This window comes from Erythrolamprus reginae, chromosome Z, assembly GCF_031021105.1.
Source record: "Erythrolamprus reginae isolate rEryReg1 chromosome Z, rEryReg1.hap1, whole genome shotgun sequence".
Taxonomy (NCBI): domain Eukaryota; kingdom Metazoa; phylum Chordata; class Lepidosauria; order Squamata; family Dipsadidae; genus Erythrolamprus; species Erythrolamprus reginae.
The window spans coordinates 140,462,405-140,564,811 of record NC_091963.1 but is presented as its reverse complement, the minus strand read 5'-3'; the positions used below and the strand labels follow the sequence as shown (position 1 = coordinate 140,564,811).

Genomic DNA, 102,407 nt, shown 5'->3' with positions numbered 1-102,407 from the left:
CAGGCTGCAGCAGATAGCTGGGAGCGTCACATTATCGAGAACAGGAAGAATGTTGACGTCGAAGTTATGCGATGGGGACACCCAAGTCGAATTAAAACTCTTCCATCGCCCTCCCCCCGCTAGTGCTTACGTACGTTTACGTCTGAGTCTCCCCTCCCCTTTCCCCCCAGTATAAATGCTATTTTCCCTAAAACGATTCAATAAGGGTGGGTGGGGACAGAAAAATATAGTAGGGGAACTCCTGTTGTTTAAACTCTTCCCCCACCAGGCACACCTACGCACCCTTTCTCGGTTTTGATTGGCTCCCTTTCTCTTCACCTGCCTTCTCATTGGTTCCCGATTTCCGCCCCTTTAAAAAAAAACTTTCAGCAAACTTCCTCAACTTTATTTTTTCCTTGTCGCAGCGGCTTTTCAATAAAAGAATCATTCAAGAAAGCAGTCAATAAATTTTCATCCGCTGGGCATCCAGGTGAGTTTTCCAGGGGGTCATCGTATTACGGACTTTACTGCTATGCATCGTACTTGGATAGCATACATTCTCACGATCTGTCGGCTAAACAGCCAGGGGAAGGATGCGGAGATTGCGATTCGGCGCTTGTCAAGAAGGCCTTATTCATTCTGCCATCGGATTTGAAAATGAAATGGCATGGGCCGGTTTTAAATACGTTATCGGCGGACCAGACCAAACAGTTAGGCTGTTTTCTGTTTTCCCTCTTTTAAAAGCAGTTTGACCCGGAATGAAAATACAACCAGGGGACCAGAGAGATTGTTTAAATAAACGACTCTTGAAAAGACAGGATTACAAGGCCCAGTTTTGAAATTGGCACATTCAAAAAGAGAAGGGAAAGTGAGGAAGGAGAAAACGAATCAATTAGATTTAATTCTTTATGGATTGGGGGGGGGGATTGAATCCAGCTTTTCCAGGCTTTTAAAAATCAAATACTGTAATATAACAGAATAACAGAATTGGAAGTGACCTTGGAGGTCTTCTAGTCCAAGCCCCTGCCCTATACCATTTCATATCCAATCTCTTTTTAAAAACTACCAGTATCGGAGCACATAACTTCTGAGGCAAGCCATTCGATTGATTAATTGTTCTAATTATAACAAAATTTCTCCTTAGTTTTAGGTTGCTTTTCTCCTTGGTTAGTTTCCATCCATTGCTTTTTGCCCTGCCTTCAGGTGCGTTGGTGCGTTGGAGAATAAGGTTGACTCCCTCTTCTTTATGGCAGCTACTTAGATACTGGAACACTGCTATCATGTCACCACCTAATCTGCAGAAAAAACAATTACTGCCAACCTGCCTTCCATTGAAGACCTCATTTTCTCTTGTAATAATCCTTCAGTTGTTGTCTCCTATGCATCACTCTACGCATGTGTGGATGTGTCATTAATTCTTGTTCAGAATCCAGTGATGATACAGATGATTGATCTCCTCTTGGGCTGTCTGCCAAACTCCCCTCTTCCATGTCACTCACGCTTCCTTGGTCAGAGGAGGCTTCGTCGGCAGATTCCATCGGGAGCAAAACAGGCCTGCGGCATGTGGATGTTTCCCCCACATCTACCTGCACATTCCTTGGGCCAGAGCTAACCACAACACCCATCCCCCTGGAGGCTCTCTGGAAGCCAAAAACACCCTCCCAGAGCCTTTGTGTGAGCCAAAAATCACCTGATCAGCACACACATGCACATTGGAGCTGAGCTAGGGCAATGGCTCACATGCCAGCAAATATGGCTCCATGTGCCACCTGTGGCACCCATGCCATAGGTTCGCCATCACTGCCTTAAACCATTTCAGACAGATTGGTTGTCCAATCTTTTCTTTAAAACTATCAGTGTTGGGGCACCCACAACTTCTGGAGGCAAGTTGTTCCACTGGTTAATTGTACTAACTGTCAGGAAATTTCTCCTTAGTTCTAGGTTGTTTCTCTCCTTAATTAATTTATTTAGGGCCATGGTACAGTGGTTGAAGTGCAATACTGAAGGTTAATTTTGCTTACTCTCCCGAACACCAGCAGTTTGGCAGCTTGAGTCTAACTAGGCTCAGAATTGACTCAGCCTTCCATCCTTCCGAGGCTAGTAAAAGGAGGATTCAGATTATTGGGGATAATATGCTGATGGTAAACCACTTAGAAAGGGCTGTAAAGCACTAACCGCCTTCTGCCGCACGAATCCCAGCGACCGCCTTCTGCCGCACGAATCCCAGCGACCAGTTAGGTCCCACAGAGTTGTCCTTCTCCGGGTCCTATCAACTAAACAATGTCGTTTGGCGGGACCCAGGGGAAGAGCCTTCTCTGTGGCGGCCACGACCCTTTGGAACCAACTCCCCCCAGATATCAGAGTTGCCCCCACCCTCCTTGCCTTTCGTAAGCTCCTTAAAACCCACCTCTGTCGTCAGGCATGGAAGAATTGAGACTTTCCCTCCCCCTAGGCTTATAAAATTTATGCATGGTATGTTAGTATGTATGATTGGTTTCTAAATTGGGGTTTTAAATTAACTTAAATATTAGATTTGTTTACATTGTATTATTGCTGCTGTTAGCTGCCCCGAGTCTGTGGAGAGGGGCGGCATACAAATCTGATTAATAAGTAAATAATAAAAATTACTGTGAAGTGTTATATAAGTCTTAAGAGCTATTGCTGTTCTCTTCTATTGATCCCTGAACTACTGTTTCCCCCTGGCAGGTGTCTCTCTTCTATCAGTATCACCACCCAAGGCAATGAAGCCGCGGAGACTGTATATAGCTGTAAAAGATTTCATGGGGGAATCCAAAGCAGGCGGAGAAGTCAAGGTATCCAGGGGTAGCTTATTAAGCCAGGAAGATGCCCGTGGAATCTCCCCTGGTGGAACATTTTGGGCCAAGGTTTTGGATGCAGAAAAGATGGTCCGGGTACCACCCTTGATGGTCAAGGAACTGAGTGGAGCCCAGTCTGGGTTGCTAGAAGCAGTGACCAACGGAGATGAACGCTTGGCACTCTTCAAGCAGGAACGGTGGATGCAGAAACTCAGCGCCCTAGGGAAGAATGACCGAGTGAGGGTCCAGATCACCTCTGCTTCTGGGCAGAAAGTTCCAGGCATCATCCGATATCGAGGACCCATAGACAAGAAGAAGCAAGATACCAACATCATCTTTGGGGTCGAGCTGGTGGTGAGTAACACCGTTGGCTATGAGGGTGGTGCAAAAACATCCAAATTGCAATCCCAAGGCATTTTGAATATTTTTATCACATGAGCCAGGTACTGCAGTCTACTTCTGCTGACTGCCGGCTGCCTGCAGTTTGGCAGTTCAAGTCTCGCCAGGCTCAAGGTTGACTAAGCTATCCATCCTTCCGAGGTGGGTCAAATCAGGACCTAGATTGTTGGAGTCAATATGTAGACTCTGTAAACCACTTAGAGAAGGCAGAAAAGCACTGGGAAGCAGTATATAAGTCTAAGTGCTATTGCTATTTCAAGCTTGGAATCAAAACACATCATATTGCTAAGTTTTGTTTTACATACAGGTAGTTCTCAACATATAACAGTTTTTTTGGTTTGTTTGTTGGATTTATATGCTGCAGAGGACTCAGGGCGGCTTATAACATATAAAAGAACAATGCAAAGTATCCGAAATCCAATTCTTAACTAAAACTAACAATCTAAACCCCCAATTTATTTAAAAAACCAGTCACTCTCATTCTAACAAACCAGACATACGTTCCATTCATTGGCAGGGGCCGATGTCTAATGTCCCCAGACCTGTCAGCACGAGTGGGTCTTCAGACCCTTGCAGAAGGCAAGGAAGGTAGGGACTGTACCAATCTCTGGGGGGAACTGATTCCAGAGGGCCGGAGCCTCCACAGAAAAGGCTCTTCCCCTTAATCCCACCAAGTGACATTGTCTAGTTGACGGGACCTGGAGAAGGCTGACTCTATGGGACCTAACCGGTCACTGGGGCTCATGCGGCAGAAGGCGATCCCGTAAGTAATCTGGTCCGATGCCATGTAGGGCTTTTTAGGTCATAACCAAGCTGATCGGCAACCAATGCAGTCCACAGGGTGCTGGAGAAATATGGGCATATCTGGGAAGGTCCATGACCACTCACACAGCTGCATTCTTCCGGATCTGTAGTTTCCAAATGCTCTTCAAAGGTAGCCCGATGTAGAGAGCATTGCAGTAGTCAAACCTTGAGGTGATAAGGGCATGAGTGACTTTGAGTAGATACTCCCTGCCCAGATAGGACCACAACTGGCACACCAGGTGAACCTGGGCAAATGCTCCCCTTGCCACAGCTGAAAGATGATGGTCTAAAGTCAGCTGTGGATCAAGGAGGACACTCAAGTTGTGGATCCTCTCTGAGGGGGGGGTGGGGGTGTCAAAAGTCCTCCCCTGAGGATGGATGGACAGATGGAATTGTCCTTGGGAGGCAAAACCCACAACTACTCCATCTTGTCGGGGTTGAGTCTGAACTTGTTAACGCTCATCCAAACAGTTCCTTTAGCAACTGTTCGATGTTATGACGGTACTGAAAAAAAGTTACTTATGACCAGTTTTCACACTGCAGCCCCCCCCCCCCCATCCCCAGTTACGTGATTCAAATTCAAACTACTTGGCAACTGACTCCTATTTATGACAGTCAAAAGGTCCTGAGGTCATGTGAACCCCTTTTGTGACGTTCTAGCTAGCAAAGTCAATAGGGAAGCCAGATTCCCTTAACAACTGCAGTGATTCACTTAACAACTGGGATGAGAAAGGTTGTAAAATGAGACAAACTCACCTAACTAATGTCTCATTTAGCAACATAAATTTGGGGCTCAATTGTGATCACAAGTTGAGGTCTACCTGCAATGTAATTTTAGAGTGGGAAGTCACAACAACTTTCTTTTTTGTATTTTGGCTGCAAAAATAGCTGATATAATAGTTCATGCTTAAAGAAAAATTGGCCAAAAGGATTATTTTAATATCCTTACAAGTGAACAATGAAATAAGCCACCGTTTGCATTAGGCTGCCTTGTTTTTGGGGGGACTATGTAAAAGCCTGCTTAGAAGTTAGTTTTATTATACCGTCAGTATGTTTATGGAGTCGGGGAGGAGTATTAGCAATAGCTCTTAGACTTATTTATCACTTCACAGTGCTTTTTGCAGCCCTCTCTAAGCAGGTTTCAGAGTCAGCATATTGCCTCCAACAATCTGGGTCCTCATTTTACCCACCTCGGAAGGATGGAAGGCTGAATCAACCTTGAATTGTGAGATTTGAACTCACTGTTCAAATGAACTGCCAAACTGCAGCTAGCAGTCAGCTGAAGCAACCTGTAGTACTACACTCTAACCACTGTGCCACCTCGGCTCTTACTGGCCGTAAAAGCAAGGTGGATTTAACTGTTCATCAAAAAATCTTATATTGATTAAATAATACTGCACAAATTTTGGCAATGTTTCTGTACCAAACATTTTGGATTGGATTTTTATTTGACAACCAGTCAGAAACAAGAATGTGGGAAATGAATGCCCTATATTTGAAAATGATTTGAATATTAAAATCATGGAATATAGTAAGATTTCCCTGTTGAGCCTGTCACGTTGCTATCTTCTCTTAATAACCAAAGGAGGATTGAATTGACAATTCTGAAGAGTTTTTCTTCAACAAAAATAAGATATAATGTCCTTGAGCAGTGTTGTTCAACTTCAGCAAGTTTAAGAATAAAAGAACAGAATAACAGAATTAGAAGGGACCTTGGAGATCTTCTAGTCTTACCCCCCCCCCTGCTCAAGCAGGAAATCTGATACCATTTTAGGCAAATGGTCATACAATCTCTTTTTAAAAACCTCCAGTGTTGGAGCACCCACAACATTGGGAGACAAGTAATTCCCCTGATTGATTGTTCTGACTGCCAGAAAACGTCCCCTTAGTTCTAAGTTGCTTCTCCCCTTGATTAGTTTCCGTCCATTGCTTCTTGTCCTGCCATCAGGTGCTTTGGAGAATAAGTTGACCTTCTCTTCTTTGTAGCAGATGGGTGGACATGAACTCCCAAATTTTCCCAGACAGTAGGAAATTGTCCACATATTGTAAGCTGGCTGTGATCAACAAACATTGGTTAAGAGTTCAGGTTCACATTGATCAAAAGTGTTTTCATCATTTGACCACCAGAATTCAGTGGTTAACCTTGGGAGATGTGCAGTTTCTCAGCTAAATCTACCCCCTTGAGGATTGTTTGGAGGGATGGAGAAGGGGGTGTTCTAACTTACCTTGCTGCCGGTTCGCTTCCTCCTGTGCTGCGTGGCTGCATTTCATGGGCGCGCGTAGGCGCAGTGTTGAAAAGTCAACCCCTCCATCCCCCCCAAAAAAAGCCAAAACCAAGATAGCAATGAATGCATATTACCAGAAATTTGGCTTCTGTGCATGCTCAAAAGAACAAAAAACCAGAAAAAAAGTTCCCCAATTTTTATTTTTATTTTTAAAAAAAGATGGCAGCACCCACAGACTGGCACCGGCTGAACTGGTTCTGTGACATCATTGTGATGTCACAAGCAGTTTAGGCGAACCACTCAAAGCTTGCAGGCCAAATCCAGCCTAAAGGATGCTTACATCCGAAACAGTGAAGGACCGGCCCGCGGTGCCTCTGATAGGGAAAATGGAGGTCAGGAGGCTGCTTGCAGCCCTCCTGAGCTCCATTTTCACTGGCAGGAGGTTCGAAGAGAATCTCCTGAACCGGGAGGAACCCACTACTGGATGGAGAGTGATGAGGACTAGATTATCTTTCTGGAAGAGCCATTATCCTCTTTTATAGGGCTCGGCAGCCGGGAAGGGCTTTACAGATGGCTCCTTCAAAGGACAGAAGTTCTTTTCCTGTCGTGAGAACTGTGGCGTCTTTGTACCCGTCAACCGGATTGAACCTGACAAAGCGGTTGATGGTAGTCCAGCAGCACCTCGAAGAGGAGAGATCCGGGAGTGTACAAGAGTCCATCTTACAACAGGAGATCCCTTGTCATCCCCAGGGCTAACGATTGGAGACCGGGTCTTTTTCAAGATGGAAAACAGCACCCCTACTGGCAGTGTGGTATACTGCAACCATCTTCCAGGGAAATTTGAAGCCGGAGTGTTTGTGGGAATATTTCTAGTAAGTACTTGTCCTATGGAGAGAATCTCCTGAACATTAATTTGACACCCTTTTTCAATACTCAGTATGTTTCCCACTGTTTCAAAATTTCTAATAATGTTAAAACAGTGGGAAGGGATGCAAGTTAGATGTTGGTTTCCTCCATGAGTGGAAATTGCGGTGAAAATGGAAAATGTTTGTCATGCTGAATTATCAATAGCTTGTCAGATATGCTAGGATTTTGTAGACTTTGTTAAATGTCATGAGGATTGTTTTTTTCAAACATTTTGCGTTGTGTTTGTGTCTGTATAACTTATTGAAATATATTGAATACTGTATTTATTGATTAGATTTGTCAGCGGCTCAACACTTTGTTAATTCTTGGCTCCTTACAGAATAGAACTATTTTAAGACAGCAGTTTATATAGCATAGAAAGAAACCCATATGTATGTATGTATGTACGTATGTGCGTGTATATATATATATATAATTTTTGTTGTAAATCTATCAGTAGCTGGAATGTAATAAGCATTGGAGCCTTTTCTTCTTGTTTAAGACAAACCAGTAGAAAAAAATGGTCAGAATTGAAAATAAAAAGATTATCATTTTTGGGTTTAGATCTCCCTTTACATCTGGGTGTCAAACTCAAAGCTTGCAGGCCAAATCTGGCCTAAAGTATTTTTTACATCTGAAACAGTGAAGGACCGGCTCATGGTGCCTTTGACAGGGAAAATGGAGGTCAAGAGCTGCTTGTGGCCCTCCTGAGCTCCATTTTCACTGGCAGAAGGTTGTAAGAAGCAGTTGCAGCCGGGAAAAAATTGTGAGCCTGTTTTTGCTGACAAAGCACTTGGGACGCTACAGGTGCCCCTGAGTGCCATCGAGATAGCCATGCCTACCCCGATGCGATCCTCAATTAAATCGAGGTTGACATCCATGCTCTACATCAAACCAAGAATTGTTTTCAGAAAAAAATAGTTGAGGGAAATGGAAAGAGGGAAATGAAATTATGGATATGAAGTCCAAAAGATGGTTTAATGTAAGCACAAAAGACATAGCTGTCAGCATCTAAGCTGTGTCTTTTCCTGGACTTTCCTGGTGAGGCTTCCTTAACTTAAATGTCATGATTACGAAGCTATTATATGAATCCAATAAAAGATGCAGAGGTGGTGCCAACAAGTTTGGTCTGCTGTAAAATGCCTGGACTTCATATATAAAATATTTGGATGGCTAGGGGAATTCTGGGAGTTGAAGTCCATATTTTTCAAGTTGTCAAGGTTGAGAAACCATGAATAAAGTATGGTTATTCCATCCATCATCTTGATTACTTTTAAATCTCACTATAGGATCAGCCCGTGGGATCCTGGGATGGTTATTTCAAAGGCAAACTTCTCTATCATTTCCCGTCACCCAAATATGGGATCTTGCTTCCTCTTTTCAAGGTGCATAAAGGTAAGATTTATCCAGTGGTGGCATTCAGCCAATGAACAGTTAAATTACTGGTTGGCCCCTCCTCTCCCCACCTGTTCCAGGAGTCCCCACACAGCCCATTTTGCTTCCCAAATAAATGCAGGGAAGCCTACTAGGCCCAAAACAGAGCGCAGGGGCTGTGGTGCCACCCCATAGCCAACTTTCACTTCCAAGAGGCTGCAGAGAGGCCTACTGGGCCCAAAATAGGCCATGGAGAGCAGTGCATTCCCCCACAACCCATTTTTGCTCCCAGAATGGTACAGGAGTCAGAGTGCTGCCTGTCACACCCCTTGGCCACACCCACCCAGCCAGCTATTAGGCAGAGAACCAGTTATTAAACATTTGAATCCCACCACTGATTGTACCAATCAAGGTTTGGGTATATTCTGGCATTTTTCACATTTTGCCAAAAATTGATCCTTTGTTGTTGTTTTTTAAATGAACTTTGATCGTAGTAACAATTCATTATTGTCCCTGTTAAACACCGACAACGTGGTTAGTGATGCATTATTTTTCAAATCCATTGCATATTTACAATATATAGAACATTTTCTGCAAATTATTTGGGTTTTCAGCCAACAATATAGCCTTGCCTGTTCTCATATGATTTGTGTCCCAACCGGCACATCTTTGATCACGGCACAAGCATTCCTTACATATCAGCTCATAAATAGATTAAATAACCAAGGGGGCTATCGTACATCCTTTCATTTTATTAGGTACCACAAAATTTTAAAAGCTAGAAACTTTCTCTGGAATTGTTGAGTTTTTCATTTTAATTCGGATTGTTAGAATGATAAATGGTGTGTCCAAGATCCAAATTGCACACTGGGAAGAACTGAACATCGAATCAATTCTAAAAGCACTGGTTGTTCCCTTCTTACAACAGTTCATTTAGTGACCATTCAAAGTTGAGACAGCACTGGGGAAAAAGTGACTTATGGCCATTTTTCACACAACAGTGGCAGCATCTCCATGATCACATGATCAAAATTCAGGTGTTTGGCAGCTGGTTCATATTTATGACGGTTGCAGTGTCCTGAAATTACCCTTTGAGACCTTCCAACAAGCAAAGTCAATGGGAATTCAGCCACTTAACAACCATGTTACTAATTTAGCCAATGAAGTGGTTCGCTTAAGAACTTTGGCAAGGAAACTTGTAAAATGGAGCAAAATCACTTAACAAATGTTTTACATCAGCAACATAAATTTTGGGCTCAATTGTGGTCGTATGTTGTCGTGAGATTATGTTTAAAATATCTAATGTTCTCTCTCTCTCCCCCCCCCCTCATTCAAGAACAAGTTAATAAAAGTCAAGAAGTCCTGAACAGCAACTCCTCCACCCCTACCTCTGATGAATATGAAGACTGCCCATCCCCTTCCTCTATCAGATATCCTCCACCAATGGAGTGTTTGTCCCAGAATTCTCCTCCCTTAGCTCCTTTGTCAAATTTGGAGGACCTCAAGGAAGAAATGGCACAAGTATTTGAGAGGAAGAAGAAAAAAAGCGAGGCAGAAGGATCCGAGGAGGACCAGGACAACAGAGAATATGATCACCATCACTTGGAGATCAATTCCATGGTGGAGGTTTATAATCCACCCATCTATGGTGTGATACGTTGGATTGGAGACCTACCAGATATAGATGAGACAGTTGCTGGCTTGGAGCTGGTGAGAGTTAAAAATGGGAGGAGAAGAGAAAACGGTGCTTTTTCAAAATGCAACTGGACTTTCTTGTGTTTTTTCCCCCTTGAAAACATTTCACTTCTTCTTTAAGAGGCTTCTTTAGTTCTTTAGTTTAGAACTGAATAAGTTTCTTGGATGAGAAGTAAAATGTTTCAAGGCAAAAAAAAACCTAAGGAAGCCCAGTTTGCCTTTTGGAAAAAACACTGGGGGACTTCTAGTATTTATTTATTTTTATTTATTTATTGTTAGAGCTGAAGGAACCATGCAGGTCATCAAGTCCAACCCCCTGCCCGAGCAGGAAATCCTACAGCACCCCAGCCAAATGGCAGTCCAATCTCCTCTTGAAAGTGTCCAGGGTTGGGGAGTTCACAACCTCCGCAGGCAGGCTGTTCCACTGGTTGATCGCTCTGACCGTCAGGAAGTTCTTCCTTATTTCCAGGTTGAATCTCTCCTTGGTCAGCTTCCAGATATTGTTCCTCGTCCGGCCCTTTGGTGCCTTGGAGAATAGAGTGACCCCTTCCTCTCTGTGGCAACCCCTCATATATCTATATACTTCTATCATGTCCCCTCTGGTCCTCCTTTTCTTTAGGCTATCAATGCCCAGTTCCCGCAATCTCTCTTCGTAAGTCTTGGTTTCGAGTCCCCTAATCATTTTGGTTGCTCTTTTCTGCACCTCCTCCAGAGTTCCAATGTCTCTTTTGAAGGGTGGTGACCAGAACTGGATGCATTACTCCAGATGTGGTCTGACCAGGGCGTAGTAAAGTGGTATTAATACTTCCCTGGTCTTGGAGTGTATTCCCCTTTTGATGCAGTTTAGGATTGTGTTCTCTTTTTTTGCCGCTGCTGCACATTGCTGGCTCATGTTTAGTTGATTATCCAACTCTCCGAGATTTCTTTTACAGTCACTACTGGTAAGTGGGGTTTTTTCCTAGGCTGTGTGCATGTCTAAGGTTTTTTTTACCTAGGAGAAGGACTTTTCTCTTGTCAACGTTGAACAACATTGAACGTTGAAGAGGCACATTAGTATGGGCCCACAGTGTTAATCTGTCTAGATCTTTCTGTATTTTGAGCCTGTCCTCTAGGGTGTTGGCTACCCCCACCAGCTTGGTGTCATCTGCAAATTTGATTAGTTCCCCTTCTATTCCCTAGTATGATTGAGAAGCTCCTTAGAGATTCCATAGACTCTCCAAGAAGAGGCACATTTGCATATTTTATTCTTACTAGTCTATCATTCTGTAGATAGGCAATGATTCCACATCACCTTTAGAAGGTAGTTTCCCAAATGAGTTAGATGCTAATTCCTGATGCTAATCAAAATGCATCACTAAATCAAAATCAGCCCTATTATGACCATTTCTCTAGCAAATAATAATGTAGCATTTCTCAGCCTTGGAAATTTGAAAACATGTTGACCTCTTGCTAGTTGGAGAGGTTGAAGTCCATACATCTTCAAACTGACAAGTTTGAGAAATGCTGGTATATTTTAACATATTATGAAAATAGTATCATCTGAATGCTCCTTTCCACTTTATCCCAACAAGATGTTCTTTTGCAGTAGTCTTCTGCTTATGGTCATAATTGGGACCAGAAATCCTATTGCTATACTTCAGAATTTCTAGACTGTTGAGACTGTTGGTTTGAGCTCTGAGATTGGTAATTTGATTGAAAACATTTCATCACCATTCAAGGAGACATCATCAATGTATTTTGAGTTGCGCTTATCTGCCAGAACATAGCTCTTTAAATACCTTTTTATGAGATGTGTTCTGACACAGACGAGGACAATTCAAAATGCACTGACGATGTCTCCTTCACTGGTGATGAAATGTTTAAAACCAAGTTGTCAAGCTTGGAGCTCAAACTAACACCTTAACTACCAACCTGATCTACTAATGTTAAAACACATTTCAGAATTTCTGTTTACTAACAGTAAGGTATGTTAATAAACAGAATTGAAAGGTGTTGTAAATCATATGACGGAAGGAAAAGGTTGAGGACATTTGGGGATGTACAAACTGACCTCTTTTACTTTTTCTAGGAGGAGCCACAACCAATCGGCTGTACAGATGGACAATATAGAGGGATCCGCTATTTCTACTGCCAACCAAACAAAGCCCTCTTTGTCAAGCTGTGCCACTGTCATCCTGACTCACGTTTTGACACCTTGCAGACTCCCGAAAATCCTGTTTTGCGATGCAACTCCCTGGGTATGGCTTAGAGCAGTGTTGCTCAAGTTGACAGCAATAACATAAGTGTTGTTCAGCTCCTGCAATTTCCTAGTCACTATGCAGGGGAATGGAATTCTGGGAATTGGTTCCAAATTTCCTGGCTACCCTTATGGTTTAAAACAGCATTTCTCAGTAAGATTTCAACATTCTGAATTCCCCAGCCCACGTGCTAGGATATGGAATTCTGAAAGTTGAAATCCATATATCTTAAAGTTGTCACTTTCAGTCACAACTTTAAGATATAACTCTTAAAGTTGAGAGCTATTGGCTTGGAGAGACTGGAAGCAAAGCAGGCTGAAGATTGGAAATTGACTAGTTTCTTCTTATCTTCAGTAAGCAACAAGAGGTCTTGCAGAAGTCATTTGACTAGAGCAATGGCCTCCAAACTTGACAACTTTAATTCCCAGATTTCTGCAGCCAGCGTGGCGTGAACCATATCTTAAAGTTAACAAGTTTGAGGACTCCTGGACTCAAGCATCCACCATCCATAGCCATTGGATAAATTGGCTAGGACTGCAGGATATAGAATTGTAGCAACTTCCAAAGTGTTATCAATTCTCCTCTGGAAGTACTGATTAAACTTTGGTTTAATCAATAACTCTCAAACTAGGTCATATAGGGGAGTGAACATAGGCTGGAGAATTAAGTTATTACATTGACTCTTCCTCAAAGATTGTGGTACAGAACCGCACCTCATTGAATCCTCATCTCCCTGTTTCTTTTTTCCTCCATTGAAGTGAATGATCTGGTAAATGGAAGTGTATAGAAAAAACTAAATAACTGAAATAATTATTTGCTTATAATTTTAATACAGATCTTTTGGTTGATTGATTGATTTTGCTTTTGATCTATTTTTTAAGTAGAAAATTCCATCTGATTGTTTCCAGTACTGAATTGTGCTTTAGAGCAAAAGTGGGATTCAGCTAGTTCTGACCAGTTCTGGTGAACTAGTGGGAGCATAGATAGTACAGAACCGCACCTCATTGAATCCTCATCTCCCTGTTTCTTTTTTCCTCCATTGAAGTGAATGATCTGGTAAATGGAAGTGTATAGAAAAAACTAAATAACTGAAATAATTATTTGCTTATAATTTTAATACAGATCTTTTGGTTGATTGATTGATTTTGCTTTTGATCTATTTTTTAAGTAGAAAATTCCATCTGATTGTTTCCAGTACTGAATTGTGCTTTAGAGCAAAAGTGGGATTCAGCTAGTTCTGACCAGTTCTGGTGAACTAGTGGGAGCATAGATAGTAGATAAGTAATAGTAGTAGTAGTGCATCCACCCACGTACCCCGGCACTATGCCATTCTATTTAGCCATGTTTTCTAAGCCACATGCATGTGTGCAAGCTGTATGCATGAACAAAGTGCATGCTCAGAAGCTGTGCACACATTTTCAATGTTGGGTGAACCGGTAGGTAAATTATGTGGAGCCTACCTCTGGGTGTTGGAGGAACACCCAGACTATATTATGCATCTTTGTGTTGGAGAGATAAGTTCTCTGACACTCTTGGTTATTTCACCCACTATTCCCAGTGTAGGACTGTTGATTTTATCATAATGGAGAGACGGGAGAGGACTTACAGGATTCCTGTTTTAGCCTATGATAGTCCTGATGAGGAATCCTGGGAGCTTGTTTTTAGAAAGGATGAAGGAGCAACCATGCAAGAAAAATGTTGACATGGTTGTTAGTTTTCCATCCTTTTCTTTTTTCTCCTAGACTTTCGGATCTATGCCAGTGCCAAGGTGGAAGAAGATACTCCACCACCACCATTGGGCAATCAAGGTTTGGAACTTCTCTCAGGATGGAAGAAGGGAATCCAAGGTCATTGCAACTCTTGCTATCTCGATGCTACTTTGTTCTGGTAAGGCTGGTATTGTTCGGAACTGTCAAAACCCTGCTTTGATTTCCTCTTTGAGCCTGAAACGTCTGGGACCTACAATTAGTTGGATCTGGGAAGGCCTACCAATATTTGGAGAATTGGAGAAAACACTGGTAGATCACATTCCTTTTAATGCAAGAATGGGACTAAGGATAAATGATCATAAATGAAATTCATTACTTTGTGCTAGTTTTAAACTTTTCTTTTAAAGTTTTAATCAGATCTATGTATAAAAAGTGGCTTAAAAATTTGAAAGGGGAAGTATAGGATAGAGAAATAAATAACCCCCCCCCCAAAAAAAAATAATAATATTGTTGTGCCCTTCCATGCATTTATACACAAAATGAATGAAAGGAAAAATGTTTTTAAAATGTAAAAGTGGAAGTGTAGCAGAGAGCAACTGTCCCCATGTCTCCCCTCATTTTTTTCTTCTTCACTCACCAAAGTTTTCTTGTTTCTTCAACTTGTATGAAGTAGAAGAGTCTTTGAGGTCTCTCTTTCTTTGCAGCAGAAACAAAGTGAAACCTAATCTATCTCTCCCTCTCAGTAAGTAACACAGACTTTCCCTAGCTGGTATCTCTCACAATGGGGCTGGAGAGCAAGGTGCTGCCTTTATAGAGGTAGGTCAGGTGTCCTTGGGGACCAATGCAAGCCATAACTACTGCTGGCCAATGAGTGGTCAGCAGGGCACACGGCCAATCCCAGCCTTTCATTTACCTTGATGTCCGGAGACTGCATGGCTTCAGATAAGAAGAAGGCTGTCCATTGGTCTGCCGCTTCGCCACACTGCCCGAACCGAACCCGAACTTTGGCACAGATTTTTTTAAAAAAATTGGGTTCAGGTCCAGGGTCCCGAACATCGTAAAATTTGGTATGGACCTGAATTGTGCTGGTTCGGTTCACCCATCACTAATGGTGAGTGGTGTGGAAACCATGTCCTATGAGGAACGGTTAAAGGATCTAGGGATGTTTAGTCTGCAAAGGAGAAGACTGAGAAGAGACCTGATAACTGTCTACAAATATCTGAAGGGCTGTCACAGAGCAGAGGGATCAGCATTGTTCTCATTAGCACATGGAACGACTAGAAACAATAGAATGAAACTGCAAGGGAGTAGATTTAGATTAGATATCAGAAAAAACTTTCTAACAGTAAGGGTGATAATCCAGTGGAACAATTTGCCACAGGAGGTAGTGGGCTCGCCTTCACTGGAGGTCTTCAAACAAAGACTGGACAGTCATCTTTCAGGGATGGTTTAATGAATCCTGCATTGAGCAGGGGGTTGGACCCGATAACTCTGAGTCTTGTTCAGGCTCAGGTAAATGTTATTCATTTAAGAACTGCAGTGATTTACTTAATTATATGGGGCAAGAAAATGGGACAAAACACACTTAACAAATTTCCCACTTGACAACAAAAATCTTGTGCTCAATTGTGGTCGTAAGTTGAAGCCTACCTGTATTATCCAATTTTTCATGTTTCTTCTTTGCATTTGGTAGACTGGGACAAAATGCTGGCAAATTTGGATAGACCTCCCCAAATTGCTGGCAGGTCGGCCCCTTACATTTTCCAGGACAGTTCTGTGGGCCAGATCCAGCTCACAGGCCTGTTTGACACTCCTGCACTAGACCTTCCGCTTCTGTTCAAAAACTGTGAGGAAACCTCTGAAGATCCCATTTTTCTGTTCTGCTTACAGTATGTTCTCTTTTACTTCTGTGTTGGATTCCATGCTTCTACGCCCAGCAGACAAGAACGATGGGGAATCTTGCACTGAGACACGAGATCTCTTAAGAACGGAGATTGTCAACCCTTTGCGCAAGTGAGTTTGGGTTTATCATCTGAAAAAAAGCCTGTGTCTTTGATTTATATGTATATTTATATATTTATTTATTTGTGTGTGTGTGTGTGTGTGTGTGTGTTGGCATATTTGGGTTTCTTCCTGGGTAAATTTCAGAGATTCCTGACGACATTTTGACGAGGTCCCACTCATCATCTTCAGGCTGGTGCTTTTAGCTTTGTGCTAGGCTGAACAGAACCTCTGGGTTGCCGGTTAGGTCTCAAAGAGTCGGCCTTCTATGGATCCCATCAACAAGACAATGTTGCTTGGTGGGGCCTAGGGGAAGAGCCTTCTGTATGGGGGGCCCGGCCCTGTGGAATCAACTCCCCCCCACAGATTTGTACTGCCCCCACTCTCCTTGCCTTTCATAAGAGACTAAAGATTCACCTATGCCGCCAAACTTGAGGTTATTAGATTCTTCCCCCGGCTGATGAATGTATAGTGTGTTTGTTGATTGAATGGTTATATATGTATTTTAATTGGTTCTTTAGTTTTTTAGTTGTAACTGAATTTTAATTATTTGGATTTTGATATATATTGTCTTTTTTATGTGTTGTAAGCCGCCCCGAGTCCTCGGAGAGGGGCAGCATATAAATCTAATAAACTTAAACATATTCAGCAAGCCAGAGAACAGCTGGGGACTTTTAAGATTGCAAAAAAAAAAATTGTGTGATGTGAGAATGCAGTGGTGGGTTAGTTGAAGACGGGGTAATTTCCAAGTGGGTGAGTCATCCTGAATCTGCCTCTCACTCAGCCTGAAATAGACATGTAAATTCTGAAAGTCCAGCACATAGCAATATTTAGTAACTATTGTTATTAGTAATCGTGGCCTCGTGGAAAGTTTTGGAAACATTTGAGCTCTCCTTGGGCTTCATCAATGAAGAAAAGGTTTCACAATTTTTAATAATTGGGCAAGCCAGAACACAGTTGTGTATTTAATAAAAAGCAGGACTATGGGTGATAAGATAGTAGTTTTCCAGTATCTAAGGGCCTGCCATAAAGAAGAAGAGGGGGTTCAAACTGTTCTCCAAAGCAACTGAAGGCAGGATGAGAAGCAACAGGTGGAAACTAATCAAGGAGAGAAGCGACCTAGAACCAAGGGAAAAAAATCCTTATACATTAGAACAATTAACTGGGGGAACGACTTGCCTCTAAAAGTTGTGCGAGAGCCAATACTGGAGCTTTTTAAGAAGCAATTAAAAAACCATTTGTCTGAAATGGTATAGAGTTTTGTGCCTGAACAGCCAAAGGACTTCCAAGTCTGTGAAACAAACAATTTTTTTGGTTTAATGGCATTTTAATCCCATTAGGTTAATAGAACAAACATCACCACACCCTGATCCCTTTTAACTTATTTCATGTTTCTTCAAAGGGGGGGGGGTGTAATTCAGTTAATAGTGGGGTGGATGCCTTTAAGAATTCTCACGCTTGGTCTGGGACCATGATGGTGAACCTATGACACGAGTTCCACAAGTGGCACATGGAGCCATATTGGTAGACACTCAAGCTCAGGTCCTTCACGCATGCATGCACTGGTTTACCTATTTGCCGATGACTCTAAAGTGTGCAATAGGGTTGAGATTCCTGGAAGTGTCTGTAATATGGCAAATGATTTAGCTTTACTAGATAAGTGGTCAAAGTAATGGAAACTTTCGGCTTTCGATACCATCGACCATGGTATCCTTCTGCGCCGGCTGGAGAGGTTGGGAGTGGGAGGCACTGTTCTACAGTGGTTCTCCTCCTACCTCTCCGGTCGGTCACAGTCGATGTTAGTGGGGGGTCAGAGGTCGACCTCTAGGTCTCTCCCTTGTGGGGTAACTCAGGGGTTGGTCCTCTCACCCCTGCTATTTAATATCTACATGAAACTGCTGGGTGAGATCATCCAAAGGCATAGGGTGAGGTATCATCAATATGCCGATGATACCCAGTTATACATCTCCACCCCATGTCCAGTCAACGAAGCAGTGGAAGTGATGTGCCAGTGCCTGGAGGCTGTTGGGGCCTGGATGGGTGTCAACAAGCTCAAACTCAACCCAGACAAGACGGAGTAGCTATGGGTTTTGCCTCCCAAGGACAATTCCATCTGTCCGTCCATCACCCGGGGGGGGGATTACTGACCCCCTCAGAGAGGGTTCGCAACTTGGGCATCCTCCTCGATCCACAGCTGACATTGGAACATCATCTTTCGGCTGTGGCGAGGAGGGCGTTTGCCCAGGTTCGCCTGGTGCACCAGTTGCGGTCCTATTTGGACAGGGAATCATTGCTACGGTTGCTCATGCCTTCATCACCTCGAGGTTCGATTACTGCAACACTCTCTACATGGGGCTACCTTTGAAAAGTGTTCGGAAACTTCAGATCATGCAGAATGCGGCAGTGAGAGCCATTGTAGGGCTTCCTAGATTCGCCCACGTTTCTACAACACTCCGTGGCCTGCACTGGCTGCCGATCAGTTTCCGGTCACAATTCAAAGTGTTGGTTATGACCTTTAAAGCCCTACATGGCAATTGTTGGGGGAAAGATCAGGAGCAATGTGAGAAAATATTATTTTATTGAAAAAGCAGTAGATGCTTGGAACAGACCTCCAGCAGACGTGGTTGGTAAATCCACAGGAACTGAATTTAAGCATGCCTGGGATAAACATATATCCATCCTAAGATAAAATACAGGAAATAGTATAAGGGCAGACTAGATGGACCATGAGGTCTTTTTCTGCCATCAATCTTCTATGTTTCTATGTTTCTAAGGACCAGAGGAGACATCAGTGGTGGGCTTCTGCCTACAAGGTCTCTTCTACCTCTGTTAATCTGTAATCTGATTTTGTGTGTTTATGTGTTTGTTTGTTTTTTCATCTGATAGGAATGGCTACGTGTGTGCTACCAAAATTATGGCCTTGCGGAAAGTTTTGGAAATAGCTGGGCACTCCTCTGGCTTCACCACCGAAGAAAAAGGTTTGGGCCTGTGCATGTCTTATTGTGTGTGAGGGGGAGGGAGGGGTTGAATAGTAAGGAGAAGAGCCATTTTGGCAATTGTGAAAGATGGAGAAGGGAAGGGGAAGAGAGAGAAGAGAAGGGGTTGAGAGCAGAAGGATCTGTATATGGTTAATGTAAAACTAGTCCAGTCCTGTAGCATATTATTTATGCTGGACTATACAGAACAACGTTGACACATCCTTTCATTTTTTGGAATTACTTTCTGCCATAAACTAATATTGAATGTATCTCTCGGATCCTCTCTTGAACATCAGGAGTGTCCACCTCTTTACGTCTATTTATCATTATTAAATGATCTTCTGAAAGTTGGGACAATGCAGCAGTAGGAAGAGGCTTCCTTGCTAGCCAAGATAGTTCCCGCTGCTGTTGAGCTTCAGAGGAAAGATTGGGAATATAATTGGAAGGGAGGGTGTTATTTTTATTCCTATTCTACTCCTCCTTTCTGTGCTCAATGGAAAGCAGATTTGTCTGAACTAGGCATACAAGGTGGGGGGAGGAAAGATTGCCTCTCCATTTTTGTTTCTTTCCAGGGATGGACTAAAATTTTAGCAAGGGGATTGTCTACCCGATTGCTGGGTGACTGTGGCCATAGTGGGTGTGGCCTAGTCAGCTTCCTGTACCTCGGTGAAGGGGAGCAGCATTTTTGCTCTCCCCGGGCTCTGGAGGATTTTCCCAAGCCTCCAGGAGGATGACAATGACCTCCCCAGGCCCTGGAAGCCCTTTGGAGGTTGGAAACAGTCCCATTTCTGGCTTTACTGAACTTCCAATAGCCTGTTTTTTGCCCTCCCCAAGCCTCCATGCGCATCCTACCCGCCCCCCTCCCAAGCCTTTGCATGCACCATGCACTTACCTGCATCCAAAACGAATGGCGTGGGGACTTCTGGGAGGGAAGGGGTGAGTGGATCCAGCCAGGAATGGAATTTGGGGATTCTCCAAACTGCGCAGAATCTTAGCTAGTTCCTGAACCCCTGTGAATCCTCAGCAGCCTATGTTATGTCCAGAAGATTCTGTTACTGGGGAAAGAGTTAAACTATGGAGTTGTTAAGCAGAATAAGCTGTATGTATTGAAAGTTGTTTACCTGATCCTCATTGGCTGCCGCGGCTTGGCGCCAAAATTGTAGCGCTGTCAAGCGTCTTCTGTTGCCGGGCGAGAAAGTATAAAAGGAGAGTGCCACCGGTGTTACGCGCTATTCTCTAGCTCGCGTACTGGTGTAATTGTATCAGCCTATAGTTAAGCTCCTGTTGGAATAAAGATTTTAAAAGTTAGCCACCGTGTTCCAGGTTATTTCACTGGCGACGAGGGTCCGGAGACGATATTTTTTTAAAATTTATATTATGGCGACCCCATCGATCATCCAGCCGCCGGAATTTTTCGATCCTGAGCGGACAACCTGGACAGCCTACATGGCTAAATTCGAAATTTTTTCGGAAGCCGCCGGCATGAAAGATGCCGACAGCGGCCGGAAAAGAGCTTTATTTTTGAATTATTGCGGCACGCATAACCTATCCCTGCTTCTTTCTCTTAACAGATCCAGAAGAGTTCCTTACCCTGCTCTTCCAAGTACTGAAGATGGAGCCTCTCTTTCAGATCCGGTGAGAAGGATGAGCTGCTTTTTATTTTGTAGTCCCATGCTGTATATTTGCGGTGTGCAGAGCACTTCTAATTCAGACCAGGGATGAAATGCTCCTGGTTCACTCATGCCTGTCAGTTGTTTGAGAAGGCAGACACTGGCATTTGGGTTCTTTTGCCTTCTGAGTATGCACAGAACTTTGTGTATGCACAGAGGGTAAAAGAATCCAAATGGTGATGTCTGGGCAGGTGGTCGGAGCCTTACACTGCCTTCGCGAACGGCTGTCCAACAACTGACAGGCACGAGCGAATCGGGAGCATTTCACCCTTATTCAGACCGTCACAGATTCAAGATGCTCCATTTGGGGCCCAAAACGTTTAGTTCAGAGGCAAAGAGGTCTGTTTTGTATTCAAAGTGAGAGGTGGTTTCAATTATTATTATTATTATTATTATTATTATCATTATTATTATTATCATTATTATTATTATCATCATCATTATTATTATTATTATTATTATCATTATTATTATTATTATTATCATTGTTATTATTTATTGGATTTGTATGCCGCCCCTCTCCGCAGACTCGGGGCGGCTAACAACAGTAACAAAACATTATAATCCAATACTAAAAAAACAGTTGAAACCCATTATATAAAAAACCAATCATACATACAGACATACCATGCATAAAATTTTAAAGGCCTAGGGGGAAAGTGTATCTCAATTCCCCCATGCCTGGCGGTAGAGGTGGGTTTTAAGCAGCTTACGAAAGGCAAGGAGGGAGGGGGCAATTCTAATCTCTGGGGGGAGTTGGTTCCAGAGGGCTGGGGCCACCACAGAGAAGGCTCTTCCCCTGGGTCTCGCCAAACGACATTGTTTAGTTGACGGGACCCGGAGAAGACCCACTCTGTGGGACTTAACTGGTCGCTGGGATTCGTGCAGCAGAAGGCGGTCCCTGAGGTAATCTAGTCCGGTGCCATGAAGGGCTTTATAGGTCATAACAATTACCCAGAAGTAGCCCATTTCATATGTTTAACCACTGTTTCAAAATGGGGCATTTTAGGAATGAAATGTACTATATGTGCCTCTGCTGAGCATTCATGCCATTCATTTATCACAGGTGTACTGTGTGTGTGTGTGTGTGTGTGTGTGTGTGTATAAAGGTTCCCCTCACATATATGTCCTAGTTGTTCCCGAGTCTAGGAGGCAGTGCTTATCTCCATTTCAAAGCCAAAGAGCCAGCAACATCAAAAGACATCTCCATGGTCATGTGGCCAGCATGACTAAATGTCAAAGGCTCACAGAATGCTGTTACCTTCCCACCAAAAGTGTTCCCTATTTTTCTACTTGCATTTTTTACATGTTTTCAAATTGCTAGGTTGGCAGAAGCTGGGACAAGTAACAGGAGCTCATCCTGTTACACGGCATTAAGAATTCGAACCGCTGAGTTGCCGACCTTTCAGTCGACAAGCTCAGTGTCTTAGCCACTGAGGTACAGGATAATAATATATAATATTTTTTAGTTACAGAGCAATGAAGTTACTGTGACCACCCCTAAAGTACCCCTACATTTCTTCTCTGTGGCGGCCCCGGCCCTCTGGACCCAACTCCCCCCAGAGATCAGAACTGCCCCACCCTCCCTGTCTTTCGTAAACTATTCAAGACTCATTTATACCGCCAGGCATGGGGGAGTTGAGATAGCTCTTCCCCCTAGGCCATTACAAGTTATGCATGGTATGTTTGTCTGTATGTTTGGTTTTATAATAGGGGTTTTAGTTGTTTTTTATTATTGGATTGTACATGTTGTTTTTATTATTGTTGTTAGCCGCCCCGAGTCTACGGAGAGGGGCGGCATACAAATCCAATAAATTATTATTATTATTATTATTATTATTATTATTATTTGATCTTATTTTGATTGGTCTGTTTTGGCAGGCAGTATCTCTGTACTCCTTAGAATAGTTTTGTAACCCTGAGTGAGGGACATTTTAATAAAGAAAGTAATCCATGATAGACAACGTTGTTTATATTTTATCTTTGTTTACAATTTGTCTCACAGTTTATTCCAGACTAAATAGTATCCCTTAATCTAATTCTCTTTTATTTCCCCTTTTAACACAGCTCGGCTGGCCAGGAACCTCATGGCTGCATATTCTACCAGATATTTACTGAGGACCATCCAATTCATATGGTCCCAACGGTTCAAGAGCTTCTGGAGAGATCACTGATGATTGGAGATCTCAAATTCACAGAGGTGAGATGCAAGACCAGGAGTATAGGCAGATGTGACTTTCCTATCACCTCAGAAATTGTTTTCAGCCAGACAACATGTATCACATTTGAAGGGCCACTGAGTAAAGAAGGTTGATCTAGGGCAGGGATGTCAAATTCAACTTCATTAAGGGATGCATTAGGGTTGTGTTTGACCTCCAAAGGGGGGCAGAGTGGATGTTGGAATACTGTGGAATACTGTGTTCAGTTCTGGAGACCTCACCTACAAAAAGATATTGACAAAATTGAACGGGTCCAAAAACGGGCTGCAAGAATGGTGGAAGGTCTTAAGCATAAAACGTATCAGGAAAGACTTAATGAACTCAATCTGTATAGTCTGGAGGACCGAAGAAAAAGGGGGAACATGATCGAAACATTTAAATATGTTAAAGGGTTAAATAAGGTTCAGGAGGGAAGTGTTTTTAATAGCAAAATGAACACAAGAACAAGGAGACACAATCTGAAGTTAGTTGGGGGAAAGATCAAAAGCAACGTGAGGAAATATTATTTCAGTGAAAGAGTAGTAGATCCTTGGAACAAACTTCCAGCAGACGTGGTTGGTAAATCCACAGTAACTGAATTTAAACATGCCTGGGATAAACATATATCCATCCTAAGATAAAATACAGGAAATAGTATAAGGGCAGACTAGATGGACCATGAGGTCTTTTTCTGCCGTCAGTCTTCTATGTTTCTATGTTTCTATGTGTCCAGAGTGGGCATGGCCAGCTCAACATCACTCATATCGGGGCGCCTGGGAGGGCCCAAGCACTCTGCCAGAGAAAACAGGCTCCCAAGCCCCATTTTCAGTTGCGATGGCTGCCTGCAATCTTCTGCCAGCAAAGACAGAACTCAGGAGGGAGGCATCATGAGCCAGTCTTTCACTATTTCCAGGATGGCCCCATGGGCCAGATTTAAGCACCCTGTGGGCTGTCTCTGGCCCCCAGACTTGAGTTTGACACACCTGATCTAAGGTCAGGCACATCGACAAGATGGTGATTGTACAATCAGAGTGATTTAGTTCCATTATTGTATTGTATAAATGGGACCAGACATGTTTGTATCAAATAGGGTTCTAGGCAGATTATCCAATTTTTCTTCTCCAGTGTATCTTGTAGGTTAAAAATTGAGAAATCATAATTGAATACATCTTTCCAAAAGATCCTGATGAACCCATCTCTATTTTCTAGAGCAGGACCTCTTTCCTTCAGAAATTGTTGGAATCTTCTAGGGTGCTTTATATGAACAGCAAGTGATAGAGCTCCATGGAGGAAATGTATGTCCCCATCTCTTGCTAAATCAGGAGATGCAAAATTGGATGGGTGTCAACAGACTCAAACTCAACCCGGATAAGACGGAGTGGCTGTGGGTTTTGCCTCCCAAGGACAATTCCATCTGTCCTTCCATTACCCTGGGAGGGGAATTATTGACCCCCTCAGAGAGGGTCCGCAACTTGGGCGTCCTCCTCGATCCACAGCTCACATTAGACAACCATCTTTCAGCTGTGGTGAGGGGGGCGTTTGCCCAGGTTCTCCTGGTGCACCAGTTGCGGCCCTATCTGGACCGGGACTCACTGCTCACAGTCACTCATGCCCTCATCACCTCGAGGTTCGACTACTGTAATGCTCTCTACATGGGGCTACCTTTGAAAAGTGTTCGGAAACTCCAGATTGTGCAGAATGCAGCTGCGAGAGCAGTCATGGGCTTACCTAGGTATGCCCATGTTTCACCAACACTCCGCAGTCTGCATTGGTTGCCGATCAATTTCAGGTCACAATTCAAAGTGTTGGTTATGACCTTTAAAGCCCTTCATGGCACTGGACCAGAATATCTCCGAGACCGCCTGCTGCCGCACGAATCCCAGCGACCGATTAGGTCCCACAGAGTGGGCCTTCTCCAGGTCCCGTCAACTAAACAATGTCGGTTGGCGGGCCCCAGGGGAAGAGCCTTCTCTGTGGCGGCCCCGGCCCTCTGGAACCAACTCCCCCTGGAGATTAGAACTGCCCCTACTCTCCTTGCCTTTCGTAAGCTCCTTAAGACCCACCTCTGTCGTCAGGCATGGGGGAACTGAGACATCTCCCCCGGGCATATACAATTGATGAATGGTATGTCTGTATGTATGTTTGTTTAGAAAATGGGGTTTTTAAAATATTTTTAAACAGTAATTTAGATTTGTTGTAAATTGTTTTCACTTTGTTGTGAGCCGCCCCGAGTCTGCGGAGAGGGGCGGCATACAAATCTAAATAATAAGTAAATAAATAAAATAAATCTGGGCGTCATATTCTACACTCTACTTTCAATTATTACTTCATACATTTTTGAAAAGTGAAAAATTGTCCTTAAGACACTAATTGTTTGCATTTCACTTTGTATAATAACAGTTTTGGTAACACTTCCTGCAATAACAGTATTGCAACTTCCTGTTGCAAACCATTTCACTGCTGTTTCAGTAACGTCACATGAAAAAGATATTTTGGGAAATGCTTCTAAGAAGTCCACACAGATACTCTTCTGAGAATATAAGGGAAGTATATTCTGTGCAAATACATCTCCATTGGCTTCATTAACAACAATCACACTGATCCAGGTCCATTTGAAATACATGAGTAACTCATATATGCACAAATAGTGATGTGTCCCACTTGGAAACAACTTGTTTAAAAATATCTTTGTCGGTTTTTTATTGGAAGAGACCCATATAAGATCTTGAAGAGGAAAAAAAAACATAGGTAGAGAACACAGACAATGGAAATGAATCTTTTCATACTTTTATTCAAAAGATCATTAGAATTAATTTCATTCTCTTTTCCTTATTTATTTTTCTGATCATTTTAATATTTTTAATGTAAATTTATGAGCACAACTGTAGCTACCATCTTGACTATAGATAGTTGTCAACTTACAACAGTTCCTTTAGTGAACACCACTGGACAAAGTAATGTATAACCATTTTCCACTCTTATGATGGTTTCGGTATCCCCTTGGTCACATGATCAAAGTTTGGATCTTTGGCAAACAATTGATATTCATAATGGTTGCAATGTTCTGGGGTCATATGATAAGAACTTTCTGACGGTGAGAGCAATCAACCAGGGAAATGGTCTGCCAGTGGAGGTTGTAAATCCCCCATCACTCAACACCAGGGATCCCCAAACTTGGCAACTTTAAGACTTGTGGACTTCAACTCCCAGAATTCTCCAGCCAGAGCTCTGGCTGAAGAATTCTGGGAGTTGAAGTCCACAAGTCTTAAGGTTGCCAAGTTTGAAGACCTCTGCTCAACACATTCAAAAGGAAATTGGACTGCCATCTGGCTAGGGTGGTGTAGGGTTTCCTGCTTGAGCAGGGGGTTGGACAATTACCTGCAAGGTCCCTTTCAACTCTAATAATAAATGAATGAATGAATATTTAACTGTAGCTGTAAAGAAAATGGAATCAATTCAGGAGTGGGCTTCAAAATCTTTAGCAAAGAATTCTCTGGCTGGTTGCTGAGTGGATAGATGGTAGATGTGGCATAGTCGGCCTCCTGCACCACAGCCAAAGGTGTGTTTTTGCCCTCCCTGGGCTTCAAAGGCTTTTCTCAAGCCTCTGGGAGGGTGAAAATGACCTCCCCAAGCTTCGTAGGCCTTCCAAAATTTCCTGTTTTTCACCCTCCCGAGCCTCCGCATACCCCCTGCACTTATCTGCATCTAAAATGGGCTTGTGAGGACTCCTGGGAGGGGTAAGGCAGGGTGGGCAGCGCCATCCAGGAGTGGGATTTGAGAGTTCTCTGAACAAAATCGTTGGCTAGAGGTTCTCCCGAACCCCTGCAAACCCACAGCTGTCCACCCCTGAATCAATTGTAATTTCTCATCTGGTCTTTCACAATTCTTTAAATTACATTTTAATTGCAGTTGTGTTCTTTTTCTCCTGTCATCCAAGAAACACAATGTGAAGAAATAACTGGTTTTTTTTAAGATGCATAGTTGTATCTTGGGGATATAAAATTATCGGCACATTTATCATTGCGGGGAGAACCCAAGTTAACTAGCTCAAATTAATTTTTAAAGCTAGATGCCTTGAACAATCTTGTCCAAGGCAGTTACTGTATGCAGTACAGCTAGTCCTGCTACCTTACAGTCGAAATTTTCTTCAAAATTTCTCATGCTAAGCGAGACATTTGTTAACTGAATTTTGCCACATTTTACAACCTTTCGTGTAAACGTTATTGTGAAATTAGTGACACAGTTGCTAAATGAATCTGGTTTGCTTGTCTTTGCTTGTCAGAAGGTCACAAAAGTGGATCACATGACCTAAGGACACGGCAACTGTCAAAAATATGAATCTGAACTTTGATCTTGGGGATGTTGCAATGGTCTTAAGTGTGAAAAACACTCCTAAGCAGAAATGAAATGCTCTCGGTTTGCTTGTGCCTGTGGGTCATCGGATAGCCAGTTGTGAAGGCAGAGCAAGGCCCCGCCCACCCACCCGGATGCTATCATTTAGGTTCTTTTGCCATCTGTGCATGCACAGAGGGTAAAAAAAACCCAAATGAAGGCATGTCGGTGGGTGGGGGGATCTCCAGCAACCCACAGGCATGAGCGAACTGGGAGCATTTTGCCGTTACTCATAAATCAAATGTCTATGGAGATTCTCAGTCATCCAAATCATGGTTGTCCCAAAGGTACTTGTTTTTCAAGAGGTAACTGGATTTCTGTTTTTTCTTTGAAGAGGTTTCGCTTCCCATCCAAGAAGTGTCTTTTGCCTTGAAGAAGCTTCTTTAAGAAGTTCAGATGAGTTGGAGGAGCTCCTTGAATGGGGAATGGAATACAGTAGTACCTCTAGATACAAGTTTAATTCGTTCCAGAAGGGAGCTTGTATGTCGAACAACTCGTATCTGGAACAAATGGCTTTAGACTTTGTTTTTCCCCTCCGAGATAACTAGAAGCAAGGATTCTTGCTTCGGGTCTGAAACAGAAATTCCTCTCCCCTCGTGGCTCGTAACTTGGAATACTCGCATGTGGAGCAGCTCGTATCTAGAGGTACTATTGTACTTTCAAAGGAAAACTAGAAAGTCTTGAAAAAACACCTTTGGGACACTCATAACTCATTTTTTTCAGTATTGTTGTAACTTTGAATAGTCACTAAAGAAACTGTTGTAAGTCAAGGACTACCTGTTAATGGTTTCATTTAACAGATTTGAAAAACCTGGGGGGGGGGGTTAGTTATGTGTCCAAATGGGAGCCCATCAATAGTCCCCATCTATTCTTCCTCCCAATCTCATCCAAGTTTTTCTTCTTGTCAGGCCCCTTCATGCCTTATTCTTCAGATGCCTCGGAATGGGAAGAACTTCAAAGCCTTTCAAACCATCCAACCCAGCCTGGAACTTGACCTCACAGATCTTCTGGAAGAAAGTAAGGGAGACTTCCAATTAGGACTTTTGTGGCTCTTTGAGTGTTTAAGGTTGCCGACCCCTGGCCTAGGTATCGTTGTACAGGGGTGGACAAACAAATGGAAACACCTTGAAAAATCATCAAAATATCTTTTAATATGGTGTTGGTCCACCTTTTGCGACAAATACAGCCTCAATTCTCTGAGGTATTGATTCATACAAATTGTGAATTGTTTCCAAAGGAATTTTAGTCCATTCTTCAGTTAAAGCACCCTCCAGTTCTTTTAGAGACAATGGTGGTGGAAATCGACTTCTTAATTGAATATATAAAATCGACCAAAAATGCTCAATAATGTTGAGGTCTGGTGATTGTGGTGGCCAGATGAGATGCTGAACTTCATTAGAATGTTCCTCGTGTCATTCTTTAACAATTTTTGCTCTATGGATTCATGCATTATCATCTTGAAATATGGCATCCCCCTCTGGAAACAGTTCTTGAACCATAGGATGACTTTGGTCGGCCAAAATTCCTAAATAGTGATGGCTGTTAATTCTTCCATGAAGGGAAATCATTGGTCTGGTGGGTTTCCAAGAAATAGCACCCCAGAACATCACTGAACCCCCGCCATATTTGACGGTTGGGGGAAGGCAGTCTGGATAAAGTGATTCTTTTGGCTGTCTCCAAAAGTAAACATGGCCGGAGGTCGAAAAAATGGTAAACGATGATTCGTCAGAGAAAATCACGTTTTGCCACCACTCAAGGGACCATTTCTGGTGGTTTCTACACCACTCTAAATGCTTTGAAACATTTGTCTTTGAGAGCAGAGGTTTTCTAATTGCAGGTCTTCTGTGGAATCCAGATTTGTGAAGCTCCCTTCAAACAGTTTTTATGGAAACTGGGTTCTGTATGTGTCTATTGAGCTCTGCAGTGATTTTAGGAGCTGTGGTCTTGCAATCCGCTCTAACAGTTCACTTTACAGTCCGACGGTCTCTCTCAGACAACTTCGACTTTCGATCAGACCTGTGCTTGGCTGAGGATGTTTTCCCTTCTCTTTCAAAAGCAGTCATTACTTTTGAGACATTACCTCTTGAAACACCAAACATTCGGGCACTTTCTGTTACACTAGCGCTTGCCATTCGAGCACCAACAATTTGGCCTCTTTGAAAGTTTGAGAGGTCTGCCATTTCTAGAAGGTTATAACCAATTTCCTTAAATTTCTGTTTTAAAAAAAGGTAGTTTAAAAAGACATATCGAATAACAGAATAAAAAAAAACATTAAAATATGTCAAGTTTTGATTGATTTGAAAATGTTCAAACATGATGCCAAAAAGTCAAGTGTTTCCATTTGTCTGTCCACCCCCGTATATCTCCATAAAGGTTATATTCCTTAATGGCTTTGATTATTAGGCCAACTAGATACTTTGTGAAAGCTGATACTTTGTGTTACTTCAAACAACCTTCTTCTACTATTTCCTCATAGCAGTTGGTTTGAGATAGTGGTGTAATGTTTAAAGGGGCGGACAAGGGGCAGAAAGACCCACTGTCCTTAACTATGGAAATTCTTCGGGTTACTCTGAGTCAATCATGCTTGATTGTTAGCTTAATCTAGTGAGGTGAGGTGGTTGCGGGAAGAAAAGGACGTAAGGATGCTATGCATGCTGCCTTGAGATACTAGAAGAAAGGTGGATTGTAAACCTAATGACCAAACAAGTAAGAAGTCATGGAGAAGTTGGACGTTTCCTTTGAAGTTTTCAAAGGGAATGTCCAGCTTCTCTATGATTTCTTATTTGAGCTTCCTCTCTTTCATTCGGTTTTCATCCTTTATAATTTGCTAGTTTGCCTTCTTTAATATCTACCTAAACCTGTAGCCTTCACTACATCTTGGACCATAAATTAACTCCAGTCAAGATTGACTCAGCCTTCCATCCTTCCAAGGTGGGTAAAATAAGGATCCAAATTTTTGAATGACTGTAAGTCACTTAGAGAGGGCTATAAAGCTCTGTGAAGTATATAAGTCTAGGTGCTATTGCTACTGCTATTCCTGCTCTGTTCCTTTTGTCTGTTGGTAAGTTTCAAGTCACCAGTTGATCCCCCCCCCCCCCCCCCCAGTTTTCTAGGCCTGGAGAGGGAGAAACATGTTTGTGCTGAATGCCTTCCTCTTTGTGGGACAAACAAAATTTCCATCAATGTTTTTACTTGGCAAGCAATTATTGAGTATTGAATATCATTTTTCATGATCCACAGCCAATGTGTTGCATTTAACTTCTAACTTAGCTTAACATTTCCTACTTTACCACTGCAGCTCCCCGAGAGTGTTCTGTATGCCAAGGACTGGCTGTGATGGAATGTCCAGATTGTTACTGGGATCCAAGTTTTGGCATGCGACACATCAAACAATTCTGCAAGATTTGCAATCAGCAGGTATCTTTGCACCAGCTTTCCAACCCAGGATAGAATAGTAGAATAGAATTTTATTGACCAATGTGATTGGACACACAAGGAATTTGTCTTGGTGCACATGTTCTCAGTGTATATAAAGAAAAGATAAATTTGTCAAGAATCATTTATCGTGTTACATCAGGGTACAAATTAGCAATCAAATCATGTTAGGAACCTGTCAATGTAAATTGTAAGGCTACAAACCACAAAGTTACAGTCATACAGTCATTTGTGGGAGGAGATGGGTGATAGAAATGATGACAAGATTAATAGTACTGCAGACTTAAGAAATAATTGGACAGTGTTGAGGGAATTATTTGTTTAGCAGAGTGTTGGTGTTTGGAAAGAAACTGTTTCTGTGTCTAATTGTTCTGGTGTGCAGTACCCTCTAGCATCGTTTTGACAATAGGAGTTGAAGCAGTTTATGTCCAGGATGTGGGATGTCTCTAAATATTTTCACAGCCTTCTTTTTGACTTGTGCAGTATACAGGTCCTAAATGGAAGGCAGGTTGTTAGCAGTTGTTTTTCCTGCAGTTCTAATTATCCTTTGAAGTCTGTGTCTATTTATTTATTTGTTTGTTTGTTTGTTTGTTTGTTCGTCACATAAATATAGTATTATATTGTAGTATATAATATAAGTATAAAGTAGAGATAGAAAAGATAAAAAAGGCTTTAGGACAGGAACGGTAGGCACAAAGGTGCACTTATGCATGCCCCTTACAGACCTCTTAGAAAAGGGGAGAGGTCTATTGTAGATAATGTAAGGTTGAAGATTTTGGGATGGGGGAAGAAAAAACAGAATCCGGTAGTTAATTGCTGAAATTGTATTTTCTGCCATCTAGTTTGGAGCGATTTACATTTAGTTTGCATCTACTGTGTGCTCTTGTGTTGTTATTGTTAAATATGAAGTAGTCGCTAACAGGGAGTACATTGTGATCTATAATTTTATGAACAACAGTTAAATCAGATTGGAGGTGGCTTAGCTGTAAATTTTCTAAACATAGTAATTGAAGTTGCGTGAGGAGGAGTGGAGGACACTTCTTGTGAAGTATTTCTGGACTACTTCAATTGTATTAATGTCTGTTATGCAGTGTGTATTCCATACAGGTGAGCTGTATTCAAGAATTGGTCTGAGAAATGTTTTGTATGCTCTGGTTGGTAGATCGGTGTTTCTAGAGAAGAAGCTGCGTAGAATTAAGTTTATAACTCTTAGTGCTTTTTGGCAATGCTGTTGCAGTGGGCTCTGGCACTTAGGTCATTGGAAATGAGTACTCCAAGGTCTTTGACTGAGTGAGGGTCTTCTGCGAGTTCAGCTTGTCCAAGTATGTATTTAGTATTCGGATTCTTTTTACCAATGTGTAGGACAGAGCATTTGTTGGATGAGATTTAGAGTTGCCAGTTGTTAGACCATTCAGCTACATGGTCAAGGTCCTTTAGAAGGGTAGAAGTATTATCGGAGGTATTAAATAGCTTAACATCATCAGCAAAGAGAACACAATTGCTTGTAATACTGTATTGTCATAGAGATCATTTATGTAGAGTATAAAGAGAGTAGGTACTAGGACACTGTCTGGTTGGTTTGCAGAATCTATTTCACAGATGTAATTCTTGGTGTTCTTTGGCCACTACACTGCAGGTTCACAAGCACCGGACCCGACGATACCATCAGCCCCGTCCACTGCATCTTCCTGAGGAGCTTTCTCACTTTGGTTCTTTGCCAGAGACCATTCCCCGCCAGACAATGCAGCTCTTCGCAGTTCTCTGCATTGAAACAAGTCATTATGTAGGCTTTACCCGCCACGGCCCAGATGTCCACCAGTGGCTTTTCTTTGATAGTATGGCTGACCGCGAAGGTGAGTTGTTTCAAAAGTTGTTTCAAACCAGGGTTTGCTTTTATCAATGCTATCTTTAGCTTGTGGAGTGGTACAGTGGCCTAGAGGTGGAGCTCTCGCCTCACAATCAGGAAGCTGAGTTTGATCCTAGGTAGAGACTGACATTTCTCTCTCTCTCTGGGCACAAAATTCCTCACTGGCGACAGGAAGAGCATCCGGCCAGCTAAATTCAGTTTCTCTGACTCAACCCTGCAAGGGATTATGAGGTTATTAAACAACAACGAAAAAGCTATGTTTAGCTTGTAAAATTGGACTAAACTGGTGAATTGGTTAGATTCTAGTAGTGGAAATCTCTCTCTATCTGAATGTTGAAAGTGAATCCTCAGATTAGTTTGATTTGAATTGTTTAAAGGGATTCAGGAAACAATATTCCAGCGACTGGTCAGAACCTATAGAGTCAGCCTTCTCTAGGTCCCATCAGCCAGGCAATGTCGTCTGGCGGGGCCTAGGGGAAGAGCCTTCTCTGTGGCGGCTCTGGCCCTTTGGAACCAACTCACTCTGGAGATTCATACCGCCCCCACTTTCCTGCCCACTCCTGCCTGTATTCCATTTCACAAATTAATCATCATCAACAAAAAGTTTGCAGTTTGGGTGAATTATTCTCATACTTTCTACCATTTTTGTTTATTGGCAAGGTTATTTGCACACACATGGGATTTAAAAAAATAAATGGAACCTTTAATAATCAGGGCATAGTTAAATTATATGTTAAATTATATGTCTAATAACTTAAAATGAGTCATAACAGCTGTTAGCACCTAATTGATCCTGGCTGATCTTGAATCTGGTCAGACCTGGTTCATACTTGGAGGGCTTAGAGCAGGGGTATCAACCTCCACTGTCATGGCATCATCACATGACTTTTTCCCCCTTTGCAAAACCAGGCATGGGTATGGCCAGTGCATGACGCATCCGTCCCACGGGCCATGAGTTTGACACCTCTGCTGTAGAGAATCCCATGGCTTTTGGTTGGACCAGTGTTTTTCATCACTGACCAATTGAAGCAATATGGACTTCAAACTGCCAAGGTTGAAAAACACTGAGTTATTGTAAAAAAAATAATAAATTAATAACAAATGAACTAATTAAGCAGGTGGCAATGGCAAGCTACTTCCATATCAGAGATTGAGCTTTGCTGAAACAAGTCTCTTACTTTTGAGAACTTAAAACATACAGTTCAAGTGAATAGAATCCATGTTATCAGCTGCTTAAAATCTAAACCAGATGTCTGTTGCTTGGATAAACATCTTATAATGGTCTTATAAGACAACATGGAGACTCGATGAGGATTTTGCTTGGTTTGGGGGGGAGGGGGGATCTTCAAAATTTCAGACAAATTAGTATTGATAGACATCTTCAGAGATGCTATTGTTTATTGAAAGTGTTTCTCAATTCCAAAAATCTCACTGATCAAAGGTTGGAATTAGTTGATTTACTTTCCTCTTCTGTTTCTTTCCACACATACCGTCAATCCTTATGGCTGACTTTTTTTTTTCCTCCAAGGTGGATTGAATGGCTTTAACATCCCTCATGTCACACCCTGTTCAGAGGTAGCAGATTACTTGGAAATGCCCATTGAAGCTCTGCAAGGCTTGGACCCCAAATCTTTGCCCTCTTATTCCCGTCGCTTGCTCTGTGATGCTTACATGTGCTTCTACCACAGCCCCTCCCTCAGCCTCTACAAATAACGATTTGGATGAGAGGGACAGGACATCACAGAAGAGACATAAACTATGTGGCTGAGAGATCATATGGCAATTGTGGCTGCAAATCTGAATGTTTAAAGCAGAACCCAAAGGTGCTTTTTTTCTAGAATAGAATATAATTCTTTATTGAATACACAAGGAATTTGTCTTTGGTGCATATGCTCCCAATGTACACAAAAGAAAAGATAAATTTGTCAAGAATCATAAGGTGCAACACCTAATGATTGTCATAGGGTACAAATAAGCAATCGGGAAATAATCAATATTAGTATAAATCATAAGGATACAAGCAACAAGTTAATAGTAATAGTAATGCATCCTTTTTGAATAGCTTGACAGTGACGAGGGAATTATTTGTTTAGCAGAGTGATAGCGTTCGAGAAAAAACTATTCTTGTGTCTCGTTCTCTTGGTGAGCAGTACTCTATAGTGACATTTTGAGGGTAAGAATTGAAACATTTTATGTACAGGATGTGAGGGGTCCATAAATATATTCATGGCCCTCTTTTTGACTCATAAAGTATTCATGTCCAACTGGACTTTCTGTTTTTTCTGTGAAGACGTTTCACTTTTCTTCCAGGAAGCTTTTCCAGCTCCAGTTGCCTCTTGAAAAAAAGCACTTTTGGGATAACAATGATCTGAATGATTGAGAATCCCCATAGAATTTAAACCAAAACCTTTGGGAGAGACAACCAGAGAGAGCACTGAGCAATTCAAAAGCAAAGGCTATATATTGTTACCTAGAACTTTTCAGATGGAAGCCATATTGAAATCTGCCCTTCTTTTATGACTAATCTAGATGGAATGGTTCTTTTAGAAAAAAACAAACATTATACAGTAGTACCCCTAGATACGAGCATAATTCGTTCCATAAGGGAGCTTGTACCTCGAGGCAACTCGTATCTGGAACAAGTTGTTTTTCCCCTCCGAGATAACCAAAAGCAAGGATTCTTGCGCCACCTAGTGGACACTCGGCTCGTATCCCGAATTTGAGCTCGGGAATAGAACAGAAATGTCTCTCCCCTCGTGGCTCGTATCTTGAAATACTCGCATGTAGAGCAGCTCGTATCTAGAGGTACTACTGTATTGGACTTCCCCTGACCACTCTTCACCATTTAAAACATTTTAGGGATGGTGGATACAGTCAAATTAACTCCATCCACTTAGAGCAACTTATCAAAGGATGTTTGGATATTGTATGCGAATACCAAAAAGAAAAAAGAAAATTAAGTTCATCATGCCTCTAAAGTCATCCTCTGCTTGGGTACCTCTAATCCTGAAGAGACTTTTCTACTGCATGAACTGGACTGTTCCAATCAGGGGTGAGCTTCAAAAATTTTAGCAAGGGATTCTCTGCCTGGTTGTTGGATGGGTGTGGCCAAGGTGGGCATGACCTACTCAGCTTCTTGCAACATGGGGGGAATCTTTTTACCCTCCTTGGGTTTCAGAGGCTTATCTTGAGCCTCCAGGAGGGCAAAAATGGCCTACTCAGACTCCAGAGGCCCTCTGGAGGCAGGAAACTGGCTATTTCCCGAACTTCCAGTAAGCCTGTTTTTTACCCTCCCAAGTCTCCACGCACACCCTGCACTTACCTGAATCTAAAATGGACCACGTGGGGACTGTTGGGTGGGGTGGGAGGGGTTAGCTAGTAGAGGTTCTCCCATACCCCTGCAAATCCCTGGCAGCCCTCCTTTGGTTCCAGTCCTTTCACCGAGTCCTCACACTCTCAGATTAAAGAAATGGGGGCCCAAAAACAGCGCCTTTTTTCCAAGAGAGATTAAAAAGATGGTGTGATATGGAAAAATTGGATGGAAAGAGGGCTAATGAATTTGGACTAACCAATAGAGAGAATGATGACATTTCTTACATAGTCTATGTTAAGAGACAAAAATTATCTACATTATATAACCTGTTGGTTACATTTGCAATTACATTATTTGTTAACATTGGACCAGTAGTATCTTCTAGCTTTGAAATACTTGAGATACTATAACAACTTGTTAAATCCTTTACAATTTTTTTTAAAAAAACTATTCTTCATTTTTAAATTTGTTCGTTATCAATACTTTAATATGATATGAAGAACCTAAGAAATTAATGGAATAAATAATTAATATATTGACTAGACAATGGGAAACCAACTAGCAAGAATGTCACTGGGCCTCAAGTTGCGATTTATAGAACAGAAAATATTTAGAATTTATTGCACTCTGTTATGTATGTATATAAAAGGATTTTCAAAAACTACATTTTGTTGGAGATATAGTAAGGGTAATGGTTCTTTAAAAACACATATTTTTATACTAAGTATTTACTGCTAAAGTGATACACCTTTTTTCTTTTTCCTTTGTATTGTTTTCACTTTTAAAAAGAACTTTCTCTGTGTATTTTTGTTTCCTTTTGGTAAAGCATATGATCAAAGTATTTTTTATATTTTCCGATGTTGTTTTGTTTTTTCCAATATTTGCCATTACTTTGAAAAAGCTATAAAAGAATTTTAAAAAGAGATTTATTGTTTTTTTTAATATTGAGAAAAGCAGGTGTTACAATGTTGAAATTATGGCTTGCTTACTGCTTGATTTTGCTTTAAAGGCTACTAATTTGTTTTTTTTAAAATAAGGCGTATTTATTAATTTTTTTCAAAATTTGTCTGATGCAGGATTTAGCTAACTTCAAGCATTAGGTATTACACTCCACAAGACTGAATTATGTCTTCTCTTGGGCCCCACCCCAGGGCCTCCTACTCCTATACAAGAAATGCACTCCGATTGGCTGTCAGTCTCCCATGCAGAGGTAACTGTAGGCTGTCCTGAGTCCAAGTTCAGTTGAGCCTTGCTGGATGATGCAATCTTCCCAGATGCTGTAAGATGACTTTCTGTTTGCCAAATGAGTCTGCCTGAAGGGAGTAAATCTTCATTATGTAGAATAGACTGGTCCAGGCTATTAACAAATGGGTGGTAGTCAGTGAACTGGACCCATTCCTTGATTGACAAAGGGGGGAGTTATTAGGAGTGAGCCTCTTTCTGCCTAAAACACATTTCTCCATTTCTCAGCCAGAGATATTCTATATAATAATCTGCCTTCTTAATATTTCCTAAAATATTTTATTCCTCTTGGAGTGGGGTGGGTACTAACTTCCTACAATGGCATTGTCACTGAAACATTTTTTAAAAAATTAGAATAATGAAAATCTGGAAAAATTAGTATTTATCCTAAGGCAGTGATGACGAACCTATGGCATGAGTGCCACAGGTGGCACGCAGACCCATATCTGCTGGCACAAAAGCCATATAGCTTCAGGAGATAGGACAGTTAAATATTTAAAGCTGTCAAAACCTTTGTCCATGTATTTGATAGATTTTATCTTTAATTCTTTAACTAAGAGTATTACACCATAGGTATGGTAGAATAGAAAGACATAGAAAATTATATATTTTATTATTACACAAATACACAATTATTTCATTTTCAAAAACACTTAAGACATATGTTACTGTCTTAAGCCATTGGTCTAAATCCCATTGTGTACAATAAGACTTAATTTCTTTAACTCAGTTTATGTGGGGTTTTTTTGCATTAGTTGTTGCCTGTTATTCAGCTCAGGTCTTATCAAGATGATATAGAGTTTGGGGAAGAAAATGAGAGTCAGTAATCCAGCACTTGAGGCTAAGATGGAGAAGATCTCCACAGCCACCATATATTTCCCTTTGGTGCTCTGGTAGGCTGGGACAAAAGAGATCCAGACGCTACAAAAGAGCAGCATGCTGAGGGTGATAAATTTGGCTTCATTGAAACTGTCTGGGAGATTCCTTCCAAAGAAAGCCACTGTAAAGCTGATCATGGCCAAGAGGCCAATGAAACCCAGGACACAATAAAACATGGCAGCAGAGCCTTCATTGCACTCCAGGACCATTTCAGTAGGCAGAGAATGCATATCAAGATCTGGAAAGGGAGCAGAGTATGTCAACCACACAGTGCAAAGAGTAATTTGAACAATAGAGCAGGAAAGCACCATAAAGAGGGCCAACTTGTTCCCTATCCATGACCTCATCTTAGAATCTGGCTTAGTGGCCATGAAAGCTAAGAGTACAATGAGAGTTTTGGCCACCACACAAGAAACTGCTAGAGAGAAGATGATTCCAAAAGCAGTTTGGCGAAGGAGACAGGTTGCCCTCTGAGGCTGACCAATGAAAAGCAAAGAGCAGAGAAAGGAAAGCAGAAGGGAAATCAGGAGGGTATAGCTGAGGCCCTGGTTATTGGCCTTGACTATGGGTGTATTCTTTTGTTGGACAAAAACTGCAAGGACAAGAGCTGTGATGGAAGAAAACATGAGAGCAACAATGGCTAAGGTGATCCCCAAAGGTTCTTGGAAAGATAGGAAACTGATCCCTTTCGGAACACACTGATCCTGGGTTTTGCTTGGATAGTGATCCCCTAGACACTGGTAACAGGAATCCATGTCTGAAAAGAAACAAAGGTCACTTTGGCACAGAACACACAAAGATAGACCAGGATCAGAAGATACAGAAAAACCGGGCCCATAGAATCACAGGAAGTGGACATGGCTAAATTGATAATATCCTCATTATCATCCTTCCCAAGCAATGGTGCTTTCATGAGACATCATTCGGAGGCTGACGCCCGTTTGTTTGTTTGTTTGTTTGTTTGTTTGTTTGTTTGTTTGTTTTCATTCATTAGGTTTATATTCCACTTTTCCTTCAGATGTTCTAGGCAACTCACCTAGTGCTCTATTTTTTTACTTTCTCTACAAAAACAAATGATGGGGTATGTTGAATTGAGAGAATGACAGGACCACAACGCAGGGTTGTTCAAGTCAACAATGAACATTCATCATAAATTCTGTAAAAAGCCCACCCAGGTTTCAGATATGGATCAGCCTCAACCCCAGGGAAGGAGTGGGGAGGAATGTCTATTGTAGCCAAGAAGAACCTTCGCCTGCGTAGATTCGTTGCCCCTGAGATTGCGGGTTGTGAGTCACTCCTTGTGAAGTTGGACTTAGGGGTTTAGGTAGGCTTGTTACTCATGTACCTGCCTCCCAGCTGTGTCTCAGCAGCCCTGCCTGTACTGCTCGAGGAGGTGGCCGGGTTGACGGACTCATTGTCTTGGGGGACTTCAATCTGCCGTCACTCAGCGGTTCCTCTGGATTAGCACAGGAGTTCATTAGCACAGGAGTTCATGGCCACCATGACAGCCATGGACCTGACTCAAGTAGTTGAGGGTCCGACTCACGAGGGGGGACACACACCCAACATGGTATTCCTCTCAGAGCAATTGAGTAATGGTATGAGACCAAGGGGCTTAGAAGCATTGCCTTTGTCATGGTCAGACCATTTTCTACCATGGCTTGATTTCCTGGCTCCAATCCTCCCCCGCAGGGAGGCAGAACCGATTAGGAGGTTCCGCCCCAGACACCTGATGGACCCTGAGGGCTTTCAGAGGGCGCTTGGGGTTTTACCAAATTCACTCGTCCACAGCTCGGCAGAGTCTCTTGCTGAGGCCTGGAACAAGGCTGCAGCGGAGGCTCTTGACCGAATTGCGCCATTGCGACCTCTCTGTGGCACTAGGCCCCATAGAGCTCCATGGTTCAATGAGGAGCTCCGGGAGTTGAAATGCCAGAAGAGACGTCTAGAGAAGCGATGGAGGAAGAGTAACTCTGAATCCGATCAAACACTTGTAAGAGCTTTTATTAAGACCCACAAAGTGGCGCTCAAGGTGGCAAGATGCGCATACCATGCCACCTTGATTACATCAGCGGAATCCTGCCCGGCCACTCTGTTTAGGGTGACCCGCTCCCTTCTAAATCAGGGGTAGTTGGGGAACCCTTGCAGGGTAGTGCTGAGGAATTTAACTCGTTTTTCGCTGGTACAGTCGCTCGGATCCGAGCGGACCTTGACTCCAATTGCACAGCAGTATCGGCTGACAATGAGTCAGGCGAGGTGACTGGGGCTAAACATCTTTGTCCATCTGTCTGGGAGGAGTTTGACTTGGGTGACACCTGATGAAGTGGACAAGGCCATTGGAGCTCTGAGTTCCGCCACTTGTTTACTGGATCCGTGTCCTTCTTGGTTGGTTTCGGCCAGCCGAGAGGTGACGCAGAGCTGGGTCCAAGAGATTGTCAATGCCTCCTTGGGGAGGGGTCCTTTCCGGCTCCTTATGAGGAGGCACTTGTATTCCCCCTCCTCAAGAAGCCTTCCCTGGACCCAGCCGTGCTTAATAACTACCGTCCAGTCTCCAACCTTCCCTTTATGGGGAAGGTTGTTGAGCAGGTGGTAGCGCTCCAACTCCAGCGGTCCTTGGAAGAAGCCGATTATCTAGGTCCTCAACAGTCTGGATTCAGGCCTGGCTACTGCACGGAAACTACTTTGGTTGTGTTGATGGATGATCTCTGGCGGGCCTGGGACAGGGGCTTGACCTCTGTCCTGGTGCTTCTTGACCTCTCAGCGGCTTTTGATACCATCAACCATGGTATCCTGCACCAGCTGGAGGGGCTGGGAGTGGGAGGCACTGTTCTCCAGTGGTTCTCCTACCTCTCCGGTCGGTCGCAGTCGGTGTTAGTGGGGGGTCAGAGGTCGACCTATAGATCTGTCCCTTGTCGGGTGCCTCGGGTCGGTCCTCTCCCCCCTGCTATTCAATATCTACATGAAACCACTGGGTTTGATCATCCAAGGCCATGGGGTGAGGTATCATCAATATGCCGATGATACCCAGTTATACATCTCTACGCCATGTCCAGTCAACAAAGCAGTGGAAGTGATGTGCCGGTGCCTGGAGGCAGTTGGAGCCTGGATGGGTGTCAACAGACTCAAACTCAACCCAGACAAGACGGAGTGGCTATGGGTCTTGCCACCTAAGGACAATTCCATCTTTCCATCCATCACCCTGGGGGGGGTGAACTACTCACTCCCTCAGAGAGGGTTCGCAACTTGGGCATCCTCCTCGTTCCAGAGCTGACATTGGAACATCATCTTTCAGCTTTGGCGAGGAGGGCGTTTGCCCAGGTTCACCTGGTACACCAGTTGCGGCCCTATTTGGACAGGGAGTCATTGCTCAAAGTCGCTCATGCCCTCATCACCTCGAGGTTCGATTACTGCAAAGCTCTCTACATGGGGCTACCTTTGAAAAGTGTTCGGAAACTTCAGATCATGCAGAACGCGGCCGCAAGAGCCATCATGGGGCTTTCCAGATTCGCCCACATTTCTACAACACTCCCTGGCCTGCATTGGTTGCCAATCAGTTTCCGGTCACAATTCAAAGTGTTGGTAATGACCTGTAAAGCCCTACATGGCATTGGACCAGAGTACCTCCGGAACCGCCTTCTACCACACGAATCCCAGCGACCGATAAGGTCCCACAGAATCGGCCTCCTCCGGGTCCCGTCGACTAAACAATGTCGTTTGGCAGGCCCCAGGGGAAGAGCCTTCTCTGTGGCGGCCCCGGCCCTCTGGAATCAACTCCCCCCGGAGATTAGAACTGCCCCCACTCTCCTTGTCTTTTGTAAACTACTCAAGACCCACCTATACTGCCAGGCCTGGGGGAGTTGAGACAACTTTCCCCCAGGCTTTTTATATTTTATGTTTGGTATGTATGTGTTATTTGGTTTTTAAATGTGATAGGGTTTTATATGCTTCTTTTTAATATTAGATTTGTTTCGCTATAATATTGGTTTTTATTATTGTTGTGAGCTGCCCCGAGTCTTCGGAGAGGGGCAGCATACAAATCTAATAAATTATTATTATTATTATTATTATTATTATTATTATTATTATTATTATTATTATTTTACCCAAAGAATTGTAATACCACTATAATCACCAATGAATTGAAACGTGGTAGATATCATACCTTACCTGTCGAGTTTGACACTTTTCCTTCTGGGCATGGAAAGCAATCATAACAACAAAATGGCTTCCCTTCCTTCTTAGTCTTACTGTGACCTTTATAGCAGGGTTCATTACACAAAGAACGAGGCTGTACCTGTGTGCAATGGGAAGTCATAGCTACTTTAACTCTTAGCAAAACCAACTGAACAAATGGTAAAGTACAATACTTGAAAGCAGCTATAGCCATATAGCTTTATTTCTAATTAGACAGCCAGAACAATAGCTTGGGAAGTAATATTCACATGTCTTTTTAAAAAACCTCTTATTAACTAAATACAAAAATCAAAGAAAAAGATAAAGCATCCACAAATGTATAATAGATGAAAAAAAGAAAGAAACGGCATAAATTGACAAGCATGAATGCATAAAACATTCTAACAACAGGCATTGTTTAGGGCAGGACCTCTAAAACCTTATTCATTATTCTAGTACAGGAGTCCCAACCCACAGACAATAGCCAATTACCAGGTTCCAGCCAGGGGTGGGCTACTGCCCGGACAGGGGGTAATGCAGTGGGGTAGCAAAAATGGAGCTCCACCCAATTTGCACTGAAAGATGTTGAAAGAAAATGCAAGGCATTTGTGTGTACACATGCAGCCACATTTTTGCAAGCAGCAGGAATGTGCACTTGTCGCTTGCACAAATGGAGCTGCACACTTGAATATCTTCGGTTCACTTGGCACCATACCCTGTTCCCCCATACACACCAGTTCACAAAGCTGGAAAGATTGGAGACCACTGTTCTAGTATATAGAAGTCACCCTTATGATATGTGCCCATAGTAAAGAAGAACTTGGGAAACTCCCATTTTAAATGTCCTAATCATCAAAATTGAGAACCTACAAACAAGTTACATAGTACTGCAGAAACATGACTATATAAAGGTCCATCTGCATAAAGACTCCAAGCAACATCCCAGTCAGAGGAAAAGTATGAACAAAATGGTAGACAACCATGCCAGATATTTCTCCATAGTTCTAGGTTGTTTCTCTCTTTCATTAGTTTCCATCCATTGATTCTCGTCCTGCTTTCAGGTGCTTTGGAGGTTAGGTTAACCCCCTGTTTTGGGGGGCAGTCCCTTAGAAATTGTAACACTGCTTTCATGTCACTCCTATTCCTTCTTTTCATCAAACTAACATTTACCATATTGTTTATATATAATCCAAAATGGACACCCCCTGAGGTCCTCAAAAGATTATCTCTTAGTTTTTAAACTATTTAGAATCTTTCAAATCAATTTTGGTTATATAATTGTAATAATATTATAATTATAATAAGCATCAACTGACTGATTTAATCTAACATGGTAATATGATTACTTTTATTGCTTTATTTATATTCTGAATTGAGAGCAGAGAAAATAATGAGATGGACTGCAAATTGTAAACAGAACATACCCCATTAAACTTCCTTGGCCATCTGATGGCATCAACAGAAAGACTGAAAGCATTGTCTTTCGGAGCTCTGTGATCAAATGTTCCCACTTTGACACGACGTAATGTTAGATTTGGGAATGTTGTGATCCAATTGATAATATCAAATCCTGATTCCAGGTTTCCATTTTGATCAAAAGAAATCATCTGCCCAACATTATTGTTAAATGAGACTTTTCTGAGATAAGGATGGAGCTAAAATGAAAGTGTGGTAAAAAGTGATGAAGCTACTACACAAATGTAATACAAACAATATAACAGAAAGGATATTTTACAGAACTGAATTAATAATGCTTAACCAAACTATCAATATTCATAATTAAAATACAGATAAACCAGTGCTTATTATTAGCTTTACAATATGGCAAAATTGTAAACCTGAAGCCAAACCAAGCGGTGGTGGGGAGAAGGAGGAGAAGAAAAAGAAGAGGAAGAGGAAGAGGAAGATATTGAATATAAGAAGAGAACATAAAGCACCAAAGTACTATAACTAACAAATGAGCAAAGAGATAACCCAAGATTCCTGTGTCAGATACCAGTGTTCCAAACTCTCTACTGTAAGAGTTAGTTTTCTCATAAAAATGAGATGTGTTCCGATAGTTTTCTTGCAATTATTTCAACAGCCACATTTTTGCATTTTGACATACAGTAGTTATATATTTTAGCCATTTCATGTGGGGAAATTCACTGGAGAAAGCAATTACGTTATATTATGTTAAGTTAGTAGTAGAAAGAAAATCAGGCAGTCAAAGAACACAGCGGCTGAACACCATTAAAGTTGACACCAACCACAGCAAAGAAAAAATTAAAGTAGTGCAAGATTGGAAGATGTGGAGAGACAAGACCAATCAAATTGACAACAGTTGGACACAATTTATTGGATGATACGATAATCATATTTAGATTATAATACTGTATTAACATTATAAAGTGATGAGTTCAATGTATGTAGACAAGCATTCCTAAGAGTGGGAATCTAACATGACATTCTCCATAGTGGTTGGAGCTAGCCTCCAAGGATGGAAAGACACTGCCCTTTAACCAATCAGGACCAAGTGTGTAGAATAAAAGTGTCCCTCTATTATCACTATCCCTCTTTTGACTCGGTCCTACCCATAAAGGACTGTTCATCTTCAGGGTATTCAACTTTTCTCTATTTAAATTCTGTGAGTTGTTTTTCCATCTGACAGCTATCATAAGGTGGGTGGTGGGGTGAAAGGGCCTGGCCAACTCACCTGGAATACCTCCAGCCAAAGGCCTGTCTATGTCTAATGTGCCAAATTCCATCTGTTGAGATGTTGTGGTTAACCTCAGCCCACTGGAATCAACTCGCCCCGGAGATCAGAACTGCCCTCACCCTCCTTGTCTTTCATAAATTGCTTAAGACCAGGCATGGGGGAATTGAGATACCTCCCCCATGCTTATATAATTTATGTATGGTATGTTTGTGTTGTATGGTTTTAATGATGGGTTATTTAGATGTTTTTAAATATTAGATTTGTTACATTGTTATTTATTTATTTATTTATTTATTTATTATTTGGATTTGTATGCCGCCCCTCTCCGAAGACTCGGGGCGGCTCACAAGTGAAACAAATCATAATAATCCAATTAATTAAAATATTTAAAGATTTTTTAAAAACCCATATACTAACAGACACACACACAAGCATACCATGTATAAATTAAACGTGCCCAGGGGGAGATGTTTAGTTTCCCCATGCCTGACGGCAGAGGTGGGTCTTAAGGAGTTTACGGAAGGCAGGAAGAGTAGGGGCAGTTCTAATCTCCGGCGGGAGTTGGTTCCAGAGAGCCAGTGCTGCCACAGAGAAGGCTCTTCCCCTGGGGCCTGCCAACCGACATTGTTTAATTGACGGGACCCGGAGAAGGCCCACTCTGTGGGACCTAATCGGTCGCTGGGATTCATGCAGCAGGAGGCAGTCTCGGAGATATTCTGGTCCGATGCCATGAAGGGCTTTAAAGGTCATAACCAACACTTATAGTTATATTGTTACTATTCTTGTTGTGAGCCACCCCGAGTCTGCGGAGAGGGGCAGCATATAAATCTAATTAATTATTATTATTATTATTATTATTATTATTATTATTATTATTATTGTTATTGTTATTGTTAATGTTGTTTTGTTGTTTGTTGTTGTTGCTGCTGCTGCTGCTGCTGCTGTTATTATTATTATTATTATTATTATTATTAATATTAATATTATTATTCTCTATCAGGCTGTTCCATCCACGTCTATTCTGTTGTCCCTCTTCACCATTTGTCCCCATGGGGAATACTTCTCAGGTAGACACGATATTTGAGGAGGCCACCTCCCAAACAGAGGTGATACCTAAATTTAATCTCTTCATAGATGCTGGGGCAAAACAGTGGCAGAACCCTGTGGCTGGACTCCTGCCAAGTTCATTAGATAAGAATTTTTTTAATGTGACCCCACACCTGTCCATCATCTTCCAGTCCCTCCAGTGGACAGCCCAATTCTGTCTTTGTATTCCATTGTCCAAATGCTCTCTTCTTTAACAGTGGGTCATTGGATTCATTCAATTATTGCCTTGTGTTATGATTGTCTTTCCTTACAGTGAACTTCTGCTATGACAATCCATTCTACGCGCAGTGCCGCAACTACCACGACTTGGAAAACGCAGGCATCCCTTTATAAGATCTGCCATGTGGCCACCTGATCATCTCCAATGCTGTTCATTTTTCATTATAAACTGGATGAGTATGCATCCCAGGAGGCAACCTTTGGGCAAAGAGTATTACAACAGGTGGCTCTGGACAGTGGGAGTTCCAGCCAGGATGGGACATGGAACTTTGGTATGTCCCATCCTTGGAGGCTAGCTCCACCTACTATGGAGAATGGGCATTGGACCTACCTGATATATCCCTTCTCATAGGCTGGAGCTAACCACCAAGTCCTTCCCTGGTCTATTTTCCTGGTTTGGAGTTTCGCGTTGTTCTTGTGTTCTCTGGTTCATGACTGTTTGAGGCATTTTTTTTCCCTATGGGAGAAACATCATAATTTGACTGTTGTTCCTTGCCAAAAGAGGGGGAGTGACAATAGAGGGACACTTTTATACCGTAGACTCAGTCCTGATTGACTAAAGGACAGTGTCTTCCCACTCTTGGAGGCAATGTTCCCTCTAATTTTTTTTCTGTGTGGGCGGAAAAGTATAGTGTCTGAGCGGCAGGGCAGCATAGAAGTCTAAATAAAATAAATAAATAAATAAATAAATAAATAAATCTTTCTCTCTATCCCTCTCTTTCTCTCTCTCTCCCTCCCTCTTTCTCTCTCTCTCCTTTCTATCTCTCCCCCCTCTCTTTCTCCATGTCCCCCTCTCTTTTTTTCTTTCCTTTCTCTCTCTCTTCTCTCCCTCCCTATTTCTCTCCCTCTCCCTTTCTATCTCTCCCTCTATTTCTATTTCTCTCTGTCCCTCTCTCTTTCTCTCTCTCCATTCCTCTTTCTCTTTCTTTCCTTTCTCTCCCTATTTCTCTCTCCCTCTTTTTCTCCATGTCCTCCTCTCTTTCTTTCTCCTTTCTATCTCTCCCCCTATCTTTTTCTCTCTCCCTCTTTTGCTTTCCCTCTCTCCCTCTTTCTCTCTCTCTTCTCTCTCTTTCTCTCCCTCCCTCTTTCTCTCTTTTTCCTTTCTATCTCACTCCCTCTCTTTTTCTCTCCCTCTCTTTCTTTCTCCCTGTTTCTTTCCTTTCTTTCTCTCCCCCTCTCTCCCTATGGCAGAGGCGGAGGCAAGGGGAGAGGTTGCAAGAGGCTGGGTGATGGGCAAGCAGCGGGAGGATCTTGGCAAGCCGGCGGTGGGGCCTGGGCAGTGGGCGAGCAGCGGGAGGACCTTGTTGTCACCTGGCCAGGGATGAGCTCCCCTCCCCCACCCCCTCTACCTCCGTGCAGCCTGGGCTTTGCTGAGGGCTGGCTTGCAAAGGGAGTCCAAAGCACTTGGGGTTCCGGCCAGCATCCCCTCGGCACATCTTGGGAGTCCCGCAGGGGCGGAGCCTGGCCAGAAAGAAGTCTTTTGCTTCTGTGAAATATCTCTCTGGCCGGGTTCCACCCCTGCGGGACTCCCAGCCACATGGGGGGGGGGGGGTGAAGCCCAATTTTTTAATCAAGCAGCCTTTTAAACCCAAACAATCCTCCCTACGTGCGCCATCCTTAGCCTGGGATCCCCACCCCCTCTCCCCTCCATCATCTCCCCCCTCATGCTATATCTGGATCTTCTTCCTCTTCGGCAGCTTAGAGGTAGCATTGCCCATCACCCCCGGCAACAACATAGAATTCGGCAGCGAGGGGACCCAGCGGCAGGGGGCAGCCCCCAGCGTGGCGGCAGGGGACAAGGCAAAGCTCGGGGATGGGTTCCAGCCCCTTCACCCCTGGCAGCAACATCAAATTCGGCAGCGAGGGGACCTGACAGCAGGGGATAGCCCCCAGCGCAGTGGCAGGGGAGGAGGTAAAGCCGGCTGCCCGGGAAAGCAGCGCATTTGAAAAATGTGCCGTTTCCCTTGGCGCAGGCTTGACATCATTTCAAAGCCCTGCAGAGCTGCTGCTGAGAATGAGGCAGAGGAGGAAGAGTGAAACACCATTTTGCCGGTCCTGGCAAAGACCTGGTGGTGGCAGCGGTGGTGGGCGGGGCGAGGGAGGGCCTCCGCCATCCTCCTCTCTGAGCAGCCATAGAAAAGCGTGTGCCAGGCATCATTTTTTAGTGTGCTCCAGCCCACTGCACAGCTTAGAGAGAACAATGCTTGGAGACTATGAGAAGAGAAGGGCCAATGCCCAATTTCGTTGTATCTGTGATTTTAAGACAGTACCTGCCAAAGCATTGAATTCAGAATATTCTTTTTTCCTTCCTCTGATATAGATCTGTGCTTGAGCATTGATGAGCTCATGGATTTCAATGCATGGGCCACAGCATAAACTGCATTGTAGACACTGTAGCTGTGGGGAGTTAGGCTCATGTCAAAGACAGACCTAGGAAGAGTCTCCAGTTTCTCCTCCCCACTGCAGAGATTGTCCTCTATGGTTGTTGTGAAGGAACAATCAAATGCCTGTCTCCAAAAGTCCTTAATAAAACCATCTCTGGTTTCCAAATTAGGATTTCTCATCTGAAGAAAATTTTGGAAACCTATCATCTCCTTTGACTGGATTGCAAAGACTAAGGAACCATGAAGGATATCCAGATCCCAAGATCGTTGAAAAGAAACAGAAGTGAAATCAGTTTGTGCTGTCAACATCCAGAGTTTACCTGTCTTCATTTGTTTGTCTTCAACTTCCAAAATTCTGGGAAACATTCTCAAAAAGATTGTAGTGTGAATTTCACCATGTAAAACCACAACACTGGCAATGCTATCACTTATCAAGACATACAGCTTGACCCATGATTCCATCATTTCATGAATGCCAGTTTTGAAATACACAGTGGGGAATGGTTCTATAAAGTCAAAACAGATGCCACTTTGAGAAAACTTGGGAAGTTCCTTCTGTATAAACCTGAGGCCATTGCCATCCTGTATAAAAATGACACCAATCCAGGTCCATCTGAAACGTAAAAGCAGTTGAAGCATCCCTATATATTGTTGGGTTCTTTTAGGCAGCATCCATTGGAAGAAAGCTTGTTGGGATGGGTCATTAATCACAGAAGAAGATCCGTATCCAAGCTACAAAAAAAAAAAAGCAAGACTAAGTAGCTAGGATTTGCGTAGGCAAACTTTTATTGTCTGAAGGTTGGATATCCATCATAAACTTGTTGAAAAAATGGGAATAAGTCCTATTAAGGATGGAACATAACTTCCAAGAGTAAATGGAAACTTGTCATTTACATCTTGTTGCAATAACCATTCATATGTTACAATAAAGATTAATTTCCCCCAAAATAATTGCCCAACAATGGGAAAAGAGAGAATTTGACCAAATTAGAACTACAACAATAGACAGCAATCCTTTCAATCTGGACATGGGAAGGGTGTAATATCAATTGGTAATCTTAAATGTTTACCATATTTTTGGCTCTGCAACCCAGGTTTGGTTCTGCAGCCCAATAAGACAGACCCAGACTTCAGAGGATAATTAGAACTGCAGAAAAAACAATTGCTGCCAATCCGCCTTCCATTGAGGACCTGTATACTGCATGCGTCAAAAAGAGGGCTGGGGGAAAAATATATATCCTATTCTATGTAGTCTACATCAATCAAGACCATTAAAATGATTTGGAGAGTGGTGTTATCATCAACCAGAAAGTTGTTTCTGAATTCTTTGAGATAGAATTAGAATATCTTCCTTGAAGGAATCAAATCATATCCTTTCTAGTGGAAGTACCATAGATATTTTTGTTTAAAAAAATGGAGATCATATATTATCTTAGTAATATGACTTGACAAAATAAGGGGAGAGTATGGATAGCTGTAAAAAAAAAACAAATCTAAGAATTAACATATTGAATTATTATATGTTATCCCATCCTACCCTACCCTACCTAGTCTATTCTATCCTATTCTATCCTACACTACCAATCCTATCTGAATTTTAATTCTCCATGTACCTTTCAAGTGGAGAACTACCCTAAGATATTTAAATGTGCTGACCTATTCTAAGTTATGCCCTTCTACTATCTAGGGACTCTCTTAGTGAAATCCCAGATTTCTGAAATATCAAAATTGAAAATAAAATGATTTTATCTGCAATACATGAGGTTGACACAAGACATTGCTATTAATGCTCTTTTCAGTCCAAAAGAGGTTTGTGCAATTATAATACCAGTAGCATCAGCATGTAGAAGTATTTGGATTTGGTTGCACTTATAATCTGCCCTTATCCATGTTTTGAAAAAGGTCTACCAATGAATTAATATAGAGATTGAAAAGTGAGGGAGCAAAAACACATTCTTGTAGCACTCCTTTCTCCAAGTTTATTGTGCCAGAGAAGGACCAATGGGGCTTACTTGCAACAAAGAGGTGTTTGATCGCAAAGTCATGCCCACAAACTGGCAGGTTTGATTCCCATTTGGTGGGTTCTGTGACTTTGAAATATCTTTGCAGCCATCTCCCATATGTTATTGACAAGAGGAGGCCTTGGAATCAATGCCTGCTCCAAACTATTCCCCCTTCACAAATGAAAACAAATAGGCTAGGATAATGTTGCTACCTCAAATCTAAATAAATCACCAGGACCGGAGAATTCGTCTTCCAAACTTTCAGACTCATGCTGGAGCCCATCTTCAGGGGACTTCTCTCTAGCATAATGTGTCTAAATCCATGAGGATGGGCTCCATCACCAGGTCCTAAAGCAAAAGTCTGTGCTCCATTTGGCTTTTAAAATCTGGTGTTCTGGATATTTACCTCACCTGTGGTAACTTGTAGATGCTCAGAATAGTTGCCATGAAAAGACATGCTTTGGAGTCAGGTCCTCCAATCACAGCTACCGTGGTACTATGGGCATCACATTTATAGTTTGGAATGAACCTGCCCCAAGTAGAGAGGAGCTCCAATGAAGCAAGATAAGTTAAGCTTCCAGTGAAGTAAACATTATAAATGTTGAAACCCAAGGAGATGTTGTGTAGCATTTGGGTATCATCATTGATCTCCTTCACAGCAAAGACAAGAGCCAAGATGTGCTGATAGGTCTGAGTCAAAAATCTGTAATGAGATTGACCTGCACCATTGAATTCTGTTTATTCCCATTCCTTTAAGTATATAGATATTGTATCATGTAATATTTCAGGATCATAAGATAAGAACATGAGAATATAAGAAGAGCCAAGCTGAATCAGGCCAAGGCCCATCGAGTCCAGCATTCTGTGTCACACAGTGGCCCACCAATTGTACATGGGGATCTTGACCAGAAAGAGAAGGCAAAACCCTCCATTTCCCTTGACCCACAACAAATGGTACCCAAGGGAATTCTGCCTGTCTCAACCAACATAGAGGCGCCACATGAATATCTGGGCAGCTTCGTGATGAAACTCAGGTAAATGTTCTCAACTATTTTTAACTGAAAAAATAGGTTCCACCAAAAGTCACTTTGTTTTGGCAGATCACCTCTAGACTTTCTAAAGCACCATATCAAAACCTACCATAAACCATTTTTAAAACCTAACATAAAACCCCATACATTTCAGTGAGTTGTTTTTAAATCTTCATCTAACTATCTCTGCCTGGATGTTAATTCCCAAAATGCATGTCAATGTTAACTTTCATTTTGAACAAAAAGACATGTGTGAGAGAAAATAGAAGTGACCGTGGGCATGAATTTAAAGAGTTCTATCAACTGCATATCTTATCAGGAAACAGGGTTCAGCCATGGATTGTATGCCCTACTCTTTGAAATTCCATTACTTGAATATCCTCATTTGAAACATTCAAATCCCATCCTAGTATTGTTCAGGATTATTATACTGATTTATATATTTAATATATGTCAATTATCTTTCAATTCATAGTTCTTAATGAAAGATGGGATGTTTTTATCATGGAAATCTTATATATTATGATTTATGATTTTTCTCTTATGAGTTATAATTTACCACTTTGTTGTTTGTATGTATACTAAGAGATGCACCAGAGACCAATTCACAATTGACCAATCAAGAATATACCAATCAAGAATATTCCAAATACATTATTATCAATTTTCCTTGGATGTACAGGGAAATGCAAACGGAACACTTCTCTTAAAATTTATTTGCAAGTTAGAGAAAAAGCATAATGAGAATAATAGTAATAGGTTACAAAGAAGTTGGGAGGTTGGAATGAGTCTCAGTAATGTCCAATCATAGAAAATTTAACTGTTCAGCCTTCTTAGTAACATAATGTAAAGTGATGTTTTATGTTATGTGTTCACTTTTGCCTGGAGTTTCTTTTACCAAATGAATGTTATAGCTCACTGAAGCTTAAAGGATAGTAGGTTGCTTAGTTTTTAATTTGATTTAAAATTTGAAACTGTTTAATCAAGATACCATTTGCTTACATGAGATCATCAAGGATTTCAGAAGAGGGATGCCTTTCAAAGGTGATAGGATTGGAAAACATGAAACTTTGTGAACTAATGCCAGCTATGATAATCTCTCCCGACCAATAATATTTATGGTTGATATTCCGTGGGTCACTCTTTGTGCATTTAGCAACAGGAACGTCACATGATGTCCAAGGAAGCAGTATGAAAATCCGGAGAATAAAGCTCATGATTCTGCAGTTACGTCTTCTTCTTGACGTCATCTGTGGTTTTTCAGTCATACAAATGTTGGGAACCTTGCATGGCCAACAATGTCAGCCTCATTAATAAAGTCAGAGCTCCCAATTGTTTTCAAATCCTTTAAATCATGTGTTCCAGCATAGATTAAGAAGAATAACCAATCTTGATTTTGTTTTGCTAGTCACTACCAGGAAATCCCTTGCCATTTGAGGGAGTTCTCCAAGTAATCAGCATCAATTAGATAATTATGGAGAATTTAAACATCGGGTTATCTTTTTAAGTTTTTTCCATGTAGGAGAAGAAAATCATTTTGCAACCTATCCCAAAAGTGCTTTTTCAAAGTATAACTTAAATGTCATTAAGGAGTTCTGGATGATTTTAGTGCCTTCTCACATGTTTTGCACTATGAATCTTTAGGATAAGGTGACCAGAATTCAATCCTAGGTAGCAACAGAAGTTTCTCTATCAGGGCACAAGCAGAAAATATCTGCTGTGAACTCCATATAGACATCAGGAAGGGCATCTGGCGCACTAGCTCCATTCAGTTATCTTGGCTCTACCCAAATAAAAAGAGATTAAGGTACCTGCTGCTACCAGTGCGCTATGCGTGCAGCATGAGGAGTCTCACATGCATACATGCCCAGCGTGATTTTGCTTCCGCATATGTACAGGAAGCAAAATACAGTGTAATCTCATGAGATGCAAAGGAGGGGAAAAAAATCACCAAATCACCAAAATCTCACACATGTGAGGGTCCAGTCACGAGATTTTGCTTCTGTGCAGGAAGCAAAAAATACCAAAAATTAAAGGAAAAAATATGGCAGCCCCCAAAGGACATGTACCAGAGTGGTTGCACACAAATTGTGGCTGCTACCAGCACAGCTGCCTACAATAGTGGTAGCAACCCACCACTGGATTAAGGGTTGTAAAAGGAAAACAAAACAAAACACCCCCTACGTAAAACTAGGCTATCCCATTTTTAGGTACACTTCTTAATTATTATATCATCTTGTCATACACTGCTTTCTTTCTTACATTATGATTTTTATAAATGATAGAAATTCAGGTTCTTTGCAGCCTCAGTTACCTCAATTTTCCTCCAGGGGGTTTTGATTGAAAACTCTGTAATGCTCATATGCATAAAGTGAGTGCACATACTTTTGAAAATGCAGATATACATAGAGGAAACTCTTATTCAAATTGATCAATCAAAGATGCACAGATCTGCAGGCATCTAGAGGGCTCAGTATCTATATTTCTCCAGCCAGAACAGAGTTACTGAACTATTATCTGTTAGACATACTCACAGTCTGAGCAATCTTGAACTTCGTTTGTAATTTGATGCTCTTGGACTTCTTCACCCACTGTTGAAACATGAAACTCTCAGATTAACCTTTTCCTTTTGGTTTACTAGGAGCTTATTTAACAATATTTCCAATTTACACTTTTCAAAATAATTGCTAAATACTTATTGAATCTTATAACTTCAGCTGACAGGACAGTTCAATGTTTAAAGCTGTCAGTATTCTCTAATAGACTTTATAATTAATTATTAATTAATTATGAGTATTGTAGGCATGATAGAATGGAAAGACATATAAAATTATAAATTCTATTATTACAATAAGACACACTTATTTCATTTTCAAAAGCACTTAAGTCACTGGTCTAAATCTCACTGTGTACAACAAAACTTGATTCCTTTAACTATGTTGGGTTTTTTGCATGAGTTGTTGCCTGTTATTCAGCTCAGGTTTTATCAAGATGATGTAAACTTTGGTAGAGAAAATGAGGACCAATAATCCAGCACTTGAGGCTAAAATGGAGAAAATCTCCACAGCCACCATATATTTCCCCTTGGTGCTCTGGTAGGCTGGGACAAAAGAGATCCAGACGCTGCAAAAGAGCAGCATGCTGAGGGTGATAAATCTGGCTTCATTGAAACTGCCTGGCAGGTTCCTTCCAAGGAAAGCCACTGTAAAGCTGATCATGGCCAAGAGGCCAATGAAACCCAGGACACAATAAAACATGGCAGTTGAACCTTCATTGCATTCTAGGACCATTTCTGTAGGCAGAGAATGCATATCAAGATGTGGGAAGGGAGCAGAGCTTGCCAGCCATACAGTACAGAGAGTGGTTTGAATGAAGGAGCAGGAAATCACTATAAAAAGTGCCAGCCTTTTCCCTACCCATGACTTCATCTGAGAGCCTGGCCTGGTGGCCATGAAAGCTAAAACCACGGTGAGGGTTTTGGCCACCACACAAGAAACTGCTAGAGAGAAGATGATTCCAAAAGCAGTTTGACGAAGGAGACAGGTTGCCTTCTGAGGTCGACCAATGAAAAGCAAAGGGCAGAGAAAGCAAAGCAAAAGGGAGACAAGAAGAGTGTAGCTGAGGCTTCGGTTGTTGGCCTTGACGATGGGAGTGTCCTTGTGCTGAACAAAGACCATGAGGACCACAGCTGTAATAGAGGAAAATAAAAGAGCAACAATGGCCAAGGTGATCCCCAAAGGCTCATGGAAAGATAGGAAGTTGATTTCTCTTGGGATGCACTGATCCTGAGCTTTGTTGGGATAGTGATCTGCTGGACACTGGGAACAAGATTCCAAGTCTGAAAACGTAAAACCAAATATATTTATTTAGGACTGTTGTGTTTAACCAAGATAGAAAGAACAGTTCAGTGCATAATCTGAGCTCCAAAGAAAATTTCACGATTTCTCAAACAAATGTACGCCTGGCCGATTAAATGGCCAGGTGAAATTGTGTCAGGCTAAGAAACACAGCCCGGCGCTTGGTGCCACTTCCGCATTGGTGATCTCGTGTTTTCGCTGCCGGAGACATGCCAGGTGAGCCCTATATATAGTGTGGCACCTGAGGCAATCCTCCTTTTGCCCCCGGCCAACGAAGAAGCGGATATGTACAGTGTCTGCCACTGTGGGAGCTGCGTGGTGAGGGCCTCATTCAGGCCGCGCCTGGGTTTGTTTTGCACAAGGCTGGGTGGCAAATTGGAGATTCCCCCCCTCAATTCTCTGTTCCACACAACAAATTAAAAGCAAATTAAAAGCTTGCCTTTCTGTACCATTCCGTAAATTACAGCCACTTCAGACTCTAATAAATGTCAGGTTGATTTAAAGCTACATAGCCTAGCTAGGATATGTCCACTGCTGGGTTGGCCGCACACAATGCGGGTTTCCCATTCTTGGCTGTGGGAGTCGTTGGGCATCACGCTGTTGATCCGCTGGCGATCTCCCCTCCCCCCCTTTGTTTACGGCATCGTGCGTCCCTGGGTCAGGCGCACCTGTCTTTGCTTTGGGGGGGGCTGAAGGGCTGCCTTGAACATGCCGGTGATTCCCTCCCTCCCCCTCGCTGCTCAGAAAGATTAACATATCATAAATGTTATTCTAATATTTGTTAAACAATCTTTGCTGTAGAGCGGGGATGTAATTTTACTTGCCTTGTAGAAAGCCCCTGATACTAACTAGACACACATCTTCCCTCACCCTTACTGGCTTTGGCCTTGTTCCCAATGGAGCAGAGGCTTACATTTATTTTGCTTTATTGTCAATATATGTATTACATATAAGTCATTTCATAACAATAATGATCAGTAATGATAAATTATTTCCAGCTGCTGGAAGATCTAATCCATCTGGTTGACTGAAGCTCACTTGATTAATTTGGTTGAGGCATGGAGCTTGGATTGATTTAATTGGATTTAATTAATTAGTCATTATTAATTATAATTGGAATGTGGTGTCCCCCCTTTTCATTGAAATTTAATAATTTATTTATTAGCAATCATGAACTATTCCCTGATCTATTCATGCATATTGATAAATTGAGAACCCATTTTATTTATCAACTACTCATTGTAAATTATGAATTATTTATTAAACAATAATTAATTATGGGAATAATGAAGCCATTAAATTATAATCCAGGGTGCTGTTAGTAGGTCCGGCTAGATTCAAATCTGAGGATGAGCGGGCTGTTAATGAATTAATACATTTTAATTGACTGGGCATCTCTCTTTCAGGGGCAGAGGCCTACATTTTATTTGTATTACCAGCTAAAACCCAATGGATTAATCACTTAATATGATGGGATTATTTGTTCTGGTTTGTAGCACATATGCATAACATTGACTCATGCAGGATTGAAGGATTTCACTTATTTAGCTCTAATTATCAGACAGACTTAATACCAGAATTACTGGAGGGGCTATTTACATCAAGGTAAGGAAACTTTCACCTGATCAAGTAGTTGGATTAATTAAACCAATGGGTTCAGTTTTACTTAAATTATTATTAATCTGTTAGATGAATGGGATATGCCTTCATTAACAATATTGGAATAATTTGGTTTGTTTCTTATACTTGTTTCTTCGGATGGGAGCTTAGGTATTCCTTTAACAAGGTTTATCTTAGTATACTCATAATTTAAGACATGGGCAATAATATCTTCATCCACCAAACCTTTTTCAGAAGTTTCTATAATTTTACCCCCAGATTTCTCTGGTTCCATCTCATACACCATTTAAAAAAATATGTAATATATCCTCCAATTAATTCATCCTAATCCCAAAATTATTTTTATTTCCACATTCAGTAATTGTCTCTTTATATGTTTCAAGTCCATCTTGTTCTGGAACATCTTCTACTCCCACTTCATGTTCTTCTGCATCTTCTGCTCAAAATCCATATTTATCAAGTCCATTATAACGATTATCAATGTCCTCATTGCCATCTCCAATTTGTAATCCTATTTCAATTCCATTTCCAATGTCAATTTTTTTAAAAGGTTTCTATTCAATTTTTTTTCTTTTTTAATTTTTTTTTAAAGATTTTCTTTACAAGAATATATACAATAAACATAACAACATACAAATAACAATGAACAATGTACAACAAAACACATAGTAAAAATCAGGCGGGTGAACAGCAAATCTATATTAAAAGTTCGTACTATACATATTCTCTATATCCCGTTATAGTATAACTAAAAATTACATTATAAGTAAATAAGAGATAAAGTTGATTATAAAATAGCAGAAAAATTTTAGAAAGATAAGTTTAGTTTTTACATATATCTTATTTCAATCCTTTACTGAAATGATATAGACACCAGACTGTTATCTTTGTACATATACAATTTGATATTTTTTTAGCACTTATTGATCGGATTTTCCTTTTCTTCTAACCAGCAGTAGAAAGGGTCCCAGCAGTTATAAGAAACCGATTCTTCGTTATTTCTAAGTTCCAGAGTTAATTTATTCATTTCTGCATAACTTCTAATCTTTTCTATTATTAACCCATCTTGAGGTATATCTTCATTTTTCCACCATTGCGCAAATGCTAATCTGGCCACTGTAGTGATGTGTATGACTAAGTAGATATGATTTTTTTTCAGATTCTGTCTTAAAATATCTAAAAGGAAGCATTCTGGTGTTTTATCTAATTTAAGATTAAGAATTTCGTCTAGCCAAATTCCTATTTTTTTCCAATAAGCTTGTGATTTTTCACATTTCCACCATAAGTGGAAGTATGTGCCTTGTTCCTTTTGACATTTCCAACAGGTGGGAGACAATTTCTTATTTACCTTTGCTAGTTTTATAGGAGTGATGTGCCACCTCACCAAGTTCCTAAGAGGTCAGTAAGGGGCATACATGTCCTATTGTCTCTCCTATATCTCCTATATCTTTTCCTGCTATTCTCTCATAGTTATATTTCACTCCTTTATTTTCTCCTCTATTCCCCCTTTAATATATTCTACCTGATTATATCCTCTATAACCCTCATTGTGTATTATTGGACAAAACAAATAAATAAAATAAAATAAATAAATAAATAATAAAAATCTATAGTACATTTTGATTATATTCTCTTTGTATGGAGTAGCTAGTGTCATTTTAAAATTCCTGTTCCACATCAGTTGCCATTCTTCAAGTTTAATTTAATGTTTCAGATCAAGATTCCATTTTTTTATATTAGTTTTTATTTTAGTTGTATCCAATCCATTAGTTGTTAAGCAGCAATAGAATTTTTAAATTAGTTTTTCCTGTGGTCCAGTGAGTATTTTATCTAACAAATTATCTTTTTCGATGCCTAACGTATTTTTATGGTTTGAGAATTTAGATTGAATTTGTAGGTATTCCCACCATTCTTTCTTTTGGCCTATAGATTCCAATTCTAATCTTGATTTAATTTCTCCATTGGGGTTCATTATATCCTTGTTTCTAATTATGCCATTCCTTTTTTGTAAATTACGGTGTGCATAGGCTTCTAAAGGTACATACAATGTTGGTATTCCTTTATAAGTTTGTTTCCTAATTTGTAGCCAAGTACTGTATTTAAGAGAGGTCTTCTAATGAGATGATTGGTAAAATATTTGTGGATTTTCGATCTGTTTTCCCATAAATAGAAATGCCAGCCTGCATGAAGATCCTGTCCCTCTAGGTTTAGCCATCTGGTATTAGTCAAGAGTATCCATTCCTGTAGCCATACTAGTGACGCGGCATTATAATATTCTTTCCAAATCGGCAAGGCAAGGCCTCCCTCCTCCTTCCTGTCCTGCATGTATTTGAGTCGAATTCTTGGACGTTTGTTTTGCCAAATAAAATTACTTGTTATTTTATTTAGTTTTGTAAAGAAGTCTTGATTTAAATGAATCAGGATTGTTTAAAGAGGAACAAAAGTTTTGGTAAAACACTCATTTTGATCGCTGCAATTTTTCCTAAAAATGACAGCTGAAGTTTCCCCCATTTCTCTATATCTTTTTTTTATTTTTACACTTAGTTTATCATAGTTATCTTCTTTTAAGCTTGAAATCTTTGTGGTCAAATTGATACCTAGGTATTTAACTTTTTTTGTTATTTGAATATCTAATTTTGCAGATAGATTAGTTTTTTGAGAGTCCTTCATATTTTTAACTATTATTTGAGTTTTGAGTTTATTAATTTTTAATCCTGCCACATTGCCATATTCATCTAAAATTTTAAGCAATTTTGGTCCGGAATCAAGCAGATCTTCTACAATAAATACTAGATCATTCCCAAATGCTTGTAATTTGTATGATTCTTTTTTGCAATTTAATCCTTTTATCTCCTTATTTTTCCTAATAATTCTAGTAAGAATGTCTAGTGTTAAGATAAAAAGCAAGGGGGAGAGAGGACAACCTTGTCTTGTGCCTTTCCTAATATTAACTCTAGTTGTTACATCTCCATTTATAATAATATATGCGGATTGTTGAGTATATATAGCTTTAATTGCGCTTATAAAATCCATATATTCCAATTGTTTAAGCATAAAATTCCAAGAGACATTGTCGAAGGCCTTCTGGGCATCTAAAAAGATTAGAGCCACTTGTTTTTCACTATGGACTTCATAATATTCAAGAATATCTATTATCATCCTAATGTTATTTCTTAGTTGACTACCTGGAAGGAAACCATTTTGATCCGGATGTATAAAATAATTTAAATATCTTTTAATCCTATTTGCTAGTATGGAGCTTAAAATTTTGTAGTTCATATTTAGTAGAGAAATGGGCCTATAATTTGCAATTCCCGTAGGGTCAGTAACTTTTTTAGCTATTAGGGCCAAACTAGCATCAGTCCAAGACAGTGGTATTTTGCCTTTCTCTAAAGCTTCATTATAAACTTCAAGGAATATCTCAGTTGCCTTATCTGGTAAGACTTTATAGAGTTCAATTGGAAGACCGTCTGGTCCTGGGGCTTTATTTATATTTTGTCTTTTAATTGTCTCTTTTAATTCTATAATTGAAATTTCCTTTTTCAATAGTTCTTTAGTTTGGCCTGATTTAATATATCTTTTATTTTTTGGAAAATGAAGAAAGACAGGTCCAATGTCAACTATTGATCTCATTTCATGGTGGAAGCCTTTAATATCTCCGGGACCGCCTTCTGCTGCACCAATCCCAGCGACCGGTTAGGTCCCACAGAGCCTTCTCCGGGTCCCGTCAACTAAACAATGTTGTTTAGCGAGACCCAGGAGAAGAGCCTTCTCTGTGGCAGCCCTGACCCTCTGGAACCAGCTCCCCATGGAGATCAGAACTGTCCCCATCCTCCTTGCCTTTCGTAAAGTTCTTAAGACACATCTCTGCCATCAGGCATGGGGGAACTGAGACATCTCCCCTGGCCTATACAGTTTATACATGGTATGTTTGTCTGCAGGCTTGCTTTTAATAATGGGGTTTTTAGTGTTTTTTAAATTATTAGATTTGTTCTTACATTGTCTTTGTTATTGTTGTGAGCCGCCCCGAGTCTACGGAGAGGGGCAGCATACAAATGTAATAAATAATAATAATAATAATAATAATAATAATAATAATAATAATAATATCCTCAGAAATCTCCATGTGAATCTCATCCAACAAGTCTCTTAGTTCTCTTAATTCCTCATCTCTTTCCCCTTTATGTTAAAAAAAATGGCTAATTTTGTCCAGTTGTTTAAAACAAACAGCCTACAAAAAAGCCAACAAAGCACTTTTTTGTATGCAGAAGCAAGAACAGGTTTATTTAATCCAGATAGCACGTTTCATGAAGGTCGAGTCTAAGTCAACAAAAAATTCCAACTCGAAAACTTTCTCATGGATACAGTCTCTTCCAGTAGATGGCAACCATGCCATCCTTAAATCTCTTATTGCTATTGGGTTTTTTTAAGTTTTCAACTTTACAATCCAAATAATGTAAAAAAAAAATTAAAAATGAGACTTTACAAATCAACCAATATTCTTCCAAAATGATTTTTAGTCGTTAACTTTTACTTCCATTCAAAATAAAAATAGCAATTGTAATACCCATTTGGTCGCTCTACCCAATTTCTCGAGCTCCTTTTCCAGTAATCCCTAAGCAAAAAGTAATAAAAAGATTTCTCCCTCTGGCAACAATGCTCAACTTGACAGTCAATTCTCCTCACCACAACACCAGAACAAACACTTATGTTACCTTTTCTCTTCCAGATGACTTCCAATTCTTCAAGGGTCTTTCTATCATGCAGTCTCCTCGGCTAATGGCAGTTAACCGCCTTCGCACCGCTGTTGATGGAGGCTCCAGGACTGGTCAATCCTGGGTTTTGCCAACCTCAAACTGGGACCAAACAAAGTCTCCTTCTTCCCCTCCCCTCCAGGGAGATTTTGGGCCAATTCAAACTGAATCAGAACCCCCAAATAGAGGGGAACTGTCGATTCTCCATGGGAGTAAGAGAAACACCACTGCCGCCGAGGCGCTGACCATGTCCCTCTCCCCAAGTTCTTTTAACATAAATAAAGTGACCCATTTTAAACCCAGCTCTTGGTGTCCATGTCTTATTCCGCATTCAGCGCAAGTATGTTTTTATGACATATTATGCAGGACCTAACATCAATTTGCTTGTTGTTCTCTCACTCAGTTTACACACACCCTTTCTTCAAAAACTCTTGGAAACACTCTCACACTGGATCCTGGAAATGCTTCTGCAATCCACACAAAGAAAATTTCTACTCAATTTCTACTCAACCTGTTATTTTTGTGATAATGTCCAAATATCAACCCCTGCTTCCAAATTCAAATAGAGTCTATGACATCTTTACCCATTTGATTGGACACTTTTCCTTTTGGGCATGGAAGGCAATCGTAACAACAAAATGGTCTCCCTTCCTTCTTGGTCTTGCTGTGACCTTTAGGACAGGGTTCATTGCACAAAGACAGAGGCTGGACCTGAGCACAAAGAGAAAGAGACAAAGCAGAATCCTTAACTTTTGGTTTGGTATTGCGATAGTCACATAATGTTGGTTTTCAGCTTTATAATCTCCCCATGATTTGAAATGAACAATTAACATTAGAACTATCATTAAAAGGGCACAACAAAGAATGTTCTTTCTGTGTTTACTCAGGCAATCATAAAGGTGTGTGTGTGTGAGAGAGAGAGAGAGAGAGAGAACACATGTATGCGTGCATATGACTGTCAAAACTCCAAAAACAGTTCAAGTAGCTCTGAGAAGGTCAGTCATAAATTTGAACACTTACTAAGCAAACAGCCATCAAGCAAGGACCACTTTTCTTTGGTTTCTCTCAAGGGTTCATTGCAGTGTGGAATCTGGTTTCCTTTAATACTTTGGGGATTTGCAAAAGGTCCAGATACAAGAATCGACATAGAGTGAACTATACTTGTAAATAACTCACCCAGTCACATGACCACAAAGCCATGCCCATCATCATATGACCATCAAGCCACACCCACAAAATAAGCCATGCACACAGAACTAGTAGTAAAAAAATTCAGAATCCACCCTTTCCTAAGTATATATGGAAAATACCTGGCTAAATCTCCTTGGCCACCTAATAGAACCAACATTAACACTGAATACTTGTTCTTTCGGACCTCTGACATCAAATCTTCCCACTTTGACTCGATGAAGACTTAGATTTGGAAATGTGACCCAGTTGATAATGTCAAATCCTGCTTCCAGGTTCCCATTTTCATCAAAGGAAATCATTTCTCCAACACTGTTGTTAAATGAGACTTTTCTTAGAAAGCGGTGAAACTAAATTGAACATAAAAATAAAGCAAAATGCATTAGAAAAATAATGCAAATAGATGAGAATATTTCCCAAGGTTTAATTAAACTTGTGCTCAAACCACCAATAGTCATGATCAAACAATGTAGCTAGTCACAGGCTCATTATTGAATTTCTTATAATAATCATTTAATAAATACAAAATATAAACTTAAAGTATATCTCTACTTCAAAAAAATCCAGTTCAGTACATTAAAAAAGTAACTAAGCAAAGAGTAAAAACAAACTGAAGTATCTTGATATTTTTACTGGTTACCATTCAAATGGGGGGTGGTTGCAGAGAAGAATCAAATTTCTGAAATCTCAATCAAGGGAATTGCCTCTATTATTCGTAATTCTGATTTGGGAGTCTTTCAATACAAGTTAGTCTTCTCATACATGGGTTTTTTTTTCTCTCCTATTGTGCTTCCTACAATTGTATTACAGTGGGAGAACTTTGTAAACCTTTGTATCTAATAACATATCAAATTGACTAACAAACATAATAAGTAGCCACCACATAAAAAGGCAATGCCACTTCTACAACAGATCTAGGACAACTCACTGACCAAAATGCTATGGCCAACTCATGACTACCAACTCAAGGCAGTCAACCTGCCACAGCCAATTTGAGATAACTATGGTTTTAAAATTATTAATAATACTATTAGTATTGTTATTAAAATTATTGTTAATTGTATTATAGTTATCTTGCATTGAATTGTCCCTTAGAACAGGCAGCCATGTTTTTTAGCTATTGCGAAATGGCCCATTCCAGTCTAAAACAGACAAAAATATCAACATAACAGAGAAATGGGATATTACCAGCCACAACTGTTGATTGAAGTGCTTCTTTTGTTCTTTCTCTGACACAGTTCTTTGTTTTAACTTGAACAAAGTCAGGTACTGCAATGTGTGGGCCACAGCGTAAACTGCATTGTAGACACTGTAGCTATGGGGAGTTATGCTCATGTCAATGACAGATTTAGGAAGAGCCTCTAGCTTTTCTTCCCCGCTGCAGTGATTCCAAGCATTTTCCTCTTCCAAGGATGTTGGGAAAGAACAGAGAAATGCCTGTTTCCAAAAGTCCTTAATAAAACCATCTGTGGTTTCCACATTAGGGTTTCTCATCTGAAGAAAATTTTGGAAACCCATCACATCCTGGGAGTGAATTGCAAAGGCTAAGGTGCCATGAAGGATATCTAGATCCCAAGAATGTTGAAATGGTATAGAAGTGAATTCCATCTGTGCAGTCATTATCCAGACTTTGCCTGTTTTCATGGGTATGTTTTCATGTTCTGCAATTTTGGGAAACATTCTCAAAAAGATTGTAGTGTGAATTTCACCATGTAAGAACACAACATTGGCAGGGCTATTAATTATCAATTTGTATATTTTGACCCATGATTCTATCATTTCATGAATGCCAGTTTTAAAATACAAGGTTGGCAATGGTTCAATAAAATCAAAGCAGATACCACCCTGGAAAAATTTGGGAAGTTCGTTCTGTACAAACCTTAGACCAGTGTCATCCGGTATAAAAATGACACCAATCCAGGTCCATCTGAAAAGTGAAAGCAACTGGAGAATTCCCGTATACTGTTGGTTTCTATTAGGGAACATCCATTGGAAGAAGGCTTGTTGGGATGGGTCATTAATCATAGGGGATGATCCATATCCAAGCTATAAAGGAAGGAAAGATTAAGTAGCTAAACTTTTAATGTCTGAATGGTGGGCACTCATCTAATAATTGTAAGACACAATCCCATTAGAATGGAATTTAACTTTTTCTCTATTTTAAAAAATATAGTAGCTATTTTTCTATTGGTTCATGCTATCTGTTTGTAAGAATCGTTCATATTGATTTGTGAAAATACATATGTGTAAGAAAAAATGAAAACACAGGGAGGCAATTTACCTGGGGTAACTTGTAGATGCTCAGAATAGTTGCCATGAGAAGACATGCTTTGGAATGGGGTCCTCCAATGACAGCCACAGTAGTACCTTGGACATCACATTTATAGTTTGGAATGAACTTGCCCGATGTGGAGAGGAGCTCCAGAGAAGCAAGATAAGTTAAGCTTTCAGTGAAGTAATCATTATAAATGTTGAAACCCAAGGAGATGTTGTGTAGCATCTGGTTATCATCATTGATCTCCTTCACAGCAAAGACAAAAGCCAAGATATGCTGGTAGGTCTGAGTCACATATCTGCAATTAGATTTAACTGCATCATTGGATTCTCTCAATTTAGGGCTTGCTAGATTACTTTGGTGATCTGCCTTTTCTATATAAGTTTGTTCCTGTTGAGCATCCTGGCCCCTGAGTTCTAGCAGATCCACATCCCTTTAATCTTCTTGAAGGCCATAAAAGCTGGTTCTCACAAGCATTGGCATAGGGTGAAAAGACAGTTTAAAAATGTGGTTGGCTGCCTCAGGATAGACTGGTTGTGGTGCCAGTAATTTTTCTTTTATTGTTTTTTATGTTTAGGTTTTATATCACTGCCTTGAGCTGCCTATGTTTTAACTGATATGGAGGCCATCTCAGTCTAATGTATAGTGTATAGTCTAATGAATAAATAAATATTGGTGGCTCATAAGTTATCAGGGCAACTATTATGAAATCTAGGCTCAGGTTCTCAAATATTTTTAAGTTGAAAGTAAGGAATGCACCAAAACTGATGTTTTGATAAGTAAAATGGAAGTATTTTTATTCAAAAAATATTTATGCATACACTTCAATAAAGTGTTTCTAACCATGCTTGTTCAAAAAAAAATATTTCAACTAGAATGCTAATTCTTATTTCTAACAAAAGAACATTTCTGAAAGAAAATAGTATATGATTTAGGGTATAGCTAGTGTGGTGGTAAAAGGTCTCCTTAAATATCAAACCTATAGGATGCTCCGCAGAGATATGTTCTACCTAAAATGCCGTCATAAGAAAACATTTGCAGAAAGTTGAATTGAGGTGAAAGGGAGAAAACTCAGTCAAGAACCTATGGCCAAGTTGTTTTTATTCACTAACAATAACATAAAGTTAGTATGGTTAGCAAACTAATTTAGTAAGAAGGGATAAATAATAATATGGCCACACCAATGGATTTATCTAAAACGTTCCAGCATTTTACTGTATTTTTACAGTATCTACCTTTTTCTTTGTTTTGTTTTAACAAACTATCAAGAATGCAAAAGAAATTTATCTTCTGACCTGCACAATTTCAAATTCCCATCTTGATTCCACAGTTTATGGAATAATGTCTTTACAATCTCTCTGTCCTGCAGATTAGTTATTAGCTATTAAATATGATCAGCTTATTTTTTATTTATTTTACAATTCATAACACATGATGGCTTTTTTCCTAAGGAATATAAGTTAGCATCAATATTCCTTGGCTACTCCAAGAAAGTGAAATGAAAAATATCCATGAAATTTATCCCAAATTACAAAAGAATTGTCATTGACAATAATAACAGGAGACAGAGTGGGAAGCAGAATCAGACCCAGTAATTTCCACCCATTTAACATGTTCCTTTCCTCAGAAGTGTTATCTTAAGTGGTAAGAATGTGTTCACCCAGTTCTTTAAATTGGATAAAAATTTGATCCAATGAAGCATAGATCACATTATATGGTCTATATCCCTTAATACTAATGATTGAAAAATCATGCTTGCTCTTACTGTCAAAGACTAGGGAGAGACTCACATCACCTGAAATATTTGGTGTAAGGTACCAGTTGCTTACATGAGGTCATCAAGGAGTTCAAAAGAAGGATGCCTTTTAAAATTGAGAGGGTTGGAAAACATGTAGCTTTGTGAACTAATGTCAGCTATGATAACATCCCCTGACTGGTAATATTTATGATTGATTTTCCGAGGGTCACTGATTATGCATTTAGCAATTGGAACATCACACCTCACTGAAGGAAGCAGCATGAGAAATGAAAAAATAAACTTCATTATCTCCCATTCACATCTTCTCCTTAACATCAAGTCACCTGTTCCTTTACAATCATTCATATGTTGGTGTTCTCCTGTGCTCTTCTAGCATGTCCAAAAATTGGCAGCTCTCTTAGTAATTCAGGAATGCCAGGTGCTTTAAAATCCCTACTATGGAAGTTCCAACAGAGATTAAGATGATTCCTTAAACCTAATGCACTATTTGGGTAGTTACTACTGTAACAGAAAATCCCTTGCCATCTGAGGGAGTTTTCCAAATAATCAGCATCAATTAGATAATTATGAAGAATTTAAACATTGGGTCATCATTTGAAGATTTTTTTTCATATGGGAGAAGAAAATCATTTTGCAACCTATCCCAAAAGTGCTTTTTCAAGAGGCAACTTGACTTTCTGGGGTTTTATTAAAAAGATGTTTCCCTTCTTATCCAAGAAACTTCTTCAGCTCAGCCCAAGAGGAGGTCAAGTTGCCTTTTGAAAAAGCACCTTAGGGACAACTATGACCTGGATGACTGAGGATCTCCATGAACATTTCTCACCTATTGTTACGAGTTAAGAGTATTTAGTTTTTCCAGGTGGGGTCTGAAAAGTCCTGAGAGGAAAAGGAGGATGCCAAGTAGCCATGCATTTTCCCGCAAGAAACCCAGGACATAACGGGGTCAAAGCAGGCTAGATGAAAACAATAATAATAATGTTGCCAAAGAAGCTCAAACTTTTTCAGTCTCTACTATCTCTCTCTCTCTCTCTCTTGTAATAGGTTTTCATTTTATTTTATTTTATGATACAACAATTCCAATTTTTAATTAACAGTGTGTTGTCTGGGTACAAATCATTTTATTATAATCAAATTATAATCTACAACAATATCCATTGCCTTAATGTCAAGTGTAATAATAATAATAATAATAATAATAATAATAATAATAATAATAATAACCAGTACAGAAAAACTGTAACTCAATGTCGTGTCTACAGCTGGCGGAAGAAAGCATTGCATGGCCAGTTCTTGGAGAAGATTGAAGGCAAAGTGGATAAGGAAATGACATGGTCATGGCTTACAAGTGGAACACTCAAGAAGGAGACAGAAGGACTATTACTGGCTGCACAAGAACAGGCCATTAGAACGAATGCTGTCAAAGCCAAAATTGAAAGATCAACAGATGATCCAAAGTGCAGACTCTATAAAGAAACAGACGAAACAATCGATCACATATTCACATACGCTGCAAAAGATTGCACAGACTGACTACAAACATATTCATGATGCTGTGGCACAGATGATCCACTGGAACATGTGCCAGAACTACCGTCTACCATCAGTGGCAAAGAACTGGTAGGAGAATAAACCTGAAAAAGTGGTCAAAAATGAGCAAGCAAAACTACTGTGGGACTTCCAACTTCAGACTGACTGAATTCTGAAGCATAACACACCAGACATCCTGATTGTGGAAGAAAAAAAGTATGGATCATCGACATTGCATATATATGTCACATGTTTTTTTGCTGAATTTGAAAATTAAGGGAGACTATGATAGATCTATTTCGGCCTTATTTTGGCCTCATCAGCTAGCCATACCCACTGGGACTTGAACCTGCAACTTTTGCCTTATAAGGCAGAGAATTATCCTCTAGGCTACAGTATCCAATCCAGCTCTGCACTAGGGAAGGTTTACATATTTTTGTGTCGAATCATATTTGCTGATATTTGCTGATAAGTGAAAAGGATGTATATATGTGTGTATTCACACACACACACACACACACACACACACACACAAACACGCACATACATACATATCCTTTTATGTATATATATACTGATAAAAAAAATAAAGGGAACACTCAACACATCCTAGATCTGAATGAATGAAACATTCTCACTGAATACTTTGTTCTGTATAAAGTTGAATGTGCAGAACAGCATGTGAAATTGATTGTCAATCAGTATTGCTTCCTAAGTGGACAGTTTGATTTCACAGAAGTTTGATTTATGTGGAGTTATATTGTGTTGTTTAACTATTCCCTTTATTTTTTTTTGAGCAGTGTATATACATAAAAGGATATATTTTTTAATGTATATCAAAAATTACCCTTAAAATGTGAGTTCCTGGTGTATTTAAATCTGGGTGTATTTAAGTGAAGAGGCAACAGCCATTGCGATCTCCGGCCTCTTTCTCTCTCTCCACGGGGTAGAGTAGGGTTATGAGGCAATACTTGGGGTGTGCTAATCACCACTTTCTCCCCCTTGTTGCTATTCCTCCTCTCTTAGCATCTTTTTTGCCCATGATCATGTATTGGGTCTGCATTGTTCTACCCCCCCTTGTCTCTGTGCTCTTCCAGCTTGCTCTCCTGTATGAGTTTGCCACACCTTCATTAGGCTGTTCCTTATGCCTATTGGGGGAGGGGGTTCATACAACCCTAATGATCCATTCCCCCTAGGCCTTTGCTGATATCCTTATGCCTGATATGCTGGTGGTATATCAATGTGTCTATCAAGAGAATTTTTATTTGAAAATCAGGCTTCTTTCAAGAGACAACCTCCCTTTGTTTTGTCATGGGGCAGAACCTGGGTCTCCTGGAAGTTACATTCATGGCGCTGCTCCTTCATATGGATCTAGATCTGGGAGCATTGTTCTTGACACCAGACTGCTAGTTTATGCTCATGCACCCTGGTTTTTAATTGTTTAGCCATTTCTCCTCTAATCCATTTTAGCCGTTTCTCCTTTAATTGTTTAGCCGTGGCTTGCACAATTTCAACAGTTTATAGGGTAAACTAATGAGGAAGTTTCCTCCTTTGGTAGAGTTCTTTTTGGGCACATTACTCTCCTCTTGAGCGTTTGGTCAGGTTTGTGCACTATGTTAACCCCATGTGGTACAAGTATACATGCAGCTGTTTTATGTGTGTGTGTATATATATATATATATGTGTGTGTGTGTGTGTGTGTGTGTGCGCGTGTGTGTATGTGTGTGTGTATATATAATGTTTTCATAGATTTTCAGGGGTGTAGGTGTTGTGAGTGCTCCTTGTCTATCTTAGGTCATGACAGATTCAAAGCATGATGAGCCAGGCCCCTCTGGATACCCTGGGCCAGGGGGTTGCCTGCTGATGCAGAGAGTGAGAGTGAGGGAGAAAGTGACCTGAGTGAACGTATGTATGTATGTATGTATGTATGTATGTATGTATGTATGTATGTATATGTATATGCATATGTATATATGTGTACGTATGCATGCCAAAATGCATGCACATGTGTGTGTGTGTGTGTGTGTATTTGTAGGTTTTCATGGGCATAGGTATGAAGGTCTTGGTATATTCGGGTTTCTTCCCGTGTAAGTTTCAGAGATGCCTGACAACATTTTGATGAGGTCCCACTCGTCATCTTCACTCTGGTGCTTTTGGCCTTGTGCTAGGGTGAACACAAGGGCTTTTGGTCTTGTGCTAGGGCCTGTTTGCCCTAGCACAAGACCAAAAGCACCAGCCTGGAGATGACCTTTCCCTGGTAGAGAGCTGAAGGGATTGGATACTGTAGCCTAGAGGTTAATTCTCTGCCTTACAAGGCCAAGGCTGCAAGTTCAAGTCCCAGTGAGGGTATGGCTAGCTGATGAGGCCAAAATAGATCTATCCTAGTCTCCCTTAATTTTCAAATTCAGCAAAAACATGTTATATATATATATATATATATATATATATATGTGTGTGTGTGTGTGTGTGTGTGTGTGTGTGTGTGTGTCACATGTTTAAGCTGAATTTGAAAATTAAGGGAGACTAGGATAGATCTATTTCGGCCTTATTTTGGCCTCATCAGCTAGCCATACCCACTGGGACTTGAACCTGCAACCTTTGCCTTGTAAGGCAGAGAATTATCCTCTAGGCTACAGTATCCAATCCCTTCAGCTCTGTACCAGGGAAGGGTTACATTTTGTGTCGAATCACCCTGGTATATTGGTATATATATATTTGTATGTATATGTATATATATGTATATATATACAGAATCTGTATATATATACAGAACCAAACGCTTAGCTGACCATGAGCACTTAAAAACTGAATTGAACAAACTCAAAGATGTATTAATTTCTAATGGATTCGAAGAGAAAACAATCACAAATCTAATCAAAAAAGAGACACCCCCCAAAAAACAAGATCAAGAACAGGAAAATGGTACCACCATCCTCCCTTACATCAAGGGCACCACAGACAAAATTAGTAAAATCCTGCACAAACATAACATCAAAACTTCATTTTGCACCAACCAAAAAATATCTAATATCCTAAGGAGCCCCAAAGATAAAATCCAATTGGAATACCAAGGAATCTATGAAATCCCTTGCAAAACATGTGCAGCCACATACATTGGACAAACCAACCGAAGAGTAAGTGCACGCCTTGCAGAACATGTGAATGCAGTTAAAAAGGAAGATAAGACTTCCTCCCTTGTCCAGCACATTAAAAAAACAGGGCACAAAATTGACTTTGAAAAAACTAAATTACTTCACAAAACAGAGAATTTATATAGAAGAATTGCCCTAGAAGCCATAGAAATTGAAAGGAGCCCCCTTTGCATGAATAAAAGAGATGACACGTCCCGCCTACCAGAAATTTGGAAACCAGCCTTAAACAAAAAAAACACTTCATAAAAATCACCATTCAATCCTTCTAATAATTATGATTTTGGACTTTTGAAATTTGGAAACCAGCCTTAAACAAAAAACACTTCATAAAATCACCATGTCAATCCTTCTAATAATTATGATTACACCAACCAATCAGATCACTGAAACATAATCACCCAATCTATTTGCTACATTCAAACCAAATCTCCACCCCCACACTATACACTAGGAAGAAATGACAGTTGCAGACATTCCATTTTACAACAGCACGAAGCTTGGAAACTTCAGCCTGATGATGGTGGATGTGATTTCACCGAAACGTCGCATAAACATGCAAAATATTACACAGGGCAAAACCCAAACTCAGAACAATCTACATACATATACCCGTGAAAATTTATGAAAACAAATATGTATATATATATATACATCGTTAAAGTATGATTGAAAATGAGATAGTTGCTGCTTTAGGAGAACATTGTGGGATAACCAGTTCTTTTTTTTTACACGTTTGTTTTATTTTTTCTTAATAATTGCTTTATCTTCGATTGGTTGAGCTGGCCTTTCTCTTCTCAGAAAATAGGTGTTTGGGCTTAGGTTAAAGACAGTTCTATCTGTCTAACCTTTCTTGCCCAAATGATTCATCCATTTTTGAGCATTCTTCATCAGGGTTTTTGCTTTTTCCACCATTCTATCATCGCGAAGACTAGAGACATCACAACAGGTAGCAGAGTGGCACATGCACATGATTCAGAATCTTCTTGATTACATTTACAGGTGAACTCTGCAATCTTCTTTCCACAGAGTTGCCAGTTACATAAAGTCCCAGGTTGGTCATCTCTCACTCAAGCGTTTTCTGTTGAACCTTCAATTCACCAACAAAGTGACTCCGCAATCAGCTCTACCTGGGATAACCAATTCTAAGATATTTGAAAAGCCATCAAGAGTTTACCTGCTCCAAAGCAGCTTTTTGCTTCAAAATTGAAATGAAGCCCAGACATCTCATCTAATTTGCCTAGATAGCTTTTATTTCATCAAGTGTTGTCTAACTATTTTTTAAATCAACAGGATACAGCATTTGGAGAGGAAAATGCAGAAGGCAGAATAGGAAAACTTTTCACAACTATTATTTTATCTGTAAACTGACAACTAAACAAAAAGTATGCAAAAAAGCTTTCTTTTAGATAAGTGAAAACTGAACCATAATATTACATGATTCTGTTTTACCCTAGATATCTGAAATATTAAACAGCCATATATAGTTTTAAGGTTTTCTGTGGGATTGTCTTCTTAGCTGTTCTTTGTTATTTAGAGCAGGTCTCAGTATAATGATGTAACATTTAGGAAAAAATATACAAACCAATAACCCAACACTGGAAGATATAATGGAGAAGATCTCCACAGCAACCATATATTTCCCCTTGGTGCTCAGATATGTTGGAACAAATGACACCCACACACTACAAAAGACCAACATGCTGAAGGTGATAAATTTGGCTTCATTGAAAACGTCAGGCAAATTCCTGGCTAGGAAAGCCACTGTAAAGCTGATAATAGCAAGGAGAGTCATATATCCTAAGATACAGTAGAACATGAAGGCAGATCCTTCGTTACACTCTAGAATGACTTCCTCTACCATTGAATTCCTGTCAGCATCTGGGAATGGAGGATAGGTTGTCACCCATGTAATGGAAATAATACCTTGCATACAACAACAGCCCAAAATTATGAAAATGACAAGTCTTTTCCCAACCCATTTGCTCATCATGGACCCAGGCTTAGTGGCCATAAAAGCCAGAACTACAATGATAGTTTTGGCCAACACACAAGAAATGGCCATAGAAAAAATCATCCCAAAAGCTGTTTGACGAAGGAGACATGTCACCTTGCCAGGTTTTCCTAGAAATAGCAATGAACAAAGAAAAGACAACATGAGACCAACAAGGAGAGTGTAGGTGAGATTCCGATTGTTGGCTTTGACAATGAGAGTGTCCTGATGCTTAATAAAAATCCAGAGGATTACAGCTGTGACCAAAGTAAAGAAAAGAGCAGAACTGGCCAATAGAATTCCCAAAGTTTCTTCATACTTCAAAAATGTTATAACTTTCTGGAGGCAGAAATCCTGCTTCTTATTAGCATACTGATCTTCTGGACATTGAAAGCATTCATCCATGTCTAGAAAAAAAATAACAACTTGCAGATTTATTGAAAGAAACTGAACAGTATGAAAACAAGAGATTCGTTGTTTAACATGTGAATACCATAGGCACTGGAATACTACCAACAGTTACATTTGGGAAACCCTTTGTCCTAAGATACATTATTTGGCATATTAGAATTCAGTCAATGAATAAAAAGCATATCTCATTGGGTCAATTTTTTGTGTGCCACTAAATCTGAATATGCAAACTTCATTTGTGATCTTCGATAAGATACAGTTTCGCTAAAAACAGGGGTGGGCTTCCAAAAACTTTAACAATGGGTTCTCTGACAGATTGATGGGTGGGTATGGTAAGGTGACCGGATTTTTACATTGGTAAAGTGGGACACCATTGACCGGGGGGAGCGGTTGGGTTTGTTGATTAAACATTTGGTCTATGAAATAAATAAATAAATTAGTTACCTAAATTATTTATTATTTATTTATTTATTTATTTATTAGATTTGTATACTGCCCCTCTCCGGAGACTCGGAGCGGCTTACAACAACAATACATAGTATAAATCTAATGGTTAAAAAAGACAGTTTAAAACCCTTATTATAAAAACAGTCATGCATCCCAAACAAACCATACATAAAATGAAACGGCCCAGGGGAATCAATTTCCCCATACCTGATGGCAGAGATGGGTTTTTAGGAGTTTGCGAAAGGCAAGGAGGGTGGCGGCAGTTCTAATCTCTGGAGGGAGTTGGTTGCAGAGGGTCGGGGCCAACACAGAGAAGACTCTTCCCCTGGGCCCCACCAGACAACATTGTTTCAGATATGGCATCAACCTCGACCCCAGGGAAGGGGGGGAGGAGTGGCTATTATAGCCAGGGAGAGCCTTTGCCTAAGTGGACTCATTGCTCCAGAAATTGCGGGTTGCGAGTCTCTCTTGATGAAGTTGGACTTAGGGGTTCAGGTGGGCTTATTTCTCATGTACCTGCCTCCCAGCTGCGTGTCAAAAGCCCTGCCTGTGCTACTCGAGGAGGTAGCCGGGTTGGCGGTGGAGTTCCCCGGACTTATTGTCCTGGGGGACTTCAACCTGCCGTCACTCGGTGAAACCTCTGGGTTGGCACAGGAGTTCATGGCCACCATGACAGCCATGGACCTGACTCAAGTAGTACAGGGTCCAACTCATGAGGGAGGGCACGCACCTGACATGATATTCCTTTCCGAGCAATTGAGTAATGGTCTGAGACTAAGGGGCTTAGAAGCATTGCCTTTGTCATGGTCAGACTTACAGAACAGTGCCGAGGATTTTAATACGTTTTTCGCTGATAAAATTGCTCAGATCCGGGCCGACCTCGACTCCAATTGGAAAACAGAGTCGACTGAAAACGAGTCAGTCGAGGTGACTGGGGCACGTACTTGTCCACCTGTCTGGGAAGAGTTTGATCTGGTGACACCTGATGAAGTGGACAAGGCCATTGGAGCTGTGAGTTCCGCCACCTGTTTACTGGATCCGTGTCCCTCCTGGCTGGTCTCGGCCAGCAGGGAGGTGACACGGAGCTGGGTCCAGGAGATTACCAACGCTTCCTTGGGGAGGCGAGTTTTTCCAACACTCTATAAAGAGGCGCTCGTGCGCCCACTCCTCTTCCTCCCTTTCTCTCTCTCCCTCCCTCTTTCTTTTCTCTCTCTCTTTCTCTCTCTCCCTCTCTCTTTCTCTTTCTCTCTCTCTCTCCCTTCCTCTTTTCTCTCTCTATTTCTCTTCCTTCCTCCCTCTCTCTTTTTCTTTCTTTCTCTCATCCTCCTCCCCTCCCTCTTGCACTCTTTCTCCCTCCCTCCCTTTCTCTCTCTCTCTCTTTCTCTCTCTTCCATTCTTCCCTCCTCTCTCTGTCGATGGTGTGCACCTGTGCTGCCTCTCTCACCTGCTTCCGAGATGCTGCCAATCCAGAGACAGAGGCATAGTGTGCTCAGCCTCTCCATTAGCGGCACCCGGTTGAAGGAAGGAAAAATGCTGGGCCGAGATGGACCCATCTTTATTGGCCGGGCCAGCTGCTGCTTGGAAGGAGGAGATGGGTTTTTCCACCTGGTGCAAATACTGCTTCATCCACCTGCCCCACAAGCAAAATGGACAGGCTGTTGGGGGGGGGACAAATGCCTCAGCCAAACTTCCCTTTCCTTTTCCTCCCCTTTGCTGTCACTGCCAGCGAGCCCTCCTGCCTGGGCAGCTCAATCACACTGAGGTATTTGGCCAACAGCTGTGGCCCTGGGAAGGTGTTGAGCCTAGTGCGAAGAGCAAGCAAAAGTGGAAGAGAAAGAGGAGGGGAAGTGAGCAAATAAAAAATAAAGAAAAATAAAAGAGGGAGGGAGAAAGGTGGGAAGGGACACCAGAGGTGTTAATCAATGTTGCAAGGCCAGGTGAAGGTGGCCACAGATGACAGGGTAGAGCTTGCTGGTGAGTGGAGCCAAGCTTGGGATAGAATGGGTTGTACAAGTCCAATGCTTCGGCCATGCCACTGGGGCCAAAGGAAACTTCACTCTGGGCACTGCAGCTCAGTTTGCCCTTCTTAGCAGCTTTCAGAAGTAGAATCTGCCAGGAAAAAACTTGGAAGCCATGAAGAAGGAAGCTCAGCTTTCGCACTGCCCAAACTCAGCCATTGCGGAGATCCAGCAATCTCCAAACTCTGGCTTCTTTTAAAAAAATTGGGACTTTTTAAAAACACCACAGGATGCGGGACAAATTGCTAAAAAGTGAAACTGTCCTGCCGAAAGTGGGATGTCTGGTCACCATGGTGGATGTGGCTTAGTCTGCCTCCTGCACCATGGCAGCGAGGGAGGGTTTGCCATCCCTGGGTTCTGGGAGGTTCCCTGGAGGACCTTCCAGAACTTCTGGGAACCTGTTTTTTGCTTTCCACGGGCTCTGGAGGCTTTTCTTGAGCCTTCAGGAGGGAGAAACAGCCTCCCCTGGGCTCCAGATGGGCTGGAAAGGGGCCATTTCTCACCTTCTAAGCACGGACCCTGCACTTACCTGGCATCCAAAACAGGCTGCATGGAGAGGGCAGGGCCAGTCAGAAGTGGGATTTGGGGTTCACCAAACCATGCAAAATCTTTGCTAGAGGACTGCCTGAACCCAGTAGAACCTGGAGCAGCCCATCTCTGGCTAAGGACAATATTTTATTCTCTGATTATTCCAGAGATGATATTTTTGCCACCAATTTTATAAATCGCTAGTGCAGCTCCGTATATTTGTCATATACAGAAGTTCAGATCTTTAAACTGACAAATAGCAAAGCTTTCAGCTATGACAGTTTTAGGAGAAAGAGGGCCTCATCTCTATCATTTTCTCATCTACATGAAAGGGAACAACTTTGATAATGAACAATGTTGCCCTGCCTGCCTTTTGTCTACAATGAGAAGCCAGGATTTTATTTATAAACTCTTGAATATATGCTTTGCAAGAATATCTAGGTTTCGGAGCAGAGTTCAAACATAATTATTCAACAAGGGTTGAATTTTTATTTAGATATGTCTTCCAATAAAACAAAAGCAAGAACTCACCTTCTTGGTTGGAAATCTTTCCATAAGGACATTGTAAACAATCATAGCAGCAAAATGGCTTCCCTTCTATCTTGCTTCTAGCATAACCTGAATGGCAGTTGCTATTGCACAGAGATAAAGGTTGGACCTGCACATGAGAGAAAGAAGAAAATACTTTGACAAATTACTACTCAATGATTACACAGTATCATCTGGTGTCGGTTTTTTAGTGTCATGCATGAATTGCTTGCAATGTCTTTGATATATCCTTCCTTGTACACAGAACTACCATATGTCAGAAGAAGGATGAAAGTATTGAATGCTATGGCAGATAATGTCCTGAACAAATGAACACAGGAAATGTTGCCTTATCTTCCTCCTCTATCAAAGCTGAGTCCCAATTAAGTTTAGGGTTTAGGCATTGCTAATTAGCTTTACCTAGTTTTTGTTTTAAAAAATATCTTTAGTCAATTTAAGGAGTTTGACTTTGTTGTGAACAATTGAAATACATACAAATCTTCAGTATTTTATGATCTAGTCACTGCAAAAAGACAGTTGGAGGGAATAAAGATTTAAAAATTGATAATAGATAATGATAAAGGATGTACTTTTGCTCTGCTTACTCTGAGCATCCAGTAGGCCATCTTGGGGTTGCCATGGGGGGGGAGGGGGCTGGAGGGGAAAAAATGAAGGGAAGCCTAGCTAGTTTGGAGGGTTGCTGCACATAATTAGATTAGATTAACAGAGTGGGAAGGGATCTTGTAGGTCCTCTAGTCAAACCTCCCACCCAAGCAGGAGATCCTGCTTACAACATTTTCAATAGATGACAGTCCAGTCTCTTCTTGAAAATTTCCAGTGATGAAGCTCTCACAACTTCCCAAGGCAAGCTGTTCCATGGTTGATTGTTCTCATTGTCAGAAAATTTCTCCCTTTTTGTAGGTTGAATCTCTCCTTGATCATTTTCCAACCATTATTCCCTGTCTGGCCTTCGGGTGCCTTGGAAAGTAGCTTGACCCCTTCCTTTCTGCGGCAACCCCTAAAATATTGGAAGACTACTATTATGTATCCACTGGTCCTTCTCTTCACTATATAAGCCATGGCCAGTTTCTGTAATTGTTCTTCATATGTTTTAGTCTCCAGTCACCTAATCATCCTGGTTGCTCTTCTTTGTTTATCAGTGGAGACCGAGTGGAGCAAATAGCCGGTTTTACATTTCTAGGTGTTATCATAAAAAAAGACCTGACCTGGGGCACTCATGTTATAGCACTGGTCAAGAGGACTCAGCAGGGATTATACTACCTGAGACATCTCAGGAAGCAACAACTTAATGAAAAACTGCTGGTGACATTCTACTGCTGCACCATAGAGAGAATTTTAAAATGATTTTATTGTTTTTTAAATTGCTGTTAGCTGCCCAGAATCCATAAGGAGGTGGGTGGCCTATAAATCACATACATACATACATACGCAAGCAAGTGAACGAACGAACAAACAAACAAACAAACAAACAAATTTTAACTTACTGCACCTACATATGGTTTGCCACTTGCACAGTGGCAGATAGGACAGCTCTTCAGAGGGCTAACATCATTGCACAAAGGATCATTGGTTTCTCACTTTATTTATTTATTTATTTATTTATTTATTCATTCATTCATTCATTCATTCATTCATTCATTCATTCATTCATTCCAATGCACAATAATACACAATGAAGGTTATAGAGGTTATACTCGAGTAAAATATATTAGAGAAAGAATAGAAGTGAAAAATTAGGAATAGAATATATCAATTAGAGAATAGAAGGATATTATTAGAGTAGTATAAGAAGAATAGAATAGAAGAATAGTAGATACGATATAGGAGATATAGGAGAGACAATAGGACAGGGGACGGGAGGCACTTATGCAGGCCCCTTACTGACCTATTAGGAATCAGGAGAGGTCAACTGTGGATAGTCTAAGGGTAAAATGTTGGGGGTTAGGGGAAGATACTACGGAGTCCGGTAATGAATTCCACACTTCGACAACTCGATTAATAAAGTCGTATTTTTTACAGTCAAGTTTGGAGCTGTTAATATTAAGCTTGCATCTGTTGTGTGCTCTTGTGTTGTTGTGGTTGAAGCTGAAGTAGTTGTTGACAGGCAGGACATTTCAGCATATGATCTTGTGGGCAATACTTAGATCATGTTTAAGGTGTCATAGTTGTAAGCTTTCCAGACCCAGGATAGTGAGTCTAGTTTCATTGGGTATTCTGTTTTGGGTGGAGGAGTAAAGGGCTCTTCTGGTGAAGTATCTTTGGATATTTTCGAGAGTGTTAATGTCCAAGATGCAGTATGGGTTCCAAACAGATGAGCTGTATTCAAGGATGGGTCTGGTGAAAGTTTTGTAAGCTCTGGTAAGTAGTGTGAGATTGTCAGAGTAGAAGCTACGTAGGATTAGATTAACAAATCTTGAAGCCTTCTTGGCTATGTTGTTGCAGTGAGCTTTGGCACTTAGGTTGTTTGTTATTAGTACTCCGAGGTCCTTAACCAAGTGGGGGTTATCTGTGACAATTTGTTTGTTCAGTTTGTATTTGTGGTTCTGATTCTGTTTGCGGATGTGTAGGACAGAGCATTTGCTGGTTGAGATTTGGAGTTTCCATTTGTTAGACCAATCAGAAACAGAGTCTAGGTCTTTTTGGACAGTAGTTGTGTTATCGGTGGTGCTCTTCTCCCTTTGGAAGAGCAATTTAGCTTCTGCTGCCTTAAGAAAGTTCAAAGTATCCTTAAAAGAGCTATCTCATTCTTGGCATGCTTATTTTGAACTATTACCATCTGGCAGATGGTACAGGATAATAAAAATAAGGACAAATAGGCTGAAAAATAACTTCTATCCCAGGGCAGTAACCAGTATTGAATTCTAATGTATAGTGCAATATTAATGCAATATCAAGGTTTTTCAGTTCAATTGTATAAAGTGTGAAGGATGTGTATTTGTATTTTATTTTTATAGTTAGAATGTACACTGAAGATGGCATTTAATTTCATTTTAAGACATGCAATAACAATCAAGTAAACTAAAACTAAACTCAACATCTTTTTAATAGTGTGGTGACCAAAACTGGATGCAGTACTTTAGGTGTGGTCTTACTAAGACTTTGTGGAGGGGTATTAGTGTCTCACTTGTTCTTGATTGTATCCCTCTGGTTAATGCAGTTCAGGATTGCACTGGCTTTTTGGGCTGCTGTAACACACAACTGGCTCATATTGTATTTATTTGGTTGTCCACTAAGACTCCAAGATCCAAAGATGTTTGTACTTTTGGTTTTTCTTGCCTAAGTGTAAGACTTTACTTTTCTCTACATTTAATTTCATTTTGTTAGATAGGGCCATGTGTTCAAGTCTGTCGAGATGCATCTGGATCTTGAGTCTATCATTTAGGATATTAGCTATTCCTCCCATCTTAGTATCATCCATAAATCTGGTAAATTCTCCCTTTATTCCCTCATCTAAGTTGTTTATGAAGATATTGAAGAGTACTTGACCAACACATCTGGGTAATTCTTCCTAAGTGAGAAAACATACTTGTTTAAGGTCCGCGGAGAGGGGCGGCATACAAATCTAAATAATAAATAAATAAATAAAATAAATAAATAAATACTATGCCAGTTTACATCAGTCCTATTTTTAAAATATATCCATTCTTCCATTCACATTTTATCTTAGAAAATACCTGAAGTACTACAAGGTAAAGTGATTTGCAAAGGTCTTCACATTGCTGTGAATTTTGTGGCATTGAATGGAGGAAATATATTTCACTATAAATCAAAACACATCTTACTTGGTTAAACCTCCTTGGCCAAACAATATCTTCCTCATCAATGGTGAACAATGCTTCTTGGGAATCCATGAAGTCTATCCCTCCAACTCTAACTTTGAGAAAAGATAGATTGGGAAATGTAATCCAGTTCATAATATCAAATCCAATCTCCCATTCTCCATTTTGGTTGAAAGAAATTTTTTGTCCAACACTATTATTGAATGAGATGCCTCTCATAAATTGGTTGAGCTACAATGTAAAAGAACCCAAGGGAAGATTAGATATATCATAGCTAGCTAGCTAGTTAGGTAGATGATAGGTAGGTAGGTAGGTAGGTAGCTAAAAAATCCAAGGTAATATGATTTATTTCCCCTTTCAAAAATAGAAATAATATTTTTTTCCAAATTTATGAGAGGATAGTAGTAAATGCAATAACAGGATTAGTAAATAGTTCATTTTGTTGGAGACATCGCTAAGAACCATCATGCACGTGGACAGGTATTTCTCCACCATATGGGTCATGATGCCTTCTGCTATGGGGCATCACATCCGAGGGTGGTTCATCTGTGTGGCTGTCAAATAAGGTTTCATGCATATTTGCAACATCTTCCAATGACCACCCCCCTGTGGTGCTGCCAGTGTCACCGCTGCGTTGACAACTGTGTCCTACTTCTACTCTGCGTGCCACCACTGGGCACTCCAATTGCTCTGGGAACTCTTCCAATAGTGCATGGCTTTACTGAAGGCAAATCATGTCAGACTAATCTCATTGATTTCTTTGACTATGTTACAAAGGTATTGGATCAAGGTGGTGCCGTGGATATTGCCTATCTGGACTTCAGCAAAGCCTTTGATACGGTTCCACATAAAGAGCTGATAGATAAATTAGTGAAGATTGGACTTAATCCCTGGATAGTTCAGTGGATTTCAAGCTGGCTGAAGCATAGACATCAGAGAGTTATTGTTAATGGCAAGTATTCTGAGCAGAGACAGGTTACAAGCGGTGTGCCACAAGGGTCTGTTCTGGGTCCTATTCTTTTTAATATGTTTGTGAGTGACATACGGGAAGGTTTGGTAGGAAAGGTTTGCCTATTTGCCGATGACTCTAAAGTGTGCATCAGAGTTGATATTCCTGGAGGCGTCTGTAATATGGTAAATGATTTAGCTTTACTAGATAAATGGTCAAAGCAATGGAAACTTCAGTTTAATGTTTCCAAATGTAAAATAATGCACTTGGGGAAAAGGAATCCTCAATCTGAGTATTGTATTGGCAGTTCTGTGTTAGCAAAAACTTCAGAAGAGAAGGATTTAGGGGTAGTGAACAGTGCAGTCAGGTGGTAGGGAAAGCAAGTAGGATGCTTGGCTTCATAGCTAAAGTTATAACAAGCAGGAAGAGGGAGATTATGATCCCGCTATATAGAGTGCTGGTGAGACCACATTTGGAATACATATCTGGAGACCTCACCTACAAAAAGATATTGACAAAATTGAACGGGTCCAAAGACGGGCTACAAGAATGGTGGAAGGTCTTAAGCATAAAATGTATCAGGAAAGACTTAATGAACTCAATCTGTATAGTCTGGAGGACAGAAGGAAAAGGGGAGACATGATCAAAACATTTAAATATGTTAAAGGGTTAAATAAGGTTCAGGAGGGAAGTGTTTTTAATAGGAAAGTGAACACAAGAACAAGGGGACATAATCTGAAGTTAGTTGGGGGAAAGATCAAAAGCAACGTGAAAAAATATTATTTCACTGAAAGAATAGTAGATCCTTGGAACAAACTTCCAGCAGACGTGGTTGGTAAATCCACAGTAACTAAATTTAAACATGCCTGGGATAAACATATATCCATTGTAAGATAAAATACAGGAAATAGTATAAGGGCAGACTAGATGGACCATGAGGTCTTTTTCTGCCGTCAGTCTTCTATGTTTCTATATAACATAACATAACATAACATAACATAACATAACATAACATAACATAACATAACATAACACAATTCTACCCAATAATATATAGTATTGGGTAGAACGGAATTAATTATATTAATCCAGCCCTCTAAAACCATCCCAATTTCTCATGCGGCACCCATGACAAAATTAATTGCCCACACCTGTCTTAAAATATGTAATTTCAGGGAGCACATATAAAACCTATATACTGTAAGCAATGGGTGAGTTACAAAACATTCACACTGTATCCTTAAAACATTTTCTGCACATGTGCAGAAGGTTCTGCACATATGCACAGACATTTTATGCACACAAGGCTCCCGCACACCCACATGCTCCTGTTCCCAAACTAATAACAAAGGTAGGTGAAATCCACCACTGATTGTAAGACAAAATAAAGAGCTCGGTTAACATAAAAAGACAGACATAACAAATTGTACAGATGTGTTCTAAGGCTCAGATGTCATAACTTTTAAAGACATTAATTAACAGCTAAAGAGATGACATTTAACAAGACTATATGCCTGAACATATTCCCCTTGAAAGAATGGACTTTCAGATCATCTCTTATATGGGCTTAATTTACATTTTGGATCTGGATTACAAATATAATGAGCAGCCAGTCATTGGTTTGGCTCAAGAATTTACCTTCCACAGCTTTTGAACATGTTTGGCATCATGTCCTCTAATTCTGTATTTCATCATGGATGAAAGCAAGTCATGCAAAGTATGTGCCACTACATGGATGGCATTGTAGATGCTGTAGCTGTGTCCAGTCATGTCCATTTCAAATACAGATGTAGGAAGAGCTTCCATTTTCTCCTTCCCAGTGCAGGGAATCGCATTTTCATCTTCATTCATTACAGAGATGGAGAAGGAACATTCAAAGGCACTTTCCCAGAAGAGCTTAATAAAAGTATTTTCTTTTTCCAAGATAGGGTTCTTCATCTGGATAAATTGTTCGAATCCTGACACCTTCTCTGTGTGAATTGCGAAAGATAGAGCACCATTGAGGAAGGCTAGGTCACTATTCCTCATAAAGGGAAGGGAAGTGAAATCCATTTCAGCGGTCATAACCCAGATTTTACTCTTTCTCCATAATGATGCATCTTCAATTTTCAAATTACCAGAAAGAAGCCTCAGAACTATAATTCCATAAATTTCACCATGAACTAATACTACATTAGCTGTGCTTTTCATAATCACCACATACATTTCAAGTCCCATGGTCACCACCTCATCAATGCCACTCGAATCGATTATTGGAAAAGTTTCAATAAAGTCTGAGCAGATCCCTCTCTGGGCAAACATGGGAACCACATTTTGTACAAACTTGTCCCCATTATCATTATTCACAGACAAGATCCCAATCCATGTCCATTTGAAATGTAACAGTAATTGAAAAATCCCTGTATATTGACGGTCCATAATTGGGAACATTTGTTGATGTAAGGCAGCTACTGTTTTTGTACTACTTTTGGAAGTAGAACCATAGACTAGCTTAAAAAAAAGAAAGGAAAAAGAAAAACACAGTCAACAGGATACTTTTTTCTTTTTCTTTTTAAAAAAAGGGTAGCATGGAATGATATTATTTACCCATTTAAGTTACATCATATTAAGGTTTAGCACATATTTCATACTTGTCACTCCCAAGGCTGAGGGAGTGGCATTAGCAAATTTGACCAATGACACACTGTTGCAGAAAAAAATTCACCCCTTTAAATACTTCACCTTGGTTACTTATGAAGATGTTGGAAAACAGTGGACTTAGAAAACACCTTGAGATACCCCACTGCGTACTTCCCTCCATGTAGATGTAGTTCCATTGAAGACTACATAGTTCATCAGTCAACTACAAATCCATAACGGTGGTATCTCACATTGTTCTACCTTAGCAAGAAGTAAGATGTGATCAGCTTTCTTAAATGCCTTATTGAAGTCTAATGCTAATTATGACAGAGTCTTTAATGCTTAGTCTACACACACATGCGCACAGAGAGAGAGACACAAAAGTTATGAATTATAGAAATCAGAAGAGTCATCATGGATTTTCCTTGAAGCAAAATTTATCTGAAATTAATACTACAGGGTGAGAAAAGTCTTTATAATTAGTGATGGGCGAACCAAACTCGCACAATTCGGGTCCCTACCGAATTTTGCGGTGTTCGGTATGCCGAACTCGAACCCGAAATTTTGTGAAACATTGGGCAAAGTTTGGGGTCGCGTTCAGCATTACGAGCTTTGATGTCACCAGCAGGTTGCTAAGGACACCAGGGGGATCACTTCCTGGATTCCATGGAATCCAGGAAGTGATCACCTTGGCATCCTTAGCAACCTGACGATGATGTCAAAGCTCCGCCCCCAGAATCTCTTCCTGGGAGGGATTCCCCAGCTCCTTCAAAGGGAGGTCTTCGTGTAAAAATAAACATTGTTATTTTTACAAAAAAGGATGCCACAGCAGCACTGCAAGCAAAGGGCGGTCCTTTCACATAAAAGTAAAAAAAAATATTTTTACAAAAAAAGAGGGCAGATGCTCATTGAAGAAAAAAGAGGAGAACAGTATGTAGGAATAATGGAGAGTGGGGTGGGGAGAACGGAGGGCAGAGGCTCATTGAAAAAAAAAGATGAGCATCTGCCCTCTGTTCCCCTCCACCCCACTCTCTGTCATTCCTGCACACTATTCTCCTCTTTTTCTTCAATGAGCCTCTACCTTCCATTCTCCCCACCCCACTCTCCATTATTCCTACATACTTTTCTCCTCTTTTTTTTAAATGAGTCTCTGCCCTCCATTCTCCCCACTCCACTCTCCATTATTCCTACATACTTTTATCCTCTTTTTTTTCAATGAGTCTCTGCCCTCCATTCTCCCCACCCCACTCTCCATTATTCCTACATACTTTTCTCCTCTCTTTTTTTCAATGAGTCTCTGCCCTCCATTCTCCCCATCCCTCTTTCCATTATTCCTACATACTTTTCTCCTCTTTTTTCTTCAATGAGCCTCTGCCCTCCGTTCTCCCCACCCCACTCTCCTTTATTCCTACATACTTTTCTCTTGACATACTAGTCAAACAATGCCTATAGCACTTTCCATCTTGGTTTTTCACTTTTATATTTTAACAGATATTTTAAGTATTTCTTCTACAGTACATCAGATGCTATTAATGCAAAATTCCCTATAAGAATAATTTCACCAATTTTCCTTATTGTCATTATTTTCTATAACTTAATTTGCACCAATTTTTCCCTCTTCAGTACTATTAAGAGGAACTGGACATCATAAATTGGTAGATTTGCCTTAAAATACTTGTTCTATTTTAATGCTTTTGTTGACCTGACCTGATTCCTAAGAGGGAAGTAAGGGGCATGCATAAGTGCACCAGTACACCTACTGGTCCTGTCCTAATGTTTCCCTCTTACTAGTAGCCATTTCATGTATATAAACAATGGTGAGACCACATTTGGAATACTGTTCTGGAGACCTCACCTATAAAAAGATATTGACAAAATTGAACGGGTCCAAAGATGGGCTACAAGAATGGTGGAAGGTCTTAAGCATAAAACATATCAGGAAAGACTTAATTAACTCAATCTGTATAGTCTGGAGGACAGAAGGAAAAGGGGGGACATGATCAAAACATTTAAATATGTCAAAGGGTTAAATAGGGTTCAGGAGGGAAGTGTTTTTAATAGGAAAGTGAACACAAGAACAAGGGGAAACAATCTGAAGTTAGTTGCGGGAAAGATCAAAAGCAACATGAGAAAATATTATTTTAGTGAAAGAGTAGTAGATCCTTGGAACAAACTTCCAGTAGACGTGGTAGATAAATCCACAGTAACTGAATTTAAACATGCCTGGGATAAACATAGATCCATCCTAAGATAAAATACAGAAAATAGTATAAGGGCAGACTAGATGGACCATGAGGTCTTTTTCTGCTGTCAGTCTTCTATGTTTCTATGTTTCTATGTATATCTATGTATACTACCAATACGTACTTGACTAAGTAAGTAAGTAAGTAAGTAAGTAAGTAAGTAAGTAAGTAAGTAAGCAAGAAAGCAAGAAAGCAAGAAAGCAAGAAAGCAAGCAAGCAAGCAAGCAAGAAAGAAAGAAAGAAAGAAAGAAAGAAAGAAAGAAAGAAAGAAAGAAAGAAAGAAAGAAAGAAAGAAAGAAAGAAAGAAAGAAAGAAAATAGTTATGGCTGCAAAACTGGGGATAGAAGTAAGCCAAAGCAGAATTCCCTTGCAGTCACCAGAAGTCATCAATTGTAAGAATAATCTCTATTTCAAGCAGAACCCCTTCCTTCTCATGCCATAAACATTCCCCTAAAAAGAAAGGAATAGTACATTGATGATTACATACGGGGCATTAGCTCTATCAAAGGTGATACCTGTGGCATCTTGTAGATGGACAGAATGGTAGCCATCTGTAGACAAACTTCAGTGGTAGGTCCCCCAATGACTGCTATTGGTCTGTGCTGCGTATCACAACTGTAGTTAGGGATGAACTGGCCCTTTGTAGAGAAAAGTTCCAGAGAGGCTCGATATGTCCAACTTGGCATGAAATAAGTATTATAGATCTGGAAACCAAGGGTATCATTGGGTAAAAGATGGGGATTTCTGTTGATCTCTTTGATGGCAAATTCTAAGGCCAAGATGTGCTGGTAGATTGGAGTCATGATTCTGGAAAGGGAAATTCCTGTTTTGTCACCATGCAATCAATTGAACAAAAAGCACACCAAATACTTTTTTACAGGTGAGTGTGCTAAAATAGCATTGCAATCATTGTGATTTTAATAGCCAGTTTCTTAAGGGAAGTTTTGATAGCATTTAAAAAATATTTGCGGTGAAAATGATTTTTGTCCCAATAATCTTTTAGTATTCAACTTAAAACATTTCAGAAATTAAAATCACTTATTGTGAAAGGGTACTGATATATTCTAGAAGAAAAGAGTCACTCCAGTTTCTGTAAAACCTCCAAAATGCATTCTACTATTGATAGTAGTTTGGGAATTTAAACAAATCAATGGCATCAAATAAAAATTATTTCCTTGTTTCAAATAGGCGTTCTCCCAAACCAAACATTTATTATGTCCTGAGGACAAAAAATTATAATTCAATCCCAGTATGTCCTATACCTAATTTGCAAATGGAAAGTAGAAATACAGAACTTTGACCAAAAAGAGAGCATAACTTTTTCCGTGGTGTCGGAGAGTGCATGTACTGTATTTTTCGGAGTATAAAACACACCTTGCTCCCACCAAAAGAGGGTGGAAATGTCGGTATGTCTTATACACTGAATGCAGCCATTTTTGCTGTCTTAAAACCCTGCCCTCCCAACCTGCAGAGAGTTCTTGGGTGCTGGGGAATGGCAAAAATGTCCTCCTTTTTTTGCAAAAATTGGGCTATTTTGGGGGGCTTTTTTCAGAAAAATAAGGTGGGGGAAAGGTCTGGAGAACATGCAGACAGCTCTTGGGCGCTGGGAAAGGGCATAAATGCCCATGTTTGAGAAAAATGGGCCGTTTTTTGCCCCCCCTTTTTTTTTGCAAAAATGGGTGGGGAAATGGTCTGGGGTGCCTGCAAAGCACTCCTGGGGATTGGGGGAAAGGCAAAAATACTTCAGTTTTTGTGGGGGGGGGAAATGGTCAATTTTTTACAAAAAATGGGGGCATTTTTGTCAGCACCCAGCACCCAAGAGCTGTCTGCAGGCTCCCCAGACCCTTTTCCTGCTCAAACAGGCAAAAAAACAGCCTGGTTTTTTTCTTCTTCAAAAATGGGGCTGGTTTTGCCTTCTAATTACCCCATCTAACATGACTGGAGGAGAAATGCTGTGAGTTGAAGTCCACTACTCTTAAAGTTGCCAACTTTAAAGACCCATGGGTTATGGATTAGAGGTACAAGGGAAATTAATTGGCAAGTTTAAGACTTGTGGGCTTAACTGCTGAGCTAGCATGACTGGAGGAGGAATTCCAGAAATTGAAGTCCACAAGTCTTAAAACTGTCACGTTTGAGGTTTGTAAAAAGTATTCTGCTACACTAGTATTTTATTAAATAATATATTACTACACCAGTTGGTTGAGAATGTTTTTTTCTTTGTTTTCCACCTCTAAAATCTAGGTGCATCTTATACTCCAGTGCATCTTATACTCTGAAAAGGTAATTAAATTATATTATGTTAAACCATGTAATTAATAATTTTTTTAAATCATCAGGATTTTAGTTAATAAATTCTTTATAACAATGATCTCATGTACTGTAACAACTTTTTTTTAAATGCTGAAATGAATATGAGTAAATGATTCTCATGGCAATATGTGAAAAAGAAATCCTTAATTAAAATAAAAGGTAAACACTTCAGTTTTCAGTAATTTGCTGTTAATCTGGCTGTTCAATAACAAATCTAGAGAAGGACATGAACTTTTCTCCTGTGTACAAATTATTTTAAGATGAAGACTCTAAAAAATTTCTCTAAAGAACTTCAATCAGGGTGTTCAAAAACGTTGACAAACTAAGACTTCTTGGACCACATGTGAAAATGCAAAATCCAATTGATGCCTGAACAAGATCATTACCCATCCATTTCCCAGGAAGAAATTTTAAATTACCCACTCCAAAACATCACATTCTTCCACTAAGCATGGAGCTCAACTCAGTGGGAACGATCAATCCTTCCAGCTTCAGGGAACATAGGAACACCTCAAACTCTCCTTGAAAAGTTGAGGCTCCTTCAACCTCAGGGATACCTTCCCATCATATATCTTTGCTTAGTTTTTTTCTCATCCATTTCCTGTATTATATATTTCTTTTCCTAATGCAAATTTTTATTTGTGTAATAATGCATTGTCTTTTTATAATATTGTGCAAAATTTGAAAAAGATCCCCCCCCCACTTTTGCAGGATATCATTGTTATATAATAATTATAGATTTCAGAAAATTTTCTATAAGGAACCTCCATCAAAACATGCATAACAAGTGGAAACAAACTTTTGGGGAAAACCTAATTCTTCTAATTCTTATGTAACTATGAAGAATTATTAATGCATATTTATAAAAAGAACAAGGAGGATATAAAAGCAATAAGATAATGATGGAAAAGGGAGAAGAATGGGAGGAGGAAGAAAGTGCTATCCAGCAAAGATGCTGCCAATCATTGGGACTGATGCTTAATATGGTTATAACAAGACTTCCTTGTTCAAATTAACTTGATTTCAATATATAAATTCTTACATAGTGTCCTCAAAAAACTCCTTAGAGGGACGCTTGATGAAGTCCATCGTTGTATGGAAGACATAGATCTGAGAAAGCATATTCACAACAATGAGGTTTCCGGATTGATATTTTTTGAGAAAAAAAGGCAGAGGGTCACTGATGCTACATTTACTCCTGCGAATCCTGCACATCATCTGAGGCACAATAACCAATACTGCAAATATCATTAACTTTATCAACTGCATTTCTTTGTAAGACAATTTGTCCATCTAAAATTCTTTTTCAGGAAGAATGCTATAATTCTATTTGAAATAGTAGCTCAGCTACTCCCTCAAGACCTAATGTTGAAATAATAACATAGAAAGTGATAATTGCATTAAAAAGACAACAACTTGGGAATCAAACTCCTGTGAAGTCTTGAGCAAGAAAACATGTTTTTGCCATCTTAATAGAGGACTCTGTAGTATGTGGTCACAAGATGAAAATGCTTATAATAATTGAGACCAAGTGAAGAATCTTAACTAATGAAAAATTCATAAATGTCCTGTATTTGTAGAAGGGCAAAAAAAAAAAAAGAGTTAGCATGAAGTACTGCACTCTAACCACTGTGCCATCTTGGTTCTTTCTTTCTTTCTTTCTTTCTTTCTCTTTCTTTCTTTCTTTCTTTCTTTCTTTCTTTGCTTGCTTGCTTGCTTGCTTGCTTACTTGCTTGCTTACTTATTTGACTTTTATGCCATCCCTCTTCGAGGATTCGGGGCGAGTATTAATTCACAGAAGAGTTAGAACAAAGCCAAAGTTTAGGGTTCCTTTTACTCCAAAATCCAGTCTGAAAGCATTTTTTCCAGTTTATGAGAATAATGTGTGAAGAAAAAACCTGGAGAATTCTTAGAAACAGAAATGCCACTCCACCTAAATACCGTCTATTTCAGGGGTTGGCTGCTCAGGGTTTGCAAGGCTTCAGGAAAACCTCTAACTAATATTCTGTGCATTTTGGAGAACCCCCAAATCCTACTCCTGGCTAAACCTGCCCACCCTGCACCCTCCCAGGAGTCCCCCACATGGCCCATTTTAGATGCAAATAAGTTCAGGGCTTGGGGAGGTCAAAAAACAGTTGAACCAGAAGTTCAGGGAAGTTGGAAATGGGCCTGTTTCAAGGGGCTTCCAGAACCTGGGGAGGCCATTTTCACCCCCTTGGAGGCTCAAGAAAAGTCTCTGGAGCCTTGGGAAGACAAAGTGGCTCTCAAGGTGGCAAGATGCGTGTATCCCGCCCATCAGCAGAATCTTGCCCGGCCGCTCTGTTTAGGATGACCCGCTCCCCTCTTAACCAGGGGGGAGTTGGGGAGCCCTTACAGAGTAGGGCCGAGGATTTTAACACGTTTTTCGCTAATAAAATCACCCAGATCCGGGCGGACCTCAACTCCGATTGGGTAACAGAGTTGGCTGACAACAAATAAGTCGAGGTGACTGGGGTCTGTACTTGTCCACCTGTCTGGGAAGAGTTTGATCTGGTGACATCTGATGAAGTGGACAAGGCCATTGGAGCTGTGAGTTCAGCCACCTGCTTACTGGATCCGTGTCCCTCCTGGCTGGTCTCCGCCAGCAGGGAGGTGACACGAAGCTGGGTCCAGGAAATTGTCAATGCTTCTTTGGGGAGGGGGTCCTTTCCAGATCCTTACAAGGAGGCACTTGTGCGCCCCTCCTCAAGAAGCCTTCCCTGGACCCAGCCATTCTCAATAACTATCATCCAGTCTCTAACCTTCCCTTTATGGGGAAGGTTGTTGAGAAGGGGGTGGCGCTCCAACTCCAATGGTCCTTGGAAGAAGCCGATTATCTAGGCCCTCAACAGTCAGGATTCAGGCCCTGCTACAGCACGGAAACTGCTTTGGTCGCATTGATGGATGATCTCTGGTGGGACCGGGACAGAGGTTTATCCTCTGTCCTGGTGCTTCTTGACCTCTCAGCGGCTTTCGATACCATCAACCATGGTATCCGTCTGCGCTGGCTGGAGGGGTTGGGAGTGGGAGGCACTGTTCTTCAGTGGTTCTTCTCCTACCTCTTCGGTCGGTCACAGTAGGTGTTAGTGTGGGGGGTCAGAGGTCGACCTCAAGGTTACTCCCTTGTGCGGTGCCTCAGTGGTCGGTCCTCTCCCCCCTGCTATTCAATATCTACATGAAACCGCTGTGTGAGATCATCCAAAGGCATGGGGTGAGGTATCATCAGTACGCAGATCATACCCAGTTGTACATCTCCACCCCATGTCCAGTCAACAAAGCAGTGGAAGTGATGTGCCAGTGCCTGGAGGCTGTTGGGGTCTGGATGGGTGTCATATCCTTCCAAACATCTAATAAGGCTTTTCTCATTGTATGTTTCTTAAAATAAGAATGTGTTTTATACTTATCATACCATATAAAGGCATGCCAGCCAAGCATAAGATTGTGGTCCTCCAAATTCAATAATCTTCTATTTCCAAAATTAGCCATTCCTTAATCCAAGATAAGGCTGCGGCCTGGTAATACAACTTCCAATTGGGGAGAGCGAGCCCTCCTCTTTCTTTAATATCTTCTAAAGCACTTAGTTTTATTCTCGCCCTTTTCCCTTGCCATAAAAAATTCTTAACAATCTTTGTTAATTCTTTTTTAAAAAATCCTCCAGGATTTATAAAAACAATACGTTGGGTAAAATATTCATCTTAATTGTTGAAATTCTCCCTATGAAGGATAATTGTAAATTATTCCATATTTCTAAATCCTTTTTAATTTCACCAATGAGTTTCATATAAATGTCAAATTTTCCAATTGTCTTATTTATATATCTGTCATATTCTTAATTAATACTTGTGTCTTATTTCTATTAATTTTTAAACCTGCAACACATCCATATTCTTCTATCAATTCTATTAAATTTGGGATTGATGTTATAGGATTTTCTACATTAAAAACCACATCATCGGCAAAAGCTTGAACTTTGTAAGTTTCTTTCCCAATCTCTAATCCTTTAATTTTATTATTTGCTCTTATCTTTATTAACAAAACTTCCAAAGTTAAAATAAACAGTAATGGTGAAAGAGGACAACCCTGTCTGACACCTTTAAAAATTTCAAAAATTTCTAATTATTCATTATTCAATATAATTTTAGCTGTTTGAGTTGAATATATTGCATCTATTATGTTAACGAATTTTGTTCCAAATTTTATTTTATTTTATTGCATTTTTATGAATGTCCAATCAACATTATTGAAAGCTTTTTTCGCATCCAAAAATACCAATGACATTTGTCTTTCTGGATGTTCTTCATAAAATTCTAATGTATTAATAATCATTCTTAAATTATTTTTTTATTTGTCTACCCAGTAGGAAGCCATTCTGATCTTCATGTATTATTTCATTTAGAATTTTTTAAAATCTAAATGCATAAATAGAAGTGAAATTTTTTTAATCTACATTTAATAAAGATATTGGTCTATAATTTTGTATTTTATCTTTCTCTGTACCTGTCTTATGTATTAAAGTTATTAACACCTCCGACCAAGATCTAAGGGTTTTACTATCCATTATAATCCTATTAAAGTACATTACTTTCTATTTTATAAAATTCAGCAGGTATGGCGTCTGGGCCTGTAGCTTTATTACTTTTTTGGTGTTTTAAGATCAACTGAAGTTCAGCCATAGTGAATAGGCCACAAAGTCTTCATTGTTATTCTTCTTACAGAAAAGATAGATCTAATGAATTTTTTAAAAAATTAAATCTCTTCTTTTATTTCTTCTTTTCTATATAAAGTCTTATAAAATTCCTCAACTATTTTTATTTTCTCTTCTGTTCTAAATCTTGGCACTCCTTTGCCATCTACCAATTTCTTTATAATTTTTTATTCTCTATGTTTCCTTAATTTGAATGCTAACCATCGTCCCGGTTTATTTGCATGTTCGAAATATTCTTGTTTCGCTCTTTTGATTTTTTCAGCTATTTGTTCTTATTTTATGTTTAACCAGATCCTTTTTTCTTTTTATCTTTTCATCATATGAATTATTTTGTAATATTATTTCTAAATCCTTTAGTTCTTTTTCTAATGGTTCATATTGCTTCTTTTTTTTTTTGCAGTGTAAGAAATTGTTAAGCCCCAAATATATGCCTTGGTTGTATCCCATAAATTTTGTGGGGATGTTTCTGAGTTTTTGTTAACTTTTTAAAAAAAATCTAATTCTTTTTCCATCCATTCAATATATTGTGGGTCTCGTAAAACATTCCTATTCATTTGCCATTTAATTTGTTTCCTATGTCCTTTCCAATAGATTACCAAAGGGTTGTGATCCGCCCAGGTATTTGTATCTATCTCAATATCTTTAATGTATTCTGCGGTTTGTGTTGAAACCCAAGCCATATCTATCCCTGTCCAAATTTTATAGGGATTCGAATAAAAAGTATACTGTCTAGTTAAAGGGTGTCGCTCCTGCCAAATATATTTTAATAATAATTCTGAACTCATTTTCTGAAATGTTATTGATAAGATTGTTTTCTTTTTCTTATCTTTCTTTTTGCCTGAATGATCCATTGATCTATTTGAGATTGCATTAAAATCACCTTTTATAATCATATTTTCAATGGCGAAATCATTTATCTTTTCATGTAGTTGTTTATAAAATTCTTTTTAGTTATCATTTGGTGCATAGATGGATACAATAACAAGAGGTTTCTGATCTATTTTCAATTGTACAATTAATATTCTACCATTCTGGTCACTGTAAAGTTGTTTTGAATCTATTGAATTATCTACATACATTGCAATACCTCTTTTTTATCTGTTAAACTAGTAAATATATTCTCTAATTTCAAAATTGCAGCATCACAAAAACACGGAAGTCTGAGTGGGGTTTCGAGGACTTCCAAGTTTTTGCGATGCTGCAATTTCGCTGAGGCTCCCCTCACTGGAAACCCCACCTCCGGACTTCCATTGCCAGTGAAGCACCCATTTTTGCACTTCTGGGATTCCCATGCTGGGATTCCCCTGCAGCATCACAAAAACACAGAAGTCCGGAGGTGGTGTTTCCATCATTCATAGTAATTTCAGAATCTGAGCTACTATTGATGGCTCTATAGCAAAGAGAGAAACAGAAGATGGTTTAGCTAACTATACTAATAATACATAATGTTGTTGCAGTGGGCTTTGGCACTTAAATCTTTTGTTATTAGTATACCAAGGTCTTTAACCGAGTGGGGATTATCTGTGATAATTTGATTATTCAGTTCGTATTTGAAGTTCAGATTCTTTTTCCCAATGTGTAGGACAGAGTATTTGCTAGTTGAAATTTGGAGTTGCCACGTATTAGACCACTCAGAAACAGAGTTAAGGTCTTTTTGGAGAGTAGTTGTGTTATCGGTGGTGTTGAAGAGTTTTACATCGTCAGCGAAAAGGACACAGTTGCTTATGATGTAATCGCAAAGGTCATTGATGTAGAGAATGAAGAGCGTTGGTCCCAGTACACTACCTTGGGGAACGCCGCTTTTAACTGGGATGGGGGTGGATAGGGTGCTTCTTAATTTGACCACTTGTTGTCTGTTTGACAGGAATGCTGTAATCCAGCTATGGAGGGATCCTGAGATGCCATAGGATTTGAGTTTTAGGAGTAGTTTGTTGTGGACCACTGAATCAAAGGCTTTGCAGAAGTCGATATAAATTGCATCTATAGATTTCCCTTGATCTAGATGAGTTGTCCATATATTTTTGCAGTGGAGGAGCTGCAGGTTGCAGGATAGTTTTTTTCTGAAACCAAATTTTTTGTTAGAGAGCAAATTATTAGTTTCTAAATGGAGAGTAATTGATTCATTTATAATTGATTCCATGACTTTGCATGGGACGCAGCATAGTGAAATTGGTCTGTAGTTATCAACAAGAAAGGAGTCTCCTTTTTTGAAGATGGGGATGACCATTGCTTTCGACCATAGCTTAGGAAGGGTGCTGGTTCTAAAGGATTTTTCAAAAATTATGCTTAGTGGTTCAGCTATGGCAGAGGAGAGCTTTTTTAGGAAGTAAGTACATAGACCATTTGATCCGACTGATAGATGAGGTTGAAGGTCACGTAATACTTTTTCAACTCTGTCTTCAGTGAAGTCTACTTGGATTAGGTCATTGAGAGAGTTTGAGATGCGATTGATGAAATTGGGGGATGAGCCATTGCTGCTAACAAAGACAGAGCCCAAAAAGAGTTGAGGAGGTTGGCTTTGGATGAATCATCATGGTATTCTTTGTTGTTGTTAAAGGTGGGATAGGTCTAGAGTCTTTGAGTTTATTGTTGACAAAGTTGTAGAAAGCTCTATTACATTTGGTTGCTGTAGTAGTTAAGGCATTCTGCTTTTATTTGATTGCAAATGCTTTTATATCGGCTTTTGAAGTTGGAAACTTGTCCCTTTTTTTTTCCCTCCAGAGAGATTTTTTTCTTGTTTGTAATTTTCTTATTGAGATGGGGAGGTTATTTTTTTTCGTTTATGGTACATGTTAGATGTACGTGAAGTCTGATGATAATTTTCATTTCGAGTAGGAATGTGTTGTAGAGGTCATCAGCAGTGTAGCATTCAGAGAATAGAGTTTTCCAGTTTAATTTAATTTAATAATGCACTGAAAGATGTTGAAACAAAATGCATAAGTCACACCCACAGTGTGGTACTAAAAATTTTGGTAGCCCATCACTGGTTAGGTGAATGTGCACGCAAAGCACATGATCACCAAATCTGTTGTTAAACGGGGTGTAGTCCACCACTGAAAAGAAGAGCATAAGAGGATAGTGGTAAAGGAGGAAGACTGAGAGGATGGAGATAGGGCTATCCAGGGAGGAAAAGGTGAAGTCAATCATTGGAAGCGAGACTAATATGAACAGACTTCCAAGTTCAAATGAATGATTATGTGAATAAAATCTTACAAAGTGTCCTCAAAGAGTTCCTTAGAGAGACGCTTGCTGAAGTCTATCATTGTGTGGAAGACATAGAGCTGAGAGAGCATGTTCACAACAATGGCATCTCCTGATTGATATTGCTTGTGGAGAAAAGGCAAAGTGTCACTGATGCTGCATTTAGCCCTGCCAGTCCTGCATGCCACTTGCGGCAAAGGCACAATAACCAATACTGCAAATATCACCATATTTGACAACAGCATGCTTTCTTAATGTCAATTTCTGTGAATCAACATTCTCTTTCATTAAGTATAGTTCTACATAAGGTAATAGTTTCCCTCTTCCTCTTTGTCCCCATGGATTTAGAGATAAAGTTGAAATAATTACATAGAGATTGTTAATTGCAGTAGAATAATTTCCAATTTTGGAAGCAAAGTCCTGGGAAATCTTGAATAAGAAAACATGTTTATATTATGTCAATAGAGAACTCTTTTAGAATTCTGTGGTGTGATGGCAAGCAATACAGATGTTTGCAGCCTTAGAGATCCTAATTCTAATCATAACTTGCCAAATATTTCCTTCATTTGTAGAAGGACAAGACAAGTATTTAGGTCTCCTAAATCAGGGGTGTCCAACTCATGTCATCATGTAGGCATCACGTGATGTATTGGGACTCTTTCGCATTTGCAAAACTGGCTGTTGATGTGGTCAGCATATGATGCATCTGGCCCGTGGGCCAGGAATTTGACAGCCCTGTCCTAAATGCTTAAATATATGGAACTTAATATTAATTCACAGGAGTGTTTTATCAAGCAGCAAAGTGAAGTTAAGTGGTATGTGTTAGTACAGGGTACAGGTTGTTAGGGATTGCCATTGTAAACTGCATATTGTACACTTGTACCAAACTTGTACTTAAAGAGTTAATGTGCACTTAAAGAGTTAGCTTGTATTTGAAGAGTTAATATTCAAGGCTGTTTCATCACTTCCTCATTGAAGCTATAAAAGCTTATTATTCTGCTCAGTCATTTCCTTTTCACTTTGCCTGAGAGAGGGGGGAGTTGTGTTTATGCTTCGTGCGTATCTTCTTGTATTAGCTTCATGCTTATTATCTATATTTTATTTTGCTTTGTGCTTCTAATCTTGTAATTGCTAAGTGCTTATTATCCTGTATTTGCTTCATGCTTATTCTGGATTGTTTATATTTTGTTTATATGTAAATAATACTTATTTAACTAAGTCTGTGTCTTGGCTTTATCACACATCCACGCTCTGTTAAAATTCTCTGTTCGGTGTATGAATCAGTATGAATCTCTGGGAGGAGTTGATTCCAGAGAATTAGGGCCACAACAGAAAAGGCTCTCCCCCATGATCCCGGCAGCTGGCATTGTTTGGCCAATGGAACCTGGAGGAGGCCGACTCTCTGCGACGTAATCAATCACTGGGACATGTCTCGTAAATAATCTGGTCTTAAGCCATATAGGTTTTATAGGTAATAACCAATGCCTTGAGTTGCATTTGGAGACCAATTGGGAGGCAGTGCAGCTTGTGGAGTGTTGGACTGATATGGATGTATCTAAATAAACCCATCATGGCTCACATGGCTTTATGCGGGACAAGCTGCAGCCTCTGAACATTCTTCAAGGGTAGCCCCAACTAGAGTGCATTGCAGTAATCAAGCCTCAAAGTGATGAGGGCATGAGTAACTGTGAGGAGAGACTCCCTATCCAAGTAGGGCTGCAACTGGTGCACCATGCGAACCTGTGCGAAAGCCCCCCTAGCCACAGCTGAGAGATGTTGCTCTAGCCTCATCTATGGATCTTGGAGGACTCCCAAGTTGCAGATCCTTTCTAAGGAGGTCAAGATTCCACCCCCCAGAGTAATGGATGGACAGATGGCATTGTCCTTGAGAGGTAAAACCCATACCCACTTGGTCTTGTCAGGATTGAGCTTGAGCCTGTTGATTCCCATCTAGACCTCCACAGCCTCCAGGCCCTGGATAGAGGGTACTCTAGAGGTAAGATCATCCAACGACACAGGTGAGTAATCATCAGAATGCAGATGATACTCAACTTTACATCTCCACTCAGTGTTAACTCAGTGAAGCAATGGAAGTAATGTGCTGGTGTCTGGAGGCTGTGAGGGTTTGGATGGATATTAACAGGCTCAGGCTCAACCTTGACAAGATAGAATGGCTGTAGGTTTTGCCTTCCAAGGTTTTGCCTTCCAACCTGTCCATATATCATTCAGGGGGATAACTCGTTACCTCCATGGAGAGGGTCCGCAACATGGGTATCCTTCTCAATCCACAGCTGACCCGAGAGCACCATCTTTCATCTGTGGCAAGAGGGACATTCGACCAGGTCACCTGGTGTGCCAGTTGCAGCCCTATTTAGACAGGGAGTCTCTATTCACAATCACTCATGCCTTTATTACTTCAAGGTTTCATTACTGCAATGCTTTCTACATGGGGCTACCTCTGAAGAGTGTCCGGAGATTGCTGGTAGTCTAGAATGCAGCCACATGAGCAATCATGAGTGTTCAGCCAGATCTAGATTTACTGGCCCTCCAACACTGCCCCAGATGTCTCTTCTGGCATTTCATCCTCCAGATCTCCTTGATAAACCAAGGCACTTTCCTGGGTTTACTGCCACAGAGAAATTGCAAAGGCATAATCCGGTTGAGAGCCTTTGTTGAGGCCATGTTCCCACCCCTTACCAGTGACTCTGCCAGATTGTATATAAGCAAATCTGGAAATTCTCCAAGCACCCTCTGAAATCCCTCTGGGTCCATTAGGCATCTAGGGCAGAACCACCAAATCAGTTCCACCTCCCCGCAGTAGAGGATTGGAGTCATAAAGTCAAGCAGGAGCAGGAAATGATCTGATTATGACGAAGGCAAGATGTCTAAGGTCCCTTAACTTCATATCATAACTCCATTGCTCCGAGCAGAATACCATGTCCAATGTGTGCCCCCCCCCTCGTGGGTTGGACCATGAACTACTTGGGTCAGGTCCATGATTGCCATGGGGGCCATGAACGCCTGCATCACTCCTGAGGATTCATCAAGTGATGGTAGATTAAAGTTCCCCAAGACCATAGGTTTGGGGAACTCCACCACATCTTGGCTACCACCTTGAGTAACACATGTAGGGCTGTTGCCATGCAGCTGGGAAGCAAGTATATGAGCAACATGCCCATTTGAACCTCTAGATGCAAAAGGAGGGACTCACATCCGACAATCTCAGGTACAGGGAGCCTGTGCAGGCTAAAGGTCTTCCAGACTATGACTACCACTCCTCCCTGGGAGTTGCAGCTGGTGCGGCACCTGAAACTCATCTGGACACATCTCCAAGAGGGGGACACCCACCCACCCCTCTAGGCACAGCCAGGTCTCAGTCACACATGCCAGGTTGGTCAACCCTGCTATTCTGTTCGCATTTACTATACACTTGTACTGTTCCCGGGTCCTTTTAGACCCAGACTAAAAAAATGTTGATTTTAGCTACTGTAAGTGATTTTTTGAATATCTTTTGCATTGGTATACTAATGTGAACTTTCCTGATCATAAACAAATGAAAAATGAAATGAAAAAAATGATGTTTATTTATTTATTTTGCTCAGAAAAGCTCTCCCCGGGTTACATTGCTCATTCTTTATAGAGTGATTGAATTTTATTTTTTACATGTGCATCGCTTACTAATGTTAATATATGATTTTTAACCTTTTCCCACCGCCTCATTGTTGCTGCTAATTTCTCTTCATTATAATTATGTAATCTAATTTACATAGTTTCATAGTGAATGTGATTCACCATGTACCTGCGCAAATTTTTTATCGTCCACCCAAGCACTATAGTTAGCTCACATTAGAGAAACATCTTTCAGCTGTGGCGAGGGGGGCATTTGCCCAGGTTCGCCTGGTGCACCAGTTGCAACCCTATTTAGACTGGGAGTCACTGCTCACAGTCACTCATGCCCTCATCACCTCGAGGCTTGACTACTGTAACACTCTCTACATGGGGCTACCTTTGAAAAGTGTTCGGAAACTTCAGATCGTGCAGAATGCAGCTGCAAGAGCAATCATGGGCTTTCCTAAATATGCCCACGTTATACCAACACTCCGCAGTCTGCATTGGTTGCCGATCAGTTTCCGGTCACAATACAAAGTGTTGTTTATGACCTATAAAGCCCTTCATGGCATTGGGCCAGAATATCTCCGGGACTGCCTTCTGCCGCACGAATCCCAGTGACCAGTTAGGTACCACAGAGTTGGCCTTCTCCGGGTCCCGTCGACAAAACAATGTCAATTGGCGGGACCCAGGGGAAAATCCTTCTCTGTGGCGACCCCGGCCCTCTGGAACCAACTCCCCCCAGAGATCAAAATTGTCCCCACCCTCCTCGCCTTTCGTAAGCTCCTTAAAACCCACCTCTGTTGTCAGGCATGGGGGAACTGAGATATCCTTTCCCCCTAGGACTATACAATTTATACATGGTATGTTTGTGTGTGTGCTTTTTTGGTTTTTAATAAGGGTTAGGGATGAATGAATGAATGAATGAATGAATGAATGAATGAATGAATAAATAAATGAATGAATAAATAAATGTTCCTTCAATAGACAAAAATATTTAAAAATTATTCAGGTTCCACTTTGACTTTTTCAATCACCATGGACTCTGGAGAGGGAAGGAGAAAGAGAGTGAGAGTGAGTGAGAGAGAGAGAGAGAGAGAGATCATTTCTATTTCAAATAACTCCAGTCTCATAATAACACAAGAAAAAAACAAAAAATTATTAAAAT

At 40.4% G+C, this 102,407-nt stretch overlaps 3 protein-coding genes across 3 annotated transcripts; 1 reads left to right on the top strand and 2 right to left on the bottom strand.

The window, feature by feature from the left end:
- The first annotated feature begins 373 nt into the window (after window positions 1–373).
- Window positions 374–36,921, top strand: LOC139153368 (ubiquitin carboxyl-terminal hydrolase CYLD-like). The gene is made up of 15 exons (XM_070727190.1): window positions 374–469; window positions 2,686–3,149; window positions 6,766–7,095; window positions 8,419–8,524; window positions 9,840–10,213; window positions 12,267–12,435; window positions 14,178–14,322; window positions 16,035–16,157; window positions 19,032–19,123; window positions 20,695–20,758; window positions 22,861–22,993; window positions 28,292–28,400; window positions 30,682–30,800; window positions 32,455–32,671; window positions 34,214–36,921. The coding sequence occupies exons 2-15, from the start codon at window positions 2,721–2,723 to the stop codon at window positions 34,396–34,398; spliced, it is 2,595 nt and encodes an 864-aa protein (XP_070583291.1). The 5' UTR covers window positions 374–469; window positions 2,686–2,720; the 3' UTR covers window positions 34,399–36,921.
- Window positions 36,922–37,971: 1,050 nt separating this feature from the next.
- Window positions 37,972–52,981, bottom strand: LOC139154193 (vomeronasal type-2 receptor 26-like). Its single transcript, XM_070728623.1, has 6 exons — window positions 52,737–52,981; window positions 51,112–51,292; window positions 48,584–49,429; window positions 43,714–43,944; window positions 42,284–42,410; window positions 37,972–38,876 (listed from the first exon to the last, which is right to left on the bottom strand). Exons 1-6 carry the CDS (start codon window positions 52,979–52,981, stop codon window positions 37,972–37,974), a joined length of 2,535 nt encoding a protein of 844 aa, XP_070584724.1.
- A 1,680-nt stretch (window positions 52,982–54,661) lies between these two features.
- LOC139154192 (uncharacterized) lies at window positions 54,662–88,199 on the bottom strand. Its single transcript, XM_070728622.1, has 11 exons — window positions 87,912–88,199; window positions 84,173–85,024; window positions 77,789–77,915; window positions 73,446–74,260; window positions 68,716–68,815; window positions 67,255–67,429; window positions 65,432–65,609; window positions 64,339–65,196; window positions 63,273–63,500; window positions 62,547–62,673; window positions 54,662–55,569 (listed from the first exon to the last, which is right to left on the bottom strand). The coding sequence occupies exons 1-11, from the start codon at window positions 88,197–88,199 to the stop codon at window positions 54,662–54,664; spliced, it is 4,656 nt and encodes a 1,551-aa protein (XP_070584723.1).
- Between the last annotated feature and the right edge of the window lie 14,208 nt (window positions 88,200–102,407).

What these genes read in the sequence shown, in the direction of transcription:
- LOC139154192 (XM_070728622.1), bottom strand. Translation starts at nt 88,199, where the DNA reads ATGACTCCAATCTACCAGCACATCTTGGCCTTAGAATTTGCCATCAAA. An exon ending in ATGTTCAAAAGCTGTGGAAG is followed by an intron (nt 77,916 to 84,172) that starts GTAAATTCTTGA and finishes TCTCATGTGCAG; the next exon opens with GTCCAACCTTTATCTCTGTG. An exon ending in AAAGATTTCCAACCAAGAAG is followed by an intron (nt 74,261 to 77,788) that starts GTGAGTTCTTGC and finishes TTTTTTTTCTAG; the next exon opens with ACATGGATGAATGCTTTCAA.
- LOC139153368 (XM_070727190.1), top strand. Translation starts at nt 2,721, where the DNA reads ATGAAGCCGCGGAGACTGTATATAGCTGTAAAAGATTTCATGGGGGAA. An exon ending in TCTTTGGGGTCGAGCTGGTG is followed by an intron (nt 3,150 to 6,765) that starts GTGAGTAACACC and finishes CCTCTTTTATAG; the next exon opens with GGCTCGGCAGCCGGGAAGGG. An exon ending in ATTGTCAACCCTTTGCGCAA is followed by an intron (nt 16,158 to 19,031) that starts GTGAGTTTGGGT and finishes TTCATCTGATAG; the next exon opens with GAATGGCTACGTGTGTGCTA.
- LOC139154193 (XM_070728623.1), bottom strand. Translation starts at nt 52,981, where the DNA reads ATGACGTCAAGAAGAAGACGTAACTGCAGAATCATGAGCTTTATTCTC. An exon ending in GGCCAAGGAAGTTTAATGGG is followed by an intron (nt 42,411 to 43,713) that starts GTATGTTCTGTT and finishes CATTGCACACAG; the next exon opens with GTACAGCCTCGTTCTTTGTG. An exon ending in AAAAGTGTCAAACTCGACAG is followed by an intron (nt 38,877 to 42,283) that starts GTAAGGTATGAT and finishes GTTTCTTTTCAG; the next exon opens with ACATGGATTCCTGTTACCAG.